Here is a 144,179-nt window from a genome sequence, read left to right as displayed (position 1 = left end):
CAACTCATGACCAATATTGTTTTATTTATATCCATATCCAATTACAACTTCTTTCTTCCTCTGGATAATTTTGAAGCAAATTCCAGACATCATATCATTTCCTCAGTAAGAATTTTAGTATGTATCTCTAAAAGAAAAAGATCAGTAAATATTCTAGTATTATCTCTAAAAGAAACTCTTAAAAAAATTATAAACTGAAAAAGTTACACCTCACTCTCCCCCAATTTCTTAATATCATCAAATATTCAATCCATGTTCAAGTTTTCTGATTATCTCATAAATTTGCTTTTCCTAAAGTTAGTTTGTATCAAGATCCAAATAAGGTATACACAGCGCCATTGGTTGATACATCTTTTAAGTTGTTTTAAATCTGTAGATGTCCTTTCTTGTCTCTATTCCCTAGTCTCCTTGCCCTCCTCTCCACATATGCTTTTGTAGGAAATAAACCTGGTTGTTTGTCTGGAGTGTTTCCTATAATCAATATTTGGTAGGTTATATCCCCATGATGTCATTTAACATATTTCTCTGTCCCCTGTATTTCCTGTAAAGTGGTTGTAGATCTAGAAGCTTGATCAGATTCACGTCAAACTTTTTTGGTAAAATTTTTTTGCTGTATACTTTCTTAACAAGACTCATAATGTTTAGTCATCTTTCTTTGTCTGGTGTTGGTTGATGATCATTGCCTAGGTCTATTCTTCCATTAGAAGGTGCAAAATGATGACATTCTAACTTTATGGTTTTGTGGCAGTCTCGGGAATATGCCTAGGAGACTTTCTGTGTCTGCACGGAGCATATTTAACTGGCGTCCAACCGCTGCACTTTGAAATCTAGTGCTGTCTTGGCACTGAGGCCCTGCCTCCACAAGCAGCTCCTCCAGTGACTGAGTGCAGTGGGGATATTAAGGCAGACATGGACTCCTTTGCAGTTGACTCTGGCCAACCTTCCTTAGACTGCATGGCCATTTAGAATGCTTTCAACCAGCTTTCTCTCCCTCTGCTTGACGCCCAGGGGGATTTGCATCACAGTCCAGATGCAGCCGGTTTCCCAGCCCTTTCCTGCTCCTTCTCTACTTCCTTTCACACAATCATTTCACCCAAGAAACCCCTTGCTCTTCTCATTCAGTCTTGGCGTCTGCTTCACAGGGGGCTCACACACATCCCTTCCTTATTTATTACCTGTAATGCTTCTAAATAGAGAAAATTCTCCTCATCAACTGTTTACCTTCTGGTATAATTCCTATAAAATGGCCAATAAATTATTTGCTCCCTTTATTTACCAGTTTTCACTGTTTTTAAGTTTATTTATTTATTTTGAGAGAGAGAGCAACTGGGGGAGGGGCAGAGAGAGAGGAAGAGAGAGAGAATCCCAAGCAGGCTCCACACTGTGAGCGTGGAGCTCTATGTGGGGCTTGATCCCACAAACCATGAGATCATGACCTGAGCCGAAATCAAGAGTTGGATGCTTAACTGACTGAGCTACCCAGGTGCCCCTATTTACCAGTTTTCAAAATGATGAGTTGTTCCCTAGAATTTTTACAAGTGTCCAATGAGTTAAAAAATGTTGAATCATTGTGAACTCATGCATTTAAACATATTTGGTGTGTTTCAATCCATTGCAAATATTTTATTTTTTTAAAAAAAGATTTTACTTTTAAGTAATCTCTACACCCAACGTGGGGCTCAAACTCACAACCCCGAGATCAAGAGTTGCATGATCCACTCAATGAGCCAACTAAGTGCCCCTGTTGCAGATATTATTCTTATTGTTGCTAAAATTGGTTTTTGATAGATTCCTTGCTTTCTTTATGGCAAGAAGTTCCCAGATTATTTTACATATTTTCTCAGAGATACGTATCTCAGGCCTGAAACTAATTATTTCTCCAAGGAGTCCTGACTTGTGAAGGTTTATTGGTGGGATAACATCTGTGACAAGAAAAGAGGAAGAAGAATTGGGCAGAGGAACCATCAAGCCACCATGAGACAAAATCTATATCAGCTAACCACATTCTTCACAGCTGGGCAGCCAATACTTTCTTGAAGGGAACCTAGGTGGGACATTGCAATGCCAGCAACTGCAAGTGACCCAGATTTGGCCAATCAAAGAACTCTATACTTTGGAAACGATTGGACAAAAGATTGAGTACATGACATAAATAGAACCAATTAAGATTCTCTCTGAAGATTGCTATAAGGAAGCTCGAAAGAAAAAGCCCTGCCTTTTCTGCTGGAATTGTTCAACTAGAATGAGAGCCTGGCATTGCCAGTGGCCATCTTCCTTGGCTACCTGAAGGAAGTCTGGCAGGAAAGAATGATTCTAGTGTGCAGGCTTGGATAACAGAGGATGGGAGAGAGTTGGGGGAGCACTGAGGTTCCATTCCTCACTGTAGGCCCTGATTTCTGGTAGCACTCCCTTAGATTAATTCCACCCCAATTAATTCTGCCCCAATACACCTCCCAACCAGTGAGCCAACAAATACCCATCTTTCCCCTTTTTAATTTGCTTAAAGAAGCTTATGTTGAATTTAATTTCTGTCACTTTACAGCTAAAAAAACTCTTGAGTAATAATTTATTTAAAATTATACTGTCTTAGCGGTGGACAATTACTTTTTGAGAAATCACCAAAGAATGGTTCTTGTCTAGTTTGCACTCCCATGTAAACAACAAAACCGTCTTTGAGGAAAGATTGTTTTTGGCATTCTACTTTGAAGGTTTTAGAAGGTTAGAAGCCAGTGGTTACTAGCTACTAAGTAAGTATGTTGGAGAAATAAGAATTTTTGTTCCTCTAAATCCCTAATTATTTTTTAAGTTTTGAAAAACTTTCTTAAAATTCCAATCCTAGTATAGTTAACGTACAGTATTATATTAGTTCAGGTGTACAATATCATGATTCAGCAATTCTGTACATTACTCGGTGCCCATCAGGGTAAGTGTACTCTTTAATCCCATTTACTATTTCCCCCATACCCCCATTCAACTCCCCTTTGGCAACCACTAGTTTGTTCTCTATAGTTAAGAGACTGTTTCTTCGTTTGTCTCTTGCTTTTTAATATACTCATCGTTTTGTTTCTTAAATTCCGTATATGTGTGAAATCATATGGTATTTGTTTTTCTGTCTTATTTCATTTAGCATTATACTCTCTAGATCTATGCATATTGTTGCAAATGGCAAGATTTCATTCTTTTTTATAGCAAAGTAATATTCCATTGAATATATATACCACAGTTTCTTTATCCATTCTTCTATTGATGGACATTTGGGCTGCTTCCATAATTTGGCTATTGTAAATAATGCTTCAATAAACATAGGGGTGCATATATATTTACAAATTCGTATTTTTGTGTTTTTTTTGTGTGTAAATATCCTAAAGTGAAATTACTGGATCGTATGGTAGTTCTGTTTTTAATTTTTTGAGAAATTTCCATTCTGTTTTTCACAATGGCTGTACCAGTTTGCATTCCCACCAACAGTGCAAGGGGGTTCTTTTTTTCTCCACATCCTTGCTGACACTTGTTGTTTCTTGGAGTTTTTATTTTAGCCATTTTAACAAGTGTGAGGTGATATCTCATTGTTATTTTGATTTGCATTTCCCTGATGGTGAGTGATATTGAACATTTCTTCATGTGTCTGTTGGCTATCTGGATGTCTTTGTGGAAATGTATGTTCATGTCTTCTGTCCATTTTTTTAAATGTTTATTTATTTTTGAGAGAGAGAGAGAGAGACAGTGTGATGGGGGAGGGGGAGAGAGAGAGAGAGAGAGAGAGGGAGACACAGAATCCGAAACAAGCTCCAGGCTCTGAGATATCAGCACAGAGCCTGACATGGGGCTCAAACTCATGAACCGCGAGATCGTGACCTGAGCTGAAGTCAGCGCTTAACCGACTGAGCCATCCAGGTGCCCCTCTTCTGTCTCTTTATTAATTGGGTTATTTTGGGGGTTTTTGGTGTTGAGTTATAGACGTTCTTTATATATTTTGGACACTAATCTTATATCGTCATTTGCAAGTATCTTCTCCCATTTAGTATTGTTGATTGTTTCCTTTGCTGTACAGAAGATTTTTATTTTGATGTAGTCCCAATAGTTTCTTATTTTTGGTTCTCTTTCCCTTGCCTCAGGCGACATATTTAGGAAAACATTGCTATGACCAATGTCAGAGAAATTACTGCCTGTGCGTTTTTCAAGGATTTTTTATAGTTTCAAGTCTCATATTTAGGTCTTTAATCCATTTTGAGTTTATCTTTGTGTATGGTGTAAAAAAGTGGCCCAGTTTCATTCTTTTGCATGTAGTTGCATAGTTTTCCCAATACCATTTGTTGAAGAGACTTTTTCCCATTGTATATTCTTTCCTCCTTTGACATAGATTAAGTGATCATATAAGTGTGGGTTCATTTCTGGGTTTTCTATTCTGTTCCATTGATCTTTATATCTATTTTTATGCCAGTACCATATTGTTTTGATTACTACATCTTTGTTATATACCTTGAAGTCTGGAGTTGTGATACCTCCAGTTTTGTTTTTCTTTTTCAAGGTTGCTTTGGCTACTTGGGGTCTTTTATGGTTCCATACAAATTTTAAGGTTGTTCTCGTTCTGTAAAAAATGCTGTTGGTATTTTGATAGGGATTGCATTAAGTCTGTGGATTGCTTTAGGTAGTATGGACATTTTAACAGTTTTTTTTCAATCCATGAGTATGGAATATCTTTCCATTTCTTTGTGTCATCTTCAATTTCTTTCATCAATGTTTTATAGTTTTCAGAGTACAGGTCTTTCAGCTCCTTGGTTAAGCTTAATTCCTAGGTATTTTATTATTTTTGGTGCAATTGTAAATGGGACTGTTTTCTTAATTTGTCTTTCACACTTCATTATTAGTGCACAGAAACAGATTTCTCTGTATGTAACCTGTGGCCTTACTGAATTCATCTATCAGTTTGAGTCATTTTTTGGGGGCAGTGTTTAGGGTTCTCTCTCTATAGTATTGTATTATTTGCAAATAGTGAAAGTTTGACTCCTGCCTTACCAATTTGAATGCCTTTTATTTCTTTTTCTTGTGTAATTGCTGTGGCTAGAACTTCTAGTACTATGTTGAATAAAAGTGGTGAGAGTAGACATCCTTATCATGTTCTGGATCTTAGGGGAAAGCTCTTAGGTTTTCACCATTGAGTAAGATGTTAGCTGTAGGCTTTTCACATAGGGCCTTTATTATGTTGAAGTATATTTCCTCTAAACCTACTTTGATGAGTTTTTTTTTTTTAAATCATGAATGGATGCTGTTCTTTGTCAAATGCTTTTTCTGCATCTATTGAAATGGTTATATGGTTTTTTTCCTTTCTTTTGTGGATATGATGTATCATGTTGATTGATTTCTGAATATTGAGCCACCTTGCAATTCAGGAATAAATCCCACTTGACTATGGTGAGTTATTTTTTAAGATGTTTTGTATTCAGTTTGCTAATATTTTGTTGAGGTTTTGGCTCAACAGAGTGGTTCCCTCTCACTCTTTTTTGTAGTGTCTTTATTTGGTTTTGGTATCAGAGTAATATTGACCTCATAAAATAAATTTGGAAGTTTTCCTTCCTGTTCTATTTTTTGGAATTGTTTGAGAAGAATAGGTATTAACTCTTTCTTAAATATCTGGTAGAATTCACCTGTGAAGCCATCTGGTCCTGAATGTTTGTTTGTTGGGAATTTTTTGGTTACTGATTCAATTTCATTATTGGTAATTGGTCTGTTCAAATTTTCTATTTTTTCTTGATTTTGTTTTTGAAGGTTATATGTTTCTAGGAATTTATCCATTTCCTCTAGGTTGTCCAGTATTTTGTCATATGATTTTTCATAATATTCTCTTATAGTTCTGTGTATTTCTGTGGTGTCAGTTGTTATTTCTCCTCTTTCATTTCTGATTTTGTTTGAGTCCTCTCTCTCTCCTTTTAAAAAAATTTTTATGAGTCTGTATAAAGGTTTGTCATTTTTTTTTACATTTATTTATTTTTGAGAGACAGAGTGAGACAGAGCACAAGCAGGGAAGGGGCAGAGAGAGGAGACACAGAATCTGAACCAGGCTCCAGGCTCTGAGCAAGCGTTCAGCACAGAGCCTGATGCAGGGCTTGAACCCATGAACTGTAAGATCATGACCTGAGCCAAAGTCACATGCCCAACCGACTGAGCCACCCAGGCGCCCCTTGGTTTATTGCTTTTGTTGATCTTTGTAAAGAACCAGCTTCTGAGCTTCTGGCTTTTGGCTGCTTTCTTTGATCTGTCCTTCTTCTTCTTTTTATTATTTATTTATTTATTTATTTATTTTATTATTTTTTTTTCTATTTCGTTATTTTTTCTCTAATCTTTATTATTTACTTGCTTCTACTGGTTTTGGGTTTTGTTTGTTCTTCTTTTTATAGCTCCTTCAGGTATAAAGTTTATTTGAGATTTTTCTTGCTTTTTGAGGTAAGCCTGTATTGCTGTAAATTAAATTTGAAATAATTTTTTACTTCACAGAAGAGTTTCAAAAATAAGGTAGGATTCTCATATGCCCTTCACTTAGCTTTCCCTGAAATTAACATCTTATATAACCATAGTAAGATGATCAAAAACAGCATCATCTTCTCTGGTCCCCTAATCCCTCTCCCCACCGCACCCCCCATAGTCTTTTCCTGCCCATCCCCTATAGGTAGCCTACTCTGGGTGTGATGCCAGAGTATGGTGGTTAGATGCCTTCTATATTTCTATGTTCTTTTCTATTGTACTGTTTTCTACTTTATTTTATGTATTTATTTTTTAAATGACAGCGACAAACTCTTCTTTTTTTTAAAGTTTATTTATTTATTTTGAGAAAGAGAGAGAGAGAGAGCATGAGCAGAAGTGGGACAGAGAGAGAGAGAGGAGATTGAGTCCCAAACAGGCTCCACACTGTCAGCATGGAGTCCAATGTGGGGCTCGATCTCACAGAGCTCATGACCTAAGCTGAAATCGAGAGTCCAACACTTAACCAGCTGAGCCACCCAGACACCCCACTATTTTCTATTGTATTTTAATTTTTTGTCTTTCTTCCTCCAATGTGTATCTTCATATGTGCCCCTACATCTAGCATGCCCTTATGATGATAAAAGGGGTTTAATAAATTATTGTTAAATGTTGAATGAATAAGTGAGTAAACACTATGCATGGATGCTGTGTTTTTCAGTTTTTTAGCAATTTATTTAATCTCTTGGTTTATAATTAATCCCACTACACACACACACACACACACACACACACACACACACACACACACACAAATACGTAATGCTTAATTTGGTAGTTTATGTAGATCAGGAAAAAATTCAAAACAAAAAAGCTTTAAATTGAAACAGAAAGTAGATTAGTGGCTGGCAGAGGCTGAGGAGAGGGAAGATGGGAAGTGACTGCTAATGAGTACAGATTTCTAAAGAAGAAAGCATTCTGGAATTAGATAGTGGTGATGGTTGCATAACTTTGTGAATATACCAAAAACCACTTTACTGTACTTTAAAGGGGGGAATTTTATGGTATGTGAATTTTATGTCAACTTTTAAAAATCTGTGACTTGGAAATTGTTTTCTTTCCATATTTAAATTTATGTCTTTATTTATATTTATTTTTAAATGTAATTTAATTAATTTATTATTGTTATTTAGTTTTATTTTTTAATTTACATCCAAATTAGTTAACATATATTGCAGTAGTAATTTCAGGAGTAGAATTCAGTGATTCATCTCCTACATGTAACACCCAGTGCTCATCACAAGTGTCTTCCTCAATGTCCCTTGCCCATTTAGCCCATCCTCCCACCCACACCTCCTCCACCAGCCCTCAGTTTGTTCTCTATATTCAAGAGTCTCTTGTGTTTTGCCTCCCTCCCTGTATTTATATTATTTTTGCTTCCCTTCATCTATGTTCATCTGTTTTGTATCATACATTCCACATATGAGTGATGTCATATGATATCTGTCTTTCTCTGACTGGCTAATTTCGCTTAGCATAATACACTGTAGTTCCATCCACATTGTTGCAAATGGCAAGATTTCATTCTTTTTGATTGCCGAGTAATACACCGTTGTATATATATACCACATCTGTATCCATTCATCTGTCAATGGACATTTGGGCTTTTTCCGTACTTTGGCTATTGTTGATAACACTGGTATAAACATTGGAGTGCATGTGCCCCTTTGAAACAGCACACCTGTATCCTTTGGATAAATACCTGAGAGTGCAATTCCTGGGTCGTAGTATAGTTCTACTTTTAATATTTTGAGGAACCTCCATATTGTTTTCCAAAGTGGCTGCACCAGTTTGTATTCCCACCAGCAGTGCAAAAGGGTTCCTCTTTCTCCACATCCTTGCCAACATCTGTCATTGCCCGAGTTGTCAGATTTAGCCATTCTGACTGGTTGTGAGGTGGTATCTCATTGTGGTTTTGAGATATGATTATGAGTGATGTTGGGCATTTTTTCATGTATTGGTTGACCATTTGGATGTCTTCTTTGGAAAAGTGTCTATTCATGTCTTTTGCCCGTTTCTTCACTGGATTATTTATTTTTTTGGTGTTGAGTTTGATAAGTTCTCTATAGATTTTGGATACTAGCCCTTTATTTGATATGTCATTTGCAAATAACTTTTCCCATTCTGTTAGTTGCCTTTTAGTTTTGCTGATAATATCCTTTGCTGTGTGGAAGATTTTTATCTAGATGAGATCCCAATAGTTCATTTTTGCTTTTGTTTCCCTTGCCTCTGGAGATGTGTTGAGTAAGAAGTTGTTGCAGAGGAGGTCAAAGAGGTTTTTGCCTGCTTTCTCCTCTAGGATTTTGATGGCTTCTTGTCGTACGTTTAGGTCTTTTATACATTTTGAGTTTATTTTTGTGTGTGGTGTAAGAAAGTGGTCAAGGTTCATTTTTCTGCATGTCGCTGTCCAGTTTTACCAGAACCATTTGCTGAAGAGACTGTCTTTACTCCATTGGATATTCTTTCCTGCTCTGTCAAAGATTAGTTGGCCATACGTTTGTGGGTCCATTTCTGGGTTCTCTATTCTGTTCCATGGATCTGAGTTTCTGTTTTTGTGCCAGTACCATACTGTCTTGATGATTACAGCTTTGTAATGCATCTTAAAGTCCAGGATTGTGATGCCTCCAGCTTTGGTTTTCGTTTTCGGTATGGCTTTGGCTAATCAGGGTATTTTCTAGTTCTATACAAGTTATAATATTGTTTATTCTAGCTCTGTGAAGAATGCTGTTGTTATGTTGTTAGGGATTGCATTGAATATGTAGATTGCTTTGGGTAGTATCGACATTTTAATAATATTTGTTCTTCCAATCCATGAGCATGGGCTATTTTTCCATTTTTTTTGGTGCCTTCCTCAATTTCTTTCATAAGCTTTCTATAGTTTTCAGTGTATAGATTTTTCACCTCTTTGGTTAGTGTATTCCTAAGTATTTTATGGTTCTTGGTGCAATTGTAAATGGAATCTATTCCTTTATTTCTCTTTCTGTAGCTTCATTATTGGTGTATAAAAATGCAACTTATTTCTGTTCATTGATTTTCTATTCTGTGACTTTGCTGAATTCCTGGATCAGTTCTAGCAGTTTTTTTGGTGGATCTTTTTGGTTTACCATATAGAGTATCATTGTCAGTCTGTGGAAGAGTGAAAGTTTGACTTCCTCGCCGATTTGGATGCCATTTATTCCTTTGTGTTGTCTGATTGCTGAGGCTAGGACTTCCAATACTATGCTGAATAACAGTGGCAAGAGTGGGCATCCTTGTTGTGTTCCTGACCTTAGGGGGAATGCTCTCAGTTTTTCCCCTTTAAGGATGACATTAGTGGTGGGTCTCTCATATATTGCTTTTATGATCTTGAGGTATGATCCTTCTATCCTTACTTTCTTGAGGGTTTTTATCAAGAAAGGATGTTATATTTTGTCAAATGCTCTCTCTACATCTATTGAGAGGATCATGTCATTCTTGTCTTTTTTTTTTAATTATTAATGTGATGTATCACATTGATTGATTTGCGGATATTGAACCAGCCTTGTATCCCAAGTATAAATACCACTTGATCATGGTGAATAATTCTTTTAATGTATTGTTGGATCCAATTGGCTAGTATCTTGTTGAGAATTTTTGGATCCATGTTCATGAGGGAAATTGGTCTGTAGTTCTCCTTTTTAGTGGGGTCTTTGTCTGGTTTTGGAATCAAGGTAATGCTGGCCTCATTGGGGGAAATGCTTCCCCAATGAGTTTGGAAGTTTTCCTTCAATTTCTATTTTTTTGGAACAGCTTCAAAAGAATAGGTGTTAACTCTTCTTTAAATGTTTGGTAGAATTCCCCTCGAAAGCCATCTAGCCCTGGACTCTTCTGTTTGGGGGGATTTTTGATTACTAATTAGATTTCTTTACTGATTATGGGTCTGCTCAAATTTTCTATTTCTTCCTGTTTCAGTTTTGGTAGTTTATATGTTTCTGGGAATTTGTCCATTTCTTCCAGATTGCCCAACTTATTGGCATATAATTGCTCATAATCTCTTATTATTGTTTATATTTGTGCAGTGTTGGCTGTGCTCTCTCCTCTTTCATTCTTGATTTTATTTATTTGGGTCCATTCCTTTTTCTTCTTGGTCAAACTGGCTAGGGGTTTATCAATTTTGTTCATTATTTCAAAGAACCAGCTCCTGGTTTCATTGATCTGTTCTACTGTTTTTGTTTGTTTGTTTGTTTGTTTGTTTGTTTGTTTCTGATTTCGATAGCATTGGTTTCTGCTTTAACCTTTATTATTTTCCATCTTCTGTTGGTTTTGGGTTTTATTTGCTGTTCTTTTTCTAGCTCTTTAAGGTGTAAGGTTAGGTTGTGATCTGAGACATTTCTTCCTTCTTGAGGAAGGCTTGGATTGCCATTTACTTCCCTCTTATGACCACCTTTGCTACATCCCAGAGGTTTTGGGCTGTGGTGTTATCATTTTCATTGACTTCCATGTACTTTTTAATTTCCTCTTTAACTTCTTGGTTAACTCATTCTTTCTTTAGTAAGATGTTCTTTAGTCTCCAAGTGTTTGTTGTCTTTCCAAATTTTTTCTTGTAGTTGATTTCAAGTTTCATAGCATTGTGGTCTGAAAATATGCACAGTATGATTTCGATCTTTTTGTACTTGTTGAGGGCTGATTTGTGTTTCAGTATGTGATTTATTCTGGAGAATGTTCCATGTGCCCTCGAGAAGAATATGTATTCCACTGCTTTAGGATGAAATATTCTGAATATATCTGTTAAGTCCATCTGCTCCAGGTGGTCATTTAATGATGCTGTTTCCATGTTGATTTTATGCTTAGATGATCTGTCCATTGCTGTAAGGGGAGTGTTGAAGTCCCCTACTATTATAGTATTATTGTCAATGAGTTTCTTTATGTTTGTGATTAATTGATTAATATATTTGGGTTTTTCATGTTGGGGGCATAAATGTTTACAATTGTTAGATCTTCTTGGTGGATAGACCCCTTAATTATGATATAATGCCCTTCTTCATCTCTTGTTACAGTCTTTATTTTAAAATCTAGGTTGTCTGATATAAGTATGGCTACTCTAGTCTTCTTTTGGCATTCATTACCATGATAGATGGTCCTCCATCCCCTTACTTTCAATCTGAAGGTGTCTTTAGGTCTAAAATGGGTCTCTTGTTTTTAATTTTTAAAAAAAAATTTGAGGAGCGTCCACACTGTTTTCCAGAGCAGCTGCACCAGTTTGTATTCCCACTAACAGTGCAAGAGGGTCCCCGTTTCTCCACATCCTCACCAGCATCTATAGTTTCCTGATTTAGCCACTCTGACCGATGTGAGGTGAATAGCACTGCTAGGAATTTACCTAAGGGATACAGGAGTGCTGATGCATAGGGGCACATGCACCCCAATGTTTATAGCAGCACTTTCAACAATAGCCAAAGTATGGAAAGAGCCTAAATTTGCATCAACTGGTGAATGGATAAAGAAGATGTGGCTTACATATACAATGGAATACTACTTGGCAATGAGAAAGAATGAAACTGGCCATTTGCAGCAATGGGGATGGAACTGGAGGATATTATGCTGAGTGAAATAAGTCAGTCAGAGAAGGACAGATGTCATATGTTTTCACTCATATATGGATCTTGAGAAACTTAACAGAAGTCCATGTGGGGAGAGAAGGGGAAAAATAGTTACAAACAGAGAGGGAGGCAAACCACAAGAGACTCTTAAATACAGAGAAAAAACTGAGGGTGGATGGGGGGGTGGGGGAGAGGGGGAAATGGGTGATGGGCATGAGGAGGGCACTTGTTGGGATGAGCACTGGGTGTTATATGTAAGTCAACTTGACAATAAATTGTATTAAGAAAAAAAATAAAATGGGTTTCTTGTAAACAGCACATAGTTGGATCTTGTTTTCTTACCCATTTGTTACCTTATGTCTTTTGACTGGAACATTTAGTCCATTGACATTTAGAGTGAGCACTGAAAGATATGAATTTAATGCCATTGTGTTGTTTGTAGGGTTGGAGTTTCTGGTGGTGTTCTCTGGTCCTTTCTAGTCTTTGTTGCTTTTGGTCTTTTTTGTTTTGTTTTGTCTTTTCTCCCCTCAGAGGGTCCCCCTTAAAATTTCTTTCAGGGCTGATTTAGTGGTTACAAACTCCTTTAGTTTTTGTTTGTCTGGGAAACTCTTTATCTCTCCTTCTATTTTGAATGATAACCTTGCTGGATAAAGAATTCTTGGCTGCCTATTTTTCCAATTCAGTATATTGAATATATCCTACCACTCCTTTCTGGCCTGCCAAGTTTCTGTGGATAGGTCTGCTGTGAACCGTCCCATGTAGTTAAGGATGTTTTTTCCCCTTGCTGCTTTCATAATTCTTTCTTTGTCTGTGTATTTTGTGAATTTGACTATGATATGCCTTGCTGATGGTTGGGTTTTGTTGAATCTAATGTGAGTTCCCTGTGCTTCCTGGATTTTGATGTCTGTGTCTTTCCCCAGGTTAGGAAAGTTCTCCACTATGATTTGCTCACATAAACTTTCTACCCCCTTTTCTCTCTCTTCATCTTCTGGGACCCCTATGATTCTGATGTTATCCCTTTGTAATGAGTCACTGAGTTCCCTAATTCTTATATTGTGCTCTTTTACCTTCGTTTCCCTCTTTTTTTCTGCTTCATTATTCTCCATACAGTTGTCTTCTATATCACTGATTCACTGCTCTACTTCATCCATCCTTGCCACCATGGCATTCATTCAAGATTGCATCCCAGTTATTGCATTTTTAATTTCATCCTGACTAGATTTTACTTCCTTCATCTCTGCAGAAAGGGATTTTATGCTTTTTTCAACCCCTCTAGTATTCTTATTATTGTGACGCTAAATTCTGGTTCTGACATCTTACTTATATCTGTGTTGATTAAATCTCTCACTATCATTTCTTCCTGTCCTTTCTTTTGGGGTGAATTCCTTTGTTTTGTCATTTTGGAGAAAGAAAAAAATTAATAAAAAATTTAAATAAAAAATTTAAAACAACATAAAAAATCAAATAAAGGAAACTAGATTCTAGGTATGTTTTGATCTGGTTTCTGAAAGAAGCTTGATAGACTAGAGAAGAAAGGGAAAGAAAATAAAATTAAAAAAAAAAGAAAAAAGGTAAGAAAATGTTTAAAATTTTAAAAAATGTGTACAATAAAATAGTAAAATGAAATGATGAAAGTAAAATAGACTGAAAAAAATTACAAAAAAACAAAAAAATAATAAAAAATATAGTGGAAAAAAATAAAAATATTTTTTATAAAAACGGAAAATAAAAATAAATTCTTTCTCTTTCTCTATCCAAGAAAAGAAAAAAAACCCCGAATGAATGGACCATTAAACAGAATGAAATCTGAACGAAATTACATCCAGTTTCCCCTAGAAATCAAACTATGAAGCATTTTATACACCGTACACTAAGCTGGTGGAGAACATTGTGGCTTTCCTCTAGGGCTTGGATGGCACAGTTGGATGGGGCTTGGTGTAACAGCTCCATTCTCCACAAAGAGGCATTGCTTAGCTTACTGGGGTGGGTTGGTGTGGCACGTGTATGTGTGCATGAACATGTGCGGGAGAGGTGAAAATGGCGACATCCAGATTCCTAGTCTCTAGTATCAGAACTCTGTACTCTTGCCAACCAGCAATCAAGCACCCCTCCTTGCCTCCAGTCTCTGTCCAATCCCTGCTTCTCCACTGTCCACAACCAAGCTGTCAGCCTGCCAAGTAGCCCCTCCCTCCTGAATTTTATCTCAGATGGGGCTAGTGTTTCCAAACCCCTCACTTCTGAGGGTCCTGCAGCTTGAACCAGCTCCAACCCTCTGGGGGAGGGTCTCACCAGGCTATGGGCAGATGCTGGCTCATCCCTGGGAGTCGTCATGAGACTGTGCTGCTACAGAAGCCCAGAGACTTTGGCTGGTGCCATCCTGCCCAGAAAATTTTCACATGATCATGTAGCATCAGCCATTCAGGGACTATAGTAAATCACAACACACATCTGTCCCCAGGCTTCACCACTCCCTAGTGTCTTTGTTCCAATACCAGCAAAAATGACTGTAATCTGGAGTCTTCTGGGATCTTTTCCTGTCGGTAGACTGCATGGCCTCTAACAAATGTCCTCCCAGCAGGAAAACCGCCTCTCCGCATGTGACCGAGGACCCCTCAGACCTCGCTGTCTGCTTTTGGGGATTCGTCCTTCCTGCCAGAGCACCTCCAGGTATTGAGCTGTGGAGTTTCTAATTCCGCAGTTTATAGAGCCTGTTTATAGAACTCTGATGGTACCGAAACCTTCCCCCTTCTCCTTTCTTTTTTCTCCCTTTCTTATTCAGTTCCTTGTGGGTGTTTCCATCCTTTCTCTCCAGCTACATCTTTCTGTCTCCATCTTCTCTCCTCAAACAAAAACAACTCCCCACCCTCTGCGGTTTCTATCTCCCCTAGTTCACCTCTCCACACTGTCTACCTGCTGAGTTCTGAGGCTCAAGTTATGCAGATATGTTAGTCCTCAGATCAATTTTCTAGGTGTGAAAAATTGTTTGGTGCTGATGTAACTGCATTTCAGGGATGAAAGTAGCAGGGAATTTCCATGGTGCTCCTCCATCTTGGCCTTTAATGTAATTTTTTTAAAGTAATCTCTACACCCAACATGGGGCTTGAACTTACAACCCCAAGATCAAGAGTCACATGCTCTATCAATTGAGCCAGCCAGGTGCCCCTCATCTTTTACTTCCATATTTAAAAAGATAATTAACAGATGGAGCTAAACTCTGCATTCAATTCATACCTTTTTATAATCAGCACCTGGAATAACTAGAGCTAAATCATTCATATCAAACAAAGAACCAGTTGTTTGTGAAATCACAAAGATTCTTGTGAAATCATTAATATTCTTCTAGCCAGAAAGTTGTCCATTACATAAATATTTTTATAGAAAGCCTAAACATCTCCAGATGTAAACGAGAGCAGAACATTTATATTCCTTGACAGGCTTTCATAAAGTTATGTGCAAATAAATCTTAATTTCCTTTGCTTGTACACTGGGCCCATTGCTATAAACATTGTTGGAAATCATGGCATTTATCCAAATGAAGTAATATCCTAAAAGAACTGATGGCAAAGATCATTTTGGCATATATTCCCTTGTTTTTTAGTTAAATCATGCAAACTAAATGCACATAATAACGCTTACTGGGAATGGAAGACCGCAGAGTCTATATCCTCTAAATGCTGAGGAACCAGCTTTAACAAGAAGCATGGTGCAGAGAAGTAGTCCAGTTCACATAATTCTTTCCCTAACCAAACATTCCCTCAGTGGGAAGGAACATGAAATGAACAAAGACCTAATGATTTACAACTCAATTGGTAAAGGAAAAGATAAGTATTTTAAAACTAGTTTCTGTGGAAATCTATTTCTGTGGTGAGTTCCTCATTCACTTCTAGCCCATGCCAGCAACTGGTCAATCTTTGGTGGAAATACAGTCCCAGAAGGTTATACCCAGGGATATGGTTTTATGGTAATGAGTAGGTTATATGGAAAAGGTTGTGAGATTGTTTTCCTCTGGGCAAACTGTATCTTTATTGCAGGGCTCCTCATTGCAGACTAAAATCCTGGTGTGTATCTTGATGAAACACTTTCCATTTCTTGGGGGAACAGGCTCCATGCTCAATAGCTACAGATCTGTAGATAGGCCGGGCTTTCTGCATGAAATTTCATAACTCTCATTTGGCAGGGACCATGTCTAGGTTACAGGTAATAGAACCCACTTACCTGCCCTCTTCCCCAAACAAAACCAAAACAAAACAAAAGAAACAAAAAAAGAAACAAGAGCCTGAGAGTAGGGATATAAATAATCTTTAGAAATAACCACCCCCCCCTCAAAAAAAGAAATAACCAAAACCAAGTATTTCATTTTTGTTCTTTTTTATTGCAGACTGGCATTCTCAGAAATAGTAAGTGGTCACATGGTTCTAGGTAGACAAAAATCATATAAAAAGATGAGATTCCTCTCTATAGGTGGGAGCAGCAAAGGTTCAACCTATGATGGCTCAGGCTTGCCTGGAACCTGGGAGAAGTGTGGGGAAGAAGGCACAGTGGCCCCAGTGTGTCTCTTGGTCCCTGTGTAATGGTTTAGTCGGAACCTGGGATCTTAGCTGTGTTTTTCCGGGTTTGTGGGCATTATACCACTGTTGTATTCTAAGACTATTGGACTCGGTTCTGTTACTGAGTCTGTGGACCCTCAAGAGATCTTAAACTTCATCCCGAATATCAAGGAGTCTTCCTGATTCCTCTTAGCTTCCTCCCTCTGCCAATCAGGAAAGAAAACTAAGGTGTATATGAGAAATTGTGACTATTGTGGAAACTTCTGAAGGCATTAGAAAACTAATGATTCTGCAAAACTGCCAATTTTGGGGGAAAAAAGAATATAGAATTAAAACAGTGAGAGACCAAAGCTTGTGGGCTCTCTAGGAAGGCAAGTAATTTGTACCCCTTCAATCTTAAACATTTTTGTTCAACATTCCAGCCTAAAATTCATGTATAGTTGACATATAATATTTATATTTTTTATTTTTTAAACAGCTTTATTGAGATATAATTAATATATTGAGATATAATTCATTTAAAGTGTGCAATTCCGTGTTTTTTGTTATATTCACTGATATGCACAAACATTACCACAGTCAATTTTAGAACATTTTCATTACCTCAAAAAGAAACCTCATGCCCTTTAGCTATCAGCCCCCTATTGCCTAATCTCCCTCTCCCAGGCCTAAGCAACCACTAATCTGCTTTATATCTTTGTAGATTTCCCTGTTCTGAACATTTCATACAAATGGAATCATATAATGTGTGGTCTTTGTGACTGACTTTTTTCATTTAGCATAATGTTTTGAAAGTTCAGACATGTTGCAACATGTATGAGTATTTAATTTATTTTTTAATTCATTTTTATTTATTTATTTTTTTAATTTTATTTTTAAAATTTTAAAATTTTATTTTATTATCAATTTATTTTTAAAATTTTTTAAATTTAACTTTTTATTTTTTAAAATTTACATCCAAATTAGTTAGCATATAGTGCAATAATGATTTCAGGAGTAGATTCCTTAATGCCCCTTACCCATTTAGCCCATCCCCCCTCCCACACCCCTTCCAGTAACCCTCTGTTTGTTCTCCATATTTATGAGTCTCTTATGCTTTGTCCCCCTCCCTGTTTTTGTATTATTTTTGTTTCCCTTCCCTTATGTTCATCTGTTTTGTCTCTTAAAGTCTTCATATGAGTGAAGTCATATGGTTTTTGTCTTTCTCTGACTGACTAATTTCACTTAGCATAATACCCTCCAGTTCTATCCACATAGTTGCAAATGGTAAGATTTCATTCTTTTTTTTTAATTTTTTTTTTCAACGTTTATTTATTTTTGGGACAGAGAGAGACAGAGCATGAACGGGAGAGGGGCAGAGAGAGAGGGAGACACAGAATCGGAAACAGGCTCCAGGCTCTGAGCCATCAGCCCAGAGCCTGACACGGGGCTCGAACTCACGGACCGCGAGATCATGACCTGGCTGAAGTCGGAGGCTTAACCGACTGCGCCACCCAGGCGCCCCAAGATTTCATTCTTTTTGATGCCGAGTAATACTCCATTGTGTGTGTGTGTATATATATATATATATATATATATATATATACACCACATCTTCTTTATCCATACATCCATCAATGGACATTGAGGCTCTTTCCATACTTTGGCTATTGTTGATAGTGCTGCTATAATCATGGGGGTGCATGTGTCCCTTCAAAACAGCACAACTGTATCCCTTGGATAAATGCCTAGTAGTGCAATTGCTGGGTCACAGGGTAGTTCTATTTTTAGTTTTTTGAGGAAGCTCCATACTGTTTTCCAGAGTGGCTTCACCAGCTTACATTCCCAGACATATAATATTATATTAGTTTCAGGTGTACAACATAGTGACTTGACAATTATATGCATTACAAAACACTCACCACAGTTAAGTATAGTTACCATCTGTCACCATACAAAGTTATTACAGTATTATTGACTATATTCCCTATGCTGTGTTTTCCATCTCCTTAACTACCTTATTTTATAAGAGAAATTTAATCCTGGAGAAGTAAAAAAAAATTTTAAATGCCAATGATGGCTAATTATAGTAATCACTTAAGAACTTCACAATTGTAACATTGTCTCAAGAAAAACTATAAATGTGTATTTTTTTAAGTTTTCATTTTTCTTCAAAGTAGTATAAGCAAATAACTAGAAGTTTTCAAATAATATAGAAGGTTTTATAATGAAAAGCAACAGCTTCCTGCTCTACCCTTCTATTGTTGAAGTCCTGCTCCACAGAGAGAAGTAATTTTAACTCAATTATTTTTGTTTCTGTTTTTAGGTTTCCTGGGGTTTATCTCTGTATCTCTGAATAATATATTATAACTGTTGTGTCTTGATGAATAATTTTAGGCATTATCTATGACTTGGCATGATGGAGGAGGATTAAGAGTTTATGGCACTCCCCTTCCTCCTCTTTATCAACGTAGCACCAGCTCTATTTTTAGTTCCCACTTCAATTCCTTTATAATTTTAAATGCTATATATAAACCTCTATTTTTGGTTCTGTCTACTTTAAAAAGTATCCCTTGATTTCTTTTTTATTTTTTTTCAAGTTTATTTATTTTGAGAAAGAGAGAGACAGAAGTGTGGGAGGGGCAGAGAGAGAGAGGAAGAGAGAACCCCAAGCAGGCTCTCATTGACAGTGCAGAGCCTGACAGGGGGCTTGATCTCACAAACCATGAGATCATGACCTGAGCCGAAATCAAGAGTCGGACACTTAACCAACTGAGCCACCCAGGTGCCCCTTGTTATCCCATTTATAACGTGAGAAGAGCAGTGTCAGTACCATGCCCTTTGCTCACCTCCTCATTGCTACCTCTCAACTTCTGTAAATCTCTACTTTTACCTGTATATTTTCAAAGTTGATAAAACTTACATCCTGTTCTGTACCCATAATTAAATAATTTGTTAATGGTTAACAATTTTAATGGTTGAAATCTCAATAGTTAAAAAGTCAATGTTAACATTATCGTGATTATGTGAATATTGTTAAGGGCATAGCCAAGCTTCAATTTCTTTCATCCATTTATTAACCTCTTATGAACTGCTAGGCACTTTTCTAATTGCTCAACAATTGTTAACTAATTTAGTCCTGTAATAACCCTATGATGAAGCACTTTTTTTTTTAATTTTAGGGAGAGAGAGAAAAAAAATAGTGTGCACGTGTGAACAGGGGAGAGGGGCAAAGGGAGAGAGAGAGACAGGTGCGGGGCTCTGTCCCAGGATCCTGGGATCATGACCTGAGCTGAAATCAAGAGACACTTAGCTGACTGAGCCACCCAGGCACCCCAGGAAGCATATGTTTAACTTCATTTTATTAGTGATGAAACTGCCAGGCAGAGAGGTTAAGCAAATTGCCAAAGGTCACTGAATTAGCAAGCTGGGGAGTCAGGCATTTTTTTTCTTTGAAGCTTCTACTTATTTTTCTTTATAACAGTTTTTTTTCCCCTTGTGATGAGAACTTTTAAGATTTACTTTCTTATTGACTCTTAAATACTGAGAACAAACTGAGGGTTGATGGGGGTGGGGAAGAGGCGAAAGTGGGTAATGGGCATTGAGGAGGGCATCTGTTGGGATGAGCACTAGGTGTTGTATGGAAACCAATTTGACAATAAATTATATTTAATAAAAAAAAAGAAAAAAAGATTTACTTTCTTATCAACATTCATATTTGTGATAGAATATTATAGACTATTGTTCCCATGCTGTACATTATATCACCATGACCTATTTATTACTGGAAGTTTGTACCTCTTGAATCCCTTCATACATTTCATTCACCCCCTAATTCTTCATCCCTGTGGCAGCCACCAGTCTCTGTATCTATGAGTTTTGTTTTCTTTGTTCATTTGTTTTGTTTTTTAGATTCCAGAAATAAGTGAAATTGTATCGTGTTTGTCTTTCTCTGTCTGACTTGTTTCACTTAGCATAATGTACTCAAGATCCATCCACGTTGCGAATGATAAGATTTCATTCTCTTTTTTATAGCAGAATAGTATTCCATTGTATATATATATATATATATATATATACCACATCTCTTCTGCTTTTTTCTTTTTTTAAAAGATTTTATTTTTAAGTAATCTCTACACCCAACATGGGGCTTGAACTTACAAGAGATCAAGAGTCACATGCCCCACCAACTGAACCAGCCTGGTGCCCCTATACCACATCTTCTTTATTTATTCATTCACTGATGGAAACTTGGATTGTTTTCATGCCCTGTCTATTGTAAGTAATGCTGCAATAAACATAGAGGTGGTTATATATTTCTAAACTGTTTTTATTTTCTATGAATAGATACCCAGAAGTGGATCATATGGTGGATTTTTTTTTTTTTTTTGAGAAACTTCCATACTGTTTTTGTTGTTGGTCTTTTTTTTTTTTTTTTAAAGAGCCAACTTCATACTGTTTTCCATAGTGGCTGCATCAATTTACATTCCCACTAACAGTGCACAGAGTACCCTTTTCTCCACACCCTCACCAGATTTTTTTTTTTTTTTTGTCTTTTTGATAAGAGCCATTCTTCCAGGTGTGAGGTGATATTTCACTGTGGTTTTGATTTGCACATCCCTGATGATTAGTGATGTTGAGCATCTTTGCATATGTCTGTTGGCCATCTGTATGTCTTCTTTGGAAAATATCTATTCAGTTCCTCTGCCCATTTTTTGAATTTGATTGTTTTTTTTTTTTGTTTTTGAATTGTATGCATTCTTTATATATTTTGGATATTAACTCCTTATTGGATATATGATTTTCATTATACTTAAATTTTTTAAGTATTTATTTTTTGAGAGAGAGAGAGAGAGACAGAGCGCTAGTGGGGGAGGGGCAGAGAAAGAGGGAGACACAGAATCTGAAGCAGTCTCCAGGCTTTGAGCTGTCAGCACAGAGCCCAAGGTGGGGCTTGAACTCAAGAAATGCAAGATCATGACCTGAGCCGAAGTCGGACATTTAACTGACTGAACCACCCAGGGGCCCCTGATTTTCAAATATCTACTCCCATTCAGCAGATTGTCTTTTAATTTTGTGGGTGGTTTACTTCACTGTGGAGAAACTTCCTAGTTTGATGTAGTCTTATGTATGTATGTATGTATGTATGTATATATTTATTTTTTTATTTTTATTTTTATTTTTATTTTTGAGAGACAGAGACAGAGGAGGAGTGAGGCAGGGTCAGGGAGAGAAGGAGACACAGAATCTGAAGCAGGCTCCAGGCTCTGAGCTGTAACCATAGAGCCCAGTATGGGGCTCGAACTCATGAACTGAGATCGTGACCTGAGCCAAAGTCGGACACTTAACTGACAGAGCCACCCAGACGCCCCAATGTAGTCCCACTTATTTATTTTTGCTTTTGTTGCCATTGTTTCTGGAGTCAGATCCAAAAAGATATTGTTAAGACCAATATGAAGGAACTTATCACCGATATTTTCCTCTAGGAAATTTATGGTTTCTAGTCTTAAATTCAAGTCTTTAATTCATTTTGAGTAATTTTTGTGTATAGTTTAAGATAGTCGTCCAGGTTCACTTTTTTGCCTATGGCTGTACAGTTTTTCTAGCACCATTTGTCAAAGAGATTGTCTTTTCCCCAGTGTATACTCTAACCTCCTTTTTTGGTAAATTAATTGACCATATATCCATGGGTTTATTTCTGGGCTCTCTATTTTGTTCCATTCATCTATGTATCTGTTTTTGTGCCAATATCATAGTATTTTGATTACCATAGTTTTGTAGTAGTTTGAAATCAGAGGGCACGATGCCTTTAGCTTTGTTCTTTTTCAGAATTGCTTTGGCTTTTCAAGATCTTTTATAATTCCGTACAAATTTTAGAATTGTTTGTTTTATTTCTGTGAAAAGTGCTATTGGAATTTTGACAGGATTGCACTGAGTTCATAGATTGCTTTGAGTAATATGGACATTTTCACAATGCTAATTCTAAACCATGAGCACAGAATATTTTCCCATTTATGTGTGTCTTTTTCAGTTTCTTTCATTAATGTCTTATAGTTTTCAGTGTATAGTTCTTTCACCTCCTTGGTTAAATTTATTCTTAAGGATTTTATTCTTTTTGATGCAATTGTAAAGGAAATTGTTTTCTCAATTTTTCTTTTCTGATAGTTTATCATTAGTGTATAAAAACACAACAGATTTTTGTGTATTGATTTTTGTATCCTGCAACTTTACTGAATTTGCTTATTAGTTCCAATCGTTCTAACAGTTTTTTGCTGATGTCTTTCGGGTTTTCTATACATAAAATCATGTCATTCTCCATAAATGATAGCTGTACTTCTTCCTTTCCTATTTGGATGCCTTTTATTATTATTTTTTTTCTGCCTAATGGCTTCGTCTAGGACTTCCAATACTATGTTGAATAAAAGTGGCGAGAGTGGGTATAGTTGTCTTGTACCTGATCTTAAGGGAAAAGCTGTAGCTTTTCACCATTGCGTATGATGTTAATTGTGAGCATGTCTTATATGGTCTTCATTAGGTTGAGGTATGTTCCATCTATATCCACTTTGTTGAGAGTTTTTATCATTAATGGACATTAAAGTTTGTTGAATGCTTTTTCTGCTTCTATTGAGATGATCGCATGATTTTTAGCCTTCATTTTGTTAAAGTGGTGTATCATTTTGATTGAATTGTGGATGTTGAACCATTTTTGTATCGTGGAATAAATCCCATTTGATCATAGTGTATGATCCTTTTAAAAAATTGTTGAATCAATTTGTTAATATTTTGTTAAGGATGTTTGCATCTGTGTTCATCAGGAATATTGGCCTATAATTTTCTTTTTTTTCTTTTCTTTTTTTTATGGTGTCCTTTTCTGGTTTTGATATGAGGGTAATGCTTACCTCATAAAATAAGTTTCAATAAAATTTTTTTTTAAGTTTATTTATTTTGAGAGAGGGAGACAGAGCATAAGCAGGGGTGCAGCAGAGAGAAAGAGAGAGAGAGAGAGAGAGAGAGAGAGAGATTCCCAAGCAGGCTCCACACTGTCAGTGAGACCGTGACCTGAGTTGAAACCAAAAGTCAGATGCTTAATTGACTGAGCCACCCAGGCGCCCCTCATAAGTTTTGAAACATTCTCTCCCCTTTAGTTTTTGGAAGAATTTGAGGAGGATCAGTATTAAAGCTTTAAATGTTTGGTGGAATTCACCAGTGAAACTGTTTGGTCCTGAACTTTTGTTTGTTGGGAGATTTTTGATTCCTGATTCAATTTCCTGACTAGTAATTGGTCTATTTAGATTTTCTATTTTTTCATGATTCAGTCTTGGAGGAGCATATGTTTCTAAGAATGTATCTATTTTTTCTTCATTGTCAAATTTGTTGACATATAATTGTTTATAGTAGTCTCATAACCTTTTGCATTTCTTTGATATCTGTTGTAACGTCTCTTTCTTGTCTGATTTTATTTATTTGAACCCTCTCTTTTTTCCTTAGGGAGTCTAGTTAAAGATTTGTCAATTTTGTTAATTGTTTCAAAGAACCAGCTCTTAGTTTAACTGATTTTTCTACGTATTTTTAGTCTCTATTTCAATTATTTCTGCTCTATTCTTTATTATTCCCTCTGTGATAATAATTTCAGGATTTATTTGTTTTTCTTTTTCTAGTCTCTTTAGGTGTAAAATTAGATTGTCTGTGATTTCTTTTCTTGAGGTAGACCTGTATTGCTATGAACTTGCCTCTAACAACTGTTGTTGCTGCATCCCACTCATTTTGATATATTTTACTTACATTTTCATTTGTCTCAAACTATTTTTTAATTTATTTTTTTATTTCTTCATTGACCCAATGATTGTTCAATAGCATTGTTGTTTGATTTCTACATATTTGTGATTTTTTTCAATTTTCTTCTTATAATTGATTTCTAGTTTCATACCATTGTGGTTGGAAAAGATGCTTGATATGATTTCAATCTTCTTAAATTTATTGAGACTTGTTTTGTGGCCTAACATGTGATCTATCCTGGAGAATGCTCCATGTGCACTTGAGACGAATGTGTATCCATCTGCTTTTAGATGGAATGCTCTGTATACATCTATTAAGTCCATCTGGTCTAATGTGTTGTTTAAGGTTGATGTTTCCTTATTAATTTTCAGTCTGGATGACCTATCCATTGACATTACCTGGATATTAAAGTCCTTTACTACTATTGCAATGCTGTCAATTTCTCCCTTTAGATCTGTTAGTATTTGCTTTATATATTTAGGTGCTCCTATGTTGGTTGCATACGTATGTACAAATGTATCTTCTTGCTGGATTGATCTTTATCATTATGTAATGCCCATCTTTGTCTTTTATTAAAGTATTTGTTTTAAAATCCATTTTGTCTGATATCAGTATAGCTACCCTGAGCTTTCTTTTGATTTCCATTTGTATGAGGTATCTTTTTCTATTTCTTCACTTTCAGTCTGGGTGCGTCCTTACATCTGAAATGAGTATCCTGTAGGCAGCATATAGATGAGTCTTTTTTTTTTAAATCCATTCAGACATTTTCTGTCTTGATGGAGAACTTAGTCCACTTACATTTAAGTGTTTCTTTCATTTAATTATTGATAGGTATGTACTTATTACCATTTTGTTAATTGTTTTTTTGACTGTTTTGTAGTAACTTTCTCTTCATTTTTTCTTTCTTTGGTTACTTCCTTTATGGTTTGATGACTTTCTATAATGTTATGCTTAGATTCCTTTCTCTTTATCTCTTGTGAATCTACTATGGGTTTTTGCTTTGTGGTTACTATTAGGCTCATATATAACAATATTTTTTAAGTTGATAGCAAGTTAAGTTTGAAAACATTCTAAAATTCTACATTTTTATTTATCCCCTATATTCTATGTATTTGATGGCATATTTTACACCTTTTTATTTTGTGTATCTCTTAACTAATTATTATAATTATTTTTACTACTTTTTTCTTTTAACCTTTATATAGCTTTATAAGTGATTAATCTGCTACCTTTACTACATATTTACCTTTACTAGTAAGATTTTTACTTCTGTACTTTTTTCTGATTAGTAATCACTACCCTTTCTTTTCAGGTTGAAGAAGTCCATTTAACATTTCTTGTAAGGCTAGTTTAGTGTTGAGGAACTCCTTTAGCTTTTGTTTGTCTTGAAAGCTCTTTATCTCTCCTTCAATTTTGAAGGATAACCTTGTTTGGTAGACTATTCTTGGTTGGACATTTTTTTCATTTCAGCACTTGGAATATATCATCTACTTCCTTCTGGCCTTCAAAGTTTCTGTTGAGAAATATGCTGAAAACCTTAGGGGCGTCTCTTGGATGTAACAAGTTTCTTTTCCCTTCCTGCTTTAAAAATTCTCTCTTTAGGGGTATCTGGTGGCTTAGTTGGTTGAGCATCTGACTCTTGATTTTCACTTAGGTTATAATCTCACAGTTTGTGGGATCGAGCCTGCGTCGGGCTCTGTCCTGACAGCATGGCCCCTGCTTGGGATTCTCTTTCTCTCTTTACCTCTCTCTCTCTCTGCCCCTCCCGTGCTTGTGCTCTCTCTCTCTCAAAAGAAATAAACCTTAAAAAAAAAGCTTCTCTCCTTATCCTTCACTTTCAACATTTTGTAACATTATAATGTGTCTTGGCATGGGTACCTTTGGGTTCATCTTCTTTGGAACTTTCTGAACTTCCTGGATCCAGACGTATGTTTCCTTTCTTAGGTTGGGAAAGTTTTTTAGCCATTCTTTCTTTTTTTTTTTTTTTTTTTAATTAAACATTTTTTTTAGCATTTATTTATTTTTTGAGAGAGAGAGAGAGAGAGACAGAGAGAGAGAGCATGAGTGGGGGAGGGGCAGAGAGAGAGAGGGAGTCACAGAATCTGAAGCAGGCTCCAGGCTCTGAGCTGTCAGCATGGAGTCTCATGCGGGGCTCGAACACATGAACCATGAGTTCATGACCTAAGCTGAAGTTGGACACTTAACCGACTGAGCCACCCAGGCGCCCCTAGCCATTATTTCTTCAAATACATTTTCTGTCTCTTTCTTTCTCTCTTCTTCTGAAACCCTTATAATGAAAATGTGATTCTGCTTGATGCTGTTCTATAGGTCCCTTAAACTATCTTCACTTTTAAAAATTCTTTTTTGTTGCTGTTACTCTCTAATGGGTGAGTTCCACTGCCCTATCTTCTAGCTCACTGATTCTCAACGTTTATTTATTTTTGGGACAGAGAGAGACAGAGCATGAACGGGGGAGGGGCAGAGAGAGAGGGAGACACAGAATCGGAAACAGGCTCCAGGCTCCGAGCCATCAGCCCAGAGCCTGACGCGGGGCTCAAACTCACGGACCGCGAGATCGTGACCTGGCTGAAGTCGGACGCTTAACCGACTGCGCCACCCAGGCGCCCCCTAGCTCACTGATTCTATCTTCTGCTTCACTTAGTCTGTTGTTGAACCTCTGTACTTTATTCTTCAGTTTGATTATTGTATTCTTCAGTTCTGTGACTTCTCTTTGGTACTTTCTTATATTTTCTTTTTGTTGAAGTTCTGATTGTGTTCATCCATTCTTCTCGAGTTTGGTGAGCATAATTATGACCATTACTTTGAATGCTTTATTAGGTAAATTACTTATTTCTGTTTCATTAAGGTTTCCCCCTTCTCTGGAAATTCATCTTGTTCTTTCATTTGGGACATATTTCTTTATTTCCTCATTTTGCTTTGACTCCTGTGTTTGTTTTTATGTATTAGGCAAAATGGCTATCTCTCCTAGTCTTGCAGGAGTGGCCTTAGGAGATAAAACTGTTTTACCTTGCCCTAGCTCTTTGATGACTCTCAAACTTTTGTGATTGTCTAAGCAGTCTGATTTATTCTTGGTAAGTTCCAATTGATGAAGATGTGCTGAGACCTGTGAGTGTTTTGGAAGGACGGATCTTAGTTAGCACCCAGTTTCAGGCTGGTTGGAAGCTAGACCCTCAAGCAGCAGTTGTTAAGGTATGCAAATATATATAGTCCTGTGAGACTATAATTATAGTCTGTGCTAATCTCTAGACAAAATGACCTGGAAGTGTCAAGTTAGTGACAATTGCAAAATTTGGGGCTCTAGACTAGTGAACTCCTTTCTGGGAGATGAGCTATAGTGAAGCCAAATGAGAGCTCAGAAATTGCATTCCCCTGACCTATATTCCCTCAGAGCACTTCTGTAGTCTCTCAATGTGTGGTAAACCTGATGCCTGTCTCTTGGCTAAAGCTCCAGCTCAGGTGGATAGGCCTTTTTCACAGGAAGTCTGGGGGGTGTATGTTAGTCGTGTCAGTTCTTCACAAATGTATTGTTGTTGTTGTTTTGTCTAAAAAGTATAAAAGCTGCCTGCTTTTGGTCACTTCTTTGAGTCTCATGTTTTCAAGAGCTCATGTATATATGAAATTAAATTTGTTTTTCTTCTCTTAATCTATGTCAATTTAATTATTAGGCCATTCAAGAAGGGAAAAGTCCACCCCCCCACCCTCCACCACCAATAAAATCCATCACTGTATAGTTTTCCTCATTGGGTCTCTCAGAGTTTGGACCTACATATTCTTAAAGGCTAGAAACATTTAAAAAATGGCCATCTTTGGGGCTTCTGGTTGGCTCAGTCAGGTTTCTTAGTTTCATCTCAGGTCATGATCTCATGGTTGGTGAGTTTGAGCCCTGCATTGGGCTCTGCACTGACAGTACAGAGCCTGCTTGGGATTCTCTCTCTCCCTCTCTCTGCCTCTCTCCCATTCATGCCCTCTCTCACTTTCTCTCTCTCTCTCTCTGTCTTTCAAAATAAATAAATAAACTTAAAAAAATGCCTATCCTTTAACTGCCAGAAATTATATCTTTTGCATTCAGTGAAAATTGCAAATTTGTAGGGAAGATACTTCTTTCATTCTGGGAGAAACAATTTCATTTTAAGTTTTAGGAAGAAAAGGTAGTTTCTTTATTTGAGCTAATCATCAGATGTTTTAAAAGCATATCTTTAACATGCAGATCTAGAGTGCTCAGAAGCACCTAATGAGTATGGTTTCAAATATAAGTACCTTAGTAGTCATATCTGAACCTGAACACACAAAACAGGAAGTTCTTCCCCTCACCAGCCATTCCTGGGTTGGTATAGGCCAGACTGAAAAGACTTGGTATGCATTGTATTCTGAAAGTGGGCGGACTGGGATAGTGCTGGAATAGGGACTAAAGGAACATAAAGGGATAGTAATTTAGGGGAAAACATATTGGTTTCTCTTCTCAGATTTAAAACTAGAGATACATCCACCTCAGAGACTCAGATAAACATTTCTCTATTTTGTTTCAATCAATAAAAACAAAATGATGAACAGTGAGATGAACATTTTGGAGCATAGTTATATAAGACCAGTTTTCCTGACAATGTCCCCCTTTGCTATCCCCCCTACTGTCTTTGGGAACATCTGGACTTTGATGAAGTTGTCCAAAGGCAAACAGATCAGATTAGGATGTTAAATATGCTGCTTAATAATCTAGAAGTTGGTCCCCTGGTAGTAGTTTGGGAGACATGGTGGGCAGGGGAGAGAGTACACCAGGGGGATGTTTTTCATAAGACACCATGAAGAAAAGGGAGAGAAGAAGACAAATTTTGGCCGTCTCTGAGCTGGGGGAGAAGAACAAATGGGGAAAAAGGCTTTAAGAGAAGGATAGGATTGCTCAGTGCCTGCTTTCATTTTTCCCATTAAACAGTTCTGTATTGAGGTTTATTTCTGAAAACAATACGTAGCATTGAATGAATTTTTTAAATGTTTATTTATTTATTTTGGAGAAAGAGTATGAGTGGGGGAGGGGCAGAGAGAGAGGGAGACAGAGAATCCAAAGTAAGCTCCATGCCCTCAGCGCAGAGCCTGAAGTGGGGCCTGAATTCATGAACTGTGAGATCATAACCTGAGCCAAAGTTGGAAGCTTAATCAACTGAGCCACCAGGGGGCCCCTTGAATTATTCTTAAGTTTCCTTGCTCATCCTTAAGTTTATACTATGTGCTGTGTGGCTTTCAGAGAAGGTGCTTGCTGTTTCTGCTGAAATCACATGGTCATCCATCTGCCCATGGCCCCAGTTCAAGGGTGTATGATTCTGCCAGTCCCTCTCTGAGGGTTGTGGTTTTGTGATGAAAGGAGCAGTCTGGATCCACCTCCAGGTGCAGACATTCAGTTCTCACTCTGACATCTTTCACAATTGAATTCTCTTCCCTACCACCAGCCAAAAATTCTTGAAACCAATAAAGGAACCCATCCAAGGGATTACTTTGCAGATAAAGTCCACCAGGCTGTCAGGCTTCACTGCTCCTGAGTATATCCCTTGTTACTTATTTTTATTCCAAATGATAAACAGATCTCTGGCTACATACATACATGGCTATGTTATTATTGCCTTCTCTCCTCTCTTGGCAAATGAATAAGGCCAATGCTCAGTGGGGTTTTTGTGGTGTTATAAGAACTGAATTTATGGAGCACGGTTCCTTTTCCCATTCACAGTGTTTGTGACTAAACTCAGGTGAGCCTTGGAGCGCAGAGTAGTAAGCACCAGGAATCTGTCTTCCCACCCAGACAAGAATTACATGAACAGAAAAAGGCAACCTACAGAATAGGAGAACATATTTACAAATCATATCTAACAAGAGACTATGTCCAGAATATATAAGGGACAACTAAAACTCAACATTAAAAAAATAAACAACACAATTCAAAAATGGTCAAAGAACTTGAAGATATTTCTCCAAAGAAGATATATAAATGGCAAATAAGCCTAGGAAGAGATGCTCAACACCATTGACCATTAGGGAAAGACACACATCAAAACTACAATGGGATAGTACTTCACACCCAATAGGATGGCTACTATCAAAGAAAAGAGAGAATAGGAAGTGTTAGTGAGCATATAAAGAAATTAAAACTCTTGTGCCCTGTTGGTGGGAGTGTGAAATGCTATAGCCACTATGGAAAATAAGGGCAGTTTATCAAGGAATTAAACATAGAATTACCACGTGATCCAGCAAAACCTTATCTGGGTATATATCCAAAAGAATTGAAAGCAGGGTCTTGAAGACATATTTGGACACCCCTGTTTATATAAGTGTTATTCAAAATAGCTAAAATGTGGAAGCAAATCAAGTGTCCATTGACCTAAGAAAGGATAAGGAAAATGTGGTCTATGTATACAATGGAATATTATTCAGCCTTAAAAAGGAGTAAAATTCTGGAATATGTACAACATGGATGAATCTTGAGGATCGAATCTTGAGGTGACTGCCATGGACTGAGGGACATTGGGTTGGGGAGTTAGTTCTTAATGGGTATGGAGTTTACAGTTTCAGCTTTACAAGGGGGACGGTGAAGATGGATGATGTGGTGGCTGTACAACAATATGGATGTAGTTAAAACCCCTGAGCTGTACAAATGAAAGTGGTAAATTTTATGTTATGTGTATTTTACCACAACAAAACACTTTGGAAAAAAGACTAGGAGCAGATTCAGAACCTGCTGCTCTATGGAAATTTGTGGCAGAATGGGATTTATCTATTACTTCTGGAGTGGATATTACACAAAAGCCAGAATCAGAACTGAGTAAAGGCAAAGCTTAGGGCACAATTGCATCGGGCTTTAAGATGACCTCAACAATGACTCCCAGTCAGAAGTGTCTGAGGGGCATTGTCCAGTCAGAGGACGCCACAACACCTCCCCCAGGAGAAGATCCCAAAACTCTGAAAGCAGCTACTGTAGAATAATTGGCCTCTGAAACCTGGATATTCTATGGGGGGTGGAGAAAACCAGGCTGATTAACAGGAGGCTGAGATGGGAAATGCAAAGAATGACTCGTTCCATTGTGCTTTGTCCTACTCCCAAAATAGAACAGAGGCTGTATCCCTAAGGGAACCAGGTTGCTGGGATGCAGAGGTCAGAGCAGAAATGGAAATTAAAATAAAGTGGAGAGGAAGCGGAAGGGAAGGGGCAGATAAAGCAATGTCTCCCAGCTCATAACTTCAACTCCTGGCCCTGTAAGAATGTTTCATACCTGAGTTACTGCACTAGAACTCCTCATTATGACCCACAGGGAAAAGTACTGATCTCATGGCGGCGAGATGACCTGCATCAGAAATACTTGCTGTTTTGAAAAATTGGACGCCTGCATCCCAGCACAGGTGTGAATCAGAATCTCTGGATGAGTAGGCTCTTGTTACAAGCTTCAACCACGTTTATGCCCTGGAAACCTTTCATGTCGCCAGAAAGACTTAGCTGGTGTTACAGAATTTATGCCACTGTAACTGGCAGCCTGAACTGGGCAGCTGGCCGTCCCTCTCCTGCCACCCTGGAAGAGGGGCTTTACTGAGAATAGGTGGATTACAGGTCCGATACCAAGAAACACAACACAGAGCCCCTCACAACATCTGTGGCAGATTGTACTTTCCGGAAAGGGCTGCAACAATATCTCCTGTCCCTTTTACTCTTCAAGGACCTTGCCACAATACATGAGAGTTAGGTTCTATGTCCCCTCTCCTTTGGACCTGGGTGGACCTTTGCAACTGCCTCAACCAAAAGAGTTCGGCAGAGGTGATGCTGTCTGACCTCTGAAGCTAGGTCATAGAAATGTGCACTTCCATAATGTTCTTTTGCGATTCTTACCCTGGACACCCAACAAACATACTGTGAGGCGATCCAAGCAGCCTCTTGGCTAATATGGAGAGCAACCTAGGCCCCTAGGCTCAAGCCCTGGCTGAACCACTAGCCAAGAGGCCAAGTGAGTTCATCATCTAAAAGGGATCGTCCAGCCCCAGGCCAGCCACCCCAGGTCATACAGCATGAGCAGAGATGGGGGATTCTGCCCCAAATTGTAGACCGTTGAGTAGAAGAAATGACTCTAGTTGTTCAAGCCACTAAAGCAGGTGCAGCTAACTCTGATGCCGCATCCATGGGAGGGGGGAATGTACGGATAATCATTTTGTACCCTGGAAGTTGAGATAAATTGTCTTCTGCTATTCTTTGCTTTGTTAATTTGTAAATCATCTACTTGTCTCCCTTCCAAACCCCATCTTCTTCAAAGGAGTTGCTGCTCCTTGGTATTAGCAATTTCTAGCCTCTTGTAGCATTTAAGGAGGGTTTGGTTTAAAGGAAGGAGCTTGATGCAAGGCAGCCTTAGGCATTTGGAGTGCCCAGAAGAAACATGATGTCAAGGAGTGGGAGAATGAATCTAAATAATAACACTTCTCAGTTCTAGCAAAGATTACAAGAAAACTCCTATTTATCATGACTTTTATATACAACACATATGAAGTATGTTGTAATTTTCCAATAAGCGATCTGGAAAACATTTTTTGTTTAAGGATTCCACCCTCATCCTGCACCTTTGGGGCTGTGGTTCCTAGACTAGAAAGCCGAGATAGAACTAAATTGCTTGGCGTAAGAAAGGTAAGTGGACTGGGGTGCCTGGGTGGCTCAGTTGTTTAAGCATCTGGCTCTTGATTTTGGCTCAGGTCATGATCTCACCTGTAGTTCGAGCCCCACATCAGGTTCTGCGCTAACGGTATGAAGCCTGCTTGGGATTCTCTCTCTCTCTCAAAATAAAGAAATAAACTTAAAAAAAAAAAAAAGGTATGTGGACTGACCCGACATTCACTGCAGCATTATTTACAGTGGCCAAGACATGGAAACACCTAAGTGTTCACTGAAGGATCAATGGATAAAGATGTGAGATATATATATATTTCCCAGCCATAAAAAAGAAAGCAATCCTATTTATGACAGCAGTGGATGGACCTTGAGGGCATTAAGCTAAGTGTTAAGTCAGACAGTAAAAGATAAACACTGGATGGTGTTGCCTATGTGTGAAATCTAAAACAAACGACCTGAACTCATAGATAGAACAGATAGGTGGTTGCCAGAAGTAGGCATGGTGGGATAGGGAGTCAAAGGTACAAACTTCCAGTTATAAAAGAAATATGTCATGGGGATGTAATGTATAGTGTGGTGTTGCATATCATAAAGTATTGCTATTGGAAAGTTGCTAAGAGAGTAATCTTAAGAGTTCTCAATACAAGAAAAAAAATTGTGACTATGTTCAGTGATGGATGTTAATAAGCTAGACTTATTGTAGTGATCATTTTGCAATATGTACGTGTATGCAGTGCATACATGTATCAAACCATAATATTGTACATCTAAAACTAATACAATGTCATATATCAATTCTATCTCAGGTTTTTAAAATGCCACGTTAACCTGTGGAGAAAAAAGAAAGAAAAAAATGTACGTGAAGCTCCTGTGGCTGGCTTGCTGCATAAGACCTTAGGGAGGATAGAAATGTCTGATGGCAATTTCAGTTAGAAGATCTGCTATGTGGCTTATGACAGAAATCCTCTCTTTGGTTCGTATAACCTACAGTAAACTCTACATTGCTCAGCAAATACTCCTGGAGTGTATTTACTTTAAGTAAAGTATGGAAGTGCCAGATGCCATCTTAGCAACCAAAGGAAGCCTAAGGTGAATCAAAATACCACACTTTTTTGGGGTGAGAGATTACACAGGGTGACACCTTGTCTGCCAGTGCTGGGAAAGTCTACAATTAGGAAAGCTTTTCACTTGACAACATTTAAAACACTTTTTATTCTGGACATTTTCAAGCATATATATATATATATATATATATTTCAAGCATATATATATGCATATATATATGCATTTCAAGCAAATATATATATATATATGAAAGAAGAGTAGGATAAATATTTGATGTGTTGGGTGGGTGCCTGGGTAGCTCAATAGGTTAAGCATCTGACTCTTGTTATTGGCTCAGGTCACAATCTTGCAGTTGTGGGATGGAGACTCACATTAGGCTCTGCACTGGGCATGGTGCCTGCTTGGGATTCTCTTTCTCCTCTTTATCAGCCCCTCCCCCACTCATTCCCCCCCAAAAATAAATAAAAATAAACATTTAAAAAAAGAATCTTTATGTGTCAACTATACTTAAAAAAAAGCCTTTCAAAATTAAAAAAAGAAAGAAAAAAAAAGACTCTCCATGTACCCATCATTCAACTTTAACATTTTAACAAACTTGGGTTCATTTTTTAAAAAATCATATTGAATTTTTCATGAAGTTATATTTAAAGACACAAGAAATGTGGAGGATGTTCATTTTTTAATAGCAGTCATTTTAGAGAACAGCATGGGAAATATACTTCTTTTGGAATAAACTGGAAATTAAAAAGGTCTTGAAGCCATTGGAAGCCATATGATTAGTTGAATTAGTTTCTAAGATTTGGGGTGAGATAGCACAGCAGGTGCAGTGTGTCATTCCAGCATTTCTTTCACCACATTGTGAATATGACCTGTAGAAATCAGGAAAAAAAAAAAAAAGGAAAGAAAAGAAAAGAGAGAATGAATGAACAAATCAGGACTTATCAGTTTCTTTCTTTATATTATCTTGTTCCAAAAATCGAAACTTCTGTTCCACCCCAATCCTACTGCCAAATTGCTACATATTTAAAATTTACATCAAATCATGGTGCCTGGTTCAGTACAATCTATTAGAAAGAATCACAATCACCAGTTAAGATTCACATGAATCTCCTAGGTGAGGGCCTCATTATGCTTCCTTGCTTGAAAGTTGCATTGAGTTATTCTTCCACAATATTTATTAAGTGCCTACTGAGTGTCAGGCACTGTCGCTAGGTGTTTGAGGGAACCAATAGAATACTCTGTAGATTGCCAGAGTTAATTTCTGTTATCAAATGTCAATGAATCATCAACCATGCCAAGTTAAGAGTCTCCAAAGGGCAGAGAACACTAAACAATCTTTTTCACTGACCGGATGACTATCCCAGTAAACTGTCACATCCTCCTTCCCTTAGGGCTACTTTGGCATCAGGTTCTGAGTCAAGTTATTAACACAGGCCTTTTAACAAACGTCACTGCTTGGAAAGAGAGATAATAGTCAATTCTCAGCAGGTAGAGTAAAGGAGGAAGAGGGATGATAAGAAAACTCCCCATCTTGACTCTGCATTTCAGTCATTGAGGGTTGAAAGCAATTGGGAGACAAATGCTCAGATACTAAAATGGTATGAAAATGCAACATGAAATGAACTAAAATGCTCATGGAGAGGACATTGTTTTGTGGAGCATGTGGCAAAATAACTAAAAAAGGACAGATTGGGCCAGTGACAACTTATTATGCACATGAATGTACCATCCTAATCAAACATTCTCAAAGGCCTCTTGGGAGATAGGATTTTATAGATAATAGCCATTTCCACGTGAAAACTAAACATTAATTGCAAATTCCATGGGGACTGGCAATAAGAGATTGAAAGACAGGACAAGTAAACTATTACCTGCTTGCCTGAGAGAAACAGGAACTCAGAAGATTAAAAATGTGAGTAGGGGAGCTTAGGAAACCAGGTAAATGAGCAGCTACCCAATTTTGATAACATAGTCACGAAAAAGTCAGTAACTCTTCTTCATAGTGGGGACTTTGGGAATTTGGCATAACTGGGTGAATTGTCCACACTTATAGAGACTAAAAACTAGCTTCCCATCACTTTGGAGGAAGGATTGTTATATTAACATTCTGATGTCATCAAGAACACAGAACTAGGCACATTACGCAGTCACGTTTAGTATAACACCTCAACTGGTTACTGTTGGTAACAGTAGATCTAGGAACCATACTTAGGGAAATGAAGGTCTGGTCACATACATATCTCTAAATACCTTAAGTCATGGTCTAGTTAAGATACACGTGGTTGATATGTGGCATGCTCACTTGGTGCATCACACAGCCACCCCTCCTATGGCAGACAACCTAAAAAATCCCAGACTTCGTTGTTATCCTATCAGATTTAGCCCTGTCAAACCATGGAAGCTGACTACCGACTGTTGGTGTGGCCTGGCAATTAAAAATCATTTGTCCCCCATTTTGTAAGGGATGTTTCATGTGTTTGTGAGAGAAGACCAAGGAAATAAAAGATGTTATTGAGAGTTTGTTTTGTTACTCCTAAATCAAAGAATTCCCAACAACTTACCAAGTTGTAAGCCCTTTTTAGAAAGCATTCATTGCTTTTCTTTTCTCAATATCTCGCTTGAGTTGGCAAAGGGTGCAATGAGGGAAACATCCCAGCCATAGGAAATCACTGCAAATAGATCCCTGTGGAAAGACAAACAGTGGGTCAACATATATCCCATAAATACATTCACACAATTCCTTGCATTTGTATAGTTTTTCAAAACTCTTTAAAAGGTACATTGGGGGCATCTGGGTGGCTCAGTCGGTTAAGTGTCTGACTCTTAATTTCAGCTCAGGTCATGATCTCATGGTTCTTGGGTTTGAGTCCCGTGTTGGGCTCTCAGCTGAGCATGAAGCCTGCTTGGGATTCTCTCTCTCTCTCTCTCTCTCTCTCTCTCTCTCTCTTTCTGACCCTCCCCTGCTTTTGCTCTCTCTCTCAAAATCAATAAAATAAACATTAAAAAAAGGTACATTGTATGTTACTGCTTTATCATGAGAATTCTGTGACATCCTCATTTTTCTGATGACCAAGTGAAGCTAAATGACTTGTTCAGATCACATAACAAATTGGTGGCAGCTCTTGGTCTTTCTTTTTTCAAGCCAGTGCCCTTGTGACACTATGTCAAATGATCTGCAGTTTACAACTATAGCCCGAGTCCTCTGTCATCTCTTCTAAAATGCTTCCCTTTAAAGCCGATTGTGAAATGCACAAATTTTCTGTAGCTTGCAAGTAGTGCCAGACCAGGCCCCACACTGCATCCCTCTAGCCAATTTCGTTGACCTCTCTTCAAGTTCTGCAAAGGGGGGTGTTAGGAGAAAAGGAGATACACAAATTATCGGGAAAAGAAGAAAGTAATGAATATTGTTTGGCAAACCATGGTATGGAGTATTTTGCAAGGATTTGGGGGCCTTCTCAATGGAAGGGTCCAGTTGGGTCCTCAATGACCTTCTGGGAGACATGCCCTTGAAAGGACTCCTATTCTGGTGCAGGAGACACTGGGTGAACAATTCCAACATTCACATGTTCTATGACCTTAAGCCTTTCTCATTTTCTCATATATATGTTTCCATATCTATAAAGGGAGGTAACAATTCCTGTACCACAGGAGTTTGCAAGTAGTAAATGAGTAAATATACATCAAAATAATATCCCAGCAAGTAGTAGTACAATCAGTGGTTGTTTCTTTCTTTTCTTCCTCCTTCTCTCTTATGCCCTGGCCAAAGGGATGCTTTCTTGACTGTGTCCATGAAGCGGGGGTGGGGAGGGGGGGCAGATCAGAGAGGCTGCATTGTACCAGCCCCATAAAAGTTTGCATAGATATGAAAGAGAAACAAAGCAGAGAGCCTGAATGATACAAATCAGCCCAGGGAATTATTTTTAGGTCTGTTCTAAGGAGGAAATAGATATAAATATATTGCTTCATTGTACATCGAGGAACCATACCTTATCCTAGAATCCTAGAACTAGGAATCATCTTGCACAACTTCCTCATGACAGATGAGAAAACTGATGCCACCAAATGACTTAGCAGAGAGTCAAACAGTTTGCTATATGTTGAGTGTTTCCTAACCCCTTATCTCCAGGATCCAGCTAAGTTCTCCTTTCTATATTCCATGTTGAGGTTTTGGGTTGCTTTGAGAATCTTACCCTCACACCATATACATAAGTACATATGAATGACACTTTGCATGCAATTCAGGAAGTTCAAGGTCAGGGCACAAAATTAAGAACCTCTGTGTGTTATGCTGCCTTAAGAATAGCATGAATGAGAGCAGCCTCACTTGCAGCTGCTGAGCAAGTCAGGCAGCTGAGCAAGCACGCAGGAGAAATGAGTCAGGCTCTGAACACACCTCTGCCCTGTGAAACAGCTGAGTGATTCTTGAAGAAAAGAACAGAAGTAAAAGTAGTTGTTTACCAAGCACTTATTTAAAAAAATTTTTTTTTAATGTTTATTATTACTTTTTAAAAAAAATTTTTTTAACGTTTACTTATTTTTGAGACAGAGAGAGACAGAGCATGAATGGGGGAGGGTCAGAGAGAGAGGGAGACACAGAATCTGAAACAGGCTCCAGGCTCTGAGCCGTCAGCCCAGAGCCCGACGCGGGGCTTGAACTCAACTGTGAGATCATGACCTGAGCCGAAGTTGGATGCTTAACCGACTGAGCCACTCAGGCGCCCCAATGTTTATTATTTTTGAGAGAGAGACAGAGACACAGAGAGAGCAAGCAGGGCAGAGGCAGAGAGAGGGAGACACAGAATCTGAAGCAGGCTCCAGGCTCTGAGCTCTCAGCACAGAGCCCAACGCGGGGCTCAAACTCACAGACCGCGAGATCATCTGTAGCCGGCCGCCCAAACTACTGAGCCACCCAGGCGCCCCTACTGAGCACTTATTAATTGCCAGAACCTGTGTTATAGATAGTATATACATTGTCCATACATTATTTCACATGACTCTTACTACACCACCAAGGGGAGGTATCATTATGACCATTCAATCAGTGAGGGGGCTGAGGCGTAGGGAGATTAAGAACTTGCTCCCGTTTCTATGGGAGCAGTGATTGGGGCAGAGGCTAAGTTTTCAGGAAAAAAATCCATCATGTCACTTCTTTGTTTAAAACATTTCAATGGCTTCTCTGCTCACTCAGAGTAACAGCTAAAGTTCTTATAATGGTCTTCAAGGCCCTAGAAGTTCTAACTCTTGCTCTGATGTCATCTTTTTCTATGACATCCTACACTCACCCCCTCACTCTCTCTATACCTACCTCCCTAGCCCCTTGCAGTTTCTGGAACATTCCAGATAAACTCTACTTTAAAAGTCTTTGGTGGTGCCCTTCCCTCTGCCTGGCTGAAGACCCCCAGGTGGGTCAACCTCTCATCCTTTTAGGTCTTTACTTTTGTACCAAGGCCTTCCCTGATAACCATACTTAAAATTAGAACTCCCTTTCTAAAAATGTGGATGAGTATTGAATTGTGTTGAATGCTTTTTTCGGCATCAGTTGAGATGATCATATGGCTTTTCTTTTTGAATCTATAAATAGAATATTCTGATACTGAACCATCTTTGCATTCCTGGGATAAACCTTGTTTAGATGAAAATACATTTTATGATGCTGAAAATAAAATAAAATTAGAATGCTTCAACACTCTTTATTCCTCATCTTGGCTTTATTTTTTCTGTACCGCTCATCAGCACCCTATAAAGTGTTTACTTAGTTACACTGTGGCCATCTTCTCCTATTAGAATGTAAGCTCTGCCATTGACAGCCATCATAGTAACAATTGATCCAGGCGAGAATCGTCAATGGCTATTATTCCTTGTGGGTGAAGGTTTGATGAGGAATAAAATATTTACATCTCTCACCAAGGTGCTTACACATTATAGAGGGGAAAACGGCAACATTACCGTCGAGAATCCTAGCAGATGCTATATCTTAACTAAGTAATCAAATTAAACAACCATAATGGGATACACCGATGTCATGTGCCTCTTGACATGAAGCACAGCACATATTGGGTCAGTTCTGTGGAGGTTCTGCCAAAGTGTAAAACCTGTCTAACCATGAAGACAAATTTGACACACCAAATTGAGGGGTAGTGTACAAAATAACTGATCTGTACTTGGGAGGAAAAAAAGGGAAAGAGTGAGAAACTATTCCCTATTGTAGGAGACTAACTAGGAATGACAGTTGAACAAATGTGTGATTCCAGATTGATTTTCTTCTCATCCAAAGAATGTTAATTGGGTTAATTGGTAAAGTTTAAATAAGATCCACATATTAGCTGATAGTGTTGTATCAGTGTTAAATTCCTGATTTTGATCATTATGTTATGGTTATATAAATGAATGTCCTTGCTATCAAGAAATACATGCTGTAACACAGGTAATAGGACATCAAGTTTGTAATTTCCTCTCAATGTTTTGGAAAAAATAAAACAGAATGGACAGAGAGGTAGAGGAAAGAGTAAATAAAGCAAAGGTGGCAAGATTTTAGTATTTGGGGAATGTGGGTGAAGGGTATTCAGGAATTCTTTGTATTATTTCTTTTTTTGTTGTTGTATTATTTCTGCAACTTTTCTTTAAGTCTGAAACTATGTGCAAATAAAGCTCTCAAAAACATAAGAAGAAAAAGGATGTAAGCTACACGCAGACAGGGCTTTTGATTTGCTTTGTTCACTGAGGTGTCTCTAGCTTCTGGAATCGGCATGTCCCATGTACGGGATAAATCCCTGTTGAATGAATGAATACGATAGGACTTAGCCAGGGTCCAGATGCTCAATAATCACTTTTGAATGCATGAACACTGGCTTAGAAGGCAGACGTGCCAGATGTGAAGGGATCTACTACACCCCCATTTCTCCCCACGGCTTTCTAACTGTGGCTCAGCCTGCAGATTTGTAGGGTCCTATGTCTGACTCTGAGTAAAGCCAGGAGAGGCTAAGGGCCCTCTGTTCCTCACCTACTCACCTCCAGCAACTGTTTCAGGGACATACCTACTGGAACAATTTAAGATTGTGGTACTAATTTGTTCCATGGTGTCCGTGGCAGCACAGCCCCTGGTAATCACTTGACACATTTAGGACAGGAGTGGAGAAAAGATCAGGGCCAAGCCATGAAGGCAAGGTGGGCAATCACACAGTTGTGGTCAGACTGAAGGGAGCCCTCTGGTATCTGGGCTCACGCCTCACCGTGCACACGGGTGACTTACCGGGATGCCATATCGCGTCCGATACAAGGTCCTCATGGCGACACTCGCTCCGCACAGACAGCATTCGTTCATGTCAGAGGCGATCTGACAGGAAAGGCATAGGGGAAAGAAGGTCCCACAGAGGCCTGGGTGCGGGGAGGAAGCGGGGGAAGCCACATAGAAGAATTAGTGAAAGTCACCATGCTTTCAATGAAATCACACCTCTTTCAAAAAGATGTTGGCTCAGGAAAAGACTTTAATGGGGACTCGGAGGAAACAATGTTGTCACCTGGCTCTCAGTGTCTTGATTCTAGAGCCGGCTATCCAGGAACTGGGGATAATTTGTGAGTCATTATTACCGGGTCAGATTTAATTGCAAAAGCTCCTGCCTTGCCAGTCTGAGATTGTTCCCATTATCTTTCTTCCCTGCCCTTGTTACATTCGGGTCACGCTTGCAGAGGAAGTTTGTGGCGTCAGGATGTCTGAGAAGCCGTGGAAAAACCATGGGAGGGTGTTTAGGAGCAGAAAACACTGAGTAAAGAAATCATTACAAAGAGCAGAAATAGTTTCTAGGTGGTCATTCAGGCAAAAGGAGGGCACTGTCCTCATCATGTGGATGGAAGCAAGCAGGAATTAAGGGGTATGTGTATTGGTAGTTTAAAAAGTTGAGCGCAATTTCACTGTAAAGAGTCTATGTAAGGCAGAGAAAGGGCTTAAGAAAATAGAAACAGGGGTACCTGGGTGGCTCAGTCAGTTAAGCGGCCAACTTCAGCTCAGGTCATGATCTCGCTCGTGAATTCGAGCCCCGCGTCGGGCTCTGTGCTGACAGCTCAGAGCCTGGAGCCTGTTTCAGATTCTGTGTCTCCCTCTCTGTCTGACCCTCCCCCGTTCATGCTCTGTCTCTCTCGGTCTCAAAAATAAATAAATGTTTAAAAAAAATAAAAAAGAAAATAGAAACAAACAGGAAACTGTCCTCAAATATGCTTTGAGTAAAAATCTGTTTTGAAAAGTTCTGGGGTGGAGTTCTGGTATGATAAGAGAATCTGTGGTTTCTTGATTGATTGTTTTTAAGCAAAAGGCTATCTCCAAAGAACCTGGTGGAACTTCCATCACATACAAAAAAGGAGGCTATTTCTCACACACAATGGAAAGATGAGCCCCACAGAGGATGTCTGCAACCCATACGGCATGAGACTCTGAAATAAGAAAAGGTTTCTCACATAAACAGTGTGTTTCGTTGTAGAAAAGAATTAGATTTCAGTAAAGCTAAAAACCTGCAAGGCTTCCTGAAATGGAACAATGACAAGAGTCGCAAGAACATCACTGAAAGCTGGGAAACATGGGATGGCATTGTAGGTAAAAGGAGAAGTAAATAGAAGACAAACCAGACGGATATGTCAAGAACATGGTGATACTAAGAGGTGGAAAATTGCAAAAGGTGATCGATCTAAGCAAGGATCACAAACTCAAGGTCGCACAGCTAAAATGAGTGAAATAGATTGAGACAAAAAACACAGAATAGACAATGGTGGACATAAATACATATGGCAAACTAGAATGAGAATCTCTTTCAGTGGGATTAGCTCATGCTAAGCAGCAGCAGACCCCCACCATGTGTGCTGAAGGCTCATCTCTCCATATTTTCCAATTTCCAAGAGAAGCTGGAAATCTACATTGGGAGGCCAGATTTTTATGTGAAATCTGATTTTATATGTTTCCTAGTATTTTTAAAGTAATGCAGGAAGAGAGGTCATTGTGTACAGGACAAACAAAACATATCTGGCGGCTAAATCCACCCACGGGCTTGCAGCTTGTGACTTCTGAGTTGACCATAAAGGAGGAGCTCAATGGCAGGATGAGTAGATGAGTTTTATTAAGTCAGGAACCTGCATTATGGGAACCGAGGAAGAACAATAACACGTGTACTTACAAATCCCCAGGTCATCACAGCAGTCAAATACGCCAGATTGCCAGTCACTATGCATCACACCCCCGGTCCCATATCCTGGCTGTGAAACAACGGGATTCATTTTTAAGGCTAAGTTCCGAAGGGCACTGCCTGTGAAAACAAACCCAAAAAAGTATTAAACGCCTGCCTGTATTGGTTGGATATCACGCAGATTCCAGTTGAGAAGACATTTCATCACATTTCTCCTAATTAGGGGTGGCCACACTCAACTGACTTAACAAGACATTTCCAGATATTGTCGATACTAGGCAATTAGAAACATCAAGGAGATGGGGTGAGGGCTCCTTTCACAGGGTTTCTGGAGGGGTTTGTAGCCCCTTTCTCTGATCTTTTTCTCTTTTTATTGGCAAGAGGGTTTTTTTCTTCTTTTTTCAAGACAACCATCCTGAACAATATCTATTTTTTTTTTAATTATTTTTTTCAACGTTTATTTATTTTTGGGACAGAGAGAGACAGAGCATGAACAGGGGAGGGGCAGAGAGAGAGGGAGACACAGAATGGGAAACAGGCTCCAGGCTCTGAGCCGTCAGCACGGAGCCCGACACGGGGCTCGAACTCACGGACCGCGAGATCGTGACCTGGCTGAAGTCGGACGCCCAACCGACTGCGCCACCCAGGCACCCCCTGAACAATATCTATTTTGCGTATGAGGTGTTTTATTTAATTGTAATTCTAATAACTTTTACAAAGCTATTGCACAGAGGGGCGCCTGGGTGGCTCAGTCGGTTAAGCGTCCGACTTCGGCTCAGGTCACGATCTCACAGTTTGTGGGTTTAAGCCCCGTGTCGGGCTCTATGCTGACAGCTCAGAACCTGGAGCCTACTTCGGATTCTGTGTCTCCCTCTCTCTGTGTGCCCCACACCCCATACTCTGTCTCTGTCTCTCTCTCTCTCTCAAAAATAAATAAAAAAACATAAAAAGAATCCAAAGCTATTGCACAGACATTATCTCAGTTTCTCCTTAAGAGAACTTTGTGAGATAGAGTTCTTTACTTTTCCAAAAAATTGCCATCACACAGATGCTTCTAGCTAATGTCAGCCCTCATTGCATAATTACTAGTGGTGTCCTGATAGCTAACAGATGTCTTAGGTTACTTAAAAAAAACGATTAATTTTTTTAAATGTTTATTTATTCTTTTTTTTTTTTTATGAAATTTATTGACAAATTGGTTTCCATACAACACCCAGTGCTCATCCCAAAAGGTGCCCTCCTCAATACCCATCACCCACCCTCCCCTCCCTCCCACCCCCCATCAACCCTCAGTTAATGTTTATTTATTCTTGAGAGAGAGAGAGAGAGAGAGAGAGAGAGAGAATGAATGGGGGAGGGGCAGAGAGAGAGAGAGGGAGACACAGTATCTGAAGCAGGCTCCAGGCTCTGAGCTGTCAGCACACAGCCTGACGTGGGGCTCAAACCCATGAACTGTGAGATCATGACCTGAGCCAAAGTCGGTCGCTATCTCAACTGAGCTACCCAGGCACCCCAAAAAATGATTATTTTTTTGTGTGTGAAATCGTCAGTCCAGAATCTGAAAAAAAAGGGTGAGGGGGGTGGTGCTTCAAGCTTCCACAGAAAAATGCAATAGTTGAAAAACCACTAAGGAATAGTGTCCCTTGAACAAAGTGGTACCTATACTTTTCAGATTTCATCAAGTGATCAAGTGAAGTCTCCTGAGCTTTAACCAGTCAGAACTCTCAAGGGAGAGAATGTGTTTGGTTTCACAACGACTAATGTTAAAGCTTTCTTCTTTACTACTTCATATCTAACCATATGCAGTGCTCTGTAGCCTTGGCCCCTGTTCACCTGCAACGTTTCCCTTAACCAGGTGCAAGGCCCCGTTATCTGTCCACCTGTTCCTCCATGTTGTCAGGGAAGGCCCCAGTCAAAGATGCTCCCACTTGCAGGGCACCTGGGTAGCTCAGTTGGTTAAGCCTCCGACTTCGGCTCGGGTCACGATCTCACAGCTTGTGAGTTCGAGCCCCACATTGGGCTCTGTGCTGACAGCTCAGAGCCTGGAGCCTGCTTCAGATTCTGTGTCTCCCTCTCTCTCTCTGCCCCTCCCCTGCTTGTGCGCTTTCTTTCTCTCTCTCTCTCTCTCCCTCCAAAAATAAACATTAAAAAAAAAAAAAGATGCTCCCACCGTGCATCTCAGTCCTGGCTGTGCACTAGGTTCATCCTTAGTGCTTGGCTGCAAAACACTTATACTTGATTCTGATTCACTAGCTGGGGGGGACCCTAGGCGAGTAACATTTTAAGAGGCAATTGTGAAGCAGACAGCAATGGAGATCTGATTTACAGGTCTCTCTCAGCCTTTGCCAGTCTTCTCAGCTCTTTTTCCTGATTGATTTTGTATGTGCTGAAATCCATGGCTGTGATCAGTTGATTCCCCCAACAGGTGAGTCCTTATAAAAGGGGTGGAGGTTTTGACTCGGTGATCAGTCGGTTAAGCGTCCAACCTCGGCTCAGGTCATGATCTCTCAGTCTGTGTGTTCAAGCCCCGCGTCGGGCTCTGTGCTGACAGCTCAGAGCCTGGAACCTGCTTCGGATTCTGTGCCTCCCTCTCTCTCTGCTCCTCCCCTGCTCACTCTGTGTCTCTCTCTCAAACGTGAACATCAAAAAAAAAATTAAACAAAAGGTGGGGTGGAGGTTTTATGGAATAATAAAAGCCAAGGCACTTTGGACTGCCTTGGAAAGGTGCCTCTAATATTTATTATCGAGAACCTGCTTTATGACACAAAGGGAAAACCACCAGGTTGAGAAGGCTCTATATTTACTGTCAAATCACATTAGGAGCTATGTTGAAACTGCAGGGCTAGATAGATATTTCATTGGGGTCCAAAGGTCTTTCTCCTCTCTGATTATGTAGGAGGATTATGATACCTTTCCTACCACCGTCTAATTAGAGCGAGCACACAGTGTGAGCTCAATCTATTATCCAAGAAATAGTTACAGAATGTGAATAAATTGTGCAGGTAGTGGGCTGCTCAGTATGGAATGCTATAGATATACTTCTGGCCTCAAGGATGAATTATCCATTACCTTCAAAATATATACTGGAAAAATCATTACAGACAAAATGTACGTATAGCTGTGGCTGCTGCGTGTGTATCATTAAAGAAAGAAGTATACCAATAAGTCTATATTCTTTTTTTTTTGAAAAAATTTTAATGTTTATTTTTGAGAGAGAGAAAGAGAGAGCGTGTGAGCTTGTGAGCGGGGGGAGGGGCAGAGAGAGAGGGAGACACAAAATCCGAAGCAGGCTCCAGGCTCTGAGCTGTCAGCACAGAGCCCAGCATGGGGTTTGAACCTACGAACCGTGAGATCGTGACCTCTGAGCCGGAGTCAGATGCTTAACAGACTGAGCGACCCAGGTGTCCTAACATCTTTAAAATGGGTATAATACCACTTTTCTCATGGTTTGTTGTATTGCAGTCATCTCTAAGACTATGTCAATAGACTATGTCTATTAAGCACTGTGCTTCCTGTATGCCAGTGACCTGACATATGCTCCCCTGTGTCTATTTTAGACTAAATGTTGCTAAGTAGCAAGGATAGTGCGTGGGGTCACAGCTCCAGAAGGCTAATGACAGTGTGGTGATAAAGTAAACAATGGGGTAGGAATCTCAAGGCTTGGATTTTATTTTATTTTATTTTTTTTAAGTTTATTTATTTATTTGGAGAGAGAGAGAGAGAGAGAGAGAGAGAGAGCTGGGGGATGGGCAGAGAGAGAGGGAGAGAGAGAGAGAATCCCAAACAGGCTCCACACTGTCAGTGCAGAGCCCGACATGGGGCTGAAACCCATGAACCTCAAGATCAAGATCTGAGCCGAAATCAAGACTTGGACACTCAACTGACTGAGCCACCCAGGCACCCCTAAAGGCTTGGATTTTAGTCATTGCTGGTATTTGGCAGGCTCAAGTAAGATCAAGTTTGAAAACTGCAAACTACCATATACATGAGGGAGAATCTAAAGAGAGTTTCAGTGGCAAGAAAGCAGATGGAAAAAAACCTGAATGTGATATGTTGCCAATATAACAATGGCTGGTGTTCGCAAGAAGCATTCTACTTTCCAAAGTGTGTTCATGTTTGATCTCTAGTTAACCCTGATCTCTGTTTAATATTCCCAGCACACTGAAGCACTCAGGGAATAAAGGCTGGTAAGACGCTTTCTACTGCAGACATGAAAATGGAGGCAGAGAGGTTACATGCCAGAGCCAAGGAAAGTCAGGATCACTAGTCCAACCTCTTTAATTTATAGATGAGGAAATGAGGTTTGTCCCGAAGATGGAGTGTTGCCCTGCACCCTCTTCCCAGTCTTTCAGGGAAAAGACATGGGGACACCTCACAAGAAATATTATGGAAACCCAAAGATGGGAAGGTGGACCAGACAGCAGGATCCAGTGGTTTCCATCATGGACACTGGCCAGACTCCAGCTCCACAGTCACTAGCTAATGACCTTGGGGGAGTTACTTCCCTTCCATGTGCCTCATTGTCCTGAATCTGTGAAATGGGGATATGCACACTACATAGTAACAAAGCTGTCAGGTGCATTAAATAATATCTGAAAAGCTCTTAGAGTGGTGGCTGGCATGGGATAAATTCTTCCTGAGTAGTAGTTACATTAAAGAGAGTACTGGTCCTGGAGGGAAACAAGTAGAATCCCCACCCCTTCTTTACACTCTCCTATATATTGTAAGACAAGGGCATTTCTTCTACGAGGCCACAGATGAAAGGGAAAGAAACAGAAAGTCACGTGTCTGCAGTAACAGAGTGGCAGGGCTGGGATTTAAATTCAGTTCTTGGGACTCTAAAGCTTTTATTATTATTTCCACAGACTCTACCAGTCTGGGATTATAGTCTTGCCAGCCAAAGCAAACAAGACCTGCTCAGGAAGAAAAGGTAACTTCTACTGCCCATCACTAAAGGTGCTCCAAAGTCAGAATCATAATCTTCAAAATAGCCCTTTCACTTATTTTTTATTATTTTTTAGGTTTATTTGTTTATTTTGAGAGAGACAGAGACAGTGCGAGTGGGGAAGGGGCAGAGAGAGAATCCCAAGCAGGATCCACACTACCAGCGCAGAGCCCGATGCGGAGCTTGAACTCACGAAACCATGAGTGAGATCATGACCTGAGCTAAAACCAAGAGTCGGACACTTAACCGACTGAGCCACCCAGGTGCCCCCAAAATTGTCTTTTAAAAATAACTTTTGGTCAGGGCACCTGGGTGGCTCATTTGGTTGGGCATCTGACTCTTGATTTCGGCATGGGTCATGATCTCATAGTTCATAGGTTTGAGCCTTGCATTAAGCTCTGTACTGACAGCTCAGAGCCTGCTTGGAATTCTCTCTCTCTCTCTCTCTCTCTCTCTGCCCCTCCCCTGCTCTCTCTCTCTCAAAATAAATAAACAAACATTAAGAAACAAAAAAAAGAACTTTTGTTCAATCCACAGTTGTCACTGTCAGTCCAGAGTTCTTTCGGTTGGGCTTCTTTGACCTTTACTTGAATATGGACATGCTTCACAAATTCTCCACCTGTACTCTTTGGGATCCAGTTTCTTTACTTTAGGGACACGTTTAGGGTCAGAGTAGAGGGATCGGCCTGGTTCTCAATTTCAGACACTCTCTAAACATGAATGAGTTTGAATCATATTCACCCCTACACTATCACACCCCAGAATTGTACAGATTGCTGGGATACACCAATACCAAAGATTTAAACAAGTTGACTATTAGGTCTTTCACATAATTTTAGCAGAGAGATGTCTTGTAGTTCTTTCCCACAGATCTAACACATAGTTCCGTGAATAAGGAAACCACACATGTACTCCACGAGGTGTTTCCAACAATATAGGTCTGCAGAGAAAAAAGCCCCATCAGGACAGACCTCAACTCTTTCAGTAAACATCTCATTGAAGTGCAATATACATGTAGTCAAGTACAGAGCTCATAAGCATGATTGATGAATTTAACAGTGAACAGTCCTTGTAACCACAGCCTGGTTCAAGAAGAAGGACGTTACCAGCACCACAGAAGCCCTCCGGAACTCTCTTAGGAACTCATACCCCTCTGCCCAACTTCTACTTTGTCTTTAAACACCAGAGCTTCGTTTTGCCTGCTTTTGAGCCTTACATATATTTAATTATATGCACTATTTATTCTTCTGTGTCTGGCTTCTTTTGCACAAATTTAAGATTGTGAGATTCAACCATGTCGTGTATAGCAATAATTCACTTATTCTCATTGTCATATAATAAATCATCCTACAGATATGCACAACTTATTTATCCACGCTACCATTGTATTGTTTCTAGTTTGGACTATTAGAAATGGGATAGCAGTGCTATGAACATTCTTGTACCCATCTTTAGGTGGACCAGGTATGTATTTCAGTTGTGTCTACATCTAGGAGTAGAATTGCTGGGCCCTAGGGTTGGTAGAAAGTATCAAACAGTATGGTGAAGTAGTGGAATTTACACTCCCATCGGTAAAGGATGAGAGTTCTATTTGCCCCATGTCCTTGGAATACCTGTTGGTACCACCATCTTTCATTTTACCCATAGGTTGCTACAGAAGCTGGGAAGCAGAAGCCTAGGCCTAAGACTCAGAAAAGCAGAAATTACGGTTAAACGATTGAACAGGGTTGCCGCATTTAGGAAAATTAATAAAGGAGATTCTGTTAAATTTGAATAAGTAAGACTCAAGCAATATGTGAGACATACTTACACTAAAAAGGTTTTCATCCATTAGTTGAAATTCAAATTTAACCGGGCATTTTGCATTTATTTGGACAGTTGCAAGAATGATTTTGGAATTAGATAATTCCACGGTGGGGGGCAGTTCCTGCCTCCCAGTTTACAGGATTGGGGTTGGTGTAAGGGAGGCCAGAACAAAGAGGCTTCCCTAAGGCTGTGCAGGAAGCTGTCTCCCACCCCCCACAGAGTGGGAGAGGCCAAAGGACACTAACGGTGGTCATGATTTATTACTTCTATCTAAATTCTTACAAGAGCATTTCCTCTGGGAATGCAGTTGTTTCTTCATGGATAAGGGAAGGAAACGGAAATTTCTTGAGCAGTTTCTACTGCCAGACTTCATGTTAAGCAATCTTAGGTATGTGAGGGGATTCTAGTTTCATAATAATCTTTTCTCCTAATTTGAAACCAAATACTTGGAGCAGTGCAGCCAGGTTCCCAGGTGGGTGAGCTAAAGCTGAAGTCCATGCTCTTCCATTCGACCAAGTCCTATCTTTAGGAAGGAGTCCAATTGATTGGCCCAGGGCCTGCATGGGCTCCATTTCTCTCCACCAGTCTCAGCTATGCTCTTGGGATCCGCCAAACTGCTGAATGTCACTTGACTTGAGTTTCCCTAGTCCCCTCATTCCCTCTGTTTCCATCCTGCCTTTCTTCTCTACCTCCTTCCAGCTCTCAGCTTTCTACCAGATCATTCCATGGGTTGTATGCAACCCATTTCTGGAAAAGCAAAGTAAATAACCTCAATTGGGAAAGCCCCTGCTTTGAGTCACTTGGAGCTTCTCCAGCACCCAAACAGCCCCCAGCAGGCCTGTTTTTTAGTGCTGGGTCTCATCTGCATCTGGAACCAGTTGTCCCACTCCCCTGCTTCTCAAGCAGAATTATGCAGTCTCTTCATCACATGGGGACTCTGACTTTGCACCTGTTGTGTGTAGACCAGAAAATGCCATTCCAAAATATGCCTCTCTAGCATAAGAGTTATTTTTAGTTGATTATTTTGAGAGACAGCACACATAGGAGAAGCTCTGAAAACAAGGAAGTTACCCAGTAAGGGAAATTTACATTTATAAGGGAAAATCTCCATTTGTAAGTGTCCCCTTCCCATATCAGGAAGAGAGGGATGATTCTGTACCACAAGGAACTCTTATCAATGGAAAAAATATGGACTCAAATCTTCATTACAAACCTTAACCTTGTTTACCTGCTCCCCTCCCCAAAATTGGCTTTCCCTACACTTTCTCTCCAGTGTCTTTAGCTGAAAGCTGGTGTGTAAGCCCAAATTCTAAGCCACCTCTGAGAGTTATTCATTTTCCTGCATATCTCCCGTGTACATGAGATATATGCATACTAAACTTCTGTTTTTTTCTCTTCTTAATCCGTATTTTGTTTCAGGGGCCCCAGTTGAGAACTTGGAAGCATAGAGGGTAAATTATTTTTCATCTCCTACAAAATCATTTCTGAAATTTTAGCCAAACTATGGAAACTCTCAGTTATAAAGAAATTTTAAAATGATTATGCATCATTGAAAGTATGACATTTCTGAATTTAAACTAAATAATATCTGGAAACAAAAAGCCTTTGGTCATTGTCTGGGGTGGTGGGGTGATGTGGGGAGGGCATTCTGCACAACTTAGTGAAGCCTCCATGGTAGGCCATAGGTGAGGATATATCCCTTCTGCATATTACAGACTCGGAGTGGGGAAAGGAGGTTTACCAGTATCTGACTTCTCGGTTTCCCTCCCTCCCCAGACACATTCAGATCCTGCTCCTCCAGGGAATCTTCCTCCCTGAGCTTCTCCAGCACCCAGAAACACCACAACAGGCCTGCTGTTAGTCCTGGGTCTGAGTCTGCATCTGGAGTCAGTTATCTGGATCGCCTACAGAACCCTGCATTGTCTGTATCACAGTACGATCCTTGGATGATGTGCCACCAATCGCATCATTTCTGAAATGTTAGCCCAAACAACGAAAACTCTGTTATATGTAAAATTAAAAATGATTGTGTGTAATTGAAGGTATGGCATTTCCTAATTTTAGCTAAATAATGTCTATTTTTAACATTTATTTATTTTGAGAGCGAGAGCGTGAGCAGGGGAGGGGGAGAGAGAGACAGAGAGAAAGAATCCCAAACAGGCTCTGAACTATCAGTGCAGATCCCAACGTGGGGTTCCACCCCTTTGATCGTGAACTCATGACCTGAGCCAAAAACAAGAGTCAGACACCTAACTGAGCCACCCAGGTGCCCCTAAACTAAATAATTTTTATAACCAAAAAGCCACTCCAAAACATTTTCCCTTTTGTTAAAAATGGTGCTTATGCTTGGTAATCCTTTAAAAATGTTCTTTTTAATGTTTATTTATTTTTGAGAGAGAGAGAGAGCAGGTGAGTGAGCACGAGTGGGGCAGGGGCAGAGACAGAGGGAGACACAGAATCTGAAGCAGGCTGTAGGCTCTGAGCTGTCAGCACAGAGCCCAACATGAGGCTTGAACTCATGAACCGTGAGATCATGACCTGAGCCACCCAGGTGCCCCTCATGCTTGCTTGGTAATCCATAAATGAGGAGCCTCTCAGGAATATTTATTTATTTGATTGTGCTTGGGAATTTTCCTGACACCAGGAGAGTCCGTTATCCTCCTTTCATCAAGGAAGTAAAGGTTCTTACTAAAACCTTGAACTGGGGCAAAGGTCAGGGATAAAGAACAGTGATATATTGGAACCTCCCAGGTCTCTGTTGTCATTCTCCCACACTCCTTTTTCGGTGACCTAATTCATTCAGCTTCTTCTCTAATTTTATCTTAAAATTTGTTAATGTGCTCTCAGGCGTAAGTGGTTCTAGGGGAAGAATGCCTTTTCATTCCCAAACTGGTCACCTTCAGGAAATGATCCACCCTATTTTTCCAGTCCTTTGATTACCACTTCCTTCCCTTCTCAGGCCACTTTGCACACCACTCTTCAGGAATTCCCTCTGCCCTGTTCCTGCTGTGAGACCCTGCCCCTTGTTTCCTTACTTACCCGTTAAGCTCTCATGTCAAATGCCACCTCCTCCATGAAGCCGTTCCTAATCCTCCAAGTTGGATTTGCCTGTCTTCCTACTCAGCCTTGCTCAACTCTCTCATGATGTGGCACAGAGCCCACTGGACATAGGGGTCAGCACACTGGGCATGAGCCACACTATTGATACTTGGCTGCCTCTAAAAGCCAATAACAGTGTCTCGACTTCCTTCTCCCCAGGGTCATCGGGGAAGCTCTCAGAAGCTATATCAGCTTCAGATATGAGACTCAGATATGTGCAAACTGAACACTTACATTTTTTATTTTGTTTTGTTTTGTTTTTTCATTTGCTGGTTTTCTGAGGGTGAAAGTGGATTCCAGTTATCTGCATCCTCTAAAGACAGTGACTTGCACATAGCCTAGAAAATACTAAGTGTTGGGGTTCAGGATACACCACCCTAAAATATGGCAAGTTGGCATGTTGACTGTATTAAGCCGAAGGAGTTTGAGAAAATGGCAGAGGCTGGAAGGTCATTTGACCTCTTTTTCTCGCCCTTCTTCCCTAAAAGTAGGAGATAAATCTGTCATGGGCAAGGTACCTCCCCAGTACCAGGAACTGCTATTGATGTCTAGTGGAGAGAGGCCAAGGGTACCACCCCCCATTCTTTCTTCCTAATCCTCCATTTAATCCCCCTTTCCTGCCAACAATAAATTATTTGGCCCAATAGTGTCAAGGCTGAGAAACTCTTGATTAATACTCTCATCCTGTTCTTACAAAGATTTGAGCATCTTACAAACTTACAAATATAACAAGATGTAACATGGAAAATGAAGAAATTGGGCACAAGGAAAGTAAAGTCTGAAGCAAATTTAGCACATGCTTTAAAATTTCTGTATATTGCTGGACATGGGCTACAAATAAAATTCTGAGTTTCCCATCAGGCAAAGCAACGAGGGAACATAAACATTTAGGGAACTGACCATGTCTATAAAATAAGAACAGATTGAGACCTAGAGAAATTTCTCATCAAGGTCCTCAAAAAGGAGATGATGTATGACATGTGGTGGTCAAAGCCTTTAACAGAATCTCTACAATAAATAGAACAGTGACTTTCATGAACTTATTTCCTAGTATAGGGTTAAAGCAAAATGCTGGAGTAGAATCACTGAAAGCAATCTATGAGAAACTAAAATGATCCCAGCAAACTACTCATCCCCCTGATCATCTGGATGATTCAGGATTAAAAATCAAATTTTGTAGATTGTTCAGAGAAACACTGGATGTATATTCTCGGACAACCCTCCATGAGTATTTTAACCAGTTACGATATGGTAAGAATTGGGCAGCAATGGGGCTGAATTAAAAGTGTTTGGTGAGAACCAGAGTTCGGATTCCCCATGAAGGTTGCTTATCATGCATAGGAACAGGGATGCAGAAGGGAAGGCATTTAAGGCAAATGTATTGTCATCAAAATTAAATGAGGCAGTCAAGACACACACCTGAATAGAAGGCCACCCTAGTGTAGCACGGACTGAGTTAACAGCCATCCTAACTCAAAGTGCAGATAAGTTAAAAGCATATTTATGAGAAGCCTGTGTTTTCCTCAGACACCAGTTCTAGGTCTTCCCTGGGGGGGAAGCTGAGAAGTGAAAAATGGCCAACAAAGGCTACATACAACTGATATTTGAAGGATCCATTTAAAAGAAGCATATAGTGTTTTGTTAAGAGGTACATCTTTTTTTTTTTCAATATATGAAATTTATTGTCAAATTGGTTTCCATACAACACCCAGTGCTCATCCCAAAAGGTGCCCTCCTCAATACCCATCACCCACCCTCCCCTCCCTCCCACCCCCCATCAACCCTCAGTTTGTTCTCAGTTTTTAACAGTCTTTTATGCTTTGGCTCTCTCCTACTCTAACCTCTTTTTTTTTTTTTTCCTTCCCCTCCCCCATGGGTTTCTGTTAAGTTTCTCAGGATCCACATAAGAGTGAAAATATATGGTATCTGTCTTTCTCTGTATGGCTTATTTCACTTAGCATCACACTCTCCAGTTCCATCCACGTTGCTACAAAGGGCCATATATTTCATTCTTTCTCATTGCCACGTAGTACTCCATTGTGTATATAAACCACAATTTCTTTATCCATTCATCAGTTGATGGACATTTAGGTTCTTTCCATAATTTGGCTATTGTTGAGAGTGCTGCTATAAACATTGGGGTACAAGTGCCCCTATGCATCAGTACTCCTGTATCCCTTGGGTAAATTCCTAGCAGTGCTACTGCTGGGTCATAGGGTAGGTCTATTTTTAATTTTCTGAGGAACCTCCACACTAAGAGGTACATCTTTTGCATGTGCTGATGAATTGCATGTGACCATAGGAGTGATCAAAGTCCCAAAGTTTTATACCATAGAACCGGGAAAATGCTTATGTCAGGTGTTAATGAAACCCACCCACTGTGACAATAAATGAAGGCAGTAAAACACTCTTGGAGTACAATTTTAGGGAACCAATTTCCTGGTCAGTACTATGGAGATAAAAGAATTGCAACATGGAATCTTAGATAATGTAATGAGTTGACCTTTTAAAAATACCAACCACTTGGCTCCACTCTGATTCTGCGGACCCACTGCCTGGGCAAAGGGGTTAGTGGCCTTGGAACGGATATTTTTAATGTGTCCCAGGTGGCTCCAAGATGTGGTGAGGGTTGCAAATCGCTGTGTTAAAGAAAGTCCATCCGAAATGATGATTTGAGTATTGAAGTAGTGGCACTTAAGTCTTTTACACAAAAATAAAACACATATTTCCCCCCAATTTCAAATTTCTCCTACCACTTACATTTTTACTGCAGATACCTATAATTATAAAAATGTAGCCAAAATAATATGCTCAGTGAAGATACTCTAACAATCACAAAACGATCAAAAGAAAAAAATCTCTGGTAAATCTACCATACAAAGTTAACCTTACTGAAATTTGTGATGTAATGTCCGTGTATTGAGCCCAGCAAAAACCAATTCATGTACAGGACCATGTTTTAATGAAGATTCTTTTAAATTAAGCGATAAATCCATTTCTCCTACAGTATAGAGAAGGTTACTCCCCTTGCTGTTCATTAACACTTGGGGAGCAGGTGTTCACCTCTTGTAGAAGTGGTATCCAATCATTGTGCTCCAGCTCAGGATTGTTATTCTCTGATTAGCTAAGACCCTTGCTATGACTCTTGGATGGGTGTAAAAGAGCAGAGAGGGTCTTTCTTTCTAAGAAACAATTTAGTTGGAGTTTTTCCAGCTCATCGCACAATTTATTTCAATCTGCATAATTAAAGGTTGAAATACTATTAATTGAGGGGTGCCTGGATGGTTCAGTCCATTAAGCATCTGACTTCGGCTCATGGTTCATGAGTTCAAGCCCCATATGGAGCTCTGTACTGATAGTACTGCTTGGGATCCTCTCTCTCCCTCTCTTTCTGCCCCTCCATGACTGGTGCTTTCTCTCTCTCTCAAAATAAATAAATAAACTTGAAAAAAAAAATACAATTAACTGACTGAATCAATTTTTGAGTTAACTTTAAAGTCCTAATTCATGTGCAAAGACCCTGAAATCCCTCAACTTAAAACCAGATTTCTCACTTAGGTAATGGTCTGTTTCCTCAGACTCCTGCCTTGCCTTTATTCTGTTTCTCTCTTCAAGTCTTTCTGGAACTCTGTCTCCACGAGGAGCTCAGCAAAGAGGAATCCCAAAAGGAGAGGAGGGTATCACCAGCTCCTGGATTTGCAGAGGGCTTGGCTCCCCCATATCTGGTATAGCATATCTGATATCTGGTCATATCCACAGTATAGCAGCCTTGTAGATGTCTTAGACTTAATAGTTCGGCTAAAAGAACTAGAAGACTTATGAAGCATGCACTCGATTTTAAATCTTGCTGTGACTCATATTTGAATTGGAATTACCTGTCCTTTTTAATTATGTGGGCCTAAGGTCCCTTACCTGGTAAGTCAATACAGCTAGCTAACAGCTGCATCCACTTCAGTACAGAACATCTTGAACAGACTTTATTAAAAAAAAAAAAAATGTGTTTGGTAAACAGTCAAGTTTGTTAAATGATTTTAAATTTTATTTTATGGTGGGTGGGTGGAAGAATTCCTCCCTCCACACCCCTATCCCCTATCCCCAATGCTAACTATTCATACTGGTGATGGAAATAAGGCTCAGATAGTTCTGGTCCTTAGCCACAAAATCAATAATCAAAACTTCCAGATTGTTGAATTTGGATGGTGTCAGTAATCTAAAACTTGAGCAGGACCCATCCAGTACTTTATAAGAAAACAACAAAACCATTGCAAATGCTTTCATTGGTATACATAGGTCTCAAAATTTCAATGAGAATACAGTTACTTGTGGCCATGGAACACTTAAATGATGACAAATTTAGTTCAGGGAAGAGGCAGCAGACTATACAAACACTTGATTATAATGGGTTCTTTTTTCAAAAGCCTCCAGATGTACTCTTCCAAAACATTGTCTATGTGCTAAAAGGGTCATCCATTAAATCCACATCTGTCTCCATTTTCACTACCCCCAAGTTAAACCCAAGAGAGCATCAGTGCAATGTTAAGTGCAGATTTCTCAGTAAAATTGATGGCCACCCATGGAATGCCTGCTCAGTCCTCTGGGCTTCCTGCACATTTTGCTAACACATCAAGTGCTCCCAAGGTTGGTTACCTACCAGGAGGTAAATGAAGCACATCCTTAGGGCACCAATAAAGCTGGGCCAATAAAGTAAAATAAATGAGAGAAAATTTTAGAAAAATATTTAGCCTCCCTGCTCAAATAAATGTAATCCTTGAGGGAAATAATCATAATGATATTGGACTTCACCCTTATTTACGTATGAGAGGGTGTGGACAGGTAGCACATCATATATATTTCAGTGCATTTAAGACATTTAAAGATGTCTGTCTGGTCCTGGATATTTTTAAGGTAAGCTGTTCTCAGGTCCTTCTCCTCTTCTGGAGTCAGAGACATAACTCCACTCAACTTTTTATCCCACCACAGGGCCTGGAGCAGAGCAGACACTCAATGGGTATTTTTTTTTTTTTTTTAAACATCTGAATGAAAAATGTATGAATATAGAAATTGTAAGTTTCATACACATAATTTTAAAGTCTTTAGTCTAGACATCTAGATGTCAGAAATACCATTTATAACAAATGTGCTTTTCTTAGGGGCTGGATATAAGAGGAAGGGAAAAAAGTTTCTTTTTTCCTTTTCCTCTAAATCATGCCAGTGAGAAAAGCTAATCATTCCCTCAACAGGGAAAATACTGAGAGCTGCCTTGGTGTTACTGCTGATAATAACAATGCTACAAATCAGGAAAGGTAACAAGTGCCCAGATCCCAACAATTTCAAAAAAATTGTTTTTTTTTCCCCCTAACAAAACAGAGACATTTAGAGTTAATTCTAACAGTAATGATAAACCTCAAAATGATGGAAAGCAGAATCGTGCCTCCTTACTAGCAAAACTAATTCCAACAGCAAATCCTGAAACCAATCATAAAACAAGAAACTTTCTAGAAGCAATTTAAAATATTATGTTTAAACACACGAGTCTTAATGGTAATATGATGATTTCTTCTTTAAGGATAAAGAATATTTTTTTCCTCATACAAATGTATCTTCTAGTAGCACATTTTAAAGAAACAGTCATGATATACCTAGGCTCTTAAGAGTCACTACAGCCAAATTTAATTTAAAAGACAATTGCATATTGCAGACATACGCTTTTTAAAAAAAATTCGGTGAGACACATGATGAATACCTACTATTCAATTCTGCCCTGGCTTGTGTTAATTACATGGTAAGAATTTACTAGCTTTATAGTTTCTTTTTTTTTTAATATTTTTTTTTTCTTTTTAAAGAAGATGGTAAAGAGAAAAGGTTACACAACTGAAATGTATTACTTTGTATCGCAATAATACTTACCACACTCTGATTAACTACAGAGGACAGCAGCCCGGGTCAAACTGGAGAAGCCTCAGGAACACGACTGCTTTGTTGGCTTCAGCCTTAGGGCTGGAGTCAGCGAGGGAGGGGTTAGGGGTGGGGAAAATTAGGAGGTGGGGACTGCAATCTTGTGGGAATTGTCTCTTTGCCTTGGGGGTCAATGTTCTTCTATTTAAGAAAATACACACTGCATTTAATTTCATTATATTATTTTCTGTGACATTTGCCTGACACCATGGTGAGATTTATTTATGATTAGACAACAACATGTTTTATGAAGATCCAAGGCTTGTTTATTTATTTAGGGTTTCTCTAATTTATTGACTCCCCAAGGCATTTAAGGGGCACGAAATGCATTTAAAAGTAAGCATTGGGCAGCTGGTCTGAGGTCTCAGAAATGCTGAAGAGATATGTAACCTTCCTTCTGGCTGGGTTGTTGGGACTTACATTCCTAGCTAAGGAGCTGGATGAGAATATCTCTTGAAGGGTAGGGGGCAGAGCAGGGATGTGGTCAGTGGCAAGCTGATGCCACCTGTCTGGTGCCAGCGTGGAGCCTGGTTTCTCAAAAGCGACACCGACGTCCATCTCACAACTTCATAGTGAATGAAGGATGCAGAGGGCCTGAGCAGGGAGGAGAGCAAGAGGAGGGATTTAACTAAAAATCCTAATAGGAAACAGCAGCTCTTTGGAATTGGGCGAGGGAAGGGAAGAGGGAATGATTCACTTAAGGAATCATTAGAGAGGCACATAAATACACAATGCTCTATATAAAACCTCAATTGCTTCCAGGTTGCTGACTAAAAATGTGTTAGCTTAGCCAAGGTTAAAATGTCCTTAATTCCTATTGGTGTGACCCTAATGAGTTGTACTTTCTGTCATGGTGTTTGAACATAAAGCTTGAATGACTCACATCACTTACACTGTTTTCTGTTCCCCCAGGTTAGAGGTATGTACAGAGGGAGTTGTTCCTGGAGGCACAAGATAAGTGGGAAAGGGTTCATGAGTGCTCACTTATCTCCGAGGGACATTTGCCTAGACTATTAACATTTCACATGTACCGCTGGGTACACTATCGGTATAAAATGCTATCTTATTTCAGAACCTTACCGTGCGAGCAATAGTCACTGCACACATAGGCCACTTGATAAAAAAGATAGGCGATGTCATGCCTGTCCTGGAAGAGCTCACAGCCGGGGAAGGTAGACACACTGCACAGACCGTATAGAAAATATCCTTGGCATTTTACAAAGCAAGAGGCCATCAAGTTCTAGGCCACTGACTATGTGGCTCTTGGGCAGATCTCTTAAAAAAAAAAAAAAAAAAAAGGTGGTGGTTTATTGAGGACCTGCTATGTGCCAAGCACAGAATTGTTTCATTTTGAGGAATGTATCAGTTATATATTAGTTGTTTTTACCCTCCTAATAAAGACAAAGAAACAGAGTGCCTTGGCCAAGGGCCCTGGAGCAGATAATCTGGGACTGTGAAACTTGAGCCCAGGCCCACGTTTTGCCACTATTCTTAACTATAAATGGTGGTAAAAGTATTAAGTGTGTTGACTGTGGTGAGCATTAAACGAGATAATGGGAGGGAAGGATGTGGCCACGGGAAAGGTGTGCATTAGAGAGCTGTGTTTCACTCCTCCCTTGTCATCCCTGCCCTTCCTCACGACTCCACTCCAGTCCCCTAAGTACCCTCTCCTCCACCTGCCTTGGACGTTGCACCTGCCTAGCCCCTCAGCTGGACGCTGAGCCCTTTGGAGAAGGTAGGGCTTTGTCATCAGCATGACTTTACAGTTGGGGCCACACCAGGCAAAGGCATGTAATTCAGGATCTCGTGGAATAACATTAAAGTGTTTTTAGAGTTATAGTCTAAGCCAGCCGCTCATGAACAGGAAAAGGAATCTATCTATCAAGTGGAGAAGGATCCAGGTCTGGGGGATTTTGCCCATTTATGCCAATCAAGCAATTAAAAGAAGCTCACCAGGTCATCTGTGATTGGGGTGAAATCAACTTCCCAGGACCTATGTTCTAGTCTCTAATCCTTTTTACCATTCAGTCAACAAATCCTTATTGAGAATTTATTATACACATCAGGCCTATGTGAAACACTAGGGGACCCAGCAGGAACAGTCAGGTGCCCTGCTGTTGAGATGCCTGTTGGGTTTTACTCTAATAAGGGAGAAAGACAAAAGAAAAACACACGCAAACACAAATAAAACGTAAGGAAACATGTAAATGGACAAAAGAGTCACACATTGTTCTAAGGGTCTTAAAGAAAACTGTCAAGGGGCTGAGATTCTCAATAAGGGGGGGGGGGGAAGGGAGAAGGGCTTACCTTGGACGGAGGGGCAGGAAGGGCCTCCCTGAAGCAGAGCCAAAGGAAGAGCAGGAGCCGGTAGTGAGAGGGGTGGGAGGAGCATCTCGGCACAGACAAAAGTCCCAGCCTGAGCTCAGCAGATTTTAAGGAACTGAGAGGGGGCCAAGCAAAACACATTCTAATGGACCATGTGAAGAGCCCAGGAATGGAGGTAGACGTAGTTTTATAGGACTCTTCAGGAAAGACTCCATGGAATGCTGTATTTTAAAGATGGACTGGCAGACTGGATCGTTGGTACACATGCATGTGTGTACATGTGTGTGAATTCATGCTGAGAAAATCACCAGGCCATTTGTTTGTCTTTTCATGATTGATGGAAGGAAGGGGAACAGCCACAACCTAGCTTCTGCTGCTCCTCTCTTTGCAAACAGGCTCAGCAAGCTTTGGGGCTGAGAATGGGTAGATTTAGTGGTCGATGACCAATTCCCTGAGAAAAATAGTCAGGACAGGTGTGTGTGACTTCTGACATGAGCAAACTGCTTTAGGGTCATTGCCATTTTCAAAAAGGACTAAGTAGCCACTGGCCCATATGATGTGGGGTACGCCCGGAGTGAATTCTATAGATATGGCTCTTGTGGTTAGCCATTCAGCAAATGTTTATCAAGACAGGAAGGCAGAGTGGTTGCTAAGTGTGGCCTCTGGAGTTGGAATCACCAATGGCTCAGCGTGTGGCCTGGGACTGGCTTCAGATTCCTCACAGGGCTGTTGTCAGGATTAGAAAATGAACATGGCCTAGAAGTCTATCAGCATATAATGGGTGCTTGCAAATATCGATGATCTTTTTTCTTTTTTTAAAAAAATTTTTTTTTCAACGTTTATTTATTTTTGGGACAGAGAGAGACAGAGCATGAACGGGAGAGGGGCAGAGAGAGAGGGAGACACAGAATCGGAAACAGGCTCCAGGCTCTGAGCCATCAGCCCAGAGCCCGACGCGGGGCTCGAACTCCCGGACCGCGAGATCGTGACCTGGCTGAAGTCGGACGCTTAACCGACTGCGCCACCCAGGCGCCCCCGATGATCATTTTTCAACCCAGAGTTAAGGAAGCGGAAACAAGGAATCATAGTGAGAAGAAATTGAGGACGTAGAATGTGCGGACTTGCCACATAGGAGGTGGACAGTGAGGAGAGGGAAAAACCAAAATTGTTCCCAACTTTCTAGCCTGGTACCCTGCTCGATAGCTGAATCATTTAAGGCTTTTTGAATCAAGTCACAGAATATTTTTTTAAGTTATTTATTTATTTATTTATTTATTCCAGAGAGTCAGAGAGAACACAAATGGGGAAGGGGCAGAGAGAGAAGGAGAGAGAATTCCAAGCAGGCTCTGCACTGCCTAGTGCAGGGCCCGACGTGGGACTCGAACTCTCGAAACGGTGAGATCATGACCTAAGCCGAAACTAGGAGTCAGATGCTTATCCAACTGAGCCACCCACAGACCCCTCAAGTCACAGAATATTAAACAAAAAAGGGATTTATTGCCTCATGTCTGAAAAATCCTGGGTACACCCAGCTTTAGGACCAACTTGTTCCAGGGCTCAACCCTGTGATCAGGGCTTGAATCTGTCCTCCCCTTGGCTTTCTTCTTCTTCATGCTGACTTCACTCCTACTCACACTTCACATCCCCTGTGGTGGCACGGGGGCTGCCTACAGCTCCAGGCTTGTTCTCCCAGATCCTGGGGCAAGAGAAAATAACAAGAGTTAACACCCACATTTGCATGCTACATCATAGGCACTGTTCTTTTTTTTTAAAGTAGGCTCCATGCCCAATGTGAGGCTTGAACTCATGACCCTGAGATCAAGAGTCACATACTCTACAGACGGAGCCAGCCAAACACCTGCTGTTCTAATTATTTTTACAGATAGTGATACTTATAATTTTCACAAGAATGAGGTAGGCAGGAAAACTGGGGCAGATTAAGTAACTAGTCCAAAGTTACCAATTGGAGATAGAGCCAGGATTCGAGTCCAGGGGTCTGGTTTCAAAGTCTATGCTCTAAAGCGCTTCATTTGAAAAACAGCCATCATCTTTTGGGACCCGTTTGTACTATATTAATTTGTTTGGGTCCCTAAGGCTAGGGGAAGTGACGTCTACTTGGCCAGTGGCAGTCGCACGCCCATCCTGGGGGTGGGCGCAGGGAAACGCCATGCAGGGCTCCTGGGCTGGGCAAGGGGAGGGACAGCCTGGCAGGACAGCATCTGGATACTCTTTTCAGAACAGACAGCAAAACAAGAGCTTTCCATCCTGACTGAGATGGAAAAGAAAGAAGAGAAAAGGGCTTTAGGGAGAAAATGATGAGCTCATTTGAAGTTTGAAGTGTTAGAAAAACGGTCATGCAAAGATACGGCTCTTTGGACATATCGATTCATACTTGAAATAAGATGATAAAAAGGTGAAAGTAAAATGACAGGCAAAGAGACACTGGGCAAATGTAGACAAAGGAAAACAGGAGTGGTAATGTTAATGTCAGACAAGGCAGAACCTCAGGCTAAAAACACTTAGAGTGTAAGGAACATCCGTATGTAGTGATAAAAGGCACAAATAATCAAGACGATATAACAGTCAAGGTAGGCATCAAGGAACACAGCAGCCAAATACATAAAGGCAGGAAGGAGAACTTTATACAATTATAATGAGAGATTTCAAGATACCTTTCTCACAATCAGCCAGAATTAATAGTCAAAAAAAAATAACCATTCAGCTCTACAAGTAATATGATGTTATACTAGCCAAAACTTTATTCAGATGAACTGAATCATATAATCAAATAACTTGAGATAGTACATCTAAGGACTTCTTACATCCCACAAATAAAGAAAAATTTTTCATAAAAATGAAAAATGATAGATACATGATGAAGATGACCGAAAAACCTTAAATTGTCAGAAATGAAGGCACAAACTCCTAGGTAAGTCTTGGATGAAAGAGGAAATAAAAGGGAATTCATTCATTCTTTAGAAACCAATGAAAAGCAAACCACTCTCTATTGAGACCTGCTGGACCCTGAAAGTAATACTAAGAGGAACGTTTAGAGCTCTAAAATGCCTTAGTGATTTAAAAGTGAAACCAAAAAATAATGGAACTAAATACCTATCTTCTTTTTAATGTTTTACTTTTATTTTTGTGAGAGAGAGCGCGAGCGGGGGAGAGGCAGAGAGAAAGAGGGGGACAGAGGATCTGAAGCAGGCTCCAGGCTCTGCACTGACAGCACAGAGCCCCATGTGGGACTCAAACTCACCAACTGTGAAATTGTGACCTGAGCCCAGACGGGGCACTCAGCCTACTGAGCCACCCAGGTGTCCCTAAATACTCATCTTAAAAATTTAGAAAAATAAATCAGGAAATTGGCATTAATAGAGGTAAAAGCTAAGATTAATGATATACATAGAAACAACAATAGGATAAAAACAGTAAAAAGGACAATTAAGTCAAAATCTGCTGAAAATGACTCCAAAATTTGATTGAATAGACTCCTCCTTCAGATCTGTGCCTAGTGGCCTTCCCTGTCTCCCCAAGACCCGGGGCCCCTGTTGCGAGCTGTCACTGCAGGCCCATTCTCGCTGGGTGACTTGCACGCCCGTCTCTCCAGCATTGGGGGCACCCTGTTGAAAACCACAATTCAACCGAGTGAATTTGAAGATCTAATTGTCTTTATTAAGCAATTCATGAATCAGGCACCTCACCTAGTAAGTAGAGAGATACTCGCAGGAGTTGTAAAAAAATAAAGGTTTTAATAACTTCCTGGGGCAAGGAAGTTGTGAGAAAAAGAAAAGGCAGAATTGTTTCAGGCATGGTCCCTTTCACCTGGTGTGTAAGTGTTATTTTAAGGGGGCAAGAACAGGGGTTTTATCATGTGGATTACCTTATCCTCATCTTCCTCTCTGGGATCTAGAGGGTCAGATTGCCTCCCTGGGGCAAAAAATTCCCGACTAACCTGTTAGAATTACATTTCTGGGGGAATTTGAAACTGCAGTGATGTTGAATGTTTAGCCTCAGTTTGGTGACCTGGCCTGGCATAAGTGACTCTGTCTCAGGCCTGTGGTTTTCTTTTTAACAACCCCAATGAAGCAGACGGTACATCTGTTCTGGTCCCTGCTGGGAGCCCGGTGCTTGGCACACGGCAGTCCCTCCAGAAATATTGAGTGAACACAAGAGAAAAGCAAGGGCAATAAGACGGCAGGAAGACTCAAGGCAGAAGAAACAGAGAAAACCACACCTGGAGACGGTGCAGTAGAAACTTTTCACGAAGGAGGCGAGGGCAATGATGCTGAATGCTTTAAGAAGCAAAAGCGAATGAGGAATTTCTGATTTGGTTTTCCACCACCAAGTTCTTTCATAGCACCAACGCTAGTATGTTGCCCACGTAAACTGATTGTGGCTGATGTGCTTTGAGTGTCTTTGGAGTACTCTGAAGGCCGTCATCACATTTGCTTCTTAGAAATGCCCCAGAGGAGTATATAGCATTATTATCATTCTTATTTTGCAGATGCAGATGAAGAAATAAAGGCTCAAAAAGGCTAGGTAACTTTTCCAGAGTCACAAAGCTAGAAAAGGTGGAGTCAAGGATGGGACTCAGGTATTCTGATTAAACATGGTGCCCTATTACATTTCCCTACGCATTAATCACATCTAGGAGGTTGTCAGGCAGTTGGTGGTCAAGACACGTATTTATTGAGCACTTACTGAGCCACGCATCCAGTATGATGTAGTAAATGTGACCCAAGAGAGCCGGTTCCCTCCTGAGCTGACTATAGTGCGGGGAGACAGAAAAGTATAAACCACCTCCAATGCTAAGGATTGCAAAGGGGTGCTTTGGGAGAATAAAGCTCAGGAACCCCGCCGAGGCTGGGGTGGGGGTGGGGGAGTGAAAGGCATCCCAGACTTTGTTTTCCTCTGAAAATGAAGTTTCAGGACCCTGCCCTTAATTGCTGTTGGCAGCAGCCAGACATATTGAAGCTTGTTTTGTTCTGTGGGAAGGTTCAGTTGCCGTACAGGTGGGTTCAATAGACTTGTGAGTAGCAAGTCCAGTCTCCACCCAGACCAGCTGAAACCGGTTTCAGTGTTTCCACAGCCTGGGAAATACACACTCTGTGAAGCGTGTCTTTAAATACACTCAGTGTGAAGCAAGAATTAGAGTTAGCCCCTGGGTGGAGAAGTGATACCGGACCTCTCACCTATTCTGTTAGTGTTACTTGAAGCAAAGGAAGTCCATCTCTCACATAGCTGTGAGGAAAAAAGTGCTGCTTGACTTGATGCAAATCTTGAAAAACTGACTCCTGTCTACATTCCTCTCTTTCCCCAAATTGACACATAGAAAAAGTTGACAGGAAAGTACTAACGAGGCACAGTTGCAAAAGTTAACGCTAACGCCGGGAGGAATTCATCCCTGTGAAAGCAAAAAATAAGAGAACAAGTTTCTTTGTTACTTGTCCCTTGGTCCGGAGTGTTTGTGTATTGCACGTGCTTAATAGATGAATTGGATGTCTGACAATACAGAAATCATAGTCCCCACCATGTGACAGACATTTAGTAAGGCCAGAGATGTTAGAGTGTCAGTGGAGAATCACCATTCATTTATTTGCTGATTTATTGAATGTTGAATAAACAGTTATTGAGGGCCTACTCTGTGCCACACTTTATTGTAGGTGGTAGGGATGCTGAAGGGAAGGAAACAGGCAAAACTCCTGCCCTTGTGATGGCCCAGAAAAATAGAGGATAGTAGTAGGGAAATAGTAGGGAAATGGGAAGTATAGGAGGGGGCTGTTAGCAGTTTTCGACAGAGTAGTCAGGGCAGCAGCATTTGAGCAGACATCTGAGGGAGTTTTATAGTAAGCCATTCAGAAACCCAGGAAGAACCTTCTGGGCAGAGAGACTGCATGTCAAGGCATGAGGTGGGAATGCGCTTGGCACGTTCAAGGAAGAGCAAAGAGGTCAGGGTGGCTTGCGTAATGAGCGAAGCAGGAGATAACTGGGTTCAGCTCATGTAAGCGTTTCATAGGCCATTGTAAAGACTTCAGTTTTTACTGTGGCTCTGAGGGGAAGGTGCACGAGAATTTTGATCAGAGGATATTAATGCTGGTAATAGTTAACCTTCACACAGCATTTACTAGATGCCGGACACTGTTCTAAGTACTTTATGTATATTGACTCACTTATTTCCTATCTCAACCCTGTAGGTATCATTCTCATTTACACAGATGATGGAACTATGGCTGAAATATTAAGTAACTTGTCCAAAGTCACACAGCTGATAAGTAATGGAACCGTAATTCAAACCTAGGCAGTTTGGCTGCTGCCCATGTCCCCCTTTCCAGGCGACACAGTGAGACTCTACTTCCCAACCTCCCCTGCAGTTAGGTTGTGGCCACGTGACTGAGTTGTGGCCAATGGGATGTGAGCAGAAGTGAAGGGAGCTACCTCCAGCTTGCATCTGCATCCCTTCCATTGCCTTACCTCATCTTCCTGCTGAATATAGAGAACTTCAAGCTTTTACTGGAAGGTAGAGCTGCAAGATGAAAGGAGTCTGGGTTTTTGTTTTTTTTTTAAATGTTTATTTATTTTTGAGAGAAGGGGGAGGTGCAGAGAGAGAGGGAGACACAGAATTCGAAGCAGGCTTCGGGCTCTGAGCTGTTAGCACAGAGCCCAGCGCAGGGCTTGAACTCACCAACTGTGAGGCCATGACCTGAGCTGAGGTCAGATGCTTAACTGACTGAACCACCCAGGAGCCCGGAGCCTGGGTTTTTAAATTACCACATGAAAGCCCTCCTGCAGATCAGTAATTGTTCTTTAAAATTCACAATAGGGGCGCCTGGGTGGCGCAGTCGGTTAAGCCTCCGACTTCAGCCAGGTCACGATCTCGCGGTCCGGGAGTTCGAGCCCCGCGTCGGGCTCTGGGCTGATGGCTCAGAGCCTGGAGCCTGTTTCCGATTCTGTGTCTCCCTCTCTCTCTGCCCCTCCACCGTTCATGCTCTGTCTCTCTCTGTCCCAAAAATAAATAAACGTTGAAAAAAAAAATTAATAAAAAAAATAAAATAAAATAAAATTCACAATAAACTTCTATTGTATAAGCCACCAAGAAATTAGGCATCGTTTTAAAAATCTTGAATTTGGGGCGCCTGGGTGGCGCAGTCGGTTAAGCGTCCGACTTCAGCCAGGTCACGATCTCGCGGTCCGTGAGCTCGAGCCCCGCGTCGGGCTCTGGGCTGATGGCTCAGAGCCTGGAGCCTGTTTCCGATTCTGTGTCTCCCTCTCTCTCTGCCCCTCCACCGTTCATGCTCTGTCTCTCTCTGTCCCAAAAATAAATAAACGTTGAAAAAAAAAATTAATAAAAAAAATAAAATAAAATAAAATTCACAATAAACTTCTATTGTATAAGCCACCAAGAAATTAGGCATCGTTTTAAAAATCTTGAATTTGGGGCGCCTGGGTGGCGCAGTCGGTTAAGCGTCCGACTTCAGCCAGGTCACGATCTCGCGGTCCGTGAGCTCGAGCCCCGCGTCGGGCTCTGGGCTGATGGCTCAGAGCCTGGAGCCTGTTTCCGATTCTGTGTCTCCCTCTCTCTCTGCCCCTCCACCGTTCATGCTCTGTCTCTCTCTGTCCCAAAAATAAATAAACGTTGAAAAAAAAAATTAAAAAAAAAAATCTTGAATTTAGCAACACCTAAATCTGACTCTGTCTCTCTCTCTCTCTCTCTCTCTCTGCCCCTTCCCCTGCTCACACTCTCCCTCTCAAAAATGAATAAAGACAGGGGCGCCTGGGTGGCTCAGTCAGTTAAGCGTCTGACTTCAGCTCAGGTCATGATCTCGTGGTTTGTGGGTTCGAGCCCCACGGCGGGCTCTGTGCTGACAGCTCAGAGCCTTGAGCCTGCTTCAGATTCTGTCTGTCTGTCTGTCTGTCTCTCTCTCTCTCTGCCCCTCCCCTGCTCACGCTCGTCTCTCTCTGTCTCAAAAATAAATAAAACATTAAACAAATATTTTTAAATGAATAAGCATTAAAAAAATAATTTAAAAAAAGTTTTGAGTTTAGGGTTGAAGGTGGCATGGCCCTCACAGCATATTAAGGGAGACAGGCTTGTGAATGATGGCAATACAGTTCTCTAGTACTGGCAGTAAGAGAGAAGTCCGCTGCTCACAGACAGGAGTTCTAAACACTATCTAGGAAAGTGGAGGGTACCTCTACCTGGTGACATCTAAATAGGGTGATGAAGGGTGCATAGGACTTTGGGGTGAGGAAGTGTGGGGAATAGTGGTGGGGCCAGCTCAGTGACATCCTGTGCAAAGGCATGAGAGGGAGGAGGAGTCTGGGACGGATGAGGTGCTCTGTCACCCAGTTTATCTCATTTTGTGCTAACTCCTGCTTTCCATCCTCCTACCTGTGATTCTTCATGTCTTCAGCCCTCTGACCTGAGGAGGCAGCACAACCCAGTGGTTAGTTAAAAATTTTGTTATTCTGATACTTGTCAAAATTGTAAGAACTGTTTATTCAGGACTGTTGTGATGGGGGTCAAGAAAAGAGAAAAGAGGGGAAAGGGAGGGGGCTTACCTCCAAATACAGCAAAGGTGGCTGGGGATTGACGGCCAGTGAGCAGACTGAAGAGGTCAGTGCATGGAAAAGTGCTAAGACATTAAGGGATTCCTGCTGAAGACAAGCCAGACTGGTGAGATATCGAGGGTGGGGCGTGAGGAATTTGATCAGATATCAAGGGGGATTAGATATCAAGGGGGCGGATTCTCTAAACCGACTTAGCAAGGTTCTTGTTACAACTAGACACAGCAAGGATAGGGTGAGGGCAAGGTCGAAGCCTAGTGGAGGACAGGGTTCAGAGGCGTTTGAAGTAGTTAAGGAGAGAGTCTTTATCAGGTACTTGGGCTCTTGAACAGGAATGCCTGGATCTGGATTCTCATACTGCCTCATCTGGAGCTAGTTGCTCGATCTCTCTGCGTCAGTTAAATGGGGATGATAATACCTATTTCATAGAGATACTGTGAGAGATAAGTGGGTCAGATATACAAAGTGCTTAGAACAGGGCCTGGCACATAGCAAATGCTCAGTAAATGTTAGCTGCTGAGGCTGGTGTTGCTTCTTACAATTGTTATTCGTTTCTTGGACTATAGAACAAGCATTCAGAAAGCAGAGAAAGTGAAGTTTCATCCTTATTTGAAGTCCTTATTTAAGTCTCAACTGGGCCATGAACTTAGGTTATCCAAGGGAACTTGCTTGACCTATATTGAGTCTTTGGTTTTATCATTAAAAAAAAAAAGTGTTTATTTATTTATTTTGAGAGAGAGAGAGAGAGAGAGAGAGAGAGAGAGAGAGAATCCCAAGTAGGCTGTGCACTGTCAGCACAGAGCCCGACCCATCTCATGAACCGTCAGATGATGGCCTGAGCCAAAGTCAAGAGTCAGACGCCCAACCAACTGAGCCATCCAGGCGCCCCTGGTTTTATCATTTTTAAGTGAGGTCATTGACTATAAAAACTCATGCCCCCTCCTCACAAGGTTCCTGTGAGAGTCACTTTTTTTAAAGTGGTAAAGCTCTATTTAAATGGAAAGGGTTATAAAAAGTACCACATCTACCCTTGCTTTACTTCCCAGCCCAGCCTTCATCCACAGGCCTGTTAGCAACCTCTCAACAGCATCCTCCTTCCCTCAACCTCTGGACTGGGCTGGAATCTACCTTGATACTCTCTGTACTAGGCCTCACTCCAGGGCCCTACCTGCATGTAGCTGCTGCCCACATACCTGTCACTCACAACCCAATCTAGCCCTGATCCCCATGCTCTTATGTTAAAATTCGGAGCAACTCAGACTGAAGGTGTAGGCAGAAAGAGTGAAAGGTCCCCAGAAAAAGAAAGACAACACATAGCTTTCTTGACATAAGAAAAAATCATTTAGGCCTCCAGCCCTCTTGTGGAAGAATATAAGAATAGGAGATAATCTAATCGTATCAGGGACAAAAAAATCGGTGGTAAAACTCTCAGTGTTGGTTCAAAGTAAAGATCGGCCTGACACACATTCTTAAGCCCTCTTTGTAGGATCTAAACCCATTTGAAAACTCATATACTAGACCAACTAAAAGCAGAGAATTGATGATGCTGACCCTTCTGAGCGCTCGTGACTTCAGCCTGGACTCCATCACCTTAAGACCACTTCTGCCCCAATTCCGTGCTGAATTCCCCACTGCTCAAGCCCCTTCATGAACACGTATGCGCCCTTAGCTTAAAACTTCCCTAATTTTATTGTTCAGGGAGACACTGCTTTGGGAAGTATTCCCAGCGTCTCCTTTACTTGTTACAAATAAAACCCTTCCTTTTCCTATTCTTTGACTTGGTTCTGTCTTTCAGCTCAGCAGCCACCAAGAGGTGGAGCCGTTGTGGGTAACAAAGGTGCCCCCAGGTAGCATTGCCAGATGAGATACACGAAGCCTTGTTAAATGTGAATTTCAGATAAATAATGAACACATTTTTAGCACAAGTATGTCCAAACTATTGCATGAGACATACTTATAGTAAAAAATATTTTATTATTTACCTGAAACCTAAATTGAACTGGATGTCCTCTGTTTCTATTTGCTAAATCTGGCAAATTTATACCCAAAAGGGGGACAGATAAAAATACACAGGAGGAGGGGCGCTGGGTGGCTTAGTCGGTTAGGGGTCTGACTCGGTTTCAGCTCAGGTCGTGATCTCACAGTTTGTGAGATTTAGACCTGCACTGGGCTCTGGGCTGACAGCAAGGAGCCTGCTTGGGATCCTCTCACTCCTTCTCTGTCTCTGCCCCTCCCTTGCTCTCTCAAAAATAAATAAATAATAACTTAAAAAAATACATAGGATGAAATGGAATTGGGAAGATGAGTAGAACGAGGGAGTGAGAAAGTTGTGTGAAAATTTCCTAACCCATTACTCTCCTCATTTAAAAAAATCCAAAGCCTGTGGCCCACTGTAGTGCACATTTCTCTGAGCTATTCTGAAGAAAGAATAGGGAAGACATAAACTCTTTCCACTACATTGTTCAGAGTGATCTTTTGAGAGTGAAAATGTGATTACTTCCCTGCTTTAATCACTTTTGATTTTTCAGGGGTCTGCAATCTATGGCCTCCAGGCAAAATCCATCTGCCTTCTTGTTTTTGTAAATTAAGTTTTCTCAGAGCACAGCCATGCTTATTCATTTACTTTTGTCTGTGTCTGCTTTTGTGCTACAGTGGCAGAGTTGAGTGGCTACAACAGAGATTTTTCTGCAGAGCCTGAGATATTTCCTATCTGGCATTTATGTTTTTAAACCACCCAAATGTCCTTCTTCCTTCTCTTTTTTTTTCCTAGTGAAATCCTGTCCTAAATGTGCGATTTCTCTCTACTTGTAACCTAGAATCCCTGCTTCTCTGTGCTCCCGTAGTATTTACAACTCTTTAGCACTTAAGAAAAAAGCATTTGTAATTACAGGTCTGGTATCTGTCCTCCCTATTAGCAGTGGTTTCCTTGGATTCCAGGACCATATTTTGTTTTCCTTTGTAGCTCCCTGAGCAAAATAGGGCAAGTACCTAGTGGGTATTTGTTGAATGAATGGGAAGGTAGCTACAATGGGAAGAGTCTGGGTGTTAGATCCAGAAGGACTTATTTCAAGGTCCAATTTCTTCCTCTTCTTTTAAATTCATTTATTTTTTGAGAGACAGAGAGAGGCAGAGAAGAGGGAGAGAGAGAGAATCCAAGCAGCTCTGCACTAATAGGGGCTCAAACTCACAAACCATGAGATCATGACTTGAACCAAAATCAAGAGTTGGATGCTCAACTGACTGAGCCACCCAGGCACCCACAATCTCTTCCTCTTATTAACTGTCTATTTATTTAACATTGATTGAGCAAGTTACTTAACTGATTCTTCGTTCTCTCAACTGTAACATGGGGATAGTAATACTTAGTGAGGCTTCAATGAGATAATGCATATAAATCACGTGGTATATTATTTCCTCTTTCTCCACCCGCCCCCCCCGCCCCACCTTTGAATGAGGGAAGAGAGTAGAGGGAAGAAAAGGGAGCAGTGGTTTCCAAGGAAGGGGTAGGTAGAGGAAGTAATAAGGAGACCAAATGGACTGTCTCTGCCTGTGGCTAGTTCTCTCTGAGCTTGGGGACAAGATTAGGTACAGATACATCTGTGCTATGCTCTGGGGATAGTCACTGCACCACAAACCAAAGTTCTGTCTGCACAGAACCACAAATAAACACAAGCCTCAAGTGGAGATGATGATCAAGATGCTCAAGCACCATGGTCTCCACAGCTGGTTCTGATGACCCTTCTCCAAACTGGGCATCTCACAGGCTGGGTCTTCAAGTCCATGCTGTGCATAAGGAGAGCTCTGCCCTACTTTGCCCCTGGCCTTCAAATCGTTGAGATAGAAACATCTCCCCACCTCCTCAAATTAGGAAGTTAGCTCTTGAACCAGTGAGTCAGAGAATAAATCACAAGGGAAATTAGAAAATATTTTGAGAGAAATGAAAACAAAAGCACAACGTACCAAGACTTGTGGGTTGTAGCAAAACACAGCTAAGAGATAAGTTGTACAGTGAAAAATGCCTGTATTAAAAAAAAAAGATCTCAAAACAATAACCTAACTTTATTTACACTTCAAGAAACTAGAGAAAGAATAAACTAAGTCAAAGTTACCAAAAGGAAGAAATAATAAAGATTAGAGAAGAAATAGACAAAATAGAGAGTAGAAAAACAATAGAAAAAAAATCAACAAAATTAAGAGGTTTTTTTAAAGATCAATAAAATTGACAAACCCTTAACTAAACTAAGAAAAAAAAAGAAAGAAGACTCAAATAACAAAAATCAGAAACAAAAGAGGAGGCATTATAACTGATACCACAGAAATAAAAAGGATCATAAGAGACTGAGACTCTTATCAACTATCATATGCTAACAAATTTGATAACCTAAAAGAAATGGATGACTTCCTGCCAACATACAACCTACCAAGACTGAGTCAAGAAGAGTTTAAAAATCTGAATAAATCTATAATTACTAAGGGTTTTGAATCAGTAATCAAAAACCTCCTGGGGGTGCCTGGGTGGCTCAGTCGGTAAACATCCAACTTCAGCTTAGGTCATGATCTCATGGTTTGTGAGTTCGAGCCCCGCATCAGGCTCTGTGCTGACAGCTCAGAGCCTGGAGCCTGCTTCAGATTCTGTGTCTCCCTCTCTCTCTGCTCCTCTCCCACTCACACTCGGTCTCTCTCTCAAAAAATAAATAAACATTTAAAAAAATCTTAAAAAAAACCCAAAAAACATTCCAACAAAGAAAAACCCAGGACTAACTGGCTGCATTGGATAATTCTACCAAATATTTAAAGAAGAATTAACACCAATCTTTCTCAAATTATTCTCAAAAATTAAAGAAAACGGAACATGTCCAAATTCATTTTATGAGTCCAGCATTACCTTGAGATTAAAATCAGATGAAATACTAAAAGAAACTCAGGAGAATATCCCTGATGACTACTGATGTAAAAACCTTCAACAAAATACACTAAAAACTTGGATTGTGAATAACTTGTGCTGCGAGTGTTCCACAAGATGAGCAAACGTTTCTTTTTTATAAAAATTTTTAAGCTTATTTACTTATTTTTGAGAGCAAGACAGAGAGGGAGCAAGAGAGAGAGTGAGCATGAACAGGGTAGGGGCAGAGAGAGAGGGGGACAGAGGATCTGAAGTGGGCTCTGTGCTGACAGCAGAGAGCCTGATATGGGGCTCAAACCCAAGAACCACAAGATCATGACCTGAGCCAAAGACAGATGTTTAACAACTGAGCCATCCAGGGGCCCTGAGCAAACATTTCTAATAAATTTCAACTTGATAAATGAGCAATGTCTTGCAATACAAGTAGCATGTGATGCTGAATGTCACATGATCACAACTGAGCCAATGGTTCTTGAACTTTGCTTTGATATACGAGTACTTTGGATTACAAGGATGTTTCCAGAATGAATTATGCTCTCAAACCAAGGTTTTACTGTACTAGCAAACTGAATTCAATAACACATTAAAAGGATTTTATACTATGACCAAGGGGGATTTATCTCTGGAATGCAAGGATGGTTTAACACACAAATCCGTCAAGGTAATATACCATATTAGCAGAACGAGGGAAAAACCCCCACATGTTCACTTCAATTGATGCAGAAAAATATTTGACAAAATTCAACACTCTTTCATTTACTCAAAAAATTAATATTAGAAGGAAATAACCTGAACATAATGAAGGCTATATGTGAAAATTCCATAGCTAACATTATACTCAATGGTGAAAAACTGAAAGCTTTCAGGAACAAGGCAAGGATGCCCACTATCACCACTTCTGTTCAACATAGTACTATATGTCAGAGCAATCAAGCAAGAGAAAGAATTAAAGGCATTAAAATTGGAAAGGAAGAAGTAAAATCATCCTATTCAAGATGACATAATCTTATATGTAGAAAACCATAAAGACCCCACCAAAAAGCTGTTAGATCTGAGAAGCTAATTCAGCAAAGTTGGAGGATACAATGTTCACATGCAAAAATTAGTTGCATTTCTATATACTAACAATGAATAACCTGGAAAGGACATTAAGAAAATGATACTATTGTAAATGGCATCAAAAGTAATAAAATACTCAGAAATAAACTTAACCAAAGAGTCAAAGAACTTGTACATTGAAAACTACAAAACATTGCTGAAAGAAATTTAAAAAGATACAAATAAATGGAAAGACATCCCATGTTCATGGATCAGAAGACTGAATATTGTTAAAATGTTAATACTACTGAAAGTGATCCACAGATACAATGCTGTCCCTATAAAAATCCATTTCAATGACATTTTTTTTTTGGAAAATAGGAAAATCTATCCTAAAATTCATATGGAATTCCAAAGCACCCTGAATAGTGAGACAATCTTGAAAAAGAAAAATAAAGCTCTAGGCCTTGTACTTTCTGATTTCTAAACATATTAGAAATCTGCAGTAAGCAAAACAATATGGGACTGGCATAAACACAGAGATATAGACCAGTAAAACTGAATACAGAGCCGAGAAATAAACTCTTACTTATGCAGTTAACTTATCTTCAACACAAGTGTCAAGACATCACAATGGGGAAAGGATAGTCTCTTCAATAAATGGTTCTGGGAAAACTGGATATCCACACGCAAAAAAATGAAGTTGGACCCTTACTTTACATCATATGCAAAACTTAACTAAAAAATTAACTCAAAATGAAAGACCTGAAACTATAAAGCACCTGGAAGAAAACATGTGATACATTATAACACTGTATTCTGGAGTGATTTTTTGGGAATCACTGTGCCAAAGCACAGTCAATAAAAGTAAAAGTAGGCAAATGTGAATATATCAAACTTCAAAACTTCTGTGCAGCAAACGAAACAATCAACAGAGTAAAAAGGCTATATATAGAATTAGGAGAAAATATTTACAAATCATATATCTGTTAAAAGGGTAATATCCAGGATATATTCCTACAGCTCGACAACAAAAGCCAAACAACCCAATTAAAAAATGGATGAAGGACCTAAATAGACATTTCTTCAAAAAAGGGCAACAAATATATCAAAAGATGCTCAACATCATTAATCATCAGGGAAATGCAAATATAAACCACAATGAGATATCACTTCACATCTAACAGGATGTCCCATATCAAAAAAAAGAAAAAAAGAAAAGAAAGAAAGAAAATAGCGAGGATGTGGAGAAATTGGAACCCTTGCACATTATTGGTGGGAATATAAATTGGTGCAACCATTTTCGAAAACAGCATGGAGTTTCCTTAAACACTTAAAAATAGAATTACAATATGATCCAACAATCCCACTTCTGGGTATGTATATATTAAAAAAAACCCTGAAAACAATATCTCAAAGAGATATTTGCACATCCATATTCCTCGTAGACTATTCACAATAGCCAAGAAGTGAAAGCAACCTAGATGTCCTTTGATGGAAGAAAGCATTAAAAAAATACGGCATATACATAAAATGAAATATTTTTTAGTCTTAAAAAATAAGGAAATCCTGTCATATGATACAATGTGGATGAACCTTGAAGACATTATGCTAAATGAATCTAGTCACAAAAAGACAAATGCTGGGTGATGACACTTATATGAGGTGTCTAATGTGGTTATATGTGGTTAAGTTCATAATGACGGAAATAATGAAAGTTGCCAATGGCTGGGGGAGAAAAGAACGCGGAGTTATTGTTTGATGGGTGCAGAGTTTCAGTTTGGAAAGATGGAAAAAGTCTTAGAGATGTAGAGTGAAGCCGGCTGAACAACAATGTGAACTTAATGCCACTGAACTGTACCACTGAAAATGATGAAGATGGGGGTGCCTGGGTGGCGCAGTCGGTTAAGCGTCCGACTTCAGCCAGGTCACGATCTCGCGGTCCGTGAGTTCGAGCCCCGCGTCGGGCTCTGGGCTGATGGCTCAGAGCCTGGAGCCTGTTTCTGATTCTGTGTCTCCCTCTCTCTCTGCCCCTAGCCCGTTCATGCTCTGTCTCTCTCTGTCCCAAAAATAAATAAACGTTGAAAAAAAAATTAAAAAAAAAGAAAATGATGAAGATGGTGAACTTTATGTTATGTATATTTTACCACACACACAGATAGTCCTGAATGTCATCTCCAGAGATCCTGAGACTGTAAACCCCGGGGCCCAGGAATCTGCATTTTGAGCAAGCAAGTGAGGTGATGTGGATAGGGGCAAACAAGGGGTTAGACATACAAGGAGATAAATTACTATCTGGGAACGCTGCCTGGAGGACATTTGGCAAACTGCCCTATGGAGCTCTGGGTGACTGAGGGACACTCAGTTTTTATTGTGTTGATAACTCACGGTTGAACGCCACCTGTGCACAAGGTGTCTCGTTAGGATATGGGCGGGGAACACAGAATCCAGTTTTAAACTCGGGAGATGGTCAAACCAAGTATAGAACCAAGAAGCGCAAAGGCACCCTTTGTGACTTCTAGCACTTTGACACTCCCTTTCTTTTCCGAGCATAGGGCAATGATGCCCAGTTCACAGGTCGGTTTTGCACACTAAATGAGATAAAACGTGGGAAAGTGTTTTTTTTTTTTTTAATTTTTGCAATTATTCAGTGTTTACTTTAAGGGTGAGTGCTGGAGTCTTGGCTCCATAAAGTGCCAGGGCAGAAGTTCTTAGTCCTGAGTACATATTTAACACTACCTGGGGAGTTAAAAAAAAAAAAAAAGTCTCTGTTAGTCTCCTCCCCTCAGAGATGCTCATTCAGTTGTTTGAGGAGGGGCCTGAGTATGGACATTCTTTTTAAAAAGCTCTTAGCTGGGGCGCCTGGGTGGCGCAGTCGGTTAAGCGTCCGACTTCAGCCAGGTCACGATCTCGCGGTCCGTGAGTTCGAGCCCCACGTCAGGCTCTGGGCTGATGGCTCAGAGCCTGGAGCCTGTTTCCCATTCTGTGTCTCCCTCTCTCTCTGGCCCTCCCCTGTTCATGCTCTGTCTCTCTCTCTCTGTCCCAAAAATAAATAAACGTTGAAAAAAAAATAAATAAAAAGCTCTTAGCATTTTCAACTGGCAGTCAGGATTGAGAACCATTGTGCACTGTAACACACAGGAGAGAATGGTGCATTCAAACTGGTTGGATGAGAAACACTCACAGAGAAGGTTATGTTTGTGCTAGACTTTTAAGGGATACGTAAAATTTGAAGAATAATGTTTTGGGCTGGGCAACGTGTACACATGATATAAAATTCAAAAGTCTGAAAGTATCTATCATGAAAAGTGTATCTACCTCTTCTCTCTCCGGCCCCCTCCTCTATTCTCTCTGGAGCAAAAAGTCTTACTGGTTCTTGTTTATATTACTAGAGACACTGTCTCAGTTGCTATTAGGAAACTTGTCAGTTGGCAATGGGAAAGGAGAAAAAAGGAACAGGTATTATTTTCTGTTAAACCATCTTCCAGTAGGCACAGAATGGCATCTAGATAAGCACAGCTTGATGGGGAAGTTCATCTTAATAAAAAAACCAAAAAGTGGATTCTCAGAATGAGTTTGTTTTTGGGGTTTTTTTTGTTTGTTTCTTTTTTTGGAGTAGTGGGGTTGTTCTTTCTTTCTTCCTGTCATAGTACATTCTGAGTAGCTTGATTTTTAAAATTGCACTTATTATTTTGTACGAATTGTAGAGTCACATGCAGTTGTAACAAACAATACAGGGATAGCCCACATACCCTTTGCCTAAGGGGCTTAACTTTAATCCTGGTGCTAATCAAGATATTTCAATCCAATTCTCTGGCACACTAGGTTTTTAATGTTTATTTATTTTTGAGAGAGAGAGAGCACGAGCAAGCGAGCAGGAGTGGGGGAGGGGCAGAGAGAGAGAGAGGGAGACACAGAATCCGAAGCAGGCTCCAGGCTCAGCTGTCGGCACAGAGCCTGACACGGGGCTCGAACCCACAAAACCCAAAATCATGACCTGAGTGGAAGTCAGACCCCTAGCCAACTGAGCCACCTAGGAGCCCCCTGGTACACTAGGTTTTTAAAAACTGAGAAACTTAACAGAAACCCATGGGGGAGGGGAAGGGGAAAAAAAAAGAGGTTAGAGTGGGAGAGAGCCAAAGCATAAGAGACTCTTAAAAACTGAGAACAAACAGGGTTGATGGGGGGTGGGAGGGAGGGGGGTGTGGGTGGTGGGTATTGAGGAGGGCACCTTTTGGGATGAGCACTGGGTGTTGTATGGAAACCAATTTGACAATAAATTTCATATACTGAGAAAAAAAATAAAAACTGTGCATGGGAACTGAGAGTGAGCTAGCAGGGAGGGGTAGGGAGTGAGGGAAACAAAGTGTTTCGGTTTCCCTTGTAGTTTCTGAGAAATCAAAACTAACATGCTAATGTGCTTATTTCTCCGTGGGACAGGTGCTGCCCCTCTTTGTTAACATACTTGTCCGGTGTGTATGTGTGTGTGTGTGCGCGCGCGCGCGCGCGCGCGCGCGCGCTGTAAGTCATGGCCACACCAGGTGAGGGACACCAAATGGAGCATGACGCTTTCTCTCATGAGGTTGGTTGAATCAGCAATTTCTACTAGCTGTGCCCAGGCTGCAGGTTAAGAGCCGAGCCCTGCTGTTGCAAATACCATCTTTCTGATTTCCAGACTCTCAGGAACAAACAAATGTAGGCAGCAAGCCATTCTTGACTCTTGGGTTCCCACATCATTTCTGATTTGTTACTGGATTCCTAAGTAACGCATCCCCTCTGTTAAAAGAATCACAAAACGGTAACGGGGTAGCCCCAGTCCCTTCCTGCCTCTTCCTTTTTCAACTGCATTGGCAAGAAGGGACACCTAGTTGGAAAGACTGAAAGGGGGTTGATCTTCCCCCAATTCACCTTCCACTATTTATTGGTTGTCTCGCATCGCAGGTGTTTTATTGATTGAAAATGCGAATTGCCGGGTTTGAGATTCTGTCAGTTCTTTGTGACTTCTTGAGTTATATATACCCTTCCTGTGGATGAACTTGGTCCAGCATTTGGTTCTTATGCTGTCATTGTTTGTGATGATACTTCTGGTTACAATAATACTATTTATATGGTACTTTTTGTGAGGAAGCAGGTATAGACAAATTGGGCTTCATGACATACATTCCTTAAGATATTTAAGGTATACAACAGGGGAAAAGAGTGGAACCCAACCATTAATAAACATGATCCCTGGGCTTTGTAATTATGTGAAATAGAAAACTAGGCAGATATGTGAAATTCAGGCACATTCTTTTCTATATTGATAAAAGCTACTATTTATTGGATGTTTGATATAATCTGGCAGAATGTTTAAAATAAATCTTTTTTTAATGTTTATTTATTTTTGAGAGAGAGCGAGAGAGAGACACAGACACAGAGCATGAGCAGGGAAGGGGCAGAGAGAGAGAGGGAGACACAGAATCCAAAGCAGATCTGAGCTGTCAGCACAGAGTCCTACCGATGGCTCGAACCTATGAACTGTGAAATCATGACCCGAGCTGAAGTCGAAGTTTTAACCAACTGCACCACCCAGGCATCCCTCAGTCTCATTTAATCCCTGCAATAGGTCTGGGACACATGCTGTTACTGTCTCCGTTTTATTGTTGGAGCTACCAGTGTTCAAGAAGGCCAAGTGATCGCTTAGGGTCCACATGGCTGGTGGGTGAAGCAATGTTTGAATCCAGATCTATCTGGTGCTAAGCAGGGACTCCTAACCTATTGGTGCTACCTACAGCTAGAGAAGCCTTTGGACCCCTTCTTAGAAAAAAATGTTTTTAAACTCCAAAAATAAAATACAAAGATTTACAAAGAAAAGCAATTCTATTGGAGCATAGTTCTCAAGTGTGATATGCAGCCTTCGGGGTGACCCTCAGTGATCCTGCTTTTGGTACTCGTGCCCTTGAATAGTTCCCTCCTCCTGGGTTTGAGCTGGATCTAGGATAATGACTCACTTCTAATGACAAAATATGGCAGAAATTATGGGATATCACTTCTGAGATTAGGTTGTAAAAAGACTGTGGCTTCTTGGCTGTTTCTCCTTGCTGTCCCCCGGATTACTTGTACTGCAGGAAGCCAGCTTCCCCGTCCTGTGGCAGCTCTGTGGAGAGGTCATGTGGCAAGGAACTGAGGCTTGCTGGCAATCACATGCGTGAGCTTTGAGGCAGATTCTTTCCTGTCCAGCCTCAAGAAGACTGAGACCCTGGCTGACACCTCGTTATAGCTTTGTGAGAGAACCTGATCCAGGACCACCTAGCTAACCTGTACCTGAAGTCCTGACCACAGATACCGTGACAAGTGTTTGTCGTTTTCAGGCACTAGTTTTGGGGTAACTTGGTATACAGCAATAGCTAGCTAACACATCAACACGTTAAAATAAAGCAAATTCGGGATATACGTGTGGTATTTGGTGATGAGAAAGTATGTTTCAAATATATGCAAATTAAAGTTAAGATTGCATAGTTTGTAAGACACAACCATATAAAGGCTGTTGTTCTTTAGCCTGAATAAGAACATTAAAAAGTGGGCCAAACTTTGACATGGGTAGTAGCCACATTTCTGTATTTGATGTTATGACCTCTCCCAGGGCTAGCCACTTCCCAGAGATGGTAAGTGACGTGCCTCTCATATGCAAATCGGTCGATCCAGAGCCCATACCCTCTCATACTCCAGGCTGTGCCCACTGGCCCTAATCACCCAGACCAGGTACCGGACAACTAGGGACAGCGCTTACACCCCAGAAATCACTGAAGTTACTCAAACTAACCAATCCTAAACCTGCTTACCCTGCCCCACCTGTTCCTTCCCGGGGAAACTACAAAAGGCTCTTGTTCATGTTTTCTCCTTACGAGCTCTGCCTCCTGACAGACTCCAGGGCTTTCCTTGCGACCCTCCCTACCCCCCAACCCCATGGTATGATGTACCTCTTCTCTTGGGACCCATAAGTATAACTGTTATGGACTGAGTGTGTGTCTCCCCAAACTCATGTGTTGAAGTCTTAATCCCCAGTGTGTCTGCATTTGGAGATGGGGCCTCTAAAGAAGTAACATTTAATGAGGTTATAAGGGTGGAGCCCTGATCTGAAAGGGTTAGCATCTGATAGTCCTTATAAGAAGACACAGAATATCCTGTCTCTCTGTCTGTCTCTCCTTTTCTTTTTTCTTCTGGTGTACTTGCACTGAGGAAAGGCCCTGTGAACACACAGGGAGAAGGTGACTGATTGTCTACGATGCAAGGGGAGAGCTTTCACGAGATACTAACTCTGCTGGCACCTGAATTGTGGACTTTTACCCTCCAGAACTGTAAGAAATAAAATTTCTGTTGCTTAAGCCACCCAGACGGTCTTGTTTTGTTATAGCAGCCTGAGCAGATCAATAATCAACTATCTTGTCAATGGCAATCGTCTCCTGATATCCTGGCCTTGCCATGCTCTGAATAATTATTTTAAATATTAATTTAGATTATTAATAAAAATAATAATTTTAAAACCCTATTTTAAAAGAATAAGGCGATGTGCATGTCATAATAGACATTCAGTGCATTTTCATTTTTGGTTTTGATATTATGAGGGTTAAGAATGCTGTTCCACAAAACTGTATTATTGCAAAGGAAGTGAAAGCTTCCATTTTTCAAACCAAATGTAGAAGGCTTCTTGCAAGGAGTGCCAGAATCATCCAAGACTTAAGTACAACTCTATTTGAAATAAGCATTTTATCAAAGATCAATAGAGTAACATCAACAGTTCCTTAATAGATCAACTTCTATTAAAAAGAAAATGATTCTAAATTCATGGTCAACTTCGATGCCATGACAATAGAAATAAGTGTTGAGAGTTTTACTAAGTGTTTCTACATGTTCTCAGCTCAGTTCAGATGCTCTCTCTTTTTAAAGAAATAGGGAATTTTGTAGGTATGAAATGGACAAGAAGCAATGTACACCTCTGGACAGCCAATGTAGAATATAGGACATCTGGGCTCGTAGCTCAATAGCAATGATACACAAGAACTGCTCCACGGATGATCTATTAGGGATCTGAACACCTCAGTAGATTTGAAGTAGTGATGAGTGAAGTTATACTTCAAGATATTTCTAACAAGTGAGTTGGATATGAAAATATCTGTGATTTCTACTAGTGGAAATGTCATGGGTTCTGTGAAAACTCCTGGAGTTTGTTGCCTACATTCATTATTGAAAGAAATGCTCAATTCCATTTTCAGGCTAGTGACCATAAAGGTGTATTTTCCCCTCATTCATGTTCTTGGGACCCAGTTTAGGACTCTGTCGTAGAGCTGTGCCACTCATACTTCCTTTTCCATGGTTAGGCACTAAGGTGACAGTGAATGACCCATGAGCTTAGTTGTCACAGTTATAAGTACCTAACCATGGTGATGTCAAGGGTAATAGATCACAAGTATATTTCTAACATAGGATTACAGAGAAGGGAAATGTAGGTATGCTCCCAAACGTGTGACTTTTCTAATAGTTCCAGAGTATGCAGGAGAGTGATCATACAGGGTTAACCTGAGCTGGGCCAGCAAGGGAAGGATGCTTGGGACATTACAGGGGCATTCATGGCCAGAGTCCCATTAAGACCAGCAGAGACCTTGAGACTGAAAAAATGATTTCTCCCTTCTCCCCCTTCTATGTAATTAAAATTTAAAACTATAGCAAATCATAAAATAATTATTAGGCAGCCAAGGTGTTGATTTTTCCTGTGGTGACAAATTTGATACTTTGGGGAAAATATCTAATTATATTACCAAAAACATTGTTTGGATACCTCTGCTTTAAGTAGCCTATTGGGTAATTCAGCTCTGGTTAGGGTATTGCAAATGAGAGAAATCCAGTTTCATTTTGGAGCTCAGTCAAGCTCACTGCCCAAAGGAGCAGAGTTCCAGTGATGGTACCTGGCTGTGATGGTTTCTCTTCCTGGATCAGGCATCTGCTGGGTGGCCTGGACAAGGAGGGCTGACCCAGAAAGAGCACACTTTGGTGTGAGGTGCTGTTCCTGTCATAACCAAGGCACCAGGACCTGTGTTCTCCAAAGGTGGTGGAAGAGCATAAGCTTTACAGAAATCAACAGATAAATGGCACTTAAGTTAAACATTGAATAATCACATTGAAAAAGCCCAAGAAAATCTGCAAGTAGTGGTAAGAACTATGAACCAAGGAGGCCCATCCCAGTGTATTTGACATAAACCTTGGGTAGCTTGACAAACACCTTATCAAAACTGAGAGAGGGCGGTCAGCAGGATCGGAGTAGTTCACCTGGAAACAAGGGTGATTCCTTTAGACCCCCAGACTAGAAGAAAGGTTCCCACCAGTTCCTAATGGGAAAATACAGATACGTACTCTAAAGCCAGCACTTCTCAGGCGCCTTAGGTGGCTCAGTTGGTTAAGCATCTGACTTTGGCTCAGGTCATGATCTCGTGGTTCCTGGGCTTGGGCCCTGCTTCCGGTGAGCATGAACCCCGCCTCTCTCTCTTTCTCTGTCTCTCTGACCCTCCTGGGATTCTCTCTCTCTCTCTCTTCCCACCCCCTGCCGTGGCTCACTTGTTCCATAGATCTGTCCACTGAAAGAGTCTAGAAATAATGATGCTCCAGTAGCAAGAAGTATGACTAGTATCCAGGTCTTGGTCTTTAAGAAAGATTCCTCTCAGTAAAAAGAAGCCAGACTTACTTGGAGAAATGGCTGATTCCATGTCTGGGGCAAGGAAGGTACAATGTGAACCTAGGACATTTTCTTGTGCCAGAAAGTAAGGAAGGGTTAAAAACAAAACGATGAAAACTTCAAAGGACACAAAATCCAACTTGAAGGGGTCTTATTGACCAAATTTGGAACAATTTAAGCATTAAAAAAAAAAAAATGAATGAATTATAACTCATTGAACCAGTAACAACCCATGAATCTATAACGTTACTTAAAAAAGGAAGTGGGAGAGGTGCGTGGGTGGCTCAGGCAGTTAAGCATCTGACTTCTGCTCGGGTCATGATCTCGTGGTTCATGAGCCTGAACCCCACGTCAGGCTCTGTGCTGACAGCTCAGAGCCTGGAGCGGCTTCAGATTCTGTGTCTCCTTCTCTCTCTGCCCCTCCTCTGCTTGTGCTCTGTTGCTCTCTCTCTCAAAAATAAATAAATATTAAAAAAAAAAAAAAAGGGAAGTGGGGGGAGAAAAGAGGGATAAGAAAAGAGAAAAATAAAAGGGACAAGAAGAGGGAGAAGAACACCAATTAATAATATAGAAAGAATAATAGAATTTAACAAATCATTTTGTGCTCCAAAATAGATTTAGACAGTGACCATCAGTGGATTAGGTGAATTTTCTTAGGGAATGGAATATCCCCATGGTGCCAATGGATCACCCCACAGATTGTTTACTAATTGCAAAGGGGAAAAGTACTGTTACCATAGACAGACCTGGCACTCATCATCTTAGACAAGTGACTGAACTTAGTATCATGAACAATGGGGCATTTTGATCTTATGCTTCCTGATGAAGTGCGGCATGAAGCTCAGGGCATCACTGATGGAGTGCAGGCTTCCCCCTCTGTCTGAAAGTAGACTGTTCCTTATGAAACCTTTTGTAAACCCAGATGGCTTAAAGTGGGAAGTATCTCCCGCTTTCTGAAAGTTTGCCTTATGCCTCTTCGCCTTTTTAAAAGACCGTGCCATTAGTACAGTAATAATTCTTTACATAAAAGAAAAATTCCTCTTCGAATTTCTTTTGGTTAGCTAAACAGGTACTACCCTAGGTCTTTCGTGAGGTGGCATAACGTGAAATTTCAGAAAGTAGGGAATATTGTATTCCCCTCCCCTCCAAATTAATTTAAATCAAGTTAAATTAAGCCTTCTGACCTCACTTCTAGTTTGAAGTTTATAGTCTTGTGATTCCATTTTAAAGAATCAAAGGCTGGGGCACCTGGGTTAAGCATCTGACTGCAGCTTGGGTCATGATCTCCGGTGTCTGAGCCCCATGTCAGGCTCTGTGCGGACAGCTCAGAGCCTGGAACCTGCTTCAGATTCTGTGTCTCCTTCTCTCTCTGCCCCTCCACCACTCACGTCTCTGCCTCTCTCTCTCTCTCAAAAGAAAATAAACATTAAAAAAAAAATTTTTAATGTCAAAGAGAGTAATTATTTACACTTTTGGTTTTTAGTCGGATTCTTATTAAATCTCTTAATTTGAAACTCACTGTATTTATAAGTTTGATTTATTAGATTTGTATTCATTATTTAGATTCCCAGGAAAGCTTTAATATTAATCAAATTGTTATATACTTATGAGGAAAATAAAATATCAGATTTATAAATGTACCTTAAAAGGTGTTAGGGAGTTTATGTAATAACATTTAAATTTTTTTTTTCAACGTTTTTTATTTTTATTTTTGGGACAGAGAGAGACAGAGCATGAACGGGGAAGGGGCCGAGAGAGAGAGAGACACAGAATCGGAAACAGGCTCCAGGCTCTGAGCCATCAGCCCAGAGCCTGACGCGGGGCACGAACCCACGGACCGCGAGATCGTGACCTGGCTGAAGTCGGACGCTTAACCGACTGCGCCACCCAGGCGCCCCTGTAATAACATTTATAAATGGCACCAAATAATATTTAAAGACCTTCAAAGTCATTTTTAAAATTTGTTATATTTATAAAAGAACAATAAGAATTCTAAGTTGAACTTAAAACCTTAAAGCTAAGTTTTTAAATTGCAACACCAATACATTAAATATTAATTTTTAAAACTGAAGTAACTTCTGGGGCACCTGGATGGCTCAGTCGGTTGAGCGTCCAACTCTTGATTTCAGCTCAGGTCATGATCTCACGGTTTGTGAGATGGAGCCCTAGTCAGACTCTGTGCTGACAGCGTGGAGCTTGCTTGGGACTCTCTCTCTCTTTCCCTCTCTCTCTCTCTCTCTCTGCCCATCCCCCCCCCCCCCCCCATAAATTAAAGAAAGAAAGAAAGAAAGAAAGAAAGAAAGAAAGAGTCTCTAAACTGTAGCCACCACAAACTCCGGTCCTAAAAACAAACATATAAAAACGAAAAACTAAAGTAACCCCTGAATAATCTTTTTCTTTTTTAAAAAATTTTTATTTTATTTTAATATGAAATTTATTGTCAAATTGGTTTCCATACAACACCCAGTGCTCATCCCAAAAGGTGCCCTCCTCACCGCCCTCCCCGCCCTCCCACCCCCCATCAACCCTCAGTTTGTTCTCAGTTTTTAAGAGTCTCTTATGTTTTGGCTCCCTCCCTCTCTAACCTTTTTTTTTTTTTTCCCTTCGTCTCCCCCACGGTCTTCTATTAAGTTTCTCAGGATCCACATAAGAGTGAATAATCTTTTTCTATGCACAAAAGCTAACCTCAAGGGCATCAAAAGACTCACACTGACAATTTATGCTTGAGGTCTGTGGCTCCTGGATAATGTGCACAGCATTGCATGCTGGAACAGGAGGGGCCGGGTATAACGGGTTAAACTGCGCTCAAAGGAAGAAAAACGCAGCCTTCCTTCTTGTAATTATTCTCTTGTTCTGAAAGTCCCATTTCCTCTCTGATGGGGAAGTGGGATGGTGGAATGAGGGCAGATCACCGAACATAAACTTTCCAATTCGTGATAACCAAAGACAACTTTTGAGTTACCCAATATTTTCTGTGTTAGGTGCTCGGTCTTTCAGGTATTTTCCTCTCTCCCCTATCCCTTAGCCAAGATGGCGTCTGGGAGGGGAAACGTTTGGGCATCCACATGGCATTTGGTGAAGTGATGACTGGTCCAAATCAGGATTTTGTTTTGCCCAGTGGGCCCTTACTAGGCTCTGGTTGCACTGCTGTATCCCATTTAGACCAGGATATTGGTCCCTGCTCTTGCTGAATCCTCTTGGCATCCAGTGGCAATCTGGCATTGACTTGGGTCTCTGCAGGTTCACTAGGCCTTTCTACTTTTGATGGCACACAGGAGGCACCCTACAAAAGGACACCTCCCATTGTCTCAGGGAGCCCTTCCAGACTCTGCTTCTGAGCTACTCTCTTTGTTCTGCTTATCTCCTACTCCAGACATTTCCCTCGGGATTAAGTTCTCCTGCCCTTGAACCATGTCCTGTGTATCAGACTGAGAGGTGCCTTATTGGTCAGTAGGTCTTAAGTCTTCCTTTGCTCCTGCCCCAGAGTCCGGGGCCAACCCTTCTTATTCCAAGCAGAGTCCCTGGCCTGGCTCTGCAGAAATAAAATATATCAAATCTATGAATGTCCTGCATTGCTTAAGAATTCACAAAACAGCATTTGACAAAGATGTAATAAAAATTGTTAGGATCTATGAAAGTTATAGGATATTAATTCTTTTAAAATAAAAATGCTAACTTTCTTCCTGATAAAATTAAAACAAAAACAAACACTTAAATGTGAAATAATTTGGAAGAGACGTTTACCTATAGATCAGAGCCACTATTAGCCAAATCATGCCTCTATGAAAATTAGAGAGGAGCTGTTGCCTCTGAGGAGGATTGCAGCCTTATTAAGCAGGGCTCCCACGTTGGCAAAGGAGGTGGAGTCCACGCTAAATTCAGTTCCCACTCAGCCTTCAGCTGGTTGCCCCTAGGCAAAACATCCTGCCCAACAGTACACTGTGGCCTGATGAAAATGATGTCTCAGAGCAGAGTTTTATTAACTGTCTGCCTTTGGGCAAACACCTCAGCCCTTAAGACTTTTCTATGTTTCATATAACAAAGTGGAGCACTCATTACTGACCTCAAAGGCCCTTTTTATCTAAAAAATACCATGTTCTAAGCGTCAGCAATTTTTTTTAAGTGGAAATCTTCTCAGAAAGCAGAGGAAGTAAGTACCAAACGCTAGCCACAAGAAGGAACTGATTGGAGAAGTAGGAGTGATATGAACTCACAGGAAAAAAGTGATCCGGTTCTTCTAGGGTTCATGGTAGTCAGCAAGAATTGGGCGTGATCAGATACATGTCCTAGACTTCGGTGAGACAGATTTGAAATTTTTTGATAAATGTGAGGAGTCCCTGAACAGATACCCGGAAAGGGAAGATGACAAGTGTCCGGAAGAAGTGCTTCAAAATTAAATTCTAAATCTTGTAAACAAGGATGATGTTGGGTAGGAAGAAAAAGGAGAGTTATCTAAAGAGGCATGCTTGGCAGCCTAGCTCTCTAGAAAACTCAGATATCAAAGAACATTTGCAAAAGATGGAAGAGGATTAATTTCAACTGGCCCTGAACTGAAAGGCAATTGTCAGGAAACTCGATCCTTAGAATGATGTGATACTTGTGAAAAATTTCAAAGGCAATAAAAAGGACTTACAAATCAAACTTATTGAGATATAATTTATATACAATAAAACACATACATTTAAGTGGGCAGTGTGATGAGCTTTGACAAGTGTATACAGCCGTCAAAATACAGAACATGTGCAATGACCTGAAAGTTCCCAGTGCCCTATTGCACTCAGTCCTCCCCCAGGCTTCCTGGGAGACCACTGATCTGGTTTCTATCACTATAGATTAGTTTTGCTTATTCCAGAATTTCCTGTACATAGAATTATACTGTCTGCATGCCCCCCTTTGTTTTCTTAGCATAATTGTGGAAAGAACTAAGAACAAAGAAAGGTTTTGCCCTTGGGGCTGAGGATTTGGAGTTCATCAAAAGTGAAGAAATGTGGACTTCCTTTATATTGGGCTAGGATGCTCTGAGATGAAGGAGGACTTTTGAGGCCATGTGTGTAAAGCCCATGGACCTTAAAATTGAAGCCTCATAAAACTTCATCAGCCTCTGGCTGCTGCCCAACAAACTTCCACCATTTCCCCATTGATAAGACAGAGGGAGGAGTTGGTAAGAGATTATTTAAAAACGGTATGGTACCACCAAGGCCAGCTGTTGATAGCTGGTTTCAGAGTTTTGACCATAGATATCACATAAGGAAGAGACAGCCTCTAATCTAGTAGATTTTCAAGAGGAGCTGACTTGGTTTTTTTTGTTTGTTATTTTTAAAGTAGGCTCCATGCCCAGCATGGAAGTCTGGCCTTGAAGTCACGGCCCTCAGCTCAAGACCTGAGCTGAGATAGAGAGTCAGACGCTTAATCAAGTGAGCCACCCAGGCGCCCCATCAAGAGGAGGTGAATGTTCATGCTATTTGACCAAACCAATTGCAATTGAATGCAGATACATTTTGCTGTGCGTGTCCCCTAGGAAATTGGAAAGAAGCTTCCCATCTTGTCCCCTGCCCTGAGTACAAAGACACTTAGAGTTAAGAAATCCAAAGTATCTCAACTGGGAATGATGGCTCAGGTAACAAAGGTTCTAGGACCTCACTTAATGGATTTCAAGGCAAGAACCAAAGCTAATGTCTTGTATGGTGGAGCAGTGTTCCCATGGGACACCTGGCTCTGATCCCAGGACTGCAAGCCTCACATAGGATTTGCCGCTAAGAAAGCCAAGGAAATATCCTAGGACAAGGTCCAAGAAATTCTGAATATTCTAAGGCATTAGAATTTCACAAGAGAGGACTTTCCTCAGACGAGAAAAATGAACAGTTAACAAATAAGAAGTCGCCAAAGTGTCATTCCTATTTTCTTAACTTTTCAAGTTTGTTTTGAGATCAGGAGACTTGGAGTCCTTATCTCACTGTGTCCCCTAATTTGAAGAGTGTGATTAATTAAGGTGTCAATCAGGACATGGTGAACCATCTTGAGATACCTGAATATTTTGCCATCATGGAAACCCACAGCTACCTCTGGACTAATTATTGGGAGGGAATTGTGAGAGAGGATAATGGGAAAAAAGAATCTCTAAGGCATCATCTTTGGGTAGAAAGAATTTCTTCAATAAGAACTTACATGTGTATATGTATGTTTGGCATGGAAAATACTTTTTTTTCTGTAACCCCATTTTTAGTATTAGTTTCTTGTGAAGAGTTTCCTAGAAACAAGGTGGGGATTTTACTAGATTACGATTTGAGGACTATCTTATTTTGTGATGCTTTGAAAGATTGTCCCCTACTTGGTCAATTTTGCCATTAAGACCTCTATGTCTTATTTCCTTTCCTTGTTCCCACAATAAAGATGGGATTTCTGTATCATTAACTATCTTCCCAGCACACAAATGTCTAAAAAAGAAAGCTTTCTCGGGAAACAACAACAACAACAACAAAAGAAAAGCTAGACTAGGAAATAGGAGCTTTGATTGTCAGTAGGTGCAATGACAGAGAAAATATAAACATGGCTGCTGCTCCCAAGAAGTTTATAATTAGAATTGTAATGCATATTGAGAGTTATCAAGCTTAAGAGTGTACTAATTAGCAGAAACAGAATATTATTCACTTTCTTTCAAAATTATAAGTCCTATTAATGTTAACCAATTGCCAGATTTTAGTTACCACTTCTAAGAAAGCATTGGCATTACCACAATTAATTTATTCTAATAGCAATGTTAAGTGTTGGATTGTCACAGACTATGAGTCTAGAGTTCTCTCTTGTCCAGCAAGAGAGCAGATGCAGAACTGAATACAAGAGAGGCTAGCGTCTGGGAGGAGACAAGAACCTGGAGCAGGGGTTTTTTCTCCGTATTTATTGAGTTCACAAGCTATTACCCATGTGGTGAACGTGAAGAAAACAAGATCTTACACACATGAACATGGAGAAAAAGTCAGACAGTAATCATTAAGTTGTGTGTAAGAAGCGAAGGGTCTGGGGGGGGGTGTGGCAAGTGGAGTTTGTGATCAAAGTACAGTAGTATATTGGTGTCAGATGGAAAGTACTCATGATCCCACTACAATATCTTGCTAGCTAACCTTGGGTGTTTTTGCCTCGTGGTGGAGGCTTTCTGCCCTAAGCTTTTCCTTAACCCATTTATGTAAGTAGCACCTATTTCTGCACATTGGATAAGTTTATTTGGTAATGAGAAGAGATTGAGATGCAAACATTTAAGTTGGCATCTGCACCATTGGAAATGATATGAATGTAAAGATTCAACAAGATGAAGGGACTATTTTTTAAATTTATGTACACCTGACACAAACTGAGAATAACATATGTAACCTGTCTGCCAACCTTATCCTCCCTCCAAACTCATCTTGGAAAGGGGCGATCATCTAAAATTCAGCTATTTGCAGACAAATTTTCTTGGGAATGTAACAGTAACTGAGGTCATTCTTTTACTATAAGGTTTAGAAGAACCAAATCTAAAGTATGTGATAAATCCCATGCAAACTATTAAATCTTAGAAAATGTAGGCTTTTGTTTTAGGTAGCTTGAAATAGCAGAAACAAACTTATTTTTATAGTCTATTTTTGATATGTATACTTAAATGTTTAAATTTATAAGAACTGTTTCCAAAGAGATAAATTCATAGAAACTTTATTTATTTATTTATTTATTTATTTATTGAGAGAGTGTGTATGTATGAGTGTGGGTGAGGGGCAGAGAGAGAGAGAGAGAGAATCTTAAGCAGGTTTCACACCCAGCATGGAGCCAGTCGCAGGGCTTGATCTCATAACTGTGAGATCATGACCTGAGCTGAAATCAAGAGTTGGACACTTAACCGACTGAGCTATCCAGGTGCCCCACAGAAACTTTATCATTGACTTAGTTTTAAATATGATCTTTAGTAATTTTTTAGATTTTAATATATGTTTTTATTTTCTCAAGTATTAATGTTTATTTTTGAGAGAGAGAGTGACAGAGCATGAGTGGGGGAGGGGCAGAGAGAGAGAGAGGAGACACAGAATCCTGTGTCCAGGATGTCCACCAATGTCACCAAGACATCCAGCAGACAGACTCTAGGAAGGTATTTAAAACCAGCTTTCAGAACCTGGGCTCAGAGGCAGATACCCAAGTGGGGGGCGCTTGTTGCAAATGACAACTGTCGTCTCATAATAAAATGAATATTGGATTTCTCCTCACATTGGACTCCTTTCTTTAGATGTTTCTCACAACATGGAAGCCAGGTAAGCGACCGTGATGAGCTTTGTACGTCATTCGTGGAGCTGGTAAACAGGGATGACAAAAGTCAGCTTTGCAGTTTCAAAAGCCTCCGAATATCCTCTCTGTTTTGAGTTTATCATCATCATTAAGGTTAATTATCTCTAGACCAAGTTATTATACAGGCCAGTCTGCAGTGGAACAGGCGGGAGATGGTTTAAATTCACTACGTTCTCTAGAGAAGAATGGCAAATTTGGTTGTTGCTGTTGTTGTTGTTGTTGCTGTACCAAATGTGGTTTTATTGATTCAACAAATTTGTTTAAAAGAAATACGTTGAGGGGCGCCTGGGTGGCTCAGTCAGTTTAGCCTCCGACTTTGGCTCAGGTCATGGTCTTGGGGTTCGGTTTGTGAGTTCAAGCTCCACATTGGGCTCCCTGCTGTCAGCGCAGAACCCACTTTGGATCCTCTGTCCCCTTCTTTCTGCCCCTCCCCTGCTCGCACCAGCTAGGGTGAAGAATCAGACTTCAAGCACCAGAAGATGGTTGTACAATTATTATACATCAGTGAGAGGTTACGTTGTTCCTAAGAGGAAAAAGATGGGAAAAAGGGGAAGAGACAGAGGATGTAAAGTAGAGAGGCAAGAAAATGCTGCAATACAGGACAGTCGGGTCTCTGTGGGTTAGGGTAGGGGCGTGACGGGCTCTGACTGGCCCTGGAGAGATGGCTGTGCACTTCCATCAGTGACATCATGTGGAAAGCTCAAAATAACCCAAGGTTGAAGTATTTATACCACAGAAATCAGTAAATGCTACAAATCAAGGCTCACCAACTTCACCCATCCTCCAAGTGTTTGTTAGAACACTTCTGGGTCTGGGGTAGGAGTATAAATAGAAGCCAACATAACATATGTCTAAGTATTTAAGAGTTGTAAGTCAGGGGCGCCTGGGTAGCTTGGTCAGTTAAGCGTCCGACTTCGACTCAGGTCATGATCTCACGGTCAGTGAGTTCGAGCCCCGCGTCGGGCTCTGTGCTGACAGCTCAGAGCCTGGAGCCTGTTCAGATTCTGTGTCTCCCTCTCTCTCTGACCCTCCCCTGTTCATGCTCTGTTTCTCTCTGTCTCAAAAATAAATAAACGTTAAAAAAATTAAAAAAAAGAGTTATAAGTCAGGGTTTATTTAACAAAACTGTTAAATAAAATATATGTTACCCTCCTACTTTGACAAGTATACTTTTAGAATGATCTGCAAGTGTAGGTTCCAATTTAGCATCCTCAGACTACTTGGGCTCCATAACAGAATATACAGACCCAGCTGGCTCCCTGTATGAGCCTCCCTAGGTTGTAGGCAGTGCCTCTTCTATTTCTACCCATGGCCCCATCCCACACTGTGAAGGGCCTTGTGTGCACATATAGGGACAGCCTGAGCTGCATATCTAAGCTCTATCTACACCCCCTTCATAAAACATGTGTCTTTGACACCATTGGGGTCTATGAGTGTGTACTGTCTCTGGGCAGCCTGCCCTTGTGAGGACTGAACCAGGAAAGAGGCTGTACAAGTCCTGAGGTAGGCTCAGAACTGTTTGGGCAGATAATCCTGGGTTCTCGGGCACCCGGAACATGATATAGAAGGGAGTGGTGCAGGATCCACGTAGGCATGTCTCCTCAGCTTCACAGACTCCTTGGCCTGTAGGGAGGGTATAGTCAGAAGAGGGCCAGAGTAAGTCTCTCTAAAGCACAGGGTATATAGTGTAGGCTCTCTTCCTGCTACGTCTAAGGAGGTATTGTGCTGGGCATTGCTCAATGGACTCCTCTCTATGGATCTTCCAAATTCTAAGCAAACTGTACACAATTATGAAATGCCCGGGTTGCTAGGTCACCCCCCCCCACACACACACACTAGAAACTGGAGAACAAATGAGTTCTGGGTCCTTGGTTGAGACAGAATGAAATAGAGGCCATATATATAGACACATAGAGCATCAGCAGCTAGAAGTTCCAGCTAACCTGAATTGAAAAAATTTATTTTTTTCCACCTGTTCTTGCTTTTTCGGGGACCTCAGTCCACTAACCATCTTCTTCCCTATATCTTCCACCCTAATTCTTCAATGGTCCCTTCCCGTCAGTATTTACATATGTTTAAACTTTTCTCATTTGAACTCAACAACAACAAAACTTCCTTAGACTAGTTCTCTACTGTCAAGTCTTGTCCTATTTCTTTCTGAATACTGAGAGCCAAAATTCTTGAAAAGTTGCCTCTATTTCTTTCTTTAACTCTTACCTTAAATCTGGCTCTTACTGTCATTATGCCATCAAAATTCAGAAGACGTTTTCCAGCCCTTCCTTTGTTTGACTTCTCTCTGGAATCTGGAACGATTAACTGTTCTCTCATTTCCTGATATGCCCCCTCTTTAGCTTCCAGGAACTCATTTTTCTGATTACTTTCTAATACCCTACCACCTCTCCATCTCCATGGCAGCCTCTCTTCCTCCCCCGTGCCTTAAATGCCTGCTGTCTTCAGGGCTCTGCCCCAGCCCCTCTGCTCTTTTCACTCCATTCTGTCTCTAGGGTAATCTCTATATGTGGATGAGTCCCCAGCTTTTATCTTTAGACCAGATCTCTTTCTTTTGATTTCTAAACCTGAATATTCCACTCTGGGTCCACCTGGAAATCTTGCAGTCACCTGAAACTCAACATATCCAAAACTGAACTCATCTTCTTTCCCCTTCACTTAGCAAATGCCATCCTGTCTCCCAGTTGCTCAAGCCAGAAACCTATTCCTGGTGTCCCCCTCTCTCTCACTGAGCTCAGACTGAGCATGTTGCAAACTGACCTAAATCTAATTGGCTTTTAACAACTGTTAGACTCTCAGTGGCAGATGTTGAAGGTCTTTAATAGTTAAGAGGCTGGTGAGGATTGCATGTTGTTGTGCCTGAAATTTACTTAAAAGTTGGCATGTTACTCTAGTATCAAGCCTCAGACTAAATTCCGCTCCACCTGTCATTTTAGCAAGCAGGCACCCTGTTTCCATAAGCTCAGCTCAATCCATTAGGTATTGTACTAGTTGAGATAAGGCGAAGCTGATGTAACAGAGACCCAACAATATTATAGTAGTTTATTTATTTATTTATTTATTTATTTATTTTTAATTTTTTTTAAATGTTTATTTATTTTTGAGAGAGACAGAGACAGAATGCGAGTGGGTTGGGACAGAGAGAAGAGGGAGACACAGAATCTGAAACAGGCTCCAGGCTCTGGCTGTCAGCACAGAGCCCGACGCGGGGCTCGAACTCACAAGCTGCGAGATCATGATCTGAGCCGAAGTCAGACGCTCAACCGACTGAGCCATCCAGGCGCCCCTATAGTAGTTTAAAGCAACAGTTTAAGGTGAACATTTCAAGTTGGCAGGTGGCTCTACACCATGCAGTCACTCAGGGACTCAGGTTCCTTCTAGAATGATGCCCCACCATCTTGAGAGACTTTTGTTCTCTGCAGGGCCAAGGTCCTAGCCATCCAAATGGGAAGAAGGGAAGTCTTAGGTCTTAGGGTTTAGGGCCAGAAATCTAGGCACACATTCTTTTACTCACATTCCATCAGACAACATGTAGCCATGTGACCACACCTGTTAGGCAGGCTGTAATGATTGTGTAGCCACACACCTAGGAAGAAGGGCAGAATGGATTTTTTGATTCCATTTTCCACCGGCTGTTTCCACCACTGGCACACTGCCAAATTATCTTGTATGAAAAGGTTAATCAAAGCTGATGCGATAACATTGTACAGGCAAGTTCAGCTCACTTACGAGTCAGAATAGGTAGCAGAATCTTCCTTCGAGTCTAGATCAGAAGCAGAGCCAAGAATACCATTATAAAAGAATTGGTCTTCTGGGCTTATAAATTCATATATTCCTGTACATATAAGGGCAGAGGTACCTTTACAGTATTGCTAGTTGATATACATATCTTAAGTATCACTTGCTTTGCCAATTAAAAATGATCCTATCATTTCTTAAGCTTATTAACAATTAGTCTATTGAAATGGAAAGTGTTGAAACACTTCTAATAGGTCCTCTGGAATATGAAGACCGGATAAAGGCATTTCAAGTATAGCCTGGAGAGTAAATTCCTGATTAAGGGACTTTAAATGCTGAATTACTTTCTCTAGATTAAAACTAACACACACACACACACACACACACACGTATATATATGACAACATTGTCCATGCTCTTAATGTATATCGAAAACATTTACACACACACACACACACACATATATATGACAACATTGTCCATGCTCTTAATGTATATCGAAAACATTTACACACACACACACACACACACACACACGGGAAATATAGAAGATAAGGTATCACAATAGAGATAGTAGTTAGCAGGTAGGATCTATTCTGTCCAGTTATTAACATAAAAATATTTCTAGAGAGATTGTATAATTCAGGGTCTTATGAAGACAAAGATCTATATGGAAATATGTTGTGTTTCTATACACTAATAATAAAGTAGCAGAAGTAGAAATTTAAGAACAATCCCATTTACAACTGTACCAAAAAATTATAAAATACGTAGGAATAAGTGTAACTAAAAAAGGCAAAAAACCGGGGCACCTGGGTGGCTCAGTCGGTTAAGCGGCTGACTTTGGCTCAGGTCACGATCTCACAGTCCGCGAGTTCGAGCCCCGTGTCGGGCTCTGTGCTAACTGCTCAGATTCTGTGCTAGCCTGTTTCAGATTCTGTGTCTCCCTCTCTCTCTGACCCTCCCCTGTTCATGCTCTGTCTCTCTCTGTCTCAAAAATAAATAAATGTTAAAAATTTTTAATTAAAAAAAAAAAAAAAGAAAGAGGGGCGCCTGGGTGGCGCAGTCGGTTAAGCGTCCGACTTCAGCCAGGTCACGATCTCGCGGTCCGTGAGTTCCAGCCCTGCGTCAGGCTCTGGGCTGATGGCTCAGAGCCTGGAGCCTGTTTCTGATTCTGTGTCTCCCTCTCTCTCTGCCCCTCCCCCGTTCATGCTCTGTCTCTCTCTGTCCCAAAAATAAATAAACGTTGAAAAAAAAAAATTAAAAAAAAAAATTTTTTTTAAAAAGGCAAAAAACCTGTACTCTAAAAACTATAAAACATTGATGAAAGAAACCGAAGGTGATACAAAAAAATGAAAAGATATTCCATGCTCCTGGATAGGAAGAACAAATATTGTTGAAATGTCCATACTACCCAAACCTATCTACAGATGTAATACAATCCCTATCAAAACACCAACAGCATTTTCCACAGAATGGAACAAATAATAATAAAATTTGTATGGAACCACAAAAGACCCCTAATAGCCAAAGCAATCTCGAGAAGGAACAAAGCTGGAGGCATCACAATCCCAGATTTCAAGATATGCTATAAAGCTGTAATCAAAACAGTATGGTACTGGCATAAAAGTAGACACATAGATCAAGAGAACAGAGAGCCCAGAAATAAGCCTATGCTTATATGGTTAATTAATTTATGAAAAAGAAGGAAAGAATATCCAAAGGGAAAAGACTTATCTTCAACAAATGATTCTGAGAAAACTGGAGAGCTACATGCAAAAGAATGAAACTGGACCTTCCTTACACCACACACAAAAACAAACTCAAAATGGATTAAAGACCTGAAAGTTAGACCTGAAACCATAAAACTTCTAGAAGAAAACATAGGCAGTAATTTCTTTGGCATTGGCCGTAGAAACATTTTTCTGGATCCATCTTCTCAGGCAAGGGAAACAAAAGCAAAATTAAACTATTGGGACTACACCAAAGTAAAAAGGTTTTGCATAACAAAAGAAACCACTGATGAAAAAACCCAAGGCAACCTACTGAACTGGAGAAGATATTTGCAAATGATATATCCAATAAAAGGTTAATGTCAAAGTATATAAAGAATTTATAGGGGCTCCTGGGTGGCTCAGTCTTTTAAGCGTCTGACTTTGGCTCACTCAGGTCATGATTTCACAGTTCATGAGTTCAATCTCCGTATAGGGCTGTTAGCACAGAGCCCACTTCAGATCCTCTGTCCCCTTCTCTCTTTGCCCCTCCTCTGCTCATGTTCTCTCTCTCAAAAATAAATAAACATTAAAAAAAAATTTTTAAATGCACCTGAATAGTCACTTTTCCAAAAAGGACATACAAATGGCCAACAGACACATGAAAATGCTCAACATCACTTATCATCAGGGAAATGCAAATCAAAACCACTATGCAATTATCACCTTACATCAGTCAGAATGGCTAGAGTCAAAAAGATAAGAGATAACAAATGTTGGCAAGGATGTGGAGAAAAAGGAACCCTCATACACTGTTGATGAAAATACAAATTGGTACAGCTACCGTGGAAAACAGTATGGAGGCTCCTCAAAAAGTTAAAAATAGAATTACCATATGATCCAATAATTCCACTATGGGGTATTTATCCAAAGAAAATGAAAACACTAACTTGAAAAAATATATGCACCCTTCTGTTTATTGCAGCATTATTTACAATAGCCAAAATATGGAAGCAACCCAAGTGTCTATCAATAGATGAATGGATAAAAAAGATATGGTATATAAATACAATGGAATATTACTCAACCATAAAAAAGAATGAGATCTTGCCACTTGCAACAGGGATGGACCTAGAGGGTATAATGCTAGGTGAAATAAGTCAGTTAGAGAAAGAAAAATACTGTATGATTTCACTCATATGTAGAATTTAAAGAACAAAACAAATGAACAAAGAGAAAGAGATAAACCAAAAAACCAAGACTCCAAAGAACAGAGAACCAACTAGTGGTTACCAGAGGGGAAGGGGGTGGGGGATGGGTGAAATAGGTGAAGGGGATCAAGAGTACACTTGTCATGATAAGCACTGAGAAATGTAGAGAGTTGTTGAATCATTATATTGTCCACTTGAAATGAATATAACACTCTTAATTATACTTCAGTTAAAAAAACTGGAAGAAGAAGGGGGGGGTGGGGAGGAGGAGGAGGAGGAGGAGGAGGAGAATGAATCCACTCCTCACTTTACACAATTCTAAAGATCTTTTTGTCAATTTCCAGTTCCTCTCCTCTAAGGAACTGGCCGTAACTGTTAACCTCTGTGGCCAGAGGAATATTTCCGGGATGGCCTGGATCCTCTTTTCATTGTTTTACGCAGTTCTCATTGCAGTTTGGGGATGTCCACTTCCTATTTCTGGATCTTTATTATAAGTAAAAAGTGGTTCTTGCTTTTTTTCCTTTAACCCTTACTCAAAATACTCTGCAGCCACTGAGTCCTTCTTGATTCCTTTGTGTGTAATTGTATTATTGCCTCTGAAGGGAAAATCTGACTGATGGTCAAAGCAAGGACTCTGGACCCTGATCACGGGTGGCAAAATCCCAGTGTTGAAATTTACTCCTTGCATGACCTGGTGCCATTACTCAACTCCCTCTTCCACTGTTTCCTACCTGTGAAATCAATTAATAAGTGCATAGTGCTTAGCACTATAAGGGTGTTGGCTACTTACTTTCTCCTGATAGACCTATAGGTTGTGAGACCTTAAATCTTCTCCACATTTTACTTTTATTTTAAGAAGTAAACCAGTAACAAATACTTTATACTTTATCAGTCTTAATATGTCACACGACCTACCTCTCCATTAAGTAGCTGCAGGGTGTAGGTGATGGCTGCTGGGGTTTTTTGAAGTTTAACAGGCTTGAACATGTAATTCTAGCATGAAAGAAAATTGCTTTTTTATTGCCCTTTATCTGTTGTTTGTCTTCTAAATAGTTACCTGATTATTAGTCTTTCTATACGAAGAAATAAAGGGGTAAAAAAAAAAAAAGAACTGAAATAATTTTTTAAAGAAAAAAAGCCTCAATGGGCAGTTGTTGAAAGAAAGTCTGAAAGTTTCCACATTGCCTGTGCATTAAATTTTCCTATATACTATTTGTTCCCCTTAATAGTCGTAGACTTTTACTGGTGTTAAGATATGCTGAAAATTCTGAGGACATTATTTTGAAGTCAAGTTTGTATATGACGGACTTTATGTAATTTGGGCCATGAGGCTGCTTCACATTAACTATTCATCCATTGAGTTTATGGTAAATATTTTACTATCTGATTGGAACCAGTACTAATGCCTAAAAGATATATAAAATTTACAGTGTACTTTATCAAAGAATTACACATAGATTAACATACTTAATTCAATTCTGAATTAGAGCCCAAATCAGGTAAGATCTCAGCAACTCATTTTTCTGTTTTCTTGTATTCCTAGGCAATGCCGCTGTTGGAATCATGGCAGGACAATGGATTAGAAGGATTCTGGTTTGCCTGGGATTTCCCTAGTGGTAGCACAGAAAGTCTCCTATTGCAGGAAATCCCTCAGTCCCAGGTAAATCAGGACCTTTGGTCACCTAGCTAAAGGGTAAGGAGGCCTTGCATGCCAGCCTCAAAAGGTCTGAGTTTATTGGTACAGCAGCACTGTGAACAAATAGGCATCAGGTACTGTCCTCCAAACACAGGTTCCTAGAAGCCTCTTCTCCCGAAGGAGAAAAGAGGAGAAGTAGCCATATTTATTTCCCTCCAAATTGCAAATTTGCCCCCAAGGATCTTGAATGCCGTGTACCTTCCTCAACACTCACATCATGGCAACCTTCAGCTGGACTTACATGTCTTTCAGACCAGGGCTGAGGTTTTTATCACCTTGTGCCCCACACGGAGACAAAAGATAATAAAGGTTAAGAGTAGGGGAACTCAAGCCCCCGCTCTGCCCCTTACTAGCTCAGAATTCCTCTTCCTATGAGGCTCTGGTTAGATCCACCCTGCATTTGAGGACCTCTGAGTCTGCAAATTCACTTGGCTCAAGAAACTGAGTAAAAAAAAGGCAGTGACTTGCCACTGAAATAACTCAAGCCCGGTTTTGGCTTCCATACTTAGAGTACTCCCTGAAGTGCAGCTCAAGCCGTATGGCAGCTGCCCATCTATTTTGATCACTTAGCTGCTGCCAAGATGTTTACGAGCCAAAGCATTCTGATTACTGATATGTCCCTGCACCCTTTGTGATAAATATGGCCACACACCTTGCCTTTGGCTATCAAATGCTGCCAGTTGGCCTTTGATACTCTGGGATCCCATCATCCCCGGTGAAATCCCCAACCCTTCCTCATGATGACACCTCCTACAGTCACGGCTCGCCTATAGAAAGAGAGCAACGGCAGAGCTTTTCAGGGATGCAGGTGCCTCAGTGAAGGGAGTTGTCTTCCAGGCATTTTCCCAGAACACAGATGGGAGGTGGATGTGCAGGTTGTATACCATAAATCCAGTCCAACATTCCTAACTCTCGAGGGCTTTGCCTGGCCTCCTCTACATCATGCCAGGAAACTCTTAGTAAGTGCACTCCTACCAGTGAATTTGGCCTGACTCGGCATTATATTCCATACTTCTTGTTCTCATATTTTTAACATGAACTCCCACATACGTTCCTCGGGTTTCTGAAGCTATATATTAGAAAAATATGGCCGTTCTTTGGGCATGTAAACTATTTCTTCCTGGGTCAGAGTGTGTACCGGGCCTGTTGGATACACTGAGATTTAACTCTAGTTATGCATCTAGTCATAATAGGAGGTGGTTGGGCTGGGCCTTGAGGAGAATGGAGTTGAAGATCGCTTTCAAGAAGTCTGCCCCAGATGAGGTTTTCACAGGTTAGGCAAAGGAAGATTAGTTTGCTTGGACTTAGTTTGCAAGCTGCTTCCATAGGAGAGAGGCTCAGAAACTGTAAATGCAACCATTGTCTTAATTCAGCAACCCACGCAATTAAATTTTGTTAGTTTTCAGCAATATCAGCCCTCTGAGTAAAAAGAAAAGATTATTTTAGGGCCGTCAGGGAAGTTTTCTGGTTCTCCACCTGTGACTTGAGCTGAGAACTCAGTCGAGTTTGTCATTTTCTGAGTATTCAAGTGCACTCCCAAAACTCGATCTCACACCACACTCCTTAGAGCCGTCAATTGCTACAACAGTCAAATGCGATGACCGCTTGGGATCCTAAGACACGCTTCAGTTTGCATTTCATCACAATTAAACACAGGTGATAGTAGGCCTGTGAGGTCCCAGCATGCCAGGGATCACTAGCTTCCCATCTCCCATTGGCAACAAGCTCAGCACTGTGCTATAACCAAAAGGCATGACCAAGCCAACCCCCACATCCCACCTTTACAGGTCTACCTCCTGGGGCTGTGCCCAGTGCCAATTCTGTGTCAGTTAGACTGTACCGGGAGAGTCCAAGCAATATTCGACTAGGGAAAAGTTTACTATAAAGAATTATTCATTATAACAGGGTGATAACTATCAGGAATAAGGAGAACGCTAAAGAATGCCCTAGGGAGGAAAGTACCCAAAGAAGACACCAACTTGGAAGGAGTCCCTCTCCTGGAGCTGGGACTCAAACCTGGTTGGGGAGTGGTTTCAGCCCACTAGATGGTGGCCAAGTTGCTGGGTGGCCCTTGGCCGAAGCTGATCTATAGATAGTGGACAAGCAGGGAAAACCCTTCTGGAGGGTAGGAGAGCTGGACTGGCAAGCAGGAAACATCCTCTGGGGTACACGTGGATAAGGCTGACAAACCACTCCAGAGTGCAGGAAAATGGAGGCTGGTGGACGGGACTGTGCAGGATTTAGGCCATCACGAGCCCATTTTCCAGCTGAGAGCCTTGAAGCCTAATGTCAGGATGGTTGCAGCTCGGTGGTCGCTGCGATGGGGCTGACAGCTTGCTTTAATGTGCACTCTGGTTCAAGGCCGATGCTCTTGCTGTTCTTTCTTCCTGGAACCTTGTTGCTCGGGCTTTCCCCATCACATCAAGCCTCTGTCCAGCTGCCTCTCAGAATTTGTTCCCTGGCACTCTATCAAACAGCCTGTGTTCCCTGTAACTCTTTCCCTTTATCAAGCCTTGTATTTTTCTTCATGAAAACTTACCACTATGCCAAAATATATTACTTTAAATAGCATATTTATTTATTTATTTACCTATGCACATTTATTTAATGATTCACTCATTCACCAGCTCTAGGAAGGAAGGAACACATCTTGTTTGTTGAGGCATCTTCAAAACCTAGAACAGTTCATGGTATGGAATAGGTATCCGATAGACATTGATTATGTGAATGACTGTAGGTGTCAGAAAAGGGGTAGTTCTTCTGCAATATAAGGCCATATGCAGACAGACCTATAGCCATAGAATTTTAACCCTTAACTGAATTAGCACAGCAACGAAGTGTTTGCACTTCGGTTATTCTCACCCCAACTTGATGAAAATGAGTTCCATTTGCTTTGTGTGTGGTATAATTAATATACAGTAAAATTTACTTGTGTGTGTGTGTGTGTGTGTGTGTGTGTGTGTGTACAGCTCTCTGAGTTTTGACAAATATATACAATTTTGTAAAATCATTGCAATCAGGGTATAAAACAGGGGTGCCCAGGTGTCTCAGTTCGTTGAGCATCCGACTCTTGATTTTGGCTCAGGTCATGATCCCAGGGTCATGGGATCAACTTCCAAGTCAGGTTCCATGCTGGGTGTGGAGTCTGTTAAAGATTCTCTCTCCCTCTTCCTCTGCCCCACTCACCCACTCTCTCTCAAGTAAAATAAATAAATAAATAAAAATTTAAAAAAAGATATAAAACAGCTTCATCATTTCCCAAATTTCCTTGTGCTCTTTTGTGTTTAACCTTTCCCTGAACTCCAGTTACTGGCAACCACTGCTCTGTCTTCTGTCCCCACAGTTTTGCCTTTTCCAGAATGTTCTAAAACTGGAATTCTACAGTTCATTGCTTTTGGAGCCTGGCTTCTTTCACTTAGCATTTGAAATCCACGCATGTGACTGCATGTATCATCAGTTTGTTCCGTATTATTGCTGATACACACACATACACACAGCACAGCACAGTTTGCTAACCTTTCACTAATTGAAGGACATTTGATTTTTTCCAACTTGAGCGATTATGGATCAAGTTACTATTAACACTCATGTACTGGTTTTTGTGTGAACCTAAGTTCTATTTCCTCTTGGGTAAATACGTGGGTGTGGGATTGCAGGGTCATATGGTCAATGCATAGTTAACTATAAGAAACTTTTTTTTTTAATTTATTTTTTTAAATTTGCATCCAAGTTAGCATATAGTGCAACAATGATTTCGGGAGTAGATTCCTTAGTGCCCCTTACCCATTTAGCTCATCCCTCCCCCACACAACCCCTCCAGCAACCCTCTGTTTGTTCTCCATATTTAAGAGTCTCTTATGTTTTGTCCCCATCCCTGTTTTTATTGGACTGTTTTCCAAAGTGACCACACAATTTTGCCTTTCTACCCGCATTTTCACTACCACTTTTTATAATGTAGCATGGCTATGGAAATAAGATCAGAAATGTGACCTTTTTGTTCTGCTTGATTTGTCCCTATTTCAAGGCTTTACACTTGTGGTTCCTTCTTTCTAGGACAGATTTACATGTGTTTTTGTAACTTTCATTGACTTTTGACTCTAGACAAGGGCCTGTCTGCACACATAATAAAGACCAGCCAGAAACAAAATGAAGAAAACCAGAAACATGAATGGGGAAAAATTATAAAGCCAGATATCTTTTTCCTAGATTCTTCTGCATATCCTGAGACCACAACAATTTTCAATGAATAATTAGTTTGTGCTAAAAACTTTCTCATTGGTAACATGTTTTAAAGTGAATTTAAAATATTTATAGAGTATTTAGTTTTAGTACTAAAATACTGATCGCAGGTAGAAACTCACTCTTGATTCTAAAGTGTTAATGTTGTCCTTATCTATCTTGGAGGAAGTAACATAAACCAAAAGCAATCTGTGTTTATGAGGCATTCCCGAAACACGGCCTGACCTTGGATACCAGTAATTCTCTCCCAGATACAGTTTCATATTTTTGTGGCCTAAGTATAAAGGAAGTAAGAGTCATGATAACTTACTTTCATTACATTGCTCAATGATGCCTAAGGAAAAAGTTAAATAATAACCTTAATTTTTAAAAGAAGATTCTTAGAGTTTCAAACCAAGGAAAACAAATCCAATTAGCATTTGCATTGTTACTTTTGATTTCTTTACACTGAATTTACACTTTATTAGTGAGTAGACTAGCCCCTTGAAAATTCATCCATCATCTTAACAAGTTCTTCATTTTGTGTTCCACACTCCCCATTGCCAATAAACCAAAACCATTTAAGAAGCTCAGGCTTAGGAACTGAATGTAAAACTGTTCTCCTAAAATAGCACCTTGAAATCAGCTGTCTCTTAAGTAGTTCTTCCTACATGTCTTTTAAAAAGAGAGAGAGTTTGGACAGGAAAGCAAACCTGAAAATGCCTGCAAATGGAGACAATATTTAATGAACACATCCTGCGCTATTAAAAGCTTCACATATATGATTCATTCAACAAATATTTAGTGAGCACTTACTCTGTGCTAGGCACTACTCCAGACTTTGGAGATAAAGTATTGATCAAGATAGAAAACATCTGTGCCCTCACGGAAATTAGATTCTAGATGATGAGGTCAGACAAGAAAGAAGTAAAAACAAATTATATTGTATGTCCCGCTATGGAGAAAAGTAAAGCAGAAAAAGAGAAAGGGACATCTGTCTATGGAAAGTGTGAGGTTTTAGAGAGGGGAGACAAGGTTTCACTGAGATGATGCTATGTGGGCAAAGACTGCAGACTGCAGGAGGGGGAGGGCAGCCTGGATGGAAACGGGGAGAAGCCCCTTCGTGGGAAGGACAGTGATGCGAGGGAAGGCTGGAGCCGCTCTACAAGGCAGAGAGGGATGGGGTGGCAGAGTCAGGAGGTAACAGGTGGCTGGGGCAGACGGGCCCTGAGGGCCATGCATAAGACTTTGGCCTTACACTGACAGAACTTGGGAGCCGCTGAGAGGTTCTGAGTGGAGGCATGGCAGGTGCTGGCTTATGTTTTAACAGTATCCCCCTGGCTCTTGTGGTGAGAACAGAATGCAAGGGGCAACAGAAGACCAGTTAGGAAGTGCTAATCCGGGGACAGAGGGTGGTACAGTTGGTAAAGGGGAGGTGCTAAGAAAGGTGGGGTTCTGCATACCTTCTGAAGACGGAGCCAAGAGGCTCTTCTAACGTCTTGGATATGGAATGTGAGAGAAAGGGAGGAGTCGTGGACTAACCCAAGGTTCTGGCCAGATCAACGGGAAGCATGGATGCCACTACTGAGATGGAGTGAAGGGTGGGAGGAGGTGTGAGGGGGAAGGTGGGGAGTTCAAACAGGTTAGGCTAGAGGTGCCTCTTTGGCATTCAAAGAGAAATATCAAGTAGGCAGTTCAGTATCCAGTTCTCCCCAGTTCAAGTTCAAGGGGGGAGTTTAAGCCAGACTTAGTTGGGATTAATAAACATATAGACTGCATTAAGTCCCGAGACTGGAGTTTATTTTCTCGCGCAACCCTCACACTGCCACCGTGAGGTAGATATTATTTTTATCCTCATTTTATTTTTTTTTCAACGTTTTTTGGTTTTTTTTTTTTTTTTTTTTTTTTTTTTTTATTTTTGGGACAGAGAGAGACAGAGCATGAACAGGGGAGGGGCAGAGAGAGAGGGAGACACAGAATCGGAAACAGGCTCCAGGCTCTGAGCCATCAGCCCAGAGCCCGATGCGGGGCTCGAACTCACGGACCGCGAGATCATGACCTGGCTGAAGTCGGACGCTTTAACCGACTGCGCCACCCAGGCGCCCCTAATCCTCATTTTAGATATTAAAGAAATTGAAGCCAGAAAAGTGGAAATATTTTGTTCCAAGTCATACAGTTAGAGACCATATGAACTTAAATGGTCATTCTTGGAGTGCCCAGGTGGCTCAGTCAGGTAAGCCATAGAGTATTGATTTTGGTTCAGGTCGTGATCTCAGGGTTCCCGGGATTGAGCCCCTGAGGGGCTCTCTATGCTGGGCATGGAGCTGCTTGTGATTCTCTCTCTCTCTCTCTCTCTCTCTCTCTCTCTCTCTCTCTCTGTGCCTCCCCTGCTTGCTCACTCGCTCTCTCTCTCTCACACAAAATAAATAAATAACCTTAAAAAAAAAAAGCTCATTCTTACCTCAATTCTCATCTGACAATAACTTGTGACTATAAGTAAATTATTTCTCCAGGCCTTAGCTTCCTCACAAACAAAATTAGGATCCATAAACAGTTTTCAGATGGGACTGTGTGAGAATTAATTTCGAGGCTCCCGAGAAGTCCAGCGGGGGCTTTTTTCAACAAGAAAGGGGTGCTCAGAAGGGAGGATTCAGGTATCTCCGTCCTCTGCTTTCATCTGGGTTCATACATTGGGGCCATATGTAAGATTGTACTTGAAAAATGTACTTCTGCTGCCTGTTTCACAGCAGTTAGAGAAACCCACTGGTCTTGGTGGTCTCTATGACCACCTGCTGCAATAGTTCCATTTCTTCACCCGAGAAGCAGTCAGTGCCTGCTCATGCTGTTCTAGTCACTGTGCTCTCTGCTCTTACGATTCTAGCTCAACGTTGAGAGTGAAGGAAAGCTGGGGAGCGTTTCCTATTTTCTGATTAAAGTGTCAATAGATGAGGAGGAATAACTGAATATCTCTATATCTAAGTGGAACAATGCACTATCTTGCCTTGTAATTGGCAGGGATTCAAAAATTGTGTCTTAGTGTTGGCCAGACTCTGAGGAAAGAGGCCCCCATGTACCGCAGGTAAAAATATAGACCCTTTCTTAAAAATGTGCACACCATCATGCCTTACCCTCTACCCCCACCCTACACTCCCTGGAAATACGCACACAGAGCTATTCTGCTTCTAGGAAGTTATCCTATGGAAGTAACCAGAGATGTGCCCAAAGATATGACTCTATTCGCAGCACTAGTGTTTGTGAGGGAGGAAAAAAAGTAAAAATCCTATGTAATCAATAATACGATTAATTAAATAATAATAGTACATACATATGATAACCTATGCAACCAATAAACGCTCATATTTTGAAAGGTTTAGTGACATGGGAAAATATTAAGTAAAAATAGATTTTGAAAAAAGTGCAATGTGACTCCAATTTTATTAAAAATATGTCTATATGCCTATTAAAAATCTAGAAGAGTATCAGTCTGGTAATAGTGCATACCTTTGGACGATGAGGTTAAGCCACCAATTTTATTTTTTTGTGCTTTTCTGTGGGAAGTATTGCTAGACTTCCCACAACGTACATGTTACGTTTGCATTAGGAAAAAAGTGCAGTAAATATTATTTTAAAAAGAAGGAAAGAAAGCTATGGGCAACATTTTATTTCATGCCTTTTATCAATTTTTCCTGAGGACAAGAAGATGGTGTTGCTATTTCCCGTCATATGTTTCTGATAATGAGGAAGGTGTGGCGATTCATTGCCCAACATTACAAGAAGACTTTGGACATCATTGGTTAAGAAACTATGTTGGCTTCACAGGGAGATGAGGAAGTGGCTGTTCTACAGTGTGACTTACTGGTAGCCTTTAAAAGCGTGTCTCAACTTCGGTACTCTGTTGGGGTTTATTTTCTTTGTTAGAATTATAACTCTGCTGCAGATGTGGGCAAGGATTATCACTTAAAGGAAGACATGGAAGTCTGAAACTGCAGTTACAGACCTTCCGTTAGTACACAATCTCATCCTTTATTTTGGAAAGAAGTTACTAAAATAATGATAATCTTCTTTCCTTTGTTTTTATAGGGGTTACAAATAGGTTGCATTGAAGTCTATTTTTTAAACGTAAATATTAAAAAGTGAAAATAATACTGGAAGAACTGTTACATTCATAGATTAGCTTGAAACATGAAATTTAGGACAAGTGCCCCCCTAATTATATTATAAAGCATAACTTATTAACCCATGACCTAGCTTTCTATCTGCTTCTTAGGCCTTCATTAGATATATATATTTCTACATAGTTCTAATCATGTGTACATGAAAATGTGTATTTTTATTATGGTGTCTCACATGGTGATTTTTTCATATGTTGTTGAATGGCATTAATAATTTTTTTTAAGTTTATTTTGAGAGAGAGAAAGAGTGCATGTCCACAAGCAGGAGAGGAGCAGAGAGAGAAGAGAGAGAAGCCTAAGCAGGCTCTGTGCTGTCAGTGCAGAGCCTGACATGGGGCTCAATCTCATGAACCATGAGATCGTGACGTGAACCCAAATCAAGAGTCAGTTGCTTAACTGAGTCACCCAGCCTCCCTGGCATGAATAATTTCTAATGGTTGTACCTAACACTAGGTCTTGGAAGTACTCAAATATTAGCACAGTAGCACTGCGTAATGTATAGAATCGTTGAATCAACTGTGTTACACACCTAAAACTAATACAATGTTGTATGTCAACTCTATTTCAATAATAAAAATGAAAAAAAGTTAGTAGACTAATGTATGATAAATTACAAATACTTATTGAGTGCTTACAGTATGGTGTGTTGGGGCTACTTTAGTGACTAAGACAAAGTCCCAGTTGCCATGGAATCTATATTCTAGTAGATGGAGACTGATGATTTCCATGAGAAGGGTAGCCCCGATTGAGGGACTGAACCCACAGAAAGATCACTAACTGACTCAAGTTCATCCAACTGGCAGGCAGAGATTCTAACCCATACAAGCTATTTCCTGGACTTGCATTCTTAGCAATTGTCCCACTGGTACCAACCAAGTGCTCTGGCAGGTCAGAAGACAGGTCAGTCAGAGCTGGAATAGTGTTACATTAGTTTACTTTTGCCTCTATAACAAATTACCACGAACTTAGTGACTTAAAACAACACAAATTTACAATCTTACAATTCCAGGGGTCAGAAGTTCAAACTCTGTTTCACTGGATAGGAGTCAAGGTGTCAGTTGGGTTGGTTCCCTAGAGTCTCTGAGGGGAGACTCTGCATCCTTGTCTCTTTCAGCTTCTAAGAGCTGCATTCCTTGGCTCATGACTCACCCTTACTTCACTCTAACTTCCTACTTCCGTCGTTTGACCTTCTTGCCTTGTGATTACGGTGCGCCCACCTAGATAACCAGGATAACCGCCCTCTCTCAAGATTCTTCTTAATCACATCTGCAAAGCCCCTTTAGTATATAGTACATATATATACATATAAGTACACATACTATACACATACATATATAGTATATATACTATACAGTTAGTATAGAAGGTAACATATAGACTGGTTCTGGAGATTAGGACATGGACACTGGAGGATTTTATTCAGCCTACCACTGTTGTGATTGCTCTAAGGGCTAAAATATGTGCTTTAGGACAAGAAGGTAGGATTGGGTGGAAAAGGAAGAGCTTTCAGGTGAACTGCATTTGAAGAGTTGTCTTTTCCATGCTAGGCTTAGTACCAGGGCTTTGTATTGTTTGCTAGGGCTGCTGTAACAAAATACCACGGATTGAATGGCTTAAAAAAGAAGTTTATTTTCTCAGTTCTGGATGCCAGAAGTCTGAGATCGAGGTGTGGGCAAGGTTGGTTTTTTTCTGAGGCCTCTCTCCTTGACTTGTTAAGTGGCCATCTTCTCTCTGTGCCTTCACAGTCATCTCTGTGTGCGAGTATCAATGTTTTCAGACTTCCTCTTATAAGGACACCAGTCACAATGGATTAGGGCCTACTCTAATGCCTCATTTTAACCTAATAACCTCTTTATTGACCTCATCACCAAACACGGTTACATTCCAAGTTATTGGGGGATAGGACTTCGATATATGAATCTGGGGCAATACAATTCAGTCCGTAATAGGCTTTAACATATATGCCAATTGTTTCACGCTCTACAACTGCCCAGTTTGGGCAGGTGAGAATGTAGCGGCGGAGGGCAGGTCATCACTTGCCTGAGGTCTCCAGCTGGCAAATACTACGGGGAGGATTCATGCACGGGCCTGCCTGCTCCAGAGGCCAAGCCCTCGTCATGGACCAGCTTCCAGGACAGTGGCAATGGCAGAGCTGGGCAGGTGAGCGTGGCCTGTGGATAGCGAAGAGTGGGTGAGAGTGTGTTGATTTGGGGGAGATAGTAGGGTGTGACCTGTGGAAGGCTTTACAATCTGGAAGAGGCATAGAGCGATCTCGCAAAGTCCAGGAAGAGGAGAGCTAGCACTTGTGATGTGTTATTTCTTGCTTCTGTATTTTCTATAGAATAGAAATTTTCTATAGCTCGTATCCCACGTCTACCCTCACCATAAACTCATACTAGGTAACTGTTCAGTTTACAAAGTCCTTTCACATGTCTTTCTGTTTACAACCTCACAACGATTTTGCAGCAGAAAATTAGGGCAAGCACCTTCTCCACTGAATGAATCTCCCAAAATAAGACTGGTAATTTCACTATCTGAAGTTACAGTACCTGCCATGGCCAAGCGGGAGACAGACACCCTGGCACTAGATCACTAGATGGAGGACAGCTGCACTTCCTTCCAATGCTGAATTGCTTGAAGTCCATGATTTTAGAGGCTAATAATCTACTTCCTCTGCCCCCTCCCCCACCCCAATCTGCTCCTTACTTATTTTTTTTTTTTTAATTTTTTTTTTCAACGTTTATTTATTTTTGGGACAGAGAGAGACAGAGCATGAACGGGGGAGGGGCAGAGAGAGAGGGAGACACAGAATCGGAAACAGGCTCCAGGCTCCGAGCCATCAGCCCAGAGCCTGACGCGGGGCTCGAACTCACCGACCGGGAGATCGTGACCTGGCTGAAGTCGGACGCTTAACCGACTGCGCCACCCAGGCGCCCCTGCTCCTTACTTATTAATACTACTTTTTCAGCTTTATACCTGGGAGAAGAAAGAAGAAATGAAATGAAAAGGAACCAAAATAACTCTGTTAAGTTTAAGCAGCTTTTTTGAGAGCAAGGCAATCTATGAATTTTAACCTATATTCTCCTGTTCCTATTTATCATAAATGACTGCAGTTTTGCCGATTTTAGGATTTGTCCCATGTTCACTTTCATCAACCAACTTAGGAAAATAAAATCAAAACACGTTGTACTTACCCTCTGTTAATTGGATCAGCGCTAATGGGTTGAGATTCTAAGCATTTTAAAATATAGATTGATCTGCAAATTATGTAGCTAGTCCAGAACAGATTACATAGACTTTGGCAAATCATACAGCCAGTTCTCAACAGAACTATTGCCCCTTTTAGACACTGGAGCTTTTTCCTGCATGCAAAAGGCATTCTGCTTTAAGGTTTCCTTTAGGGTACAATGTAGGGGATGCCACACCAGGCCTCTTTGTGCTAAGCACCGATCCCCATTGGCCAGGCTCCTCCACCATTTATCCTCACCAACATTCTTCTAGAGCCCATGCATGGGAAAAGGCATTCAGAAATCAACATTTTTTTTCTATGAGAACTGGTATATTTTTAAGAGGCACAACCCTTTTCTAAGCTCAATTTTTTCCATTTCTCATTTCTTTCAATATTGAAGACATCCCTCCATCTGTTTATATTCCATATTTCTATTATTGCATTTTTTAGAAAAATTGTGTAAAAATGAACAAAACCCAGAAATCAACAGATTTAAAGCTTATCTATTCAGATGCAAATCATAGGAGCTAATCATACTTCCCTAAAAGTAGGGTACATTTCTATTCTCCCCTTCAACTCACTGTTGCTATAGCAGAGTAGAATCATGGATGCTACTTCTATTAAGTCTAAACACTCTTGTGGTTCAGTATTTGCTGAATAAACACTTCACTACATTTTCCTGTGCTTATTTATCAGGGCCTGCCTGGTGTGTCAGCTACATTTACCACCACGACCATTATCACCAATATGCAATTAGTGTTCACTGCTGCCCACAATCCACACACACAAATAACCGCCTGCCTTACATCCCACGGTCCACGAGAGCCACTTAAATCCAGTAAAATATATTTTAGGTGAATACTGCTAGGTTCTGAAGAGAAAAAGACAATAAAGAACACGGAAATACAAAGTGTAGGTAGCATTTGTTATGAAATTTTACAAGCAGTGGCTGAGAAAAGCCTGAGAAGGTAACATTTAGGAAAAGACCTGCTGTGAAGGACTGACATAATTCAAGGACAGCATTCCAGGCAAAGGGAAGTATACATGCAAAGGCCCTGGGGCAGAAGTCCACCAGCCTGATGAGGAACAGTGAAGAAGCCAGTGGAGCTAGAGAGGGGTGTGGGAAAGTAGTCTCAGATGAGGCCAAATCGTGAAGGGCCTAACAGGTGACAGGAGTTTGGTTTGTCCTGAGGGACCTCAGAAGATCCTGGAAGGTTCTGAGTAGAGGAATGACAGAACTTCTTATAGGTTTTAAGAAAATCACTCTGGCTGCTGTGCTGAGAACATGCCGTGCTGAGAAGACAGCAAGGGAAGAAACTGTTAGGACATTTAACCAATATGCCGTTATCCTATAAATCATAATCAAGTAAGATAAAAAAAGAAATCAACAGGAATTAAAACAGTCCCTGGTGACTGCCTGCCTGCCTACTTTGGTTACCATGGCTGTACCCAGAGACCGGATGTGTGAAATAAATGTCAGGACTGGTAACAACAGAAGTCCGTATGGATATTGTAGATAAAAGCTTTTATTTACTTAAATTCTCCTAAAATATAAAAAACAGAATGGTTTCCTAACTTACAGCTTTTGGCAGTGAGTAAAGGTCATAACAAAGCACAATAAACCCCAACTTGCCAGCTTTTATTTTTCCCTAAAAGTAAAGTCCATTTTCCTACATTCATTCATTTAGATGAGATACAAATCAGGTGTCTTTTAAAGTGCCCAAACTCCTACCGTTACCGTAACTGCAGATGGGAATTATGAGCAGTTAGAATGCATCCACTTAAGTACTCAAGGTCACTCAAATGCTAAAGAGTTCCTGGTTTCTGAGACAGGGGAGGGATTTTCCTAGAAAATACTTGAACTAAATCCAGGCAAATATGGTCTACGTCTTCATCTCGTGGTTCTTAATTCTTTAACATATTGCAAGACTGTTTATTCAAATCTAATTATGTGGTAACAAGACCTGAGAGTGTTTTGTAAAATTTGTTTTAAACATTCCTAGATCTACTTCATTTGCTAATTTTCTATTCTACTATCCATACTTTCCTTTGCTTCATCTGTCTTCTTTTCTTTCCACAAATTCCCAAGGACAATCCCTAACAAAACTATTAGTCCTAGTGTTCGGTTGGAGGTAAATTTATCCCAACAATCCTCAGGTCTGTGGATATCTAGAGTGTAAATCTGTAAGAGAAGATCACAATGCTGCATTAGTATTTAATATAAATTTTCTGGCATCACAAATAAACACATCAGTACAGAGAAGAAAATTGCACTCTCTTACAGCAACGGGAAGCCTTTAATGTACCCCAAACTGTTTCCAGTGTAGAAAAATCTACTGTTATCTCTCACTGGCTAGGTATTATCTAAGCTGTGTCCTAAAAACTTCCACTTGAGGGGTGCATGAATGCTTTGAAAGGCAACCCACATTATTTTTAGTTCTAACTAATTAGAAAGCTCTAAATATTTACACAGATCTAAAATCTGCCTCCTACAATTCCTACCCTCCAGTTCTAGCGTTATTCTTTGGAGAAATGGTTCCCAGCAGGTGAACAAATCCCATTTGGGAAGGACAAGTCTATTGTGCAGGGCTGTCTAGAGCACTGAAAGGTATTTAACATACCTGGCCCTCACTCACTAAATGACTGTGGATACCCCGCCGAGTTTATTTATGATAACTGAAAATACCCCCATGCATGTGGAAATCTCCTTCCCATCCCCACATAGAGAAGGGGATCTGGCAATCTAGACCTGCTGTTAGTGACCTAGAACAAATACATTCCTTTTTCTCCACGGCAGTCCTGCAAATATATCAAAAAAGTGTCATGTCCCTGTCTTATTCATTCCTAGGCTTAACCGTTAGCATCCTTCATTTCCCCAAATATTTTTTATTATGTGGCCTCCAGACTTCAAATCATCACGATTTCCTTTTTTCCAAATACTAGAAGTCTATGTCCATCTTAAAATATTGTGGCAAGGACTGGATAGAAGACCACAGATGCAATTTAGAATTTCAAGATGGGTTTAAATATTGCTTACAGTATTTGTAATTGCCCTCGTAATTTTTGCCTTTGTCCACTAATATCCAGGTGCTTAAATATGGCTAAACATCCATTATCCTGGCCAGACAATCAGTTGATGGTGACAACCCCCACAGTGCTGCGTTATGAGCAAAAGGGGATGCTAAGAAATTCTGAGGAGGAAAATGGTGAAATCTAGAGAATTCTGGAGAATCACCAATTCCTACCGTTTAAAATTTCATTGTGAGGAAAACCATGAAGGTGATACAGCATGAGGTTTACTTTGTGGACATTAGGTTTTGGTTTCCTTCTTACTATGTTATGCAAGTCTTGTTTACACTGATAAGTAATTTGCAATGATGTGTATAAAACAGATCGTCTACAGAGAGGCTAACACCTTTTTGAATCCATTCAAAGAAAGTAACAGTAACACTGATACAAAAATAGAGTCCATTTAGAGGCGCCTGGGTGGCTCAGTTGGTTAAGCGTCTGACTCTTAATTTCAGCTAAGGTCATGATCTCACAGTTCGTGAGTTCGAGCCCCACACTGGGCTCTGAGCTGACAGTGCAGAGCCTGCTTGGGATTCTCTCTCTCCCCCCTCTCTCTGCCCCTAACCTGCTTTCTCCCTCTCTCTCTCTCGAAATAAATAAACTTAAAAATTTTAAGAAAAAAAAAAAAAGAGTCCATTTACAAGCAACCTACTTCATTAAAATTAGATTTGGTTCATTCATTTTACAAAAGTAAATAATGTAGATCCCAATATAAGCTTGTGGATGATGGCTGAACACGCTGAAATGACAGTTTCCCACTATGTAGGCAGAATTCTGTCTGACATGTGAGCACTTCATGTCCTATCTGGCCTTGACTGCTAATGCCAGTGGAACCCATCCCTATGAATGATTAGTTTGCTAACCATCACAGCAGCCCACATATTAAAAGTACAGTTATGTTGATCAGTTTGCTTTCAGAGCAATTCAGCTCAACCCACAACCTTCAGACATTGCTGAAATTTTCCCAGACATCAATCAGAAGTAATTCCAGAAAAATCAGAGGGGAAAAAAAAAATCTAGGTTTAGTTTTAGATTATTTCTCTAAACTAATACAGTGAGCTTTTTTAGATGATATGTTGAGGCAGGGGAGGGGGTGGTTCAAGATAGTATAAGCCAGGTAGTTCTTTGTTTTAAAGAAGTACGTTGCTTGGTAAACAAAGAGGTTGTTTCTGTTTAAATAGTTTTTACAATTTATAATCCAAGGAAAAATGAGGGAAAGCGTAAGAAAACGGTCAAACCTGGTGTGCCAGATGGGCTCCTACAGCAGCCAGAGCAGTGTAGTAGGGCACGGTCTGAGCACTGTTCACTCCCACCAGGCTCAGCGCCCCCAGCATCGCCACACCGAAGCCACTAAGCCACCACTTGGTGTTTTCATGGAACCGCAGCGCCGTGGACTTAAGACCAATCAGAGCATCATCACTTTTGTCCTAACATCAGAAAGTAATAATAAACTGTGTGGATTTTTGACATACCACAAAATTCACCATTCTGGTTGTATAACTATCACCATTATCTAATTCCAGAAGAAAGGGTCTTTATCTTCCTCCCCCCACCCCCCCAGAAGAAACGATCTTTCAAAGGACATATGCTGTGAAAGCTGACAGTAACTTAGAAACACAGGCTGATCAGTAATGAATGTGCAGGCCAAATCCAGGTTAAATGTCACTGCTAAAACTATCTTCCAGCTCTATACATTGCTACATGTCACTGTATTGCTTACCACCCTATGAATGACTTTTAACTCTACACGGACCACATTAGAGTAAAACTCAAGTCTAACTGTTCACATAGCTCCTTCTTCCCTCTGAGTTCTCAAGTCTCAACAACTTCTTGTACATTTTAGTTTCAATCTTGAAGCCGCAGATGCAGAAAAACGCTCCACTGGCACCTGACCACATCTATTCACATTTCACTACTAGTGTGGTTTATTCCTCACCTCTCCCATCAAATCCTCTAAGTAAAGGTCGATTCTGGTGATACACTCCCATCTACCTGCCCGATCTCTTCCAGCAATTTTATTTCTAAGAACTTTCACATACTGTTGTGATTACAGCCACATGATGTCAGAGGCTGTAATGCCCAACTCTGCACCCAGATAGCTGTCTGATAGGCTATCTTTTGGGCTTCCAAATCCAAGTAACAACAAATGCAGGATTAACATATGTTTTTCCCTTCATACTGTAAGCACCTTCAGGTGCAAACTGTCTTTCATTACACACAGTACCAAAGTGTGAATGAGTGTGTGGTGTTTTACTGAAGAAGTGAATCTAACTGGAGTACAGATATCCTCATCATTGGTTCCAGACATTACTGTGAAAAGTATAGGCATCTCTTCTGAACTGTCAGTCAAGTTTCACTTCAGGAAATCAGGCTGATTAGAGACCTAGCAATCTTCTTCATGACAATACAAACTCAGTGGGGGAGAGGGGTAAATGAAAGAAAGCACGATGAATTCCAGACTGGAATATCAGAAAACATTCCATCGAACCAACACATATTCTTCAAGTAAATAATTGAGAAGACAGTTACATTTCAGAAAAATACTGAGAAGAAACTGTTTCAAAGTTCGTAATGTAAAAGGAAAATTAAGAACATAAATCAAGAAAAGCAAAAGTGGGGTTTTTTATTAGCCATATGAAAAAGGCAGTATCAAAAGCTATAAAAATGTTTATATTCCTTAACTAAGTAATACACTCCTAAAAATTTATCCCCAAACACATAAAGATATTAGTGATTAGAACAACATTATTTATAATTGCAAAAACTCTCAGAACTTAAATGGCTCAAATGGACAAATTATTAAAAAGATTTATGGCAAAAAAAAAAAGATTTATGGCATATTAAATCAATGGATTATTATTCTGCTGTCTTAGAGTGGTAATGACAAAAAATATGGGAAAGTGCTTACTACCCACACGACTAGGAAAAAGATCTGCCTGGTAGAGGCCTCCACAGAAGGGAGGAGAACGTGGCAGTTAAAAGTGCAGACTGTAGAGACTGTCTGGGTCTGAATCTCAGCTCTGCCATCCACTAACTGTGTGACACAGATATGGTTCTTCTCCACATGTTTCCTCATCTATAAAATGAGGATAATAAAAGCACCTTCCCTCCCAGGTTGTTATGAGGATTAAATTAGTATTTGTAAGGTTTTTTTTAAACTGTGCCTGGCAATACAGTATATACAATTTAAATGCTTGTAAATTAAAGAGTTGATCTCTTTGGTAAACATACATATACAGGAAACAAAAATATCTTGTTGGTGCCAAAGAAGTGTGAATGATTTTCTTTTCAGAAAACATACTTTCCCTTTAATGTGGTTCATAAAGTTCTTAAACGGCGATATTAACTAAACCAGAGTTAAGAAAAAAGATATTTTTTACCTGGTGAGCGTAGATAGTATCATAAATTAGCGTCCACATAATTCCAGAAAAATAAAGAGGCAGACAAACAGATGGGTCGCAGGAGCCCTTGATAGCAGACCATCCAAGTAATGCTCCCCAATTAAAAGTCAACCCTACAATTGGTGAGACAGAGGGAGAGGGCAAAGACACTTTAGACTCCCAAAGGGGGGAGGGGGCATTGGCATGTACCAAGTGCTTCTACGCATCAAGTTCTGTGCACTGTTTGCTACTAGGTCGATTCCTGAAATTCTCTCAGCTCTCTGTGGTGATGACGAGCTACTCTGCACAAAAAAGGAAACGGGTTCAGAGAGGTTAATTGACAATTCAAATAACACAGGTAATAGAAAAAATACTATCACCCTAATAGGTTTCACGAGAACATTCCCCCTATCTAGCACGGTGCCTGGCAGTCAATGAATGGTAGAAGCTGGGGTTTCAACTTAGACCTAGCTGAGCCAAAACCTTGTGGTCTGTCCTTTAATCACTCTCCTTCCCCCATAAGTGACAGAAACAAGAGTACAGACGGGAACACTTATTCGTTCTGTAAGCCCATCCTCTCTGAGGACTGTAAACGAACATCGACATGCGGACGACTCTCAAATCTCTATGTGCACTCTGATCGGCTCTACACTTCAGACTGGACCGGGAACTGTCTGCTCGACATCTCTACCTGCAAGTCCCTCAGGTACCTCATACTCAGTGGGTCTCACAGGTCTTTTCTCAGAAACCCCCTTTCTTCTTTTATTCACTGAAAAAAATGGTTCAAGCATCTAGAATACCTTTAGGAATATTCTAGCTTATTCTAGTAGAAGGTATTTTTGCAATAGATTTTGATTTACCTACCCGTCTTTTGTTTGCTCTACCAACAAATATTTATTGAATACCTGTGATGTGCCAGGTGCTATGGTAGGTAGTGGGCCATCCACATGCAAAGAAAGCTTTATCTGTTAGGCATTTATTATTTATAACTGGGGAGACAGAGGAAGCCCCCAGCATCTTCTTGTTTAGTTACTGCTGGTGAAATGAGGAAGTGCCACTCCGGAGTGTTGTGGGAGCCAGAGGCGAGACTGGCTAACTTTCTCTGGGAGGGCTAAGGAAGACTTCACAGACAGGGGCTGTCTAAGCTGTCACATACTAACCCTTCCTGCCTGAGTGTGCTTTTCACCCCAACCCTCCAAGTGCTCAGGGCATCCAGGTCAGTCACCTAAAGAGAAGGGTATAGTCAAATCTGTTAATTTTTTTCTTCATGACATACCAGATTTTTAAAAAAACATTTCAGGAAATAATAATGATGATAATCTTAATAAATGTATAAGGTTTCTTAGCCAATAAAAATGGCTAATTACCCTCCCTTAAAATATGAAATTCTATTCTTGGTTTAGAAAACTTTATGACTGACTGGACATTTTATCACTGCCACATTACACACACACACACACACGCACACACACACACACACACACACACACAAAGAAGTTTGAGGGTATCCAAGGAAATACTTGTAGTTATTTCAAGCTCACCCAAGGCTAATTGAGGCCAGTATGTAATTCTTTTCATTAGCGGGTAGGTGATGACAAGAAGTAGGGATGCTGCTCCCAGAGCTATACTGAAATCAAGAAAAAACATTAAAGATTAATGTCACCATCTCTTAGAAATTGCTAAATAAGACAACAGTAATAATACTGATCGGAAATGATTGATCTTAAATTATATATTTTGTTACGTAAAATTATTTTCCTGGACCTTGATTAGGATAAAAGATGATTAGAAGGTATTTTAAGTATTATAAAACAACCAAACAAAATAATAATGCATATAGTGCTTTCATACATTAGGTGCTGTTCTAACTGCTTTACATACGCTAACTCATTATAATCTTCACGACAAACCTAAGAGGCAGACAGTTTTATTCTACTTGCTTTTGCAGATGAGGAAACTAAAGCACAAAGAGATTCAGTACTTTCTCGACTGTCACAGAGCCAGTCAGTAGCAGGGCAAGGATTCAAACCTAAGGCAGGATGGCTCCACAGTCCAACTTAACACCCACTCTATGCTAGTGCCTCTCTAAATGTTGTTTTAGATTACTGGAGATGTCCAAACAGAATCAGAGTCAACACACTCCTCCCTATGTGCACGATGGGTGCTACTCCTCAGAAGAGGACAAGGTCACAAAGCACCTATAAAAGGATGACAGCATAAGATGTTCTTAGGCACCAGCTCATCTAACACCGCCCTCCCAGGACAGACCTTCCAAAAGCATTTTCACGTGATGCTATCAGGGCAAAGTACACAGTTAAGTCTAGTTTCTATAAAGTGACACTTATTTTTTGTCCTTTTTTTTTTCTCATTTAAGTACTTTCTAAGCAGCCATCTGATGCACAAAAGTTTAATTCTATCTCTATTTAAGAGACATAGGAATGAATTCTTCCATTTTTTTTCCTTTGTCATTGATAATGAACATGACTCTCGGAAAGACCCAGTTAATCTTTTTGCAAAATGAGTATAATTACTTCTATCTACTTTAGAGATACTGTCAGGATAAATAAAATTACACATAAGGGTATATACACACATCCATGTATGTATCTGGAAAAGCTATGAAGGTGCCGTGTGTTCCCCAGGGAACATGCAATGAAAGTATAATGGTGGCTCAGGATAAATTAAATGCTGCTCTTCCAATTCCTTTGGCTGAAAACATTCCTGATTTTACAACATGTGGCGACTTATTTATACTTGCTAACTTACAGATGCTCAATAGGTAACTAATAAACAATTCTGTGACAAAGATATTTCTATTTTATTTATTTCTACTTTCTCCACTTCCAAAAGAGAGATTTTTATACACGATTCTGAAAGAGACATTCACTATACCTGTAGTAATTCAGACACAGAAGAACACCCAGTGCCAAGGTCAGCTGTCCCCCGAGGAAAATAAAGGATTGAAAAATTGAGATGTCTCCAGCAGCTATTGGACGATTTGCTGTTCTTACAACCTTAATACATAAAACCAGATACCTTAGCCTCATGTAATGGTTCCATCATGGATTTAAACATGCAATCAAGAGAATGGCCATGGCAAGCACTAAAGCAAAAATATGAATAAAAAGTGAAGTCAACATTGGAAACACTGCCAAAAATGAAAACTTCATATTTAAAACAGCTTTGAAAAGTACCAAAAATTCCCACCACTCATTCCACTTCCTTTCCTTCTCCCATCTCCATCTCCAAACAGACAAAACAAAACAACTTCCTTATCTGGCTATTTAGCTACCCAGCTTATTAGCAAGTATATGCCTAAATTTCAGAGAGCAAGGAGAGACAATAATAATGATAATTCTCAGGAAAAAGGAGATTGCAGTGAATGTTTTGATTACAGGAAGCACTGCAATTAGAAATCAAATGTAAATACAGAAAGAAGACAGATTATCTGGGTTTGAAACTGGGAGTGCTTTTGCCAGGCTAGTTAAGAATGCGTCTATAATCTAATATTAATTGTACCCAAATGTAAAGAGCAGACTCAATGTAAGAATATGAACAGACAGAGCTATTATTTGGACAAATAATATACATTATTCTTTTCCTGTGTAGAGATCATGAAATGTGATTATTATACACTGAACCATTAAAAAAAAAAAATAACCAAAATTGTCATCATTGTTAGAAGAACTCAGGATCTGGGATCCAAGAGCCCAGTGTTCCATCACCTACTGGCTGTATGAATTTTGGCAAATTACTTAACCTCTCTTGGGCTTAGGTTACTTTCCTGCTAAAAGAAAAACAAAGAGAGAAGGAGAAGAAGAGGAGAAAGGGGTACTAAGAACGCCTACCTCATACAGTAAATGCAGTGTCTAAAGCATGTAAGTATGTAATAAATGTTAGCTACTATTAATATAACATATTTCTGTTTTGATTCTGATTTATATCAAGGGTTAGCAAACTATGGCCTGTGGACCAAATCCAGCCTACTGCCTATTTTTGTTTGGCCCATGAGTAAAAAGAATGGATTTTACTTTTTTAGACAGTTGAAAGTAAGTTAAAAAAAAAAAGAGTAATGTATTATGATATGTGAAAATAATACGAAATTCAAATTTCAGCATCCATAAATAAAATTCTATTGAAACGAACATATTGTTAACATATTGCATATGGCTGCTTTTGTGCTCCAACAGAATCAAACAGTTGCAACAAAGATGGTATGGCCCACAAAGCCTAAAATATTTACTATCTGGTCCTTTACAGAAAAAATTTGCTGACCCAATTTATAAGCATGCCTCACTGTGCAATACAACAGTTTGTCAAAAGCTACAATGACTCACCTTGGTTAGAGTGCCAGAATCGGATCTTTTATCTCTGATTTTGTCCCTAGAGTCTTAGTTGGAAATATATCTATGTCTTATATTTGTTGTAGGATGTTACAATTATTCCGGCTAGTATGTGAGTGCTCACAATGTGACACTATTCTGACAACTATGTATGCATCACACCACTGAATCCTTACAACAACCCTGACTTCTAGCCACTCACAAGTTCCTGCCATTTGTTTTAGAAAACTGAGGCAGAAGAAGCTTGGTAACTTTCCAAGGTCACAGATGGTTAGCAGAACAGTCTGTCTAGTCCCACTGACCACACTACTAACCACAGATTATACTGTTGCTTCAGTGGTGATAATTAATTAACCTAGCTAAATTCAAAAGCTGAAAATAAACAAGCACTCCATCAAAAGACTAAAAATGATGTAATATGATGATCAAAACATATTCCATATGGTTTTTATGAAACCAGATTGCTCACAGCTTATAAAATTAAATCAATAATACCTGTGCCTTGAGATTATTTTAATGTTTATGGACCTAACGTTCATTGCATGGTTGGCAGATTATATATGTCAAAAAAACACATTAACCTATATATCCGAATAGTAATTCAACTTATCATTTAATATATGAGCAATTTACTTATTATCTAATGTACTAAACAAAACCCAAGCCACAAACATATCTTTATTGATATAGAGTTTTTAAGAAGCTATGAGATAAGCATGACAACATGGCCAAGCTTTTTAACTCATCAACATGCAAAAATCTGTGGGAATGCAAGCTGGTGCAGCCACTCTGATAAACAGTATGGAGGTTCCTCAAAAAGTAAAAATAGAACTACCCTATGACCCAGCAATTGCACTACTAGGTATTTACCCAAGGGATACAGGTGTTCTGTTTCGAAGGGACACATGCATCTCAATGTTTATAGCAGCACTATCAACAACAGCCTAAGTATGGAAAGAGCCCAAATGGCCATCGATGGATGAATGGATAAAGAAGATGTGGTATATATATACAGTGGAGTATTACTCGGCAATCAAAAAGAATGAAATCTTGTCACTTGCAACTACGTGGATGGAACTGGAGGGAAATTAGTCAGAGAAAGACAAATATCATATGACTTCACTCATATGAGGACTTTAAGAGACAAAACGGATGAACTAAGGGAAGGGAAACAAAAGTAATATAAAAACAGGGAGGGGGACAAAGCATAAGAGACTCCTAAATATGGAGAACAAACAGAAGGTTACAGGAGGGGTTGTGGGAGGAGGGATGGACTAAATGGGTAAGGGGCACTAAGGAATCTACTCCTGAAATCATTGTTGCACTGTATGCTAACTAATTTGGATGTAAATTAAAAAAAAATGCAAAAATTTGTTGTGTTCCTTTAGGCTAATAATGAACTATCTGAAAGAGAAATTAAGAAAACAATCTCATTTACAATTGCAGTGAAGACTAAAATACCTAGAGACAGATTTAACCAAGGGGGTGCAAGACCTGTATATTGAAAACTACTAAACATTAATGAGAAAAATTAAAGAAAACACAAATAAATGGAAAGATGTCCCATGCTCATGCACTGGAGGAATTCATATTGTTAAAATGTCCATACTACCCAAAACAATCTACAGATTCAATGCAATCCCTATCAAAATTCTAATGGCATTTTCCACAGAAATAGAACATTCCTAAAATTTGTAAGGAACCATGAAAGACCCCAAATAGCCAAAGAAATTTTGAGAAAGAAGAACAAAGCTGGAGGCATCACACTTCCTGATTTCAAACTAGACTACAAAGCTACAATAGTTAAAACAGTATGATTTTGGCATAAAAACAGATCAATGAAATACAACAGAGAGCCCAGAAATAAATCCACACATATATGGTCAGTTGATTTATGATCAAGTAGCCAAGACTGTAGTATATTCCCTATAAAATGGGGAAAGAACAGTCTCTTCAATAAATGGTGCTGGGAAAACTGGACAGCTACATGCAAAAAGAAAAAATCTGGACTCCTATCCTATAGCATATACAAAATTAACTCAAAATGGTTTAAAGACTTGCATGTAAGAACTGAAACCATAAAACTCCTAGAAGAAAACACAGCAATAAGCCCCCTGACACAGGTCTTGGCAATGATTTTGTGGATCTGAGACCAAAAGCAAAAGCGACAAAAGCAAAAATAAGTGGGACTACATCAAACGAAAAAGCTTCTTCACAGCAAAGGAAACCACAACAAAATGAAAATCAACCTACTGAATGGGGGAAAATGTTCGCAAATCGTGTACCTGATAAGGGGTTAATATCAAAATATATAGAGAACTCATATATAACTCAATAGTAAAAAAAAAAAAAAAACTAAAAAAATCCAAATAAAATATGGGCAGAAGATCTGGATAGACATTTTTCCAAAGAAGACAATATAGATGGCCAACAGGCACATGAAAAGATGCTCAACATCATTAATCACCAGAGAAATGCAAATAAAACCACAATGAGGTATCACCTCACACCTGTTAGAGTGGCTAAGAGACAAAGAGACAAGAAATAACACCTATCGACGAGGATGTGGAGAAAAGAGAACTCCTGTGCACTGTTGGCAGGAGTGTAAATTGACACAGCCCCTGTGGAAAACAATATGGAGGCTCCTCAAAAGATTAAAAATAGAACTACCCTCTAATCCAGAATTCCACCTCTGTGTATTTATCCAGGGAAAACAAATACATTAATTCAAAAAGATATATACACTCCCATGTTCACTGAAGCATTATTTACAATGATCAAAATATGGAAACAATCTAAGTGTCTGTTAATGGATGAACGGATAAAAAGAAATGTGGTACACACACACACATATACACAAAATGGAATACAATTCAGCCATTAAAAAAAATCTTACCATTTTGCATCACAAGGTCTTTATGCTCAGTGAAATAAGTCCTACAGAAAGACAAATACCGTATGATCTCCCTTACATGTGGAATCTAAAACAAACAAAACAAAAACTCAAGCTCATAGAAAAAGAGAACAGGTTGGTGGTTGCCAGAGGCTGAAGGGCTAGTGGAATGGGAGAAATGGGTGAACTGATTTTTTTTCCTCCAGTTTAAATAAATTGAACAACAATTTTTTAGAAAAGAACTTGGATTACAAAAGAGAGATGCAGATAACATTTTAATGTCTTTTTTTTTAATTTATTTTTGAAGAAGAGAGAGAGAGCATGAGCGGGGGAGGAGCAGAGAGAGAGGGAGACACAGAATCCGAAGCAGGCTCCAGGCTCTAAGCTGTCAGCACACAGCCCGATGCGGGGCTCGAACCCACAAACTCTGAGATCATGATCTGAGCCGACTGAGCCACCCAGGCACCCCCCAATAACATTTTAAGTCATGCTAGCAAAATCTCTTTAATAGTTATAAAATACTCATTTAAGAACTTTGTTATATGTCTATATAGAATCTGGACTCTGGGCGCCTAGGTGGCTCAGTTGGTTAATATCCAATTTTGGTTCAGGTCCTGATGTCACGGTTCCTGAGTTCAAGCCCCGGGTCAGGTTCTGTGACGACAGCAGGGAGCCTGGAGCCTGTTTCGGATTCTATGTCTCCCTCTCTCTCTGCCTCTCCCCTGCTCACACTCTGTCTCTGTCTCTGTCTCTCAAAAATAAACATCAAAATTTTTTAAAAACTAAATAGAAACTGGAATCTTCTAATCAGAGAAAAATGTCAAGGGGGAGATATACCTAATCAATAACCTTTTACCTAAGGAGAAAAAAAATCACTTAAAGGGAAACTAAAATCATTCTATTTTGTTAATTAAAAGCTGGTTGGTTTGAATATTTTTTTAATTAACCTTTTTCTTTTGAGATAACTGTAGATTTATATTCGGTTTTTAAAAACATCTCTGCATTTTGGGGTGCCTAGGTGACTCAGTTGGTTAAGCATCTGACTCTTGATTTCGGCTCAGGTCAGGATCTCGTGGTCATGAGATCCAGCCCCACATCGGGCTCTGCACTGGGCACGGAGCCTGCTTGAGAGTCTCTCTCTCCCTCTCTATCCCTCCCCTGCTCTTTCTCTCTATCTAAAAAACAAACAAAAGAACCCCCCCCCAAATCTCTAGTTTTTAAAAATATAGAGATTGCATATGCCCTTTATCCAGTTTCCCCCAAGAGTAACTCACATTTGCAAAACTTTACATTACAGTAAAATACTACAGCCAGGACTTTGACATCAGCTGGTCTAAACATGTTCAAGAACTATTTTGAAGCGATACATCCCAGAAGCTGCAATCCTATGGTTATGCAGAAGGAAAAACTAACCAGGTGTAGGAACCCCAAATCAACCAAGCATGCTTCTCCTGGCATGGACTAACCTATCCCAATGGGGCCAGCGGGACAGAAATGTGTTTATCAGGCAGTTCCTGCCACTTGCCACTATCCTATCTTCCAGCCACACACCAACCACAATGCTCCAGTTGTTAAGCTTTATACTTCATCTCACAGCCAAGCCTCCGTATCTACTGTTCCTTCTGCACAGAGTGACCTTCGCCCTACAGCCCACCCTTTTTTGCCATCTTGTTCTGACGAAGTTCAAAGTTCACGCCCCTGGAAAGAAGTTCTCTCTGCTTCTTAGGCTGAGGTAGGTGGTCTTCCGTAAGTTCCCTTGTGGACGCCACTCTCATGATAGTGCTGCTGTAGTGTAACCATGAAATTGTGAGGTCAGAAATACTGTCTCTCATCCATGCAATCCTAAAACCTGTCACTGCGTCTCACACACAGCAAGTATTCAATAAACATTTTTTTGAATTAAAAAATACATTATGATACCATTCTTATGAACTAAAAATCGTTACAGGTGTGCCCTGCTGAAGGAAAATTCAGACCAGTATGAAAGGCAAACTAGGGACGATTATTCATTTTACATAAATGTATAGAAGAGTATTCACTTTATATATTCACTATGGCTTTATTTTTTTTTAATGTTTATTTATTCAAGAGAGTATACGCACGTGTATGGAAAGGGCAGAGAGAGAGAGGGAGAGAGAATCCCAAGCAGGCTCTGTGTTGTCAGCGCAGAGCCAGAGGCAGGGCTTGATCTCATGAATTGAGAGATCATGACCTGAGCTGAAATCAAGACTAGGATGCTTAACTGACTGAATGACCCAGGGGCCCCCACCATGGCTTTCTTCTAAATCGAAAGTTTACTGAGGAGGGCACCTTTTGGGATGAGCACTGGGTGTTGTATGGAAACCAATTTGACAATAAATTTCAATAAATAAATAAATAAATAAAGTGCTTTTAAAAAAATAAATAAATAAATCGAAAGTTTACTTGATTATTTATTCAAAGATTTAATGAATGATCTTGTACTTGTTATGCACAATTGCTAAGATAAAAGGCAAACGAGATGGACGCTTCCCTTGAGAAAATAACAGTCTGTTGAGGAAGAAAGAAATAATTATACACACGCATTAGAGTATGCATAGAAAATAATCGAGAGAAATACAATGCATCAAATGGTTACATGAAGTTTCTCTGGGCGTTTGGGAGAGGAAATAAGGAACACTTGTACTTTCTATACTTTCTATTTTGGTACTGTCTGAATTTTTCAGATTAAACAAACAAGTACTATTTTTCTAAGGAGAAAAAATAATAATAAATTGCATTTTTTAAAAGAAATAATCATAGCAAATGCTAACAGGGGCTTCCTTGGCTTGTTTAAATTAAGATTTGATCCTGCCATTTGCAACAACATGGGTAGAACTGGAGGGTAGTATGCTAAGTGAAATATGTCAGTCAGAGAAAGACAAAAATCATATGACTTCACTCATACGTGGAACTTGAGAAATTTAACAGAAGACCACAGGGGAAAGGAAGGGGAAAACATAGTTTCTTTTTTTTTTTTTTTTAATTTTTTTTTAACATTTATTTATTTTTGAGACAGAGAGAGACAGAGCATGAACGGGGGAGGGACAGAGAGAGAGGGAGACACAGAATCGGAAGCAGGCTCCAGGCTCTGAGCCATCAGCCCAGAGCCCGACGCGGGGCTCGAACTCACGGACCGCGAGATCGTGACCTGAGCTGAAGTCGGACGCTTAACCGACTGAGACACCCAGGCGCCCCGGGAAAACATAGTTTCAAACAGAGAGGGAGGCAAACCATAAGGGCTCTTAAATACAGAGAACAAACTGAGAGTTGATGGGGTGGGAGTGAAGAAGAGGAGAAAATGGGTGATGGGCATTGAGGAGGGCACTCGTTGGGATGAGCACTGGGTATTGTATGTAAGCAATAAATCACAGGAATCTATTCACAAAACCAAGAGGACACTGTACACACTGTATGTTAGCTAACTTGACAATAAATTATATTAAAAATTTTTTAAAGTAAATAAATATTTGATTTACAGAAGAATAGTTACAACTCTAATATATATCTTAAAAAATATTTTTAAATGTTTATTTATTTTTGAGAGAGAGAGAGAGAGAGCGTGAGCAGGGGAAGGGGCAGAGAGACAGAGACACAGACTCTGAAGCAGGCTCCAGGCTCGGAGCTGTCAGCACAGAGCCAAATATGAGGCTCAAACTCAGGTGGTAAGATCATGACCTGAGCTGAAGTCGGTGGCTTAACCAACTGAGTGACTCAGGCACCTGTGTAGTTGATTACCACTGCCTCTTGTATCCCACATATTTCTTCTGTGGTTTACTTTTAATTTTGCCATTCTTGAATAATAATTTTTTTTAAGTTTATTTATTTTGAGTGAGAGAGAGAAAATGCAGGGGAGGGGCAGAGAGTGAGGGAGAAAGAAAATCCCAAGCAGGCTCCACACTGTCAGTACACAGCCTGAAGTGGGGCTTGATCTCACTATCGTGAGATCATGACCTGAGCCGAAATCAAAGAGTCCGACACTTAACCGACTGAGCCACCCAGGTGCCCTGAGTAACTTTGTTTTTTAATGTTTATTTATTTTTAGAGAGAGAGAGAGAGAGAGAGAGAGAGAGAGAGAGAATGAGTGAAGGAGGGGCAGAGAGAGAGGGAGAGAGAGAATCGCAAGCAGGCTCCAGGCTCTGAGCTGTCAGTGCAGAGCCCAAAGTGGGGCTCGAACTCACGAACTGTGAGCTCACGACCTGAGCCGAAGTCGGAAGCTTAACCTACTGAGCTACCCAGGTGCCCATGACTCTAATATATATCTTACAGGAAATAATGATGGTTGTTTTGGATCCCCGAAGGTTCAGGATGAACTTTTCCTTCGCTCCTCACATCCATACCTTGGCCTTCTAAATTCTAACTCATTTTGTAAAAATGAAGGACACACCCTGCCTGCATGGCTGCTCCTGTCGAGAAAGGAAGTACATTGCACTTTGCGACACCCGCCATTCAACTGAAAAATGGCAGTTATTATGCTGGTACACTAAAGTACACTAAAAAAAACCTTTGCTTTTTGTGGAAAGTGATGCCACCATGTTACTCTGCAGAATTGAGAGGAGCCTCCCTATTCCTTTCCAGGAAGAAACTACCTTTTTTTTTTTTAACGTTTATTTATTTTTGAGACAGAGAAAGAGCATGAACGGGGGAGGGTCAGAGAGAGGGAGACACAGAATCCGAAACAGGCTCCAGGCTCTGAGCTGTCAGCACAGAGCCCGACGCGGGGCTCGAACTCACGGACCGTGAGATCATGACCTGAGCCGAAGTCGGCTGCTCAACCGACTGAGCCACCCAGGCGCCCCAAGAAACTACCTTTTTATCATAGTCCCGGTCCCACATGTCATTAATAGTACAGCCTGCTCCACGCATCAGAACAGCTCCAGTGCCAAAGAGGGACAACATGTACCAATCTGGAAAACAACCTGGTTCAGCTGCTAAACCAATGCTCCAAGTACATGGCAGGTACAACAGCCAGGTTCCTAAGCAAAGATAAAAGACAAAAAGATGCATATTCAAGTTAGTTATCTGTCTTTAGTTTAAACACTACATCCCAGAGAAGTAAAGAACACAAAGTCAAAAACACATGACAAAACCGTGAAAATAAATTTACAACTCATATCACAAAGGAATCTTCGGCCCAAGATGTAGGGTTCCTAGAAACTGGAAAGAGATCACTAGTCCAATGGAAAAACAGACAAAAAAGATAAAGTTCACAGACAAAGAACTACAAATGATTCTTCTTTATATGAAAGATCACCTTTGAGAAATACACATCAAAATTACATTGAGATAACATTTTTCACGTGTCAGATGGGCAAAACCCAAAGTCTGACCACACACCCCGAAGTGTCTGATACGCATTTCTCATGAGGTCACCAAGTGGTCCAACCCATATGGAGGACAACCAAAAAATTTTTACCCTGTGTGCGCTCACCCCCACTCACCAAATACATGTATTTGAATGTCAGTATGTTCATAGACCGTGTCAGGGAGGATACATTAGAAACTGATAATAATATTGGTCTCTGGGGATGGGAACTCGGTGGCTGGGAAACAGGGGAGGAAGACTTAGTTTTCATTCTACGTCTTTGCACTTTCTGAATTTTGTGTCATATGCATGCATTACCTCTAAAAAAAAGTTAGTAACACTTTCTTTACTGTTGTTAGCACAATAAAATAAAATAGGCTTGAGGGAGAGAGATCATTAACCTACTGTTTTTTAAATATTTTGCAGCTACATGCACAAATGGGATTCGTTCTTGGCACACAGCCCAAAAGCTAGATGAAATTAAGCTAAAACCAAATAGACCATACAGATGGGAGACTTCACATGTGAACTCTGATATTCTACTTTCAAAAGAAAGTCTTTCAACAAATGTTTGGCTATGGTGCCTATTAAGATAAATTCTGAGCTTTCCTTCCCAATTCAGCCACATAAGAGGAAAAGGGGATGTGGCTAAATAAAGGTGAGATCCTATACAAAAATGGCCAAATGACAAAGTGCCTATAATCATATTTATGCTTCATAAGTTTAACCTTTATTCATTTACAGGAATTTATAAAGCACATATGGGAACTAAGAATACAACAGTGACTAAAAAGAGAGAGCCTTCCTGCCTTCACACAGCTTATAAATGAAAAGGAAGAAATACAACTAAACAAATAACAACAACAAAATAGATCAATTCAAAAACAGGGCAAATACAGGGTCCTATAAAGGCATAAAACAGTGCCACCCAAGTCACTGGGGGAGGGATCAGGGAGGACACAGAAGAAAAGATAAGGAGAGGCTGAAAACAAGAAATTTGAGTCCAGACTCAAATTTGGGTTCAGGGTGTCTGGGACTGACTCATATTGGGTGTGTCCCTTATAAAACAACAGCAAGGACCGCTCACATTTACTGCAGGTTCAGGAAATGTTAGCCACTGTTTTAAATGCTTTATTCATGCAAACTCATTTAATCCTCAACCACACCCTTACAGAGTAAACTCTATTACTGTTTCTATTTTACAGATGAGGAAATAAGTGCACAGAGAGGTTACGTGAAACAAGTGAAACAACGGGTTGAACTACTTCCTTTTTCCTGGACCTACCAGGACAGCTCAGAGGGGCAGGGTTACTCTGAAACAAAAGAATACCACTTGAAAGGCATTATTTTCCTGGTGCAATTAGAATGAGTCTATTTAAAAAAGAATTCTGGAGAGAAAAGATGTGTAATCACCTATAGCATTTCGTGTCAGGAACAAGACTTCCTTTGCCATCAGTCTATATTATAGATACTATAGGCACTTACCTATAGGAACCGGTAGGGCATCCCTGTGGATGAGGGGGGTTTCTATAATCAAGGGGAAAGTCAGACATTCGGTTTGATGTCTGCCACTAATAAGTGGAGTGATGCTGGACACTAAAGTATACTAAACTTTAAGGTTCAGTCTTCCTCGAGTACAAATGAGGGGAAAGAATATCTACCTCTCAGAGTTGTTAGGAGGAAACAATACTAGTGATGATGAATATAAAAATAGTAATAGCAAATACACAGCTGTCACTATGTGCTGTCATGGAACACTTGATTCTCACGACAAACCTATGAGATAGGCACTATTTTCAATATACCCACTTAACAAATACAAAAGCTGAAGCACAGAAAAAGTAATTTGCCCAAGGTCACAAAGGCAAAAAGTGGCAGAGTTGACATGTAAAGTTAGGTTTGTAGACTTTGGTCTGGTTCTAGTCTGTCCAAGGTCAATGCTGAATGATAACTCAGTATACCTAAATCTCTACAAACACTTAAGTTCCTATTGCTCCTTTGCGCTCCTGATTCTCAGCAACAGCTCTTTCCTTTCTTCCCTATTACACTGTCCTTATTCTCTCTTCCATGAAGAAGGATGCAGAGGTGACGAGGACGCCAACAGAAAGAAAGGCCTATTGTAGGAAAAGGAAAAATTCTCTGGGAGATGAAATAAAATGAGCAAGTTCTGAGAGGTGTGGGCAGAATGGGCAGACCAAAAAGCCGGTGTAAACTGACTCCAAGAACTTTACTAAATTACATATTATCTTCAAGACAACGTAATTACCCATAAAGGCAGTAAAACAAAAATTACACCATCAATTTAGTGTAAAGAGTGCCACCTGCTGAAACTTTCTGGAATACTATAGTTTGTGACACATCTGAAAGAAGCTGCAACCCATTCTGAAAAACAATGAAACCCACTTTGGTTTATAAAAACAAATCAACTATAGCAAAGTAAAACAATGAACATACAACTTACCCCACAAAAGAAGAATTTAAATGAAGAAATACCAAACATAAATTCTGTCAATTTATTGTTCCTGGCATACAGTAGGGCTCAAAAAATGTTTGTTGAATGAATTGCAACACAGTACGATTAGTAAATTGTCTTAAAAAACCCTACAATTATCACTTTATTTAGAACTAGAGCGTGCAAGCTGGTATCTTCTTCACATACATAACTATTACCCCAGTCTTCTCCAATTCCCTCAAGTATTAATGCCAAACATTTTCTTGAGCACTTATTATGTCAGTCATTGTTCTAAGGACTCAACACACACATATATAAAATAATTTTCATGACAACCTTATAAAGTCCGTATTATCAGTATCTTCATTTTATAGATGAGAAAAGAAGAGGTCTGATTCCAGAGCTTTACTTGGAACAACTATGTAGCTAGCCTCTTATGTGGTGGGATGGTCAGCCACTAATGCAAAAAGCCAGAGGTTTATGGCTATGGGAATAATGGCAGCTGTTGATCTGTCCTGGATGTCTGTAAGCCTACACTGCAGCTCCGTCAGACACCAAAACAGAATTATAGTTATGCTTTAGATTAGACCTAGGCTTGGACATTTATGCCTATCAACTTGTATCTGGACCCAAAATGCAAGGGGTCATGATGGCAGGACTGTCCCTATTATTTAATTTGCTTTTATACTTTAATAGCTAATCGTTATAACTCTTGGTGCTCTGATCCCAAATAAGTAGTGCATAAACCTAGAATACCACAAGCAAGACCTACATTTGGGTCTTGGCTAGGCCAAGGTGGAGTGAATGCATCCAGGCATCTGAATGTATTTCCCTGCATTGCAATGGCAAATGCTATCATCTTAGATGACCTGGAGTTTAAGCTCTGCCCCTCCCTCACCACTGTCCATCCTTCTTTGGTTCAGCTCTTATCCAGCCTCGCCTCCCAGTATTTTCTACACCCACCTGCCATTCTAGATCAACTCATATTCTTGGTGTTCCAACTCTCCACCCTTGAGTCTTTGCAAAAACATTTCCCCCAACCATGAAGATATCTCCTCTGCAAAATCTACCTGTCCTCTGAAATACAATTTGCTCTTGACGCTTTCTAACAATGGAGATCCACACTAATTACTCCTTTTCCTACAGCACTTGGCCATCTGTACCACTAACGTTTGATCTCCTTTCCCAGCTCACCCAATAATTTGTCTTTTTCCACCGAGACTAGGAGTTCCTTAAAAGCGGTGAGTGTATATAGCTCTTTCCGTCCCTGAGGCTAGGTGATATGGTCGAATTGGTTTGATACTATTGCCAAGCTATGTAGGAGGCACTAGACAGAAATGTCCCATTTTTGTGGCGCTTAGACTGTATTGGAGACTCAATCAACCAATAAATGCATCAGGTTAGTTAGTGGTGAGTATTGTGAAGGAAAATGGAGGGTACAGATGTAAAGAATGAGGTGGCAGATGTTATTTTAAATAGGAAGGTCACGGAAATCTTCGGAGGCGACAGTTAGCTGATAGGCGGTCTATAAGTGCTGTACCTGCTGCATTCACCTGAATTAAATCTTTTGTGTTACGGGTGGTGGAGGGCAAAGCTAGGACTCAGCATCAAAACTAGGTTCACCTGGTCTGGCTCTGCTTCCCTCAGTTGTAATGACAGTTCCAGGTTTTTGCTTTGGGAGCCTTAAAGAATTACAGGAAGGATCAAACATAATGAATGTGGACGTGTTTCGATATTGTAAATCTGTGCACAAAAAGGGACACAAGAACGGAACTTCCGCTCGATTCACTGTTTACACAAGGGCCAACTTTTTGCCAACTTTTTGCCCGTCCCGAGCGCTCAGGATTCAGGGGGATGTGAAGGCCCGCGAGCCACTTCAGGGACTTCCCCTCCGGGCGTTCCGAGACTATCGGCCGCCTGGCAGCTTCTCCGCTACTCCCGCATCCCCGCGGTGCGTCCGCTCGCACTCACCAATAGGCTTGTCCAAACGCATGAGGCGCAAGTAGGGCTGCAGGGGGCGGGGGGCCGAGTTCACGACCGCGGCGGCCGACAGGCTGAGCCGACGCCTGCGCGGTCCCGGCCCGGCAGAAGGCTGCCAGTGCCTGGCGCGGGGCGTGCCGGCCGCGCGCGCGAGGGCCCGCGCGCCGGAATTCCGCAGCCACGCCTGCGTCATTACCCGCAGGCCCCACGCGAGCCCCGCGCCGCGAACACCCAGCATGGCGCTCGGGAGGCCGTGGCTCCATACAGGCCTGAGGTTGTTCTCTGGCGTCGGGTCGCGGCAGGCTTGCGCAGTGACGTCAGTGGATGACGGTCCACGCCTGCCGGACTGGGTGGGGTTGCGGTCGGAGCCTTTCTAGTTAGGTCGCGGTCGCTTTAACCCGGGGCGGTTTCTTAGTTAAGGGGAATTCCCATTATCCGCTTTCTCAATAAATGAACAAGGATGGTGTTCATTTATTGGGAACAGTTGTACCAGGAAAAAAAGAAAGCCTCGGAAAACCTACCAAAACATTGATTGCGGGCAGGTGTTTTCTTTTTAAAGCTAAAAGGGCGCCAAACGCCAAATGTAAGAATGTAAATTAAAACCGCACTCAGAGTTAAGGGACATTCATTACACAAGTGAAAATCTTAAATGTGACAGTCAATTCAGAGGACTTTTCTGTAATCAAGAGGCAATGAGCCTTGTGGGATGGTAAGAGGCTGCAGCTAGAACATCTGGTCGTGCTCTTAATTACAGCCAATTCGTGGATAGCGCTGTTTGCCAGGCACTGTTACGGGCACTATGCACGTATTATCCCATTTAACCACTTAGTGACCATGGGTAAGTCACTCATCTGCATTGGAGTATTGTAGAAAATTGCGTTAGTCTTTTTTTTTTTTTTTTAATGTTTATTTGTTTTTGAGAGAGAGAGAGAGAGCACAACCAGGGGAGGGGTAGAGAGAGGGAGACACAGAATCCGAAGCAGGCTCCAGGCTCAGCTGTCAGTACGGAGCCCGATCCGGAGCTCTAACTCACAGACCGTGAAATCATGACCAGAGCTGAAGTCAGAGGCTCAACCGACTGAGCCACCCAGGCACCCTCAATTGCTTTAGTCTTTAAACCCCTTTCCTTAAAACCAGAACAGTGATTCTGTGATATCGTGAGGTTCCAGTGGTGGTAGGAGGGGACAGTCCTTGATAATTCTACAAAACTGGCTCACAACTTGTTCACTGATTGCCGACAGAGGGATCAAGGCATCAGGAAGTTTTACTATATAATTGTAAAGGAAAAAACACACTTCCTCCTGTATGTGTTACCTCTACTGTCAGTACTCTGCTACAACACTACATCACTGCTGAAACCAGATGTGTGGGTTTTCCGCATATCAAGTAATTCTGTGACAAAATGTGGAATCCTATCATTTAACTCAATTCTGGCACCTGCTGTCTAAAGATACCATCAGATCCCACAGGTTAAGGGCTTGGCCCCACGAGACAGTTCCTTGCCCCACTTCAGATGCTAAATGCAAGTCCAGGTTATGACCTGTGCTTCTGACCTATTGGCTGTAGATTGGAGGTTCTGAAGACCCCTTCTTCTGTTTGATTAATTTGCTAGAATGGTTCACAGAACATAGGAAAATATATTACTTACTGTATTACTGGTTTATTATAAAAGTGTGTAACTCAGGAACAACCAGATAGAAAAGATGCTTAGGGCAACATATGTGGGAAAGGGCCCAGAGCTTCCATTTCCTACTCTCCCTAAACTCTCTTCATGTGTTCGCCAACCCTAAAGCTCTCTGAACCTTGTGGTTTTGGGTTTTACTGTGGACACTTCATTACATAGGCATGATTGATGACATCCTTGGCCATTGATGACTGAACTCAATCTCTAGTCCCTTTTCCTTCCCTGGATGTTGGATGTTGGGCTAAAAGTCCCAATCCTTTAATAACACGTGGGTTGGTTCCTCTGGCAACCAGCTCCCAGCCTTCAGGACTTTCCAAAAGTCCCCTTGTTAACAAAACCTCAGGTGTGCTCAAAAGGGGCTCCTTATGAATGACAAAAGACACTCCTATCACTGAGGAAGTTCTAAGAGTTTAGGAACTTTGTGCCAGGAACTAGAGAGAAAGACCAAGTATATTTATTATACCATAGTTATATATGTATATATATAAAATATTCAATATAATCTATAAATATTTATTTAGAGAGAGCACAGTGGCATTTTGAAGCCTAACTTGTACCTGCTGGCTTTGCAGCTTGCTCTCAGAAGTTAGAAACAGATAAGCTCACTTTTAAGAACAGGTAACTGGAGCATATTGATGCTCAGTAACCCAGAGACTGCCAGTCTTTTGAAGCCAAAATAAGTAGATTAAGCACTTCAATTAGATAAAACAGATAAAGCACTTCAATTAATAACTTGTAAACCTGCCTCTGGGGATGAGGAAAGCTCTAAAGTGACAGCCCTTGCTGATGCAGCCATGTGGCATGGACTTTTCCTACCTATTCTCACCCAGTTATGAAAGTTACAATATTTTGCTGGACCAGATTTGCTACAGAAGGAAAGAAGGTCTTGGAGGTTATTGCAGGACAGTGAAAAACTTCTGAGGCTGCATTAGTCCTGGGATAAGGGTGCTTTTGGGGGATCTGCATCGTTGTGGGATGTCTCGGGTAGTTGGAAGACAGGGCCAGCATTACTGGAGGAGAACTCCTGGCCATTCAGCCATTCTTATACACGTCTTGCTAAATTAATTAAGCAAGGAAGCCATTAAATGGATGTAGCTCCAATGCTGTGACAGCCAAAATTTAAGCCTATAAAATGCCATAGGATTATGAAATCAAAATACTAAGAACAACCAATCACAGATAGCCAATTAGGCTTTAAGCTATAGCCAATCAAATAATTTCTTTGCTTCTACACTTTTCCCATGTAAGACTTTGCCCTGGCTCCTGTCCAGGGAGCTTTCCTAACCACTTGCATTTGGAGCTGCCCAATTCAAACCAGTACAGGCTCAAATAAACTCTTAAATATTTTAATGTGTCGCAGTTTCTCCTTTAACAGTTTCAGTGCATTTTTCATCTGAATTCTTAAACTCAAGCCCAACAAAGACATTGCTTTGGCCTTTGGAAAGATGGGTTTCTGTAGGCATATCGAGGACTTAGATTGTCCCTGAAGCGGAACATACCAATATAATGTGATCCTTAGTTATACGTCTTAGAAGCCTCTCAGTATATATGTAGATTTGGGGGAGAAAATCCCACCTTTTCCTTTCCTTTTCATCATTTTTAGGAGATTTAAATTTGGAGTGACAATGATACACATTATCCTGTCTTTGATGAAAAGAACCCAGGGGAGATACAAAGAAAACTGAGGCCTCCAGACAGCCTTTTTCCTGCAGCTCAATGCAAAAAAGTGCTCACTGCAGATGTGGTCCCACAATTGTCATCATCAGTGAGTGCCCTCATCTGGAGCTAGGCTTCCAGCTTGCTTGGTGGGCTCATTGCTCTAGAGCAATCATTAGACTTGTGAACAGAGCAGGTTTTGTGTTTGTTGGAGAAACAGCCCTAGAACTGGATTGGGGTCAGGGGGAAGAGATGAAGGGGAAAGTTGAGTTTCTGAGTTTTCTATTTTGTTTGACCACACTCTCTACCACTGAAACTCATGTGAGAGAGCAGTGACTTTCCATTACTATCACTCTGGCTTTCAGAGTTATAGACCTAGTCCTTCAGTTATATGCAATTGTTCCCTCCTTAAACACCGGGAGAACTTTGCTTATTCTGTTTTACAGAATTTAAGTAATTTTCCTTTGTATTATACTAATTTTATGTTCTTATTTTGATTGTAAACCCCTTAAAGTTAGGTATTTAACAAAATTTAACAAGGTGTTTATTGAATTCTTGTTTTATGAAAGCACTGTGCATAGCACAGGGTATGTCAAGGGGGAAAGCGCTATTGTCAAGGAGAACAGACTAGAGGGGACAACAGACAGCATTTGATACTAGGTGGCAGTGCTGTGTTATATAGGCCCAGGGCACTGTAGGCGCGCTCAGGAGGAATATCCTGAGCTTGGAGTGGTGAGGTCAAGAAAGTCTTCCAGAAGTGATGTGTGGTCTGAGATCTGAGGTTCAGGGCCAAATTAACTAAGCCAAGATGGATAGGAGGAGGAGAGGAGATGGAGGCAGGACGTGCTAGTCTAAGAGCACATACAGGGGCACCTGGGGGGCTCCATCGGTTAAGTGTCCAACTTCGGCTCAGGTCGTGATCTCACAGTTCATGGGTTCGAGCCCCACATTGGGCTCTGTGCTGACAGCTCAGAGCCTGGAGCCTGCGTCAGATTCTGTGTCTCCCTCTCTTTCTTCCCCTCCCTCGCTTGCACTCTGTCTCTGTCTCTCTCTCTCTCTCTCTCTTGAAAATAAATAAACAATTTTTAAAAATAAATAAAATAAGAACACATACAAAGTTCTGAGAAGTAGGGAAATAGATCCTCCTGAATTTCTCAGGGCTCCTATGAAAAGAACTGGCCTTCTGGGCTACAGAGATGTGTATAGTATAATGATAGAGAATGTTCACCTTCATCCCTTCTAGAAATGTTTTACTTTTTATGTACCATGAAGATCCAATCTATAGCCCTTTGTCTAGTGAATTGCTCTGATCCAGAAAGATAATAAAATTTCTTATCTCCCTGAAATGGACACATGGTTAAGCCCAAACTAGGCTCCTAGGTTAAGCTCTGTGTTGTTTCCCCAAATATTCCCAATTCTCCTATTCTCTGAAACCAACTGTGTGTCCTAAATTCAACTCATTTCTGTAATTCACCAGACAGTTAGTGCAGACCCCATTATTTAAGTCAGTCCCCCAAGACTACCCCTACTTCAGATGCCAGCAACAAATGGGTCTTCAGGATAACTCTACTTCTGCCTTATGGATTACATATTTAAGCATTCCTGTGATCCTCCCTCAGGTTTGAAATCCAGAACTCAAGGAAGCATCACATTTATGATTATATTTTATTGTAAAAGATATAAATGAACATCCAGATAAAGAGGCATACATAGAGCAAAGTTCAGAAGGGTCCAAAACACAGAAATGTCCCTATGGAGTCAGATTGAACCACTCCCCCGCCATATCAACATGTCCAACAACCAGGAAGCACTCTGAATCTTGCTGTTCCAGAGTTTTTAAAATCAATTCTTCACTATAAAGGCACTATTGATTACATCATTGATCATCAGTGATTGATCTTAGTCTCCAGCTTCTCGCCTCTCTCCTGTCTCCTGGGGCTCTTTCCTGGGTCTCTAGCTTGCTGCCCTACTCTGCAGATGTGGGACTTGCCAGCCTCCATACTCATGTGAGCCAATTTCTTAGAATAAATCCTATATATATGTATATCATGTATATACACATATATAATCTGGTTTTATTTTTCTAGATACTTAAAACAGGAGCATAATACCTAGTAGATAGTGAATAATTCATTCACTCCACAAATATTTGTTTAAATGATGAGTTAACCAGAACACTTCATTTTATGGTAATCTGCTCCCCCTCCAACCCCTCTGTTCTCCATGCTTTCACTTTCCAGTGGTTTCACTTACCTGAGGTCAATTGTCATCCAGAAGCAGATGATTTTCCTCCTCACAAATCATCTGAAGGTCAGCCTCTGATGTAGCCTCAGGCTACATCACAGTGCCTACATAATTTACTCCATTTCATCTCATCATGCAGGCATTTTATCATTTCCCAAGAGAAGGGTGCCCTACAAGAAGAGGAGTCAGTGCAGTACGATAAGATATTTTGGGAGAGAGAGGGAGACTACATTCACATAATTTTTATTATAGTATATTGTTATAACTTCTATTTTATTCGTTTTTAGTGTTAACTCTACAAATTCTAAATTAAACTTTATCATAGGCATATGTGCATAGAAAAAAAAAACAGTGTATTTAGGGTTTGGTACTACCCATGGTTTTAGGCATTCACTGGGGGTCTTAGAAAACTATCCCCTGTGTGTAAGAGAAGACTACTATATATGTATCCTTTATTTTTACAGATTTACCTATTTTAAGTACTTCTATGTTCACCATAATATTTGATCCTCAGACCAATTTTTACTTCTCTACTACATTTCATCTGATTTTGGGGTGAGTCCTAGAGATGTTTTAGATTTTAAAAAAGATATCATTTGACTCCCCAAATGGGACAGGAAAGTTATGAAAGTGACTTTTGAGCTTAAATAAGTAGAATCATTATCTGTAATTGCTTCAGGCCTTAAAACAATATTACTTGAAGTCGATGTTCTTTACAGAAATTGTAACTGGCAATTAAGTGACTATAAAATGATAGCTGCTGAGGCTTATGAGAACAATAAAAGAAAAACCCTGGGATGCACCCCGTGTGCTTCTCACCAGTACTGGCAGACCTGTGCTCTCATTGCATAATGTAGTAAACTCAGCAACAAACCCTAATTTCCATCTTTTCCCCTCCACTCTCCCTGACCTCTCACCCCTGCTTCCTGAAATCTCCTCCTTAAAATTACCTACCCTAAGTCCTCATCTCAGGCTTTCTTTGGACAATCCCAGCACCTGACACCTAAGCATGAGAAAGGGCTGAACCCAATATACTAGTGGTTCTATATCCTGTTTCTAGACTCTCTGAAAAGCTGATTGTTGCCTTACTTGGTGCAGTGGACCTGAATTGGTTATTCTGTTAATTCTGGCCGGCGGAGTAAGTTTATAACTTTGCGATAGAGAAATGATATTTTTATCCAAGATGTAGTTATATAGATTTTACTCTCATTTGGTTTTTTTTTTAATATATGAAATTTATTGTCAAATTGGTTTCCATACTACACC

General features: G+C 40.4%; 2 protein-coding genes and 1 non-coding gene across 5 annotated transcripts; all 3 read right to left on the bottom strand.

Moving 5' to 3' along the window:
• Window positions 1-34,745: 34,745 nt before the first annotated feature.
• On the bottom strand, window positions 34,746-61,464 carry LOC115512477 (placenta-specific gene 8 protein-like). Of its 2 annotated transcripts, XM_030313549.1 has the most exons (7): window positions 61,365-61,452; window positions 59,478-59,651; window positions 59,010-59,099; window positions 43,244-43,372; window positions 41,335-41,459; window positions 36,647-36,768; window positions 34,746-34,954 (listed from the first exon to the last, which is right to left on the bottom strand). In XM_030313549.1, the coding sequence occupies exons 4-6, from the start codon at window positions 43,341-43,343 to the stop codon at window positions 36,664-36,666; spliced, it is 330 nt and encodes a 109-aa protein (XP_030169409.1). In that variant the 5' UTR covers window positions 43,344-43,372; window positions 59,010-59,099; window positions 59,478-59,651; window positions 61,365-61,452; the 3' UTR covers window positions 34,746-34,954; window positions 36,647-36,663. The 2 variants fall into 2 exon arrangements, with proteins under 2 accessions (XP_030169409.1, XP_030169408.1); XM_030313548.1 differs by lacking the exons at window positions 59,010-59,099; window positions 59,478-59,651 and having other exon boundaries at window positions 61,365-61,464.
• Window positions 49,042-49,174, bottom strand: LOC115513230. Its single transcript, XR_003968635.1, has one exon. It is a non-coding gene; the product is annotated as a small nucleolar RNA SNORA18 (small nucleolar RNA).
• A 1,395-nt stretch (window positions 61,465-62,859) lies between the features above and the next one.
• COQ2 (coenzyme Q2, polyprenyltransferase) lies at window positions 62,860-137,615 on the bottom strand. Of its 2 annotated transcripts, none has more exons than XM_030313546.1 (7): window positions 137,321-137,615; window positions 132,402-132,568; window positions 123,231-123,352; window positions 121,880-121,965; window positions 120,339-120,472; window positions 118,197-118,385; window positions 62,860-63,078 (listed from the first exon to the last, which is right to left on the bottom strand). In XM_030313546.1, the coding sequence occupies exons 1-7, from the start codon at window positions 137,565-137,567 to the stop codon at window positions 63,013-63,015; spliced, it is 1,011 nt and encodes a 336-aa protein (XP_030169406.1). In that variant the 5' UTR covers window positions 137,568-137,615; the 3' UTR covers window positions 62,860-63,012. The 2 variants fall into 2 exon arrangements, with proteins under 2 accessions (XP_030169406.1, XP_030169407.1); XM_030313547.1 differs by lacking the exon at window positions 62,860-63,078 and adding an exon at window positions 115,388-116,071 and having other exon boundaries at window positions 137,321-137,612.
• Between the last annotated feature and the right edge of the window lie 6,564 nt (window positions 137,616-144,179).

The sequence above is a fragment of the Lynx canadensis genome, chromosome B1 (genome assembly GCF_007474595.2).
Source record: "Lynx canadensis isolate LIC74 chromosome B1, mLynCan4.pri.v2, whole genome shotgun sequence".
Taxonomy (NCBI): Eukaryota; Metazoa; Chordata; class Mammalia; order Carnivora; family Felidae; genus Lynx; species Lynx canadensis.
This window is presented reverse-complemented; position numbering and strand designations above follow the sequence as displayed.

Excerpts from the sequence above, each read along its gene's own strand:
- COQ2 (XM_030313547.1), bottom strand. The coding sequence starts at position 137,567 with ATGCTGGGTGTTCGCGGCGCGGGGCTCGCGTGGGGCCTGCGGGTAATG. Across the intron at positions 123,353-132,401 it reads ACCGGGACTATGATAAAAAG|GTTGTAAGAACAGCAAATCG; the intron begins GTAGTTTCTTGG and ends TTATGTATTAAG. Across the intron at positions 120,473-121,879 it reads CTGGCCTCAATTAGCCTTGG|GGTTGACTTTTAATTGGGGA; the intron begins GTGAGCTTGAAA and ends CACCAATTGTAG.
- LOC115512477 (XM_030313548.1), bottom strand. The coding sequence starts at position 61,449 with ATGCTCCTCCCACCCCTCTCACTACCGGCTCCTGCTCTTCCTTTGGCT. Across the intron at positions 41,460-43,243 it reads CTGTGATGACCTGGGGATTT|GCCTCTGTGGGACCTTCTTT; the intron begins GTAAGTACACGT and ends CCCCGCACCCAG. Across the intron at positions 36,769-41,334 it reads GGACGCGATATGGCATCCCG|GGATCTATTTGCAGTGATTT; the intron begins GTAAGTCACCCG and ends GTCTTTCCACAG.